This window comes from Accipiter gentilis, chromosome 18 (assembly GCF_929443795.1).
Source record: "Accipiter gentilis chromosome 18, bAccGen1.1, whole genome shotgun sequence".
Taxonomy (NCBI): Eukaryota; Metazoa; Chordata; class Aves; order Accipitriformes; family Accipitridae; genus Astur; species Astur gentilis.
Genome location: NC_064897.1, coordinates 20,424,270 through 20,554,709, shown reverse-complemented (window position 1 = coordinate 20,554,709; position 130,440 = coordinate 20,424,270). Strand labels below are relative to the sequence as shown.

General features: G+C 44.6%; 4 protein-coding genes across 12 annotated transcripts in view; 3 read left to right on the top strand and 1 right to left on the bottom strand.

Annotated features, from left to right (window-relative positions):
• Positions 1–9,340: 9,340 nt before the first annotated feature.
• On the top strand, positions 9,341–52,300 carry AGK (acylglycerol kinase). 6 transcript variants are annotated; one of them, XR_007508653.1, is made up of 17 exons: positions 9,341–9,492; positions 18,372–18,411; positions 23,025–23,104; positions 24,365–24,440; positions 25,807–25,899; positions 26,841–26,873; positions 28,851–28,945; positions 30,990–31,059; positions 31,842–31,921; positions 34,008–34,065; positions 36,413–36,560; positions 37,685–37,782; positions 40,053–40,123; positions 44,433–44,517; positions 46,230–46,491; positions 46,985–47,150; positions 51,823–52,300. XR_007508653.1 is itself a non-coding variant. In XM_049821553.1 (15 exons), exons 1-15 carry the CDS (start codon positions 9,383–9,385, stop codon positions 46,365–46,367), a joined length of 1,275 nt encoding a protein of 424 aa, XP_049677510.1. In that variant the 5' UTR covers positions 9,341–9,382; the 3' UTR covers positions 46,368–46,580. The 6 variants fall into 6 exon arrangements, 1 of the variants encoding a protein (XP_049677510.1); XR_007508651.1 differs by having other exon boundaries at positions 46,985–48,246; XR_007508652.1 differs by lacking the exon at positions 51,823–52,300 and adding an exon at positions 48,154–48,586.
• An 800-nt stretch (positions 52,301–53,100) lies between these two features.
• On the bottom strand, positions 53,101–64,874 carry DENND11 (DENN domain containing 11). The gene is made up of 9 exons (XM_049821552.1): positions 64,565–64,874; positions 58,387–58,486; positions 57,156–57,314; positions 56,312–56,465; positions 55,913–56,051; positions 55,310–55,441; positions 54,974–55,124; positions 54,415–54,483; positions 53,101–53,296 (listed from the first exon to the last, which is right to left on the bottom strand). Exons 1-9 carry the CDS (start codon positions 64,800–64,802, stop codon positions 53,101–53,103), a joined length of 1,338 nt encoding a protein of 445 aa, XP_049677509.1. The 5' UTR covers positions 64,803–64,874.
• On the top strand, positions 58,500–88,603 carry LOC126047646 (single-stranded DNA-binding protein, mitochondrial-like). 3 transcript variants are annotated; one of them, XM_049821549.1, is made up of 17 exons: positions 58,500–63,987; positions 68,893–69,264; positions 72,399–72,598; positions 73,487–73,535; positions 76,038–76,210; positions 76,865–76,986; positions 78,281–78,427; positions 79,233–79,334; positions 79,668–79,753; positions 80,655–80,825; positions 80,910–81,052; positions 83,673–83,709; positions 84,895–84,964; positions 85,921–86,061; positions 86,726–86,813; positions 87,036–87,124; positions 88,435–88,603. In XM_049821549.1, exons 2-17 carry the CDS (start codon positions 68,932–68,934, stop codon positions 88,479–88,481), a joined length of 1,998 nt encoding a protein of 665 aa, XP_049677506.1. In that variant the 5' UTR covers positions 58,500–63,987; positions 68,893–68,931; the 3' UTR covers positions 88,482–88,603. The 3 variants fall into 3 exon arrangements, with proteins under 3 accessions (XP_049677506.1, XP_049677508.1, XP_049677507.1); XM_049821551.1 differs by lacking the exons at positions 58,500–63,987; positions 68,893–69,264; positions 72,399–72,598; ... (6 more) ...; positions 80,655–80,825; positions 80,910–81,052 and adding an exon at positions 83,564–83,588; XM_049821550.1 differs by lacking the exons at positions 58,500–63,987; positions 68,893–69,264; positions 72,399–72,598; ... (7 more) ...; positions 80,910–81,052; positions 83,673–83,709 and adding an exon at positions 83,787–84,337.
• Positions 88,604–96,920: 8,317 nt separating this feature from the next.
• The window catches only part of CREB3L2 (cAMP responsive element binding protein 3 like 2), an 80,465-nt gene continuing 46,945 nt past the window's right edge, over positions 96,921–130,440 (top strand). For both annotated transcript variants that reach the window (XM_049821639.1, XM_049821638.1), the window contains exon 1: positions 96,921–97,076. In XM_049821639.1, the coding sequence (XP_049677596.1) occupies positions 96,969–97,076 (108 nt within the window). In that variant the 5' untranslated portion in view covers positions 96,921–96,968. The remainder of the gene's footprint in view (positions 97,077–130,440) is intronic.

Sequence of the window (130,440 nt, the reverse complement as noted above, 5' to 3'; positions counted from 1 at the left end):
AGCTGCTTGTGTCCCACTGTTTTAATAAAGTGATGGCAACTACTGTACACACACAAGCAGCTACACAGCTCTGCAGCTTACCCTCTGTCACGCAAATGAACCATCTAAATCACTTGCATTTTCAGTATGTATGGTGAGTTTTTACCAGCTTTCTCAGTGCTTTTAATGGTCTGTGGAATATTTTCCTGGCTCTTTGCTTAGACTTTTCAGTCCCTGAAGGACTTTCACACAGCCATTTTGATCCTAACTAATGAGAGTTCCTACATAATTTTTAATAGTAATTCTGCTAATAATGTTATGTATTTTCTCTATAGTCTCTCTGTCAGCTATATACCTGGCAATCACAGACTGTCTTTTGTTCAAGGTTGGACAGAGCTTTGGATATTTGGTTAGTTGTTTTTCTAAGTCAGATTATTACACACAAAATCTAATTCTAAGGTGCACCTACTGTATTTGCATGCAGGTAGCTGGGAGTGGGTCTGGGCCCCCAAAATGCCTGCCACCTGTGCATTTAACTGCAACCTAACTCCCTGGAGGAACTGGCTTGACCATCTCAGTGAATGTGCCACGGCCAATTTCAGCAAACACTGTTTTGTGTGAATTAAAGCCAAAATCTCTTTATTTACTCGAACACACCGATATCACATTTCATTGGCATCTGTGGCACAGGATTCATTGTTTTGCAGGTCTGAGCATAGCTTTGCAGCACCACTAATAGTGTCCTCGGAGAAATAAGTGCATAACTTAACTATTGTGCTGTGAACCATTGGAATAGAGTCCCATAATAAATCTCTTCAGTTTCTCAGACTCTGTATTAATATCGACATTGCATGTCCATTAAATATCACCATGCAGCAGTGCTCCAGGTGGTTGCTGCAAGCAGCTAGATTAGGGGCAAATGTCTCTATGTTACCAACCTTCCCAATGAATCTTTACACATTTTCCTCATCTATGTGGACAGGCTCTCCTCTGTCATCTCACCCATGACCTACTTATTTGACGTTTTATGTTGATGTCATTTATTCACACATTATTTGCATTACCTAGAATTTTCCATTTTGTTTGCTTATCTTTGTCCTGGCAGTTCTGGCTCTAGAAGATACTGTGCTTTTTCCCTACAAAAAGAAATGTGACGGTACGTGTTGTAACATCCTCCATACAATGATCCTACTAACATCCCCTCTTTGCCTCTGATTTAAGGGTATCCTTCCTAAAGACAAGAACTACAGGGAGGAGGTAGTCGCATGAGGCTAAGGGAGGGAGACTCTTCCAGGTCTGCTCTGTATTCAGCTGACATCTTTCCTGGGTCAATATTACAAACTATGCCTTTTCCAATACATTTCCCATTTATTTGCCAGTTTTGTTCACAAACTTCTTTGTGTTTAATAAGCTTATCACTGTCCTTTCTGTTTTCTATATTTACTTTCTGCTATGTGTGACCCTCCTATGAGCAGCTTCTAAAAATATTTCTGGCAACACATTTGCTTCTGTATAACAGTTAAAAAAGAAATTTCCTATTTACTTCCAGTTAGACCATTTCATCTTTGGCTGCTGTGTTGTACATTTTTGCTATATAATTTTCACCTAAACAAGTGGTTGCTGTCCTTGTTTGCTTTACTCACCCTATTTATTCCTTCTGTTGGGATTCACATGTTTTTGTAAAGGGATGCAATTCCTAGTACTCCTTGCATCTTTCATCATATAATGGACATTATCCCAAGTTATGTCACCTGCTACAGTGTGGACATATCCATAAGCTGTTTTACACATCTGATGTCCTAGGTCTCCTCTTTTCTGTGACTTGGAATTCTCCACATATCTATAACATCAGAGCCCTGTCCATCCTCTGCAAGATTCACTCTGGACCAAGTGATTTCTGTCTCTTGGCAAAGCTCATCTTCTCTGTTAATTCTTAATTGTAAATCTCCTGTTAGCAGTTTAACTGCTTTGTTCTTTCACTTACGGTATTTCCTTAATTTACTTTACTCCAGGTACCTTATGGTATTCAGTACTTAAATTACTGTTCCCATCTGTTCTTAGAAAGGGAAAGCAAGAAAACAAAGCAAGCAAAGATATCATATAAATGGAGTCAATAACTAACTCCTGTGCATTTGGAGAGCACGGATAACAAGTAGTGGCTTGTAACTGTGGCTCAACCGCTTTCATTTAATGTAAAATACAAGGCTGTTCTAATCTAGCCTAGTCAAGTCCTGGAGTCTTACACTGCCCTCAGCATCATCTTATCATAGATCCTTAAAGCAGCATATTAAGTGAAAAGAATGTCTAAACAACTTGAAAAGCAAAGCCAGCCTTTGAACTGACAGGAGCTCACAATGTGATACGAATTCAAAGAAAATACACTGTCTGCAGTGAAAGAAACAACATGAAATTCAAAAGCAATGTCCATGTCATAATTAGCATGTCAATTAATAACATGAGAATAACAACAACAATTTTTAAACCGTATCACTTAGTAACTTTCTGGAAGATAAATGCAATGTAAAACTTAAAACTGTACAAAAACCAAACTAGCCACAGAGCTTTTTGAAATATTTTTGCTAAAAATGCTACAGAGTTTATACAGAAAAATCTTTGAAGAACTCTCTAATGTCTTCCAAAACCTAAGAAAGCAGTATATATGACATGATCTGTAACTCCAGCAACATTTTTCTCATGAGAAGAGTAAAAGGATCACCTCTGAAATAGTTGAAAGCTGGGAGACAATGAAAAAGCAGAATATCAGATTTTATGCTAAATTAACTGATTTAAAAGAAAAAAACTAAGTACAGTTATGCATTCACCGACACCTGAAAACATTAAGTCCTTTATTTCACAGACTGATGAAATGGCCAGTAACAATTCATAACCAAAGGTCATTGTCAGTATTAGATGCGGGATATACCTTCTGGCAGGGACTGAACTAGACCAATTTATAGTAACTCAGCAGGATTATACTTTTTGTAAGAGGCTATATTTTGTGCTCCAGAATCCAAAACAAATGAGTCTTCTAGCTTCTACAGAGACAAAGATATTTTGCTGGTGAAGAGGGATGGGAGTGGTTCATCACTACAGCGATGGATTTTCTCAACCCACCTTTGCCTGCAACTGATTTGGTTGTTCCCCCAGCTCCACCTAAGAACAAGGATAAAACAACTTGTCACCACAGAGCACTGCCACTGACTTTTGAAGAAGGGAAACTTTGAGCAAACACAGTAATGTGCTGGGTATGTGATCTAAGATGTCAGCCAGATGTGTTCAGTGGGCCATGGTGATGCACACAATTGAGTCAAAACAAAATGAAAATAGAAGCATTTAATAGGAAGCCAACTGGGAATCTCTCTTTCCTTCAAACTGTGGCTGTTGCTCTTTGATTACAATTGCCCAAGGCCCCACTCCATCTGGTCCATAGATTAGGATGTCACTGCCTCAGTGAAAAATGAATCATTGCCACAGATATATTAGTAGTTTTCAGGAGCTCTTCTGACTATAAGATCATCTGGCTATAGGATGTAACCAGGATGGTATATAGCAGCAGCTGGATTTTCAGGTAGGTGATACCTTAATGTAAACATAGGTAAGTAGTATGTAAAATCACATTTCTGGATGCACTGAAATCAAGAACCTGTGTAAAAGCCTTAATTTCCTACGCTCTCTCTCTCTGATCCAGCTGTATAACAGGGATAAATGGAGAGAATATGACTTCCTTTTTTTGTTAAACAATGAGCATTAATCTCTGCCAGAAGCAAAATGGAGATTCTCATACTTTAAATCACTCAGATTCTGTCTGCAGAAGTGAAAATACCTGCTTGCAGATGCAAGCTCAGGAGAGGTTAGGCGTTACCTGCACTCTGGATGATGGCTACCTCCCTTCCAAATAGATGCTGCTTAGAGAGGCATGCACACCGCATGCATGTCTGTGCTATGAATTTGGTCTCTCCCCTTTTCTCTCCCCTCCCTGTATAATACTCTTTTCTATGCAGAGTCCCTTAGTATGTAGCAGCACCATAGTAACAGCAGCAGCTCAGAGATGAATGACCTTAGCCTGAGTGAGCAGGACTTTCTTAAGGGTAGGAACCTGTACCATTAATGAAACTGATGTCCTCAGTGTAGATCTGGCTGAGACCTTCACTGAAAAGCAGAGTGTAGAGCGGCCAGTATTAGCACAGGAATTGCTACAGATTTTTCTGTGCAGGGGTTTGTGCTGCTGGGCAAATGGATAAATCCCAGTCCCAGGGCACTGTCCTTGTTCCTTCATTCAGAGCAGACCCAGAGGAGATCTAGCTGGTGCTAGGAAAGATATAATATCTCTGGCCAGCTCTGAGACCACCAGCTTAGAGAAATTTTTGTCTGTCGCCCTGCTACATTTAAAGCTTATGGTCCAGGGCTGCTCACCTTAATGCCTCAGTGGCACCTGCATTTACTGAACCCAAATAGGTTGGGAGTGAGTGCAGAGCCCTCTGAAATGTGTCTCTGCTAAAGGAACAAGTTCCTGACAAGATTGCCACAGAGCAATTTAATGGGTTTCTGCTGCTGTTCAAAAGCTGTGAATATCTCTATTCATTCCCTTGGAAAAAAGGTTAATAAACTCTGAGAATCGGGGAATATTTCTGTGTAATAGCTCGGTCGTGGGAAGAGGGGGCAGGGTGTAAAGGTGGTGGGTTTTGCTGTAGAAATATGCTAGGCACGCTCCTGAATTTCCTTCTAGGGAGGGTGAAGCTCCTGACGTGTTCTGCTTACAGAAGAGCCAAGGAAGAGTGTGGAGGGGAAGAAAGGGGAGAGATAATTCTTGTGCAGAGTTTCTCTGAGTTACCCAACCAAAAACCCTGCCAGTGTGATTCAGATCTTTCTTCAAGCCAGTGGAGCAGGCACTGACTGCAGACATGACTACCCTGGGGACTCACACCTCCAGGCAGAGCTGGAAATGAGGGCAAGAGAATCCATCATGAACTTTCTCTGCTCTCACAGGCAGGAAGTTTCTCTGATTAGCTTCAGCGGCTGCAGCACTCCCCTCTCTTACACAGGACGGTGGCCAGGGGTGGAATGGAGAGGGACATGGGACATGGGGTAGAAGAACAGCTTCAGGCCCTGGACACAAACCCTGGAGAACAGAAGCAGAGAAATACTGACTGGGAAGCCCAGCAGAGATTTCAGCTAGCACAGGAAGCCCCCCCAGACAGGGAGAAAAAAGAGGTCTCTCTTTCTGCAGCCCCCCCTGTACCCACAGTTTGTAAGGAGTGAAAAGCTGGAGGTGGATGCACCTGCAAGGCTGGAACTCCCATCCCACAGGTCCTGCTCCCATCCACCAAGGAAAAGGGCTCTTCCCCACCTTATACCATGCTTGGTGTTCAGGTGTTGTAGAATTAAAGCAAAGCAAATTATAACCTCTCTCGGTGGGCCAGAGGCATGGAGAGATTTAGAGTCTGGGTTTTTTTTTCTCATCAGCTGCACAAAAGCTTGAAGGTTGTGTGAAGATGCTCTCCCCTGTCACTCTGGCCACAGTGATATTAATCATGTGTAACAAGGGGTGGGGGTGGGGGACGGAGGGGGGGAGAGTGCAGACTACAACCAGAAACAACGATGCCTCGTTCTGGCAGGAACACGGACAAACACACACATTGGTGTGGCAAACACACAGCTCCTACAGAGAAATAAATTTGGTATCTTTGCAATACAAGCGGCTATTTGGATTTTACTTGTAAGGAAGTACCTGAAGACATATGATCACTGTGATGGCAGGAGATGTGGTTGACAGCACTTCTATTTGATACCCTCAGCCCACCCTTAGCTGAGTCACAAATGCCAGAATAACCAGTGGGCAGAGGGGTCTCAATTCTCCATTGCTGTAAGGACAACAGAACGACTACCTTGGGACTCGGGATGTCCCTTTCTTTTATGCACACATGGGCACATATTCCTCATGTCACCATCATGGAAAAACTCTCCTCTGCCCTTGTACAGTGCTGATACAGAACTTACTGAAGAGGTAGGATGGGGTCATCCAGTTCAGCCATGAGGACAACCTATAGACCACATGACGACATGGCTAGAATTAGCTTCCAGACCAGGAATTTGAAGAAAGCCCCACTGCTACTAAGTGGTGGCTGTGAACAGGACTTCTGTTCCTGATTTTGAAGGTCCCACTCAAAACTACATACCAACTGATGAAACCAGTGACTTCAGTAAAATGATTACATATGTTCAGTCCCACTCCCAGAGAAACGACCACGAGAGAAAAACAGAAACCCAGATGAGTTAGCTGAGGTGAGGACCTGAGGACAGACTGTGCTGGACAGAAAAGGAGACTAAATCATTCTCTGTCCTTGTCCATTGGAGGGTGCTGCCAAGTAGTAGAGAAGAATCTCCTACTGTTTCACCCATATTCCCCCACTTAGAAGAGACGTGAGATGGTTGAGCATGTGACTTTCTCAAAGTTACAGACAAATATGTCCCTGAAGCATGGTCACATATTTGAAGCTTCTTCTGCTAACAGGCTCGGCTCTGATGGTAGAGACAGGATGATAAAAAAATTGCACTTCAAAAATGGGTCAGACACGAGTAACAGGGATGAGGCACTCACCTGTCTTCGCAAACAACTTGTGCGATAATTTTAGGTGACACATCCCCGGTCAAGTATTAGAGTTGCAGAGCAGCTTTTCGAATGACTCTTTTTTACACAAACCATCTAGCAACCATACGAAAACAAAACACATATTCCAGCCTCCTCTGAGCAGCTTTCTGAAAAAGGTAGCAGTCATTTTACTTGGCCTAAAAAATTACTGATATATAATCTAGAGGATGTTCAAGATCAACCCTTTATCCTCTCATTTTCCATTGCACATACTCTAATACCTACTTCTATTGATCTGACATGTAGAAAACTAAGAGAGCTAAAAGAGGAGTACCTGATACATGCAGCAGCACGGCAGGTGTGATCTACCTTGAGGGTGATCAGACAGCCACAGCCAAAAACTAGGACGTACATATTTGCCAGGAGGGATTTCGGAATGGCTGCTGCATCCTAAGTAAAGCCAAATAATAAGACAAGTGCACAATCTGTCATTGTTGTCTACAGTGTTTCTTTCTTCTAAGGGCAGTCCTCTTTGAAAAGCCCCATCTCAAAATCACCAGCTCAAATTCTCAGATAACGTCAAGACAATCCCAGAGTGGTGGAGGTGGGACAGGACCTCTGGAGCTCATCCAGTCCAGCCACCCTGCTCAGAGCAGGGTCAAGTCCCTCTGCTAGGGATGTTGAAAGACAACTAGTATTTGAGCTAAAATTTCTCATTTATACTAACTTTGATGTGTTTTCACGCATATGAACTCAGGAAAATTTCCATTCAGCCATTTTAGAGATATTCAGGTCTTTCATACATTTAAGCATTTTTCTGATGGCTCCGAATATGTATTGGCATACTAAAGAGGCTTTATTTTAAAAATTCAAGCTTGTTTTGGAAGCATCGTTAATAAACACAACTGCACTCCGTAGAGTTGGTTGTGAAATAGGAAGTTACAGATGCTTATAAATTATTTGTGGCACCTCATGAGAATTATGAATTTGAAAAGTATTTATCAGCACACAATCTTTTCATAAGCTAAGGAAAGCAGGATGAAAGCACTAATATCTGTTGCTATCATTGCTGTTAGCAGTCGGCCACACCACCTGAATCCTCACAAAAAGGAGGACAAGACCAAAAAAATAAAATAGGACATTTAATCACTCCACGCCACCTGGAACATTCAGCAGCGCATCAAATGCATGTACTCAGCACACTGAGATGCACTGGACAGATGAACCTGGAATATTTAAGCAGGATGCAATGGCTACTGGATAAGGGTGTGCCTGAAATATTCATCAGGAGCTGACTGTTTAATGTTTTTCTTAGAAAAAACAAATCCCAAATCTTCTACTCTACAAAATGAAGAGAAAAAAACCCCCAAAACATAGCAGGGAAACTAATCCACAGGGTTTAATCTGCTTTCCTTATCACTAACAGCAGAGTGTCTTCTGGACCGTCTTCTGCATCAACTTGATTCTTGCAGAACAGACTCTTGCATACCCAGAGTCCCAAATTTGGCTTCAAGCAGCCCCCTTATGTTACTACTCACATCCCATCTGGACACCATTAAGCAGAAGGATTTAGGGAAGCTTTTTACACAAAAGCCATTTTATTGACTTTGACATTCTTGTAAATGTTCAGATTTTGCTGAAAATGGCATTTTGCAAGAGGGGAAAAAACAAACATTCTGAAGAAAAATTTCTGTCCAGCGCTACGTTCATTATCCTGACCTGCTGGTCCCTGCCAGACTGCATCGTTGTTGTCCTGAGTCCACAAGCCGGTGTCCCTGTCAAGAGGGAGGCAGTGGTCTACAAAAGCAGCGTCTCTTCCTCACACCACTAATTTAGCCAACGGTTCATTTTGAACGGCCCACGATCTGTCCTCCTTACTCACAGGACACCGTCTCCTTGAGTATTAGCCACGCGTGCATCCCCTCGGCACCTCTGTGAAAACCCTGAGGCTGTTCACCGTTTTCAGGCGTCACGGGAAGCCGTGGCTAGAGGTAACGCTGGAGGGGGCCACCACCCAAAGATCTTCCCGTCATGAGGTCAGGTCTTGCCACTTGGTCGTGCGTCCGCCTTGCCCTGGCAGGAGGTTCGTGCTGGTCACGGCTCCATGGCATCCTCGCGAGGATGGTCTCCTTTCCGTGCGTGGCTGGAGACATTTCTCTTGGTGCTCGCGGTCATCTCGTCGGTGGGGCTTAAACAGCAAACCCCGGGTACTTCCTAGGCAACTTTTCTTTCAGGTGAACCTTCGGAAATGTGGTTTTCTGGGGGGAGCGCCTTGGATATTTCTATGAGTGTGAAAAACCACCTCTTCCCTTTCATCCTCTGCTACGCAGAAAGCCTCCGCTCCCCTCGCTGCTTGCGGTGGCGGGGGGCTGCTGGCAAGAGCCCACGGCTGCGGGTCGCCCCGCGGGCTGGAGGACGACCACACGGCGAGGCGGGAACACAGGTGGGTGTGAAAGCACCTTTCCTTGGGGCCCTTTTTTGTTTATTTCTTAACCTGAGGTGGGGTGCCTGGACTGAATCCCGGGCGACACGAGGCCTGAGGCAGGGGCACAGTAACGTGGACGGGGGATGAGATCTCCTCAGCCCCGCGCTGACCAAAACCTGCACGGCGGGGGCCGGGAGAGGCTCCCCCGCCACGTCGGGGGCCGGAGCCCGGAGCCCGGAGCCCGGCGGGGCCCGCCTGGCCTCCCCGCGGGGCCGACCCGGCGTCTCTGCGCGGAACGCCGGTGCCGGGGGAGCCGTTTCCAGCCGAGCCAGGCCGGGCGGCGGGAGCGGCGACGCGTCGGTTCCCGCCGGCCCGTCTTGAGGGGCGGCATGGCCAGGGCGGCGAAAGCGCTGACGACCCTGAGGAATCACTGGAAGAAAACCGCGTTCGGGGTCTGCCTGCTGAGCTGGGGCGGGCACTGGCTCTATGGGAAGCACTGGTAACTGCCGGCTGGGGCCGGGGGGGCGGGAGGGAGAGAGACCCGGGCCGCCGGGCCCCCCTAGCCCCGCCGTGTGCCCGCGGGCTTTCACAAGCGGCCGGCCCCGGGCCGTGAGGGCACCGCTGCCCTGTTCGCCTCGGCTGCCCGGGCTGCCGGCCCTCTGCCTAAGGCGGTCTCCTCTCGCCGCTGTTGAAATGGGGGTCTCCCCTCGGAGGGGCTCCGGCGCCTCGGGGGGGTGGCTCTGCCTCCCCCTCCAGCAGCCCTGGGCTTAGGAAGGCTCGGTGCCTTTTTGCGACTTCCCACCTTGGCCTTGTTTGTAAGTTTGGGGCTAGTTCAGGCGGCAGTTGTAAACAGAGGTGGTGTCAGGGTGGCTCGAGTAATCGTGGGGGCTGTTGGAGAGGAGAAAGGTTTACGTCTTCTAACTTCAAAAAAACGCTGTCAGCCAGGTGCGTGTCGTCGGCTTGCTCGCTTTTGACCAATATTACAAGGATGAACGGAACCAGAGGCCCAACACCTGCAAATGGTGCCAGTGGTACCAGGCTGATGGGAAGCCCCCTTCGTGGGCAGAGTGGGGCCATCACAGCATGGTGGTCGTGTGCCCGTGGGCTTCCCCGCCTCCTTTTTTTCTTTTAACAGTGCCATACACCGCACGAAAGATGCCACATTTCTGTTGCACGAGCACTTGTGCCTTTCTTGAGGCACGGCACTGGCGGCAGCCGTGCACTGTGCCTCCCTGATGCGCCCGCTTTGCTGTTGTCGCCCGCTTTGCTGTTGTAGCCCACCTAGCTCCCCAGAAGGAGCCCATCAACCGCTGCAGCAGCAGTACTGCTAACATAAGTCGTACCTAGCAGGGTGTCATTTCCAATGTTTATCTGTGAAGCGAATATTCCTTATAGTAAGCAATATCGTCCTTCACAATTTTTAAATAGCTAGGCTTATGTTTTAATCCCTGTCCTTTAAGATTATGGTTAATACATTTGACTAAAATCCAAGTATAGCCAAATTATTTTTTAAAATTGCTACTTTTGGTGCTGCGGTTTATTCTGTCACTGTCTTAATGTATTTTTAATTGTTAAGCCATGATTTTAGCAGTGGTGTTTTCTGCTTACATTAAAATGCTGCCAAAGCCTCGGTGGAAGACTTAGGAAAATAAATCTGTTTATGTTGTTTGGTATACTTTCCTTCTTTATTTCCTTTTGCCTCGGGACTTTTGCATTAAATCAGTCTTTGTTTTGAATGGTACATCTGCTTTAGTTGCTTACTTCCTACCTGAAGCACTAAGGCTCAGTTGACTGCAGGGCAAGCAGCAAAAAAACTCTTCCCTCCATACTTTTTTTCTTTGTAATTGCTGATTGTAGGGCAGGCTATGGTAAGATGGAGAATAACTGTGTGAAAGCGGTGGTAACAAGGTCATGGTTTCATGCGTATGCCTACACGGACCAACAGACAGAAAAGTACATAATGTACTGCCGTGTTGTAAGCAGAAGTATTTGTGTTAAGCAGATTGGGTTTTTTTGATGCCTTCGTGTAATGTCAGTGGGTCCTTGAGCTTGCATTCCATTTTTCCCTCTGACGACTTGAACTTTGAATTCAGAAAAAATAGCAAAATGTAAATGAGTAATTATTTGAAGTTCTATCATTCTAGATATCTCTTAGCCAAAAGAATAAACTGAATGTACAAAATGAGGAGGAAGAAATTGTTTGGTGGCATTCATATGAGGGGCTGGCTGGTGGGGTAGAGCAGCCTGTGACCTTCCCAGGTACCCTGCTTACACAAGTGGCCTCTTTACTGGTCTTCTGTTGCCACAGATACTAATGACAGCAGAGTGCATGTCAGGCCTGGGTACTATAGAGAGCTACTGAAATAGAGCATTAAGAAAAAGACTAAATCTGCTCCTTGTGCATATGGAGAGTGGGCACTTGAGGAGGCCTAGAAGCAGCGTCAGACACAACCAGTCTCCCCTTCATATCTGCTGTTTCTGGGAGTTCATGTGCCTATGTACTGTCAGTTTCAACTGTATTGATTTCCTGTGCGGTTAACTGTAAAAACATGTTATGATCACTGAGAACGTGATGTGTACTGTTCTGATATGGTGGTGAATGAGGAGGAAAATATGAAAGGCAAACAAACAAAAAGGGAACTTTTGGTATGTAAATTTCAGTGCTTGGAGGTTATTTGCACCAAGTGTAGGCATGGTGCTTTAACCCAGATGATGTAGTGGGGAAAAAAATGTTTACACATCCTATTCTCCAATCTCCCCTTTTATCTGTAAGGGAAAATACAGCATTTCCTTACCAGACATTGGAAATGCAAGGTAGGAAATCCTGTGATGACAAACAGCTCTGTGTGACTTTGATGTAGACTGAAGCACAGCTGTAAGGTACTGCTTTCAGAGATTTAAATACTGTTTGGAGAAAGTGACAACCGTTTAGCCATTTCTCTGCGGAGGATTGTTTTAGCCACAGAAAAGAAAAATGAGGAGTGACAGAAGAACCTGATGGCAAGAGTGTAAAAATTCGTAGATGGTCTCAGCAGCCTTTTCATGGTACTCTGCACAGTGAAGGCCTTACCTTGTAGCTGTTGGAGATCAGGGAATAGGCCAGGATCCCCCTTTGCAGCTTGTTTTGCCTCCAAATGTGGTAATGGCTTTTGATGGGGTTTTTTTTGTACATTCCCTCTTCCCAGTTTCTTTGTTTATGTACCAGTTATGCTGAGGAGCAGGAGAGGCACCTTTTGCCCCGTGCACAAACTGTTGCAGGTAACCCTTGAAGAATTTAATGAAGGAATCGCGTATGGGCTATGTTAGCCATAAGACTTGCTGTTATCAACATCAGAGGCTAAATTACTATGCGTGAGGCATACTTGACTAGACTTACATTTGCCCTTTTAGAACAGATTAAAGGTTTAGCGAAGTCTTGTGCGTCGGTTTCTGGCATCACTGGAATTTCTGACGAAGGGGCTTGCTTTAGCACAGCATCAGTTCAGATTAGCCTCTGACTTCTTGGAATTAGCTGTCTGAGATGTTGCTCATTTATTTGCAGCTGAAGAAAATTTTTTTTTCCCATCCTGCATCTTTCTTCTTGGCTTTTCCATCCTTGTGGATTTTCAAAGATATTTCTCTTGCAAGGAGAAGATCACTTGCTTTTTTTACTCTCAAGGTTCCTTCTTTTGGATGCAGAGGCTGTGATGCCTGCATTAAGTGGAGCTATTGTAAATAACAACCTGTCCTCCAAATAAATGGCAATTCTTCTATAGGCAGTCCCTACATGCCCATAGGGACAGAAGAGCTCTGGAGTACTTACTTAAGATTTTGGAGGATGCTACGTGGACAAATGTGGACAAGAAGAATGTTACCTTTTACAGACTTGCTCTTCACGCCTCTTTCCTGCCTGGAAATGGAGCTGGGTGTCCTTCTCCTGCACCCTGCAGACTGTGATGTGGGGTCTGATGTGGATGCTCTTGTGCTCCATAGGCTGTAGAGGGAAGAGGGGTGCTGGAGTGTAACGGTTCATCACTGAGTTAGTCTAAAGGTTGTGGATGACGATAACTGTAAAGGTCGAGGCGCTTCTTAGCCCAGTCTGGTATGAAACTTTCTTCATGCAGCATTTAGTTTCTGGATCAGTGTGTTAGTGTTTCATCTTTGGAGGTGTTTGTTCAAATACTCACCGATTTAAAAGTAAGGGGTTTTTGGATGAACATGAAGAGTAAAGAGGAAACCTTGTGCTGATTCTCCCTCGCCCATTTGTGATTCAGCCCTTTTAAGTATGTAATATAACGGAAGGTGCCTCTTCAAAAGAGACATTGATGAGAAGGTGGCAAAGGTTTTTCATGTGTAAAATGATAGGCATTATGTCTGGTTGAACTACTGTTAACTAAAACCCTATTGCTATTCTTACAAAACCTTAGTGAGTCTTAAAATTCCTTTCTTTCTCATAAAAGAATATGTTTTAAAAATCCATTATCTTGCATTTAGAATAGAAAATACTCTTGTAGTATTGGAAAATTAAGAAGATAACTCAGTGTTGTCATGTGAGATTGTCTCCCTTTAATTTCTCTGGATTGTATGAATTTATGTATCAGCATCGTTTTAATCTATAGCATATCATACTACAGGTACAAGGGATACTGAATTCAATGTACTAGATTGAAGCTTAAAGGTTATGCAGATTGTCGGATACATGCTTATACACAGTAACGTACTTCTGTTTAACATATACACATAAGGTTGATTGCAGATAAAGATACCATATGATTGTTTGAAGATTTCCACCAAGTTTGGAAGCCCCTCTCACCTTTATGTCCTGGCTCACCTTTCCTGAATTGAGCTGCTGCTGTTCTTTATGTATCCAGGTGGTGCAGTGAGTCACCAGGTATGTCAAATCAGCAGAAATTTAATCTCTGGCATGATGGACATCAGCTTAATTGTCAGATTTGGCCAGACTGTTACAGTGGTGTCACTGGGTAAGTGATCATCACTTTGTCAGGATGGGGACCCTTGGTATTTGTACTGAGACAGTGGACTCATCAGATAGATACTCAGTTTTACTCTGTATATGTTAAAGTATTGACTTTTTTCCGTTGAAAATGCTGGCAAGGCATCTGGGCCTTTGACTGCTTGCCAGTAATCTGAGTTTTATTGTTATCTATAATTTGAATGTTAGCCTCTGCGCATTTGCAGCTGATAACTCCCTTTGTCACCTTTCTTCATATACTTCCTTAGTGGCTGACTTATTTCATCAAAACTTTGTAAAAAAAAAAAAACGAGTATAAATTCTGAGTCTTTGGTAAAGCTGATGAAAACTAAGATTTGTCTTTCCTGCCCTTCCAAAGGCAAGCTGGAAGTAACGCTAATATGCAGCAAAGAGGATGCTGTGCTCTTGATGTATTGGAAGCAGCCAAGAAGCTCTCTGCTAAGATAAAATCTCTTTTAGCAGTTCTATTACAGCTCTTGAGGAGTGATCCTATATGCACAGCTTTGGTCAAGTTTCTCCTCACAAAACTCGTGTGTTTTGATGCAGACACTGAACTGGAGAGTTTTTAGGCTGCTTCTTGCTTGAATATACTTAGTAGTCTTAGCCTTGATGCTGATTGTAATATGGTCACTTTCAAAGGAGTTGCTTTGGTTGGTTCCAAGACGAAGGCTTTCCTTGCTGCAGCTGTGGGCCTCAAACAGCTTCTTCGGTTTGTGTTTGCTGTCTTCTCCTTGTGGAGTTCATTGCTGCCCTGGCTGGCCTTTCATTGTGGGAACCGTACTTTCCGCCCTGGCCTCTGCTGGCACTTGGGCAGAGGATGCAGCCTCAGCTGGAGGAGCATACGTACTAAATTGTGTGATCTGTGTGCTTATAGGTAAGAATGTTAATTCCCTATTCTAGCTGACAATGCTTAGGACAGGAGTAGTGGCCACCAGTCCTGCGCTGGGGATGTTGCAGACAAATCAGAATAGCCCTTGTTCAAGCGGGTTGTATGGATGTTGCGCTCTCACAGCCCCTTGTGTTCTGGCAGCCCGACACGGCTGGTGCGTGGTAAGCTCTGGACAGTTGCTCTTCCTTTCCTTCTGCATTGGTTCCTTGCTTTGGCTTAAGCCTGCTCTGTTCTCCGAAGAGCCTGCACTGCCGTGGCTGCTGGCCTTGCAGGATTGACTGATATCTTTGTCGAACCAGTCAAAGTTCTGTCTGTGGGTTCAGCTTAGGACATCCTCTTTCTTCCCTACCCCACTGCCACAGCTTGTTCCTCTCTGTCTCCCAATTTTTTACTGCTTAAGCAAGTTGGCCCAGTTGTAAGCTGTGTGATGCTTAATTCTCACAGTGGGAAGGCAGCCCTGGCGTTGGCCAGCAGATGCAATACTGCACGTCTGTTTCGGTTTAAGGCAGGAGTTGTGTCTATAAGCCCTTAGGGGAAATGTAAAGTAAAAATTGATTTTTAGTTTGCTGTGGATATGGTGCACGTCAGAAGAAATCTCTGTGTGTTCTTTAAGACAGTGCAGCAATTTCCCTTAGCTTCCACCTGCTCCTGTTCAAGTGTCATTGGAAAGGCTTTGCTACTGCAAAATATTAGTCAAAAGAGTATGAAAAATCAACAAAATCTTATGTTTATTATTAAAGTCTCCTCTGGGAGCTGGTACACAACTATTTTTGATAATCTAATGTGTAGCAAGACAGAAGACTTCAAGAAATTACCTTTTTGCTATTTTTAACACTTTTCTAGCTATATTTACCAATTGGTATGACCTGCAGAGGACTTCCAGACCCACTTGTGGTACTTCAGGTGAGCCATATGAGATGAGTAAAGGCAAGAGCTCTCATACAGGAGGACTGCTGTTCTCACAGATACACCCCTGTGAGCACACTTGTGCTTTTTCTTCTTAAGTGTGAAGATAGTTAAGTGTTGACATAGTACTTTAAGGAAATAAAAGTTTTCCTGTTACCTGGTATCTTTAAGCTAAACTCGGGACATCTTTAAGCAAACTCAGATGACTTTGAAATACATGTTCTAGTTGAATCAATGGGAATCCTATGAGTATGGCTGAGATAGCATGGGATTCTGGGTGCTGTGCTACTGGAGAGGTGAGGCAAATAACCTATAAATTACTGGACAGTAGATGGTTCTTCTGGTCTCAGAACCTAAACCTTTCCTTTGACACCAAAATGATACGTGTCAGGGTAGACTTCTGTTTCTGTTAAGTGCTTCAATGCAGGAGAAACTAGGCTTAAATGTTGACATCTAAACTGTCAAGCCTAATTTTTATGATTAAGACTCTCTTAAGCTGAATCAAGCTTGCATCCTTGACAGTTGTTTTGAGGGTCTCTGCAGGTTGGGACAGAGAGCATGGTATTTTTTGCTTGCATTTGAAAAGTTGTGCCTGACTCCATTTTAAAGGTGGTTAACACTGCAGCATGGGGTTGTGGGCACCAGGAAAACATAGTGGTTGACGATGTGACACAGCTTGACTTCTGAACAAAATAGCATCAATGTGAAGTAAACAGATAACATGGATTTGATTAGAATTTGTTAATAAGGTTAGAACAGCAATTCTCAAATACATCAACTGTGCAGCCATCGTCTGATAGTGGGATTTTCTTGATATCCCATAATTAAAGTTTATGTATTGAAATTGCAATTGGTTTGTGTTTGCTCTGGCCACACGTAGTCACAGAGGGGGAAAAAAAGTCCCTATATGAGGGCTTGTGCCCTCAGCAGTGCAGTGTGGACTTAGCCTGTCATGCTGTCTTGACTGATCTGCAATTAGCTGTGTCAATGTTGTTTAGCTTGGAACACAAACCTTTTCAGAGATAGTTATTTTAACTAGTGCGCTTTCATTATATTGCTGCAATCAAAACCAAGTCTGTCACTCCTCTTAAGTAATATTTCAGGTGTTTAATACAAATAACTTATTCCTGTGGTTTTAAGGAGCAAACATGACAGTTAAAAGCATGCCTCTCAGGAAATTCTTTTAGACATTCCAGTTACTTGTTATCTTGGTGAGGTATTATTCACGTATTTTCTTTTTCCATGCTTGAATTCTTCCTTTGTCTCTATATTATAACCAGGAATAAATCCGTGGCTTTTTTGCTGTAGTGTTATTTTCTCAGAACCCAATTTTCTATCGCACCTGAAGTCACCCTACTTCTCCTTTGGTGATGCCAAAAAGAGCAGCTTATGTAGCTCCAGTGACAGATAAATACCGTACACTCATGAAATTGATCGCACTCATATTTGGGTCCAGAGGTCTGACCAAGGCCTTGCCTTCTCTTCTGCTATTTCCATTGCAGGATTTGGCCTGATGAGCTATACTTTATGGCAGGAGTATGCTTCTTTCCTAGTCACTTGTTTTTCCTGGTTGGCCTTTAATCCTTTTAATTGGTGTAATGTATTCGTTTTGGTATGCTGACTATAATTAGGGTTTTTGCACTTGATATATTTGAGACAATAATATGCTGTCTTGCCAGGTATTGGCAAGGGCAATCCGAAGGAGTTTTTTGGTTTTAGCAAGGATGGGGGAGTGTCTGGTATCTAGAGGACAGGTGAGACTTGGGGCACTGCAGAACAGGACTCCCTGTTTTGTCTGCAAGGGCCAATGGGGCATTTTTTGGTCTGGAGCAGAATGGAATTTTGTTCCTCACTCAGTAGCTCTGTCTCCAGTTTGCTTGCCATCTATACCCTGCTTGTCACCTTGCTAATGCTGTCTGTCACCAATGATAAGCACAAGGATTAGTCTGAAATTTATTTCTGAAATTACCGTCAGTGACATATCTAATACTGACATTTTCTTCTTTGTTTTTAAACTTCGCTTAGGTGAGTTGAGTGATTTTTTTTACCTCTCTGAGATACTGCTTTAGGCCATGCTCAGACCTAGGTGGGTGGTAGATGCTGCATTATCATGTGTTCAGCTGACAAACTGATGTAGAGGGGAGTTCACAATGCGCAAAGATTTAAGTCCGTGGAAGTGACGCTTAAGTCTACTCTAATTCCCTTCTATACTGCCAGTGTAAATACAGGCAGTATTAACGTTGGAAAAAACCACACCTTAGATCTGGAGTACAGTTATGTAGCAATTTAAAAATAAATCACAGTTATACAGTGTCTCATCCCATAGCTTATGTAATCTTGGCACACTTGGCATCCTGGTCTTTGTTTTCTGCTTTTCTTTACTATAGAAAGGGTGTTTGTGTGCATATGCAGAAAAAAATATGCATGTGTGCTTAAATGGGTGTGTTTCATCCTTAAAATGTGTTAAACAAGTCTTAAAGAACCTGTATATTTTTATTTTAATGCAGTCAAAGTGTGTGTAAAAAGGGTATGTACCTACAGTAAAAAATGAGCAAATTGTTTTAAACTTACACAACCTAATGTCCACTCTCTTTTCTGTCTTACCTAATAGCGATAACCTGCTACGAAGAGCTGCGTGCCAAGAAGCCCAGGTAATACTGTTTAAAGTGATAAAATTAGATTAAAATCTCCCTCTTATCGTGGTTTTGCAGGGCTCCTGAGATTTTCCCAGCGGGCCCTCTCTACGTGACAAGCCTTACAATGATGCCATCTGTGTTCTTTTGCTGAAAGTGCCAAAGGGCGGACAAGGCCTCCGGCCTGCAGCAGGGGTACTGTACCTTTCGTGCCCTCGCTGCTGCTGCAATGGATGGTGCACTGTTATTGTTGGGCTAGTCTTATTTACTGCTGTAGCTACCCAGACCTCCATTTCTGCAGGTGTAATTGCTCTGTGCCTGTAAAGTTCTGGTAGGAAGATGATTTGTTGGTAAGATGGGAGACTGAAATCTCAGATCCACCGCAATGGGTGTAGTCGGGGCAGAAACAGTGCAAACCGCTTCATGTTAGGGCTCAGCTGGAGAGACCTTGCCCTTGTCTATTTGATTCTGAGTGACTTTTTCAAGGATACTAAGTGTGATGACTGACCTAGTGCTTTTGAGACCCACGTCCTGGGAACTTAATGGAGACAACCTGTTTGCTGATCACCGAAAAGAAAGCTGGTGTTCAGAGAGAGTTTTCTCTGAGTATACTGACTATTGCTTTTTTTAGTTTGTGGCCCGCATGGGCAACCAGCAATAATCAAATTCCCATACTGTAGTATTCCTATAAAGAAATCTTGTCCTTAGTAAGCAGTCTTTCAAGGGCACAACTGCTGCTGCCCATGGATGGCATCACTGCACAGGTACTGCTTACTGGCTCTGATTACCTTGGTGGTGTGCTGTAGGATTTTGAGAGTCTTTCTACCTCCCACAAATAAAGTTTATTCTAAACCTGCTTCTCCATGCCAGATCTTGGAGATTTTGCAGGGTGTAACACTGCTCCCATCGTTACTACATACTGGGGCCTGAGAAGAATGGTGAAAATTATTTTTCTCATTAAAGAACTTTCATTGAGATTACCCTGCTTCTGTGGTGCACCTGAATAATCCCAATTTTAGCCTGCCTGCTGTTGAGGGAAAGATATTCACAGCAGCTTGATTTGGGCAATGGAACTTCAGGCTGGAATAGATGTAAGGGAGCTCAAGTCTCATGAAAGAATAAGAAAAATCTTTCCCTGCAAATACTGCTTTCATAAATCATGCTTTTAGCTTCAGAGTCAAATGCATTTCCAACTCATAGTATCAGTTATTCTTGATTTTTATGTTTTCAATATTCATTTTTACTGCATAATATCAAACTGATTGAAGTTTTTTATATCACCAAAAATAGCAGTTAATACCTCAATATTTGAAGCATGCTGACCAAATCAAAAAAATTTTTAAAAAGGCACTGATGAAATGGTATGTAAGGAGAAGTTAGAAGACCTAGGTGTATGTGCTGTCGAAAAGGTGTAACTGCTAAGGAAAGATTGGTACAAGAAGATAGTTAAGTTGTGGAAATTTTGACTTTCCTGTTTCTTAATTCCAGTCATTAAATGATGGAATCTATTCAATTATGGCTTATTCTTATAAACGAAAGTGCAAAAGCACTGTCAATAGAGCTTCCTACAATTTCAGTGGTTAAAGCCTGGGAAAACATCCTGCAGAAGACTCCTGCATTAGAAAGGAATGAACCAGAAAGCCTAGTAATCAATTCTAGCTGTAATTTCCATTCTCACTGATGTGTCAGTGCCAACTACTGCTTGAAAACACACAGCAATACAGCAGTAAGGCATTAAATGTCTGCTATGTTCTTCAGAATAACAACAGTCTATAATTGTTTGAAAAATGCTACTTGCATTTATAGTGCTCTGTAAGTACTGGGAAAAAACAGAGGCAGACTCACCCAAGAAAAAGTTTAGTCTGAGTGAAGTGGGGGGGTGTCCCTGTTATTTTTTTACGTCAGATTTTTAAGTTTTTAAGCCTCTTACGATACCAAATTGATGAGGCACCCGCCTTCGTGCCGAAGTATCCACTACAGCAGTATTTCATGCAAAGACTCCACCATGCATGTCTGAATTTAAGTATCAGTTTATGATGACAGCCTTGGGGTAGCAAATGATCATAGAAAGATTCTACAATAAAGAATCTATTTATCATATTTTAAACCTTTTACACCTCCTTCTCTGGAATAAGCCAGTGTCAGCTGACTGTGGACTTCCTTTGCAAATGTGGTCTTGCTGATTGACCTTGTTACTGAGCTCTGGGCGTGTGTTAAAGAGATCCTGTTTAGCTGGCAAACAATTCACTCCGAGAAGCAGGGACAGTTTTCTGTAAAGGAATTTAGTTTCTCTTAGTATTCATAAAGCATTATATAAAGCCTTTGTATAAAGGGTTTTTTGTAGTTGCAAAATAGTGATTGTCATCTTAGAAGTCCAGAAATGCAGTACCTGGAATTGTGCATTTGACAAGGAAGTGAAAAAAGCATTGACTTTCCTAAATTATACCTTCATGTATATATTTAATAACCATTTTTAATGTCTGGCTTTAAGTTGCCTTTCCTTATTTTGTGCTCTGAAAAAAAGGCTTCTGGAATGTTGCATTATTATTTTTTTATTTCCTGTCTTAAAAATCAGCATTTGCTTTAGAAATGCCCCTGTTTGTAACATAAATATCTAAGTATATTACATAAAGAAGTGATTATGTCATTACTCATAAATTCTTTATGAGCCTTTGTCGTGGTTTAACCCCAGCCAGCAACTAAGCAGCACACAGCTGCTCGCTCACTTCTCCCCCACCCAGTGGTATGGGGGAGAGAATTGGGGGGGAAAAAAAAGGTAAAACTCATGGGTTAAGATAAGAACAGTTTAATAGAAGAGAAAGGAAGAAAATAATAAAGATAATAGCAACAATAATAAAATTACAATAATAACAAAAGGGTTGGAATATACAAAACAAATGATGCACAATGCAATTGCTCACCACTTGTTGACCGATGCCCAGTTAGTTCCCAAGCAGTGATCCCTGCCCTGCCCCCCACCCCCCCCCGCCCCCCAACTCCCTCCAGTTTATATACTGGGCATGACGTCACCTGGTCTGGAATACCCCTTTGGCCAGTTTGGGTCAGCTGTCCTGGCTGTGTCTCCTCCCAACTCCTTGTACCCCTCCAGCCTTCTCGCTGGCTGGGCATGAGAAGCTGAAAAATCCTTGACTTGGTCTAAACACTTCTTAGCAACAACTGAAAACATCAGTGTGTTATCAACATTCTTCTCATACTGAACCCAAAACATAACACTATACCAGCTACTGGAAAGAAAATTAACTCTATCCCAACTGAAACCGGGACAGCCTTGTGCTCTTTATGAACAAAGAAATACATCACATTGTGCCCCCCAAGCAAATAATTAATTGTTTCTAACAGCTGTAACATGCTAGAGGTCCCTTATATTTGCCAGTTCCTGCCCAACAGTTGCAATAAAATAAGTTGGTCTGTTTTCTAGCTGATTTTTGAGTAAAGCTTGAGAGTTATTGATTTGTTTCCCTTTCTTTGAAGATTCCTTTACTCTCAGCAGCTTCTCTCATCCTTTTCCTTTCTTGAAGAAGAAATTTGAATGTTTTAAGCAACATAGCCAGCTGCATACTTCTTTTAGTTGGGGTTTCCTGAGCAAAGTTGGCAAGTGGAGTTAATTATAAATTCAAACAGCTAATGATCACTAAAATCTACTGTGCTTTTTGTACAGTGTCGACTTTCTTCAATATAAAAATTCCTGCTAGGAGGATTAACTTTTAAGATAAAGGGTGGGGGAGGGGGGGGGGGACGGACGGACCAGGGACAGTTGACTGTGTCTTGTGTTCAGTGCAATAGTCTTTTGTTCCTACTTTACTTCTGGGGTTTCTGGATGGTACTGCTGAATACGTTGTCATCCTTGTACTCAAAGCATTTTGGTTTGGTGTGGTAGCGAGGATGCCTTTAGGTGACCTAAAAGAGGTTTGCAGAGTGGGAAGTAACAAGCGTGGAAGCTTTGCCTTTTTGTGCCTCTTCTGTGCTGAAAAGCTATGAAAATAGGTACAAATGGCTAAAATGTACAAGAGGCTGTATGGAGTAACTCTTGAAGAATTTAAAATCAAGGCATCTATTGAGAATTGGGCTAAAAGTGGAAGAGGAATTAAGTGATTTTTATATGGAGACATTAGGAAGAAAAAATGCCTGAGAAACAGTGAACTTGCTTGTAGGTCAGGGCAGATTCTCTGGTGATTATCTTTCATATATTCAAAAAATTCAGTATAGAAAATACAAAAATGAGCAGAAGAGATACATGAAATGAAGTATGGAAGTGGAAGAAGATGCAGAAAGAAGGTGGCAGGCAGGCGTATGAGAACTACATAAGGAAGGAAAATTGAGTAACCTTGGAGTCAAGGATAGCTCCCTGGATCTCTGCCCATGGCAGAAAACCAGGGGTTGACAAAACTAAATCGTGGTGGAATTGTAAAAATGGACTTGTAACAGTGGCGTGAGCTGTTGCTAAGAGCGCAGGTCTTTGAATAGGAGACCTGTACAATGGCTGAAGATGGAAGTCATTTGAATGTCATGAGGCTTGAAAGCCCATTGACGTTTGTAGAGATGCATTATTTTGAACTGTTTCCAATGTGCTTAAAAGATAAACTGAACTCTGCTCTTTTTCTCTTACTTAGGCTTTTGGCAACCAGCTGATCCCTTCCAGTATGCCACTGAAGAAAGCAACAGTGTTCCTCAATCCAGCAGCTTGCAAAGGGTAAAATTCCTCCTTCCCTACGCTCATATGGGAGGCACTCTTTCTGTATTTTTGCTCTGCCATCCATTAGAAAGGCCAGCCAGATTTTTGAGCTCATTTTTGCCTCCCTCTGATGCCAAGCTGGTGCTATGTAACTATGCCAAATTTGATTTCACCAAAAATACTGGGATGAGAAATAGAAGTGGATGCTTGAGTTGAAAGAATGATTTCTAAACATATGTATATTTTTAATTTTTCTTTTATCCTGTGTTTTGGCCTTTGTCATTCCTTTGTATGTGGAATTCCTTCGTATTCCTTCCAAACTCTTGTATGTGATGCATTTCCATCCTCAAAAACTATAGAAATAAGAGATGACCTTGATTACTTCAAGACTTGAAGTTAGCCAGCAGTGATCTTGCTTCTGTGGGAACCTGTCCTTGAAAGGGATGTGCCCACAAACTGAGAGGCTAAATATGGGCTCAGAGCAGGACTCCTGGAAGAGGTTGGCTGCTATTTTTACATGCTTTTTAGCAGAAAAACAGTAATCTTGGATGTGATGTGTGTCTGCTTCTGCTGATCAGCTAAGCTTCATATCAGTTGCATCTTGGGGAGGGGCAGGGAGTTGTTAGTAACATGAAAGGAAGAATATATCTGACATGGAAGTGCTTGGACTTAACATGCTTTTGTTCAAAACACCCGTGACTGGAAAATGCAAAGTGTTAAGAAATTAAGTCTCTGACTTCTAGTCTCATGCTTCTACTTATTGTAAGCAATTTATAGTTAATGGCATAATTATTTTATTATGCAGTTACAGGCAGAAAATGTATCAGCCCTATAACAAAAGGTCAGATAAAATTTTGCTTCTAAACTTACTTAATAACATGTAACAGTAAATATTTTTTCTGAAAACCTAAATGGGCCTTCTTTGTGGTCTTAAAGCCTGGTGCGCTCTAAGTGATTAATTTTGTAATAAATTTCTTTCTGGAGATCTTGTTTTGTTTTGTTGGGTTTTTAAAATTATTTTTGGAGAAAGCTAGATAACCTCTTCCGCATTTATTAAAACTGCAACAAAAAACTGACATCTGAGATATGAGTCTAGAAATGTAATACATTTGAACCAAATGAAATCTCATCTTTCCTGACTGGCAGGTTGAGTGACTGATTTTGTAGAATGTATGCTCATTTTTAAGTAGATATCTTCTTGTTATTCATTTGTTTCTTTCCTTTTTAATTTTTTTAGCCACCAGACTAATGAAATAGTTTTTACTCTGTTATTTCTAGCAAAGCCAGGAACCTTTTTGAAAAGAATGCTGCTCCAATTTTGCACTTATCAGGCTTGGATGTAACTGTGGTTAAGGTAAGAACTGATAGGTTCTGCTAATATAGATACATTGTCTGCTCTGCTTTCTCATCTTGAAGAACTGAAATTAAATTCTGGATGCATTTGAAATTCTCAGTTGTCCTGTAGACATCCTGTGGGAAGAAATAAATACTGAGATATTAAGCTGGTACTTAATCTTTTTCTTTTTAATTCACAGTTAATTTACAAACTGTGTACTGAGTTTTTAATTTTCAGCTAAAGCAGTACATGTGCTTGTCTGTCTGTCTAAAGCAGCCCTTCTATAATTCATGTTTGAGAGAAAACTCTCTAAATATTTGAGTGCTGGCTAGTGGTGCGTGCCAGTCACTGTTGAAATTGCCAGTTCTGCCTGAACTTGCAGAATTCAGAAGTGAGGAACTCTGACGTGAAGTGGAACTGTTCAGATTAATTAAAAATAACCTTTTATTTTTACAATGAAAATATCTTGGTGTATACCCAAATAATTCAACATTCCCATCACGAAAGCAGAACACTGAGCTCTAAATGGTGTAAATTAGCAGAGAGTTTTCTTTGGAAAGAGAAGAACAAGTAAACATGAAGGGATTCTGATCTTTTTGCAGGTTTTTGAGGCTGTGATATGTGAATTCTTTAATAGTCACTGTGTCCTAACAGTGAAGTACTGTAATATGTATCTTTCTGTCTTGGAATCTTTTTCACAAGGTTTAGTGTTAAAATGCTATTTTATTAATGTCTTTCTCTGCACGTTGAAAATACATAGTCCCACCCTAAGAGAAAAAATTATTTTGCAAGACTTAAAACTGATGCTTTGTAGCTTCAGGCCTGACAAGTTAGCTAAACAGGACTGGGCCAGTAACTGAGGCTGATGTGTCCGTGTAAAAGACATTAATTTTGCAGAAAACTGTTTTGATGGTTTGGAACATCAGTGTACTCTTTACCGCTAAACCTGTGTCAACAGCTTGCTGTTGGGCAGTAGCCTTTTGTGTAGCTGATTCTGTGTTTCAGGAGATGCACTGGAGCACTTTGGCTGCTAAAGATGTTGGGACTTTTTCTGCAAGAGCATGATTTGCTTGTGGTTTTGTTTCAGTGTAAAACTACCTGGAAATATGATTATTGCTGCCATATTCTAGATCTACTGAATAAGATTTACTCTGATATTTCATTTAGCCTTTGTGTTGTGTTTGCTTGCACATATTGTATTAGGCAGCAGACTTGTTTTCTAAGTTGAAGAAATTTCAGTGAATGTAAGTAATATACAGTACCGTGTGCCTATATGAGAATAACTATTAAGCAAATGGCTAGATGATTCTTTTTTTTCCCCTGTAGAAGAAAAATCCTAGAAATAGTCACTTGATTTCTCATGTTTGGATTTCTGTTTCTTCAGACTGATTATGAGGGACAAGCAAAAAAGCTGCTGGAATTGATGGAAAACACGGATCTGATCATTATTGCAGGAGGAGATGGCACAGTACAAGAGGTACTGCGGGAGCTTTGTCCTGGTTTGTTGAGAACCATAGTCAGGCTGAGGGTGAGAAGATTGCGTCTGTGTAATGTAGCAACATCATAACAAGTATTACTAGAGATTTTTCCATTTTAGTATCTGTCGTTTCAGTCAATGTTATAATCTTCTGGGGACAAGAAAACTCTGCTAGTTGTTATTGTCTAAAAGTGATGATGGGAGTGGGGGCAGAAAGAGTGTGTGACGTAACTATCTTCCAGAATTTTATTCTAGAATGAGAAAATTATTTGGGGAGACATGATTCTAACTTTTTCTTTCTGTGTAATGTAGCCGTAATGGTTTAATTTTCAAAGTTCATTCCTATCTGTACTCCCCAAGAGGAATGCATGTTTTGCTAAGTGGGAATCAAATAATTTAAAAATTACGTGGGAGTGATAACAAAGCATGGTATGTATTTAATAAATGCCTATTGTCAAGATGATTAATGACAGGAGCAAACTACCAGCAGAACTGGGGGATACTCTATTTTTCAAGGAAGGCTGTATTTTATTAAAGTATTTCCTGGAATGCTAACTACTGTCCTCATAAGGCAATGGCTAAATGAAATGCAGTGACCTTAAAAGAATACATCTGAAAGTTTCTCATGGCCTTAGAATTGATTATTGCTAATTGCACACTGATCAGTGCTATTTTTGCATTACGCAGAGCATTATTCAGTGTTAAAACGTTTACGCTGGCATTGGTTGTGGTGCCAGCATACACTTATGGGCACTTGTAACCCTGCTATTTCCACCACGTTTGCACACTGAACATGCCTCCTTTCCCATGTAGCACCTTCCATAAAAGAGTAGCTGCTCCTTGAATCTTTTCCAAAGAGTAAATGTGGGTATGAATTTCATAGCTTTCTACTATAACTGAACAACAAATTCTCAGAGCTGAGCATTTCCCATGTTTTTCAGGTCATAACTGGACTTCTCCGCAGAGCAGATGAGGTGAGAAAGAGTCACTTTTAAAATTTTGTTTATTTCTTAGAGGAAGTGTCTTGTACAGCCACTATGATCTCTTGGCCTCACTGTCTTCTACAGATGTGTTGCTTACTAATCTGAAGCCAGCTTGCTGCATAATAAGTCAGCCATGCTAGTGTCCTGCAATTCTGCCCATTGTTCCTCATTCCCTTTCTCAGGGAGTGGAATAGCTCCCAAGCCATGGGTTTGGGAAGTTTCCAGTGTCAGAGCAGGGACTGTGGAGAAGCCAAATGCACAACTTTCAAAGACCCATGGACCAGCTGTGTATGCTGCTTTGTTTGGCAGAAGCACTGCGCGGAAGTACATGTTTTTCTTGTATTTGTACAGGCTTGAAACCGAATTCAGTTATGGCCATGCCACTATTGCTTTATGATTACTTTGCCATTTTTTCAAGCAGTTAATATCTACCTATGCAGATGGCTGCAGAAAGCAGGTTTTAACCTCTCAAGGTGGATCGCTCCGAATGGAAATTAGAGTGATTTTTCTTTTTAAAGAGGGAGGACAGTGTTATTGAAGAAAGGAGGGAATCATTGTTCCCAAAACCTTCTGGCAGGAGCTGGCAAAAACTCAGTTAAATGATCCAGACAAGATTATGATGATATCCTTGGCAGCTAGAATTGTATCTGTTTAGGCAGTTGCTTTGCCTGAATGTGACAAGAGAAACTCTGCAACCAAGCCAGTATTTTTAAAGGGGCACTGGCTGTATCAATTTTGAGACATCAGTTTTTAAATTTAATATTATTATAGTTGGTCCCTGAGACCTCTATAATCTAAAGATACTGGAAGAAAAGGTTTAGAGGCTTTACTGGCTAATTTTTTTTCTCTATTTTTTGCTCCCTATCTTGATGTATCTTGGGTTGATTTGCGGTAGTGTGGAAAATTCTGCATCTGGCACTGTTTCGGGTGGAATACTGCAGTGTAGTAGTGTCACTTTATGTCTTTGGCCAGGGAATTATTCTTGTCCTTCATATCACTGTCTTAGGAGTAGAGATCTGCAGTTCAGCCTCCTCACTCTGTGCTCTGCTTCCCTTTTTACTTGGGTATGTCATACCACAGTTGCCTGGATAAGAAGAGCCTATGCAAGGTACTCCATAAACGCTGTTCCTAGCAGCCAGGGGAGCAGAGCACGACCGCATGAGCTGCAAACAGCCTGTCATCTGCATGCTGTAAAACAATTCTGAAGAAAATGAGAGAAGGGTGTTTGAGAAGTGTTAAGACTTGCAGGTGACACAGAGGTAGCAAAGGAGAGCGGGTGGGCATGAAGTGAGAGGGGTTTTGCTTAGTTGGTGTAGATTTGCAGTATCATGGTGCTGCTAGCAGCAGTGCCCAGCAGGGAGAAGGTACGTTGTGATATAGGGTAGTTTACATTGATTTGCTGACACGCTTCAAGAAGCACAGTTTATTATGATGTATAGTATAATAACATGCTCCTTCAACAAGCCCTTTTGCTGAACTGTGGTACAGAAAAATAACATGGTCAATGACTTCCAAAAATTAGACCTTCTGCTGCTTCATGATTTGGATGCCAGAGGAATCAATTAATTTCCTTTCCTTAACTGAGAAAATCTCTTTTCCATGCAAGGTTACTTTATCAGAGGGGCATTTCTGCAATGGTAAATGAGATTCAGATCTTGTGATGCCACTGTCAGTATTAAGAAAGATGGCAGATTGCTGTCAGAATCCATGCATTAGTTAGGACGTGGCTGCCAACCTGCATGTAACAATGCTCTTAATGATTACAGAAAGCTCCTTTGGACCCAGTTGGCAGTGGTGGATTCACAGATTCGGATGCCATGTTCTGAGTCATTATGTATTACTGCCTCATTTAAGGAAGGGCCTGGCTGCTTAATGCCAAAGGGGTGATATCAGACGCAGCTGTGATCTCCACACAGGAAGCTTCGTTCAGCTGATGCAAATGTTAATTTACTCTCCTCGTGTGTCCAGGCTGTCTTCAGTAAGATCCCTATAGGATTCATACCTCTTGGGAAGACCTGCACTCTGAGCCACACGCTCTACCCTGAGAGCACGAACCAAGTCCAGTAAGTATTACTTGTCTCTGAAAGGGGGCTTTTTGTTTGTTTGTTTTCAAGAAGTAGTGCTTCTCAGTAGCTTGATACTTTTCTTTTTCTTCTGTGTTACATAGAAATTGGCAGTCTCTGGGCAGAGCCTGATGATTCTCTGGACTTCCCTGAGTTAATGACTTCCAAAACCAGACTAAAAATTAAAAGAAGGAGATGTATATATTATTAGAACATGAAATCATTTGCTGTGGCTAATTTCTCTGTGGTCATGTGATACTCAGGGTTTGGCATGTTTAAAAAAATATAATCAAAACTCTTAGGAGTAGTCAGAAATATAATAGCAGGGATATGACAAAATAAACCAAAAAAGCCCTCTTTCCATCTCTTCTCCAATTTAAGAATTCTAGAAACTAGTCTGCATATAACCTGGTTAGCACCTGCAGAGTAAGGCATACAAGAATATCTTTATGGGGAAGATTGGATCCCATTACTGACTTCTGTAGGGTTTCTCGTCCATCCCTGTGATGGGAGGGATGTTGGCAACTCTCCAAAACCTGAATCTGTCAGCATCCTGGATATGATCCAGTCTGGCAGTATCTGTTGCCTCCATTTCAGTTTGTTGTAAGTTTGTTTTGCCCACTTCTAAAGTATAAAGGCCAGTCAACTAATCTTTCTTTCCCCCGCACTTCATTTCTTTTCAATTTTTTCCTTCCTCTTCTCCCATACTAATGAATATATTGCTCCTTTCTCCTGAAATCTGTTCACTCTGATTCTCCCAGTAACTCATTAACATTCTTCTTTGCGGAACCCTTGCTGGTATCCATCATACATAAAACCCAGGAGCTAACTGGCATAACATCCTTCATGAAAACTACCAGAGTGCTTTGAAGCTTGGCAAGATGGACAAGGCTGTAATCAGCAGCTAAGATTAAAATAATAATTTATGTTTGGGTTCTAAAGAAGCTGTTTGAAATGAATGATCTTCTTGTCCCAAGGTAATGAACTGTGCAGGTGCGACTGCAGCATATTGGTGAAGTTGAAAGGAATTTGGTCAATAGGCTGCTTAACAACCCACACCAGTAACAGAACCTGACTTAAGTGCAGAAGTGATATTTTAAAAAGAAATATTTGGGCTTTGGTTCCTTCAGCACTATTAGATCTTACCTTCGAAGTGTAGGAACTGTAGAGGTCTTACGGAAAGGTAAGAGTTAGGAGAAAAGAAGGGCAGAGGTAAGAACAGCTTCCTTCTTTGTCTCAGTATTCCAAGCCTGATGAAGCCAAGGGCAATTTCTCCTGCTGAGTGATCTGAATATTGGGAAGCATCTGAAAACTACATTTGGTTTTCTTTGCGTTTTTTTCCTTGTCCAGCTGAGACACTGGAAATGTGCGCAATGTGGAATTTAAATTTTACCCAGCTTTGGAAACAAGGAAGGAGTTTTAATGAAATATATGCTTCAAGGTCTGAACATAGAGACTGCTTTATGAACTTGAACACTTTGGTTAGAAAATCTCTAGTGCCACGCTTTACGACTTGAAATGATAAAGTGCATTAGCAACTGTCCACAACTTAATGGAGACCAAAACCACATGAGCACTGCTGATGGGTAGATTTATGTTGATTAAAACCTTCAAAACAAATTAACATACTAAGGCAATTGAGTCCCAGACACATGATTTGAGACCAGTGTCATGACCATCCCCTTCCCTCCCAGGTTGTTACACTTGGCACCAATAAAATAAAACCATGATTTGGGTCCATAGTGGGTTAAGAATCCAAAACAGCAGCAAGTAACAGAGTTGGCGTGTGATCTGCCAGATTAGCTGAAGAAGGAGTAATCTCTGAAAAGCTTAGGCTGAGAACTTCCTCTTGCTCTTCAGGTGTTTTGCTGTTTGTTAGGACACAGACTTTGTCAGAGTTCTTTCCCTAAGGTTGTTGTTTGCTGCAAAAAAGCCACACCTGGACTCATAGTGGGATTTGCTGAAAAAAAGTGTAATTTTATATCTTGCTTGTTTCCTTTCTTCCTGGTTGTTTTCCTTTGTTTCTTTCCTGTTTGTTTTGCAGACATATTACTAATGCTACACTGGCCATTTTGAAGGGAGAGACAGTTCCACTTGATGTCTTGCAGATCAAGGTAAAAGTATCTGCTTATTTGGCACCCAACATTTCTAAAACTTTACTATTCTCATGTTGTTCTGTTTACATGGACTGCTTTTTCTCTGTGTAATGCTGTCGTGAATTTTGGTTTGTGGTATCAGCAGTTCTGGTGGCAGTCGTTTCTCCACTGTATGCTGTGACATCAGATAGTCTAAACTGGAGAAAACACAAGAATGCATGAACATCTTTTTTTGAGGCTCAGAGAATATTGATGAATATAAAACTTACTAACACCGATATTTCTGTAGAAATGGTGAGAGAGAACAATAGCTGTCTGAGCTGATTTAATGCATTCATATGTATTGTGCAGTTAATAGCTTTCTTTCACAAACTGAAAAATGTGAAATGGGAAAACCTTTGACTATGCCCTATATGGTTTTTGAATATTATTTTTCTGTTATGTTGTAGAATGGACATTTCTGCAGCGAGAACTTAGTGTCACTGTGCAGAGCTCCTTGCTTTTGGCTGACAATATCCACAAAATGAAATGGCTATTGCTGGGTGTGCAGTCAAACTCAATCAACCTCTTCAAAACTTCACCTCTTACACTCCTCTCTGGGAGCAGATGGAATGTGTAATGCTTAAATTCTGCTTAGTTTTATTGCTGTTAGCTATTTATCATACCTCTTATGTGAAATTTCACTTCTGGGATTGATCAGAAATCTGTTTCTATAGAAATGGTATTTTTCTGGCTGCAAAAAACAAAGTTGGAAACAAGATAAGAGAAAGCAATTTCACAATGTTTGTTTTTCTTTACAGGGAGCAAAAGAACAGCCTGTGTTTGCAGTGACTGGTTTAAGATGGGGATCTTACAGAGATGCAGGAGTTAAAGTTAGCAAGTAAGAAAATACTGGTTTTTGAAACTACCTTTTTTAGCATCTGTTGCCTAAAAGGACATACCCCCCTCTTATAAAGAAGTCTGTTTTGAGTGTAGGCATTTGACAGGCAGAGTCACCCGCTCTTGTTAGGTCTCGCGTTACACACATGGCAGTATACGACATTTCAGCATTTTTGTCATTTGAAATAAACACTTACTTGGTGCTGACCGGTTCTTTTGAGTATTTACTTTCTGCTTGCCTTGTGGTGCCCACTTCTGGGACTTTATTCACATTGTATCAGTGGGAAAAGCTCTCCCTTGAGTAAAGTCTAAGTAAGTAATTGGCCATTGTTTTTCATCAGCTGCCAATGAAAAGACGCACGCAGACTCTGTAACTCAATTCCAACAAGGGACATCAGGTGCAGTAGAAATGCCCTTCAGTTCCTGCCAGAAATGGCATGGACTGTGCTGTCTGACTGTTTTCTGAATGCTAAACTAAAAATTGTTGGGCTTTCTGCAAATGGACATTTAATATGCCACTGTCTGTGTATCAAATGACTAGCACTATCTCGTGAAGGAGCAGCAGGGCCAAAGCAGTTCACTTCCCAAACTGCTATGGAGGAATTGCAGCACATGTCTCTGCTGCACAGGTATAAGGAAATACCATGCGTTTTGTGAATGAGCTGTCTTTGTCAGCAAAAGGTAGCAGAGCACTGGAGTCTGTCTGGCAAATATTTGAGATATTTGAGTAGGTTTGAGAGGTGATGTGGGAGATGCAGTAAATGGTGAGGGTGTTTGTCCGTGGGAAGCAAGGGACATTCTTGGTAGCTTGTGTAGGTGCTGATTTGGCTATGCTGCAGGCTATCCTGCTAATTGCAGCCCCAAGATTAAGGAAGTACACTTCTATTTCCTCTGCACTCTTGCTAGGCTTCCTGCCCATACTCTGTTTTTTGCCTAGTGTCAGCCTTCACATCTTTTCCTGCAGCAGTTCCCTTTCGTAAGAGTCTTTTGGACTCAGTGCTGGAGGATGACAGCACCTTTTGTATGTGGGGGAGCCTGAACATCCTCAAACCTCATTCTCTTCCATGAATGTTTTCAAATGCACGGAAAACGTGCCCAGCTGGGAAAGCACTTCAGCCACAAATGAATGTGTGCTTAGAGTGTGCCTGGGACAAGAACCATGTGTGCTTGTCCTGGTTTTATACTTCTCCACCTGCTTTTGGTCCCCATGAGAGATGGGTTATTGGGCTAAATAAACATTTGGTGTATTCCAGTACAACTGATCTTATACTGAAAACAAGGTACCTACTACAAAGGGAGTTAAGCCATAAGCCACAGTTCCAGAAATTTGTCTGACTATGCCTCTGCTAAGCACTGTCCTGGTGGAGACAATGTGCTGTTTTATGTTTTCGAGGTTTTATTATTTTACAGACAATTTAATGGTTTGATGGGAGTGGTGTGACAGTTGCACGCCTTAGTAGTTAATGATATACTTAGATTTGCAGTACTCTTGAGCTGATGGTATTTAATGTGCTTTGTTGACCTTCTTTGGTGGAAGACAGTGATCAAAATGTGCACGAAGCCTGCTTAAATATAGTCACATCTTTAGATTCTATACAATGCTCTATGGCTGGCAGGATTTTTATTTTGTAAAATATTGATTTTGATCTGAGCATCCTTTGGGGCAAATGAATGTTTGCTGGCTCTGTTCTTTTGTCACTGAAGCTGTTGATTTTGATTTGTTTCCTCCAACATCATTCTTTATTGCATATTGTGGAGATGCATCCCATCAGCTGTTAGACCACAGACCTGTAGATCATTCCTAGTTGTGTCACATAACTAGGTAAAATTCTGCTACTGAGATGTTGTGCTGCCTGTAGTGAAGTTTGTGTACTGCATTTTGGTGACCTGTAACTCAGGAAAGGGATGTCACTGCTAAGCTGCTGGTGGTGTGTGGAAACTGATAGTATCACACAGCTGAAGTTTGTAGGGGAGCACTAACTCCAGTGGCAAACAAGTCAGTGTGCTCTGACTTCATGGAAGATTTCTCCCTTTCCCAGTATTGACCCCTGGATATCTTAGAAGTTCTATTTGTGTTCTTTTTTCAGGTACTGGTACCTTGGGCCTCTGAAAACCAAAGCAGCTCACTTTTTCAGTACTTTTAAGGTAAAGAGTATTTCTGAGGAAAGTGTTCTTATAGTTGGGAAATTAAAAATGTTTATATAAATTTTCTGCAAGCTTTTGTGAAAGATTCTGGTAACAATATAAAATGGGAGTGACACTTGACTTGTTAAAAAAAACTACCAATTGATAGACTTAACTTCTGAAGAAGGAAGGGCAGGAGGAGTGCTTAAAAAATACAATTTCTTTACTGAGGATCTGTTACTGCAAGATCACCAGGGGGAGCCAGTAACCACCTTTGAAACTGGAGAGCGGTAGTGGTGTTGATAAAGTGCTCTGTCACCTTTTCTCAACAGTCTCTCTTATGGTAACATTTCATTCTGATTTATTAGTCTGGCAGAAGTGTCTATAATTAGACTGCTTGTGCACGTTGATAATCAGGCTTCCATGTGTAGTAAAATGAACCTGAAGATTAATAGCTTATATCTCACCTTAAACTTCTCTGTTGCTTAAAGTTGATCCTGGAAAGATTAAAATTTGACCTGCATGAAAGGTGACGCATTTTCATTCACATGCTTTTCCTGTTCTCTGAACATAGAAGGAACCTCATGAAAGGCTGTGGAAATACCCAGGAGCTGGTACAATAGATCAGATTGTGCAGTCCAGCCATGCTGTCTGCGATTGTGCCAATGCTTCCTTTATAGGAAGCTCCTGTAAAGGGGTGTTAAATTGTAAAGCATCCATGACAGATTTTTATTTTTTTTTCTCCCCTCTCATCCCCATGAAATTTGAGATGATGATTCTGTGTGCTGGCATTCTAGGTAGAAACCTATTCTTCACTTTTCCCCAGCCACTTTCTCAATTTTGTTGAGTCCTTAGCCTCTGTTAGTGGTAGTGATAGTGGATTTCACTGGTGAGCTATTCATTGTATGTTAAAAAGATCTGTTTAACCTGCTGAAGGTTAAAGAGAAGTGCCCACTTTTTCTGCTAGTAAGATAGAAAAGTTTATACCTGATCTCACCTAATTGTGGTATTTATTGCTTTATGTGCCTCTTATGTTATCATTTTGTTAATTTCTATAAGAAATGGCTCCAGCCTGTTGAGCTTAATATCTTCCTGGCTTGTCTTTGCTGTTGCACACTTCATCTTTTCTGGTTTTGCTGTAGCTGTCCTTTGAAACAGGGTGACCTGTACCTGAAAACAGTGTAAGGGGAAAGAGCTCACCTCTGCTGTTTGTAGGGGCATTGTTATGACTGTTACCATCTCTTCTAAAATATACTGGCTTAAATTATCACAGCATTGCTGCTTTTCTCTATAATCATTAATACTTACTGTTTGTGTATTGCCCTGCTGATACAACCTCTGTTTGTCCTGTTTATTATGCAAGTATGATAGTGGAGTCTTTCCTTGCTCTCAGAGGTGGGAGGTGAATTAGCTTAACAACCTGTGCTATATGATCCAAAACTACTTCTAAAGTTTTGTGCATAGAAAAATAATTGTATTGAGTACATGTGGGCTCTTGGCTGGGTTGTTTTAGTATATATATTTAAAAAACAGTCATGTTATTCCCTCCATAAGTCCTACATTTTAAGCATTTCAGAAATTATTTTTAAAGCAAAATGAGAGGAAATAAACTTTGTCAGCATCTGGAAGTATTTCAGAGCTAAGGCTCCTCTGTATTCCATCAATTTCTGGCACTGGAATCTGAAATACCACCAAGAATAATGTGTTGCTTCTTTTTTTTCCTTTTCTTTTTTTTTTCCCCTCAGATGTTTTATAAAGCTCACCTGACTTGCCTTAAGACCTGTTGTATTGCTGTTTATAAGCACCTGACTATAAGATCAGATCTTGATTGTTTGAGTTGTTGGAGAACAAAGGCCTGCTAGGTTTTAGTGCCCCTTGGCTGCACACAGCACTGTAGTCTTTGTCTGTTTGCACTAGACCCAGCTGTGTGGTTGCTCTTTGAGGTTGCCTTTGTGCCATGCAGAAACCAATTGTGCTTTCAGACATTGATGTTGACCTTGCCAGTTTTGGTTGTTCACTCCAGCCAGAAGCAGCTGTGTCACCCTGCCATGCATCAGCAGCAAAGAAAACATCCCTTTACCCTCTGCTTATAGAGGGGAAAATACCTCACTTTTATGTGGGAAGGAGTAGATTAGTAGACTTGGGAAGTGTGGGTAATCTTTTTCAAGCTGCAAAAATGTCATCTCACATATGAATCTGCAGGCTGGAGAGCCATAAAGTAGGCTGAGGCACTGGTGGGATCTGGGTAGCTCTGCAGGAGTACTTGGGAGCACAGAATAAATAGACTAAAGGATTAAACAGAATAAACAGGTAGGTGCTAAACAAGAGGCCCTTTATCTTCTGTCTTTTCTTTCCATGTAAATCCAAGGAATGGCCTCAGAAACGTCAAGCTGCTCTCATGTATCTGGGTCCAACTGAGAGACCTCCAGAAGAGCCAGAGGAGAAACCGTCCAGACCTCCTTTGTATGTGAGGCTTTACAGACGACTTCGCTTGTACTGGTCATCTCCTCCAAAAGGTGAGGTGTGTGTATTTTGGCATAAACTCACAGGCAAGTTTTACTCTTTTAATAGATTGGGGGGGGGGGGGGGGAGTGTCTGCTTTACTTTTCTGCTCTCTCATTTTTATATTATTATTATTATTTATTTATTATGTATTAAAACTATGACTTTGTCAAGATACTTACAGTGGTATCTGCCAGAAATGGAACAGAGTAGTCCTGCCAGTGCTTGTGGTCTCATGAACAAAAGTGCATTTTGTAAAGAACCCAGGGCATTCCCTGGGCTCACAGTTACTTGCCATTGCTATGGAAGCCACCATAGGTGATACTTGGCACTTATGGGTGAGCTTCTTGAAGTCTTCCTCCTGTAGAATGGCTTCTTAGTGAGCTGGCGAGAGAGGAGCAGCCCTTGTTTTCCGGGGTGGGGGGAGTTACTGACACAGAGCAACAAGTGTTACTTAAAATAGAACAATGAAACTTGGGCCATGCAGAAGCCTGAAGTTTCTCTTAGTACATTAAGTTTCTGTAACATAAATTTTCTTCTGTGTGCTCTGTGAGCCTCTCTTGGGTTGGGGTGTTAGCTATAGAGTTCATGTGGCAGACTGCAGAAGGAAGGGGAGCGCGTATTTTGCGCAGGCTGGCGTGATGGAAAGTCCTTCTCATTCCTTCTTGGCTAGCAGAGGTGATTCAGACAGAAGCATGTACTAAGTGACCTGTATATGAGAACTGAACCATGAAGTTTCCTTCTTTAGAGAAGACGTGTTACCACAGCATCCTGAACATTGAATTCCTGGTTTTTTTGGTAGCAGTGCTTCATGTGTTTTCTAAATGTTCCCGTAATACTAGCCCAAGAGATCAGTTAATCCCTGGGCATAAGGACTCATAGGGCTGCCATATAATATGCTTGATAGTCTTTCCTGCTACTGTGTGAATGCTGGTGGTATTTTTTTTTCTTTCCTTTAGTACTCTCAAGCTCTCTTTTCCTTTTTTAAGATTTTGAAGTTCAAAGAAACAAAGCTAGTGGTCACAATGGGTCAGAGTGATTTTTGTGGCTGGCATCGATGTTCACGCTTCGTAGCAGTGAAATGATGGTCTGTGTAATTAGATTCCACTTAATGATACCTTCTCTTCTTGATTTGCAGAAATCCCCCAGGATGTAACCCCAGAGGACTGGGAAGAACTGAAGCTATCCACCATTGAGCTTTCCATTGCAACTCGGAACAGGCAGCTTGATCTGACAGTAAGACCACAGTATAACTGCATTCTAAATGCTGCCTGCCCACACAGTTCTCTTTTCTTGCTAAACTCCCATTTTTGTGTCTATATGAGTAAAACACACTACCCTATGCAGGGAGGGGCCCATGACTGAATCCAGGAATGGGCAAGTTTCAAAGCTAGTGTAAAAGCACTGGAGACCCATGTAAAACTGGGATGCAGTGGGATCAGGAAGAATTTGTACAATGAGAAGGTTTCACTAGCCAAACAGAAGCTTTAGGATTGCCCAGGAGAAAACAAAGCATCAAAATAGGTACTACTTTCCTTCTTGACCCATGGGAGAATGATTCTGTTTTTTCAGCTGGTGCTTGAAGGAGCTGAGCCTGAATGTCTGCCTGGAATTGTGGCTTTTTCTCTCTCTTTTGGCTTGCAGAGCAAAATGTTAAAAAGAACTGGGACTAGAGAAAGGGCAGAGGCTACACTGAGTTGAAGGACAGGAAATGCAGGTGGTTGTGGAAGAGTAGAACCAAGGGAGCAAGGGAACTGTTCCTGTCATAACCTTCTCAGCATGCTCATGCTGTTCATTCAGTGTTTTAAAACCTGTCTTTGGCTTATGTGTGTATTTTGGTGCAATTTTATTGCTGTGAAAGCTATTTGGATAGATGTCAGTCTTTAATTTTACTGGAAAATGCTAACACAGTGATCCTGTACTGGTGAGCTGCTCTTCATTTTTTCCTCATGGCTGCAGGAAACCACTGCCACTACACCCAGATTAACAGGAGGTGTTGAACTTACTGTAGTGTGTTTCCTGCTCAGAATTCAGGGTCTTTAAGAACCTGAAAATTTGTGTTATATTGATAAGTTATCTCTGTAGGATCAGACAAAAAAAACCAAACAGGCAAACTGAGTCTTAAAGTTTCCTTCTGTTTTCTCCTTAGAATGTGCCACGTAAATTTTAGTTTCTTCTTCATCACTGGCTTATGATTTGGACCACGAGTGTCCTAGTAATGGCAGAAGCTACAGAGGCTAATATTTGGGTATTTCTTTTTTCAGTGGTTTCTAGATGGCACTTGAACAGAACAGTTTTGGTCGCTGAACTGGATTGGAGTCAGTGACGTAAAGTAAAAACAGACCTAACAAGAACTGAAAAAGTATCTTATTGCCACAGACCAGCCCTTACATCCTTTGGTATTTAGTTGGATTTGTTTTTTTTTTTTTCTCCTTTATGCCTTCAAGATGCACTTTAATACTGGTATTGAACAACGAGGTGATGTGGGGTTCTCAGGTCTTTTGCATAGCTTAGAGAAATGGACAAGTGTATGTTAAGGCAGTCATACTTTTCTGTTTCTAGGGCTGGAAGTATCTTGATACTGCATCTTGGTTTTTTCTACAGATGTGGACCCCTTGTAACTGCTTTTAACTCCTGCTCTTGAAGCCATTGTCCCTGTAGCTATCAAAGCTGAACAACAGCTCTCTTGAATCCATACCAGGGCGTATCTGCTGAGTATTGTCAGCCACTCCTGTCTTTCTGTCTCACCTCAGATTCATGCCTAGGCTGCCTTGTTGAAGAGAAGCTGATAAAGCCATACAGGTGCAGCTGAGACAGTGCCAAGCCTACCTCTGCAGATACAGCAAAGAAATAAAATGAGTTGTACTAATAGATGCATTTATTTTTACTTCTGTCATTTTGATTGCATCTGCACTAGGACTTTTGCCAGGACAGAAGTGTTAAAATAAATAAATAAAAAATGAATTGCATCTTAATCAAAGTTGCTTTCCCGGCAAAACCTTTAATATATACTTCGTTTAAGGGCAGGCTGTAAATAGAAACGAAGCTACGTAAGGAGTTTAAAGGAATGATATCAAGAACATTTTGACTTCCAATTTGTATTGTTTAAAATTCTCTTACTGTAGTGTTTAGGGGCCAAATGTTGCATCATTTTACTATTGCTTAAATTCATGAAAGACCCATTGATTAGAAATCTTTGTGAACAGATGTAAACCCAAGTGATCTGTTATTACTGTCTTTAGTGTGTGAAATGTAGCAAGAAGCCAAACATGTGAATCATTATTTCACTTCTTGTGGTATTTATTGTTGAATAGTCATCAATGAGAAATTACACTCTCTAATTTATAATCCAAATCTCAAGTTGAGGGGGGAAAAAAGCATGAAATGCATCTTCTGCCTCCTTTTGTGGGACAAAAGACTGGGCATTTTGTGAACATAATGGCAGTATCATGGGTGTGGCATTTTGAAATGTTAACTGCTTGATTTCTGAATCTTTTTTTGCATAGCGCACTGAAGACTTCATGGATATTTGCATTGAAGCAGATACAGTCAGCAAAGGACAGTTTGTAAACAGAGGGTGAGTATGGGAAGGCTGCAAAAAGATGACAGAATCTCTGTGAGTCGGAACACCAATTCTGAGAAGTGTGCTGTTTTTCTCTGATCTTGTGCTACAAAATTCAGAAGCAGAGGACTGCAAAGGACACCAGTCAGTATGCTTCATGAGGATTACGGATTTTGTTTTTTAAAATTATTACTAGTTTTCTCTTTCTGGAAACAAGACGGAGCAGTCTACCTGGAGTTCTTTCCAGCTTCTGAGTTTGTTATAACTTTCATCTTTTTTCCCCATTGCTATTGATCGGTGTTACTTGGGTAATACTGTCATAATTGAGTTTTATAGACAGCCATATAGACTTATCCCCAGAATGTTTTAGCCCTAGCTGCTCAGTGGATTGAGAGGCGGGTCACAGAGCTGATACATTTGCACTAGTGGTACCTGGAATTTTTGAACTCTGATTAGACAGACCCTACTTCTAAGTAAAGACCTCCCTTGACTCAACTCAATAACTCTTGTAAGAAATTAGGTTTGAGCTAGAAGGACTTTTTGAAGATATGAATTTAAACGGGGACTTTAAGCAAATGTGTCGGTGCTGCTTGCATGTGGAGTAAAAAGGCTGCAGGTATGAAGCAGCAACATGTAGAGAAAAAGTGAACGTGTATTGCTTCCTTTGTAGTCCGCTTGTTCCTTCTGATCTCTCACCAGACAAATCTGAGCTGCTTTTTCCAGCTCCTCCATACAGTCTCACTAGCAAATGCATTGCCTCTTCAGTGCAGTTTTTACCAGCAACAGATTTGCCTACTGAATCTGAATGCTGTTCTGCATGTTACCTTATTTGTCAATACTGTTTTCTAATCTTAGAGCTCCCTCTAGTGAAATCAATGGGAAGATTTCAACACAGTTTTACCTGCTTGTCATTACACTAATAATTCCTGCATGTATGTCTTGTTTATGATACTAATAGCAGCAGCAGGCCCCTTATTTGAGCATCCCACCAGCCTCAGCGGGTATAGGATCTTCTGATCTATGCATATGTGGTAGGTCAGGTTACCCCCTGCAACTGCTTTTAAATTGCATGAGCCATGTGGACCATAAGTTGCTTGGGACTGAAATCTGCTTTGAAGGCTACAGAAGGAAAGGAAGAGGAGATTTTCCCGTTAGCAGCAAGACAAATCTGGCCTCTTAAAGGAGGGAGGCAAAGGAGATGCTATACTGTGTTCTTAGCCACTTTGCTAGCAGAAAAAATGTGGATTAATTTGTGTGATTTAAGGAGAGGCTATTCGAGTGTACACCCACTGTAAAGAATGTCTCCCGTGTGGACTGTGGACATGCTTCACACAGTAGTATGTCTCATTTTCTGACTGCAATTACACTGTCATGCAGAAAAAGCCTCTGATGAGAGTTAACATGCCCTGCTGGCTAGAGCTAATTAGAGGCAGTACCAAAAGCTTTGAGCTGCTACTCAAGCAAAGTTCAAAGAAACAAACTCTTTTGATTAAATAGTGCCCAAAAGTCTGTAGGTAACAAAGAAAGAGAAAGAGGGGTGTATGGGGTGGGGGAGCAGCAGGAAGGACTTGTTAGTCCTACAGAGAGGAGTTGGAACAGAAAAAACGTGCCCTGTTTTTGCAAGGCAAAATCGGCGTCTTCGGAGAAGCTCTCCACCGCACAATGCCCTTTGGCAGCTAGGTTTGAATCAAGCCAGTTATTAGGGGCTCCCCATTGCCTAGCACCAACAGGGTTTATCTTTGGAAATGCGTGAAGAATCTCTTTCGATTTTCTTCTTTTTTAATGTGTAGTTTTAAACTGCACTGGAATTTGGCAGGTTGAAAAGGTTTTTAAGGAAAATACCTTATCAGTGCAGATATCAAGGGGTTGGTTTGGTTTTTTTATATTGAAGAGGGTACTGACACAAGCTGATCAGAACTGATGGATCACAAAGGAAACCACACATCCAGTGGGAAACTACCATGCAGGCTCCGGCAGTGTGTGGTAGGGAGTACATCAGAGTGCTGGTCAGCAACTGCTGTTGGAATTCAAAGGAAGGAGTAGGTCATCCCAGGTGTATAAAAGTGCCCTGCGGCTGTGGATCAGAATTCTGTGAACAAGAACATCTGCAGCAGGGGTAGAGCTGATGTTTAAGATAGTGTGGGGGTAGAACAGGGGCTTACACGCTAGTGCTTACTAAGTGCTGGAGGGAAAGAGAGAGGGGATGGAAAATGTAGCACTGGTAATGCACATCCTGGTAGCCAGCTTAGATTCTGTATATGAAAGCATGGAGAGCTGTCACTCCAGGGCACAAATACAGCTACCAGCTACGGTGCAGAAGACTGTTTTTTTTGGTTAGAGAGTCTTACTCTGAATCATTCAACATTGGCCGCTTCTGGAGATGAAAACTAGGTCAAAATTGTGTGGGTTATCTGCAGAAGGTGGTATGGTTCTTTCTCTGCTTGTATTTTTGTGATTCAGCATATGGAGTGGGATAAAACAATCCATTGAAACTGTTGCTGTTAGGCTTTGGTCTTGCTTCTGTTTCACTTTACTGTCTTGCCTTGAGTAAGGAGTGGAATCAAATGGAAGTGATTTCTGATCCTTTTATACTGGGTCACTGGAGAGACAATCACTGCAAGTGGAGTTGTGTCTGTTTGCCTCTACCATTCTCCTTTGACTGATCTTTAGTTCCATGTCTTGTCTCTTTTGAGCTTACCTTGACCCCATAATTGCATCTATATAAAGCCTTATTTTCCTTCACGGACCAAAAAAATCTACTTGCTTACCAGAGTGCAATATCTAGGACCTTGTATGTTAAACTTCAAGCAGGTTAAACTTTAAGCAGGGAATCTTGCTGCTTGTTTGTACAGCACTGTATAAACTGACAGTATTGTGTGCCATCAATGATTTATAATTTATATTGCCGGGAGGATGTTTAATTCCCTCACATTCACTCATTAATCTTTTAGTATATACATATTTGATTAAAACCAAACTTTCCACAGTTAATATTGCTTCCATCCTTTCTGCCCTTTCCTTTAGTATCTTAGCTTTTCTTCCTTTGTCTTTGATTATCATCTCCTGTTTCAACCCTCTCTTCTTGTGTTCTTTCTCTGGGATTTCCTGTGATTTTAAGAGGCGCTTGCATTCCTCAGGGCATAGAAGGCTTGGTGTATAGGGAGTTTCTGACATGTTTTTGTGACATCTTTTCCTGGGAAATATTTAAATACAGTCTTCTTTCATATCAGTCTACAGAATAGACAGAAAAGTTGGGGACAGCTGGCAATGCCTGTTGGAGTAATATCTGTGATAATTCTGCCATGCTTGAGAGCTGTGATACATTAACACTGTAATTCTCTGCTATCCCCTTCGCTATTTGTGTGTTGCTGTCTGTCTGGAGAGGGCCCCAAACTGAGGGGTTACTGCCTGGGGTGTGGTTTACCCTTTGTCAGCCAAAAGATTATATGTGTTGTCAGTCAGGAGGCCAGAGTTAGGTCAGTGTACCCGAGCTTGTGCTTACTCTGCAGCAGCACATGTTGGGAAAAGGAATCGCAACGCACTATTCTTTAACCGTTGATCCAGTGACAGGACAGCAACCTAAGTCTTGAAAAAGACCACATGCCACTTGTATTACCAGCTTTCTAACACAGGCAACTGCCTTCTATGTGCTCCCATTTGACATCCACAGAAGTAGGGAAGTAGCACTTCTGTAAGTACACTATGTAAATAAGAATCTCACAGGCACCAGAAAAGAAAGAGTAACTGACAAAAATGGATATATTATTTGGAATGGATAAAATTATGATCTGGGGGTTTCTTCACAAGAGTAATATAAAAGCAGCTGGTAAGAAACATTATGCTGACGGGTGTTGATGTGAGAAGAGGAGGGGGTTGGTTTGGTTTTTAGATGGTAATTTGGTAATTTTTGTGGTTCAATATAACTATAATTATATCAGGTTTTTTTGGCTTAGAGTTGTTTATGTTGCTGGTAAGTTATGTGGGTGCATGGGATTGTACACTTCAGCATGTAAGTGAGGAGCCCAAAACTGTGCTATATGTTCAAATATACAAAACTGTATGTTCAAATATATTCAGTGAGCCTCAGAGTGGAAGCTGGTTGGAGGCTGTCAGTGCATACTGATATGTATTGACTGTAGCAGAACAGGAAATGTCGCTATTTTACTTTCTCAGAGTTAAACCCACAAATATTTGTATATATACATAACCTCTAATTTTACCAAATACATAGTGATTTACCAACCCACAATGACATGTCATCCCTAAAGATGGCTGTTTCCGAGAGAAACATCTCCTTACCTTACCTCTCTTTTGGTTTGAATAGAAGTCAGAAGATGCGTGATCCACATATGTGCCCTGAAGGGAGTCAGTACATCCAAGCCAGCAGATGCATCTTGCAACTTCCAGAGGTGAGAAGCTGAGGGAGCTGGAAAACTCTGTCACGTTATTTCCTCATACCAGTTGATGCTGCACATTAAGAAATCCCTACTCCAAATCTGGGAGGTTGATTACGCTGCCAGTGAGACACTCAGTTCCTCGGTGCAGCAACTGAGTCCCTGGCCGAGAGACACATACCGGAATTTCCCAAGTGGCCTGTAAACCAGAGGGGGAGCTTCATTCTGCCAGTAAATAGCAGCAGACCTTTTATGAAGACAGTGGTGGTGGTTGTAAAGGGTCTCTTACTCAGGTGTATTGCATATGCACACCTTCTCCTTGGTATTGAAGACGTGTACATTTTACCCTAGAATGGGTTGTGCTGTAGAGAAGAAGATAAATGTTAGAAGCTTTATGGAGACCAAGGAGGGTGAGACAAGGCAATGGGGCTCAGATCACTATAGGGAAGTGTCTCAAAACTTAGAATAGATGAGGCTGAAAAAGAAGCCAAAACTGTGTCCACCTATGTAATTTAGATTAGTCTTTTGTTGCCTCTTAGAAGAAGATGCTGTTATTGCGGCCTTGGGGAGGACAGTTTCTTGTTTTTATAAGGATGTGAAATCAGTCTCATAGATAATTTCTATCTTCAAGTGATCTATCATTCAGCAAAATAATTCCATATTAAGGGAGAACAGAATGTGCCAAAAGGTGAAAAAATCTGAATTACGATGTCATGATTAGCCAGCATCCTAATACTTGCATCAACCTCATATCATGGCAATTTTGTGATTCTGAAAGAATACTCTGGAGTGCTGGGCTAAGTACAGCTGAGCCATAAGTAAAGGTTGTGGTATAAAATGAGCTGTTCATACTGCAGCTGCTGCTAAGATCTTCAGAGTATGCGTGCATGGCACAAAGCAGTGCTGTTGGACTTCATGACCTAGCTCTGATGAAGGAACTGGAGGCAGCTTGGATGAGTCTCACCAGCTTTGCAGAGAAGCAGGATATGTTGATCCATGTGGACTGCTGTACCTCTGACTTTCAGAACCTATGCCATTTTCTCTAATCTGTGCTGTTCTGGTGTACGAGTTCACTTGGAGCTAGTTTGCGTATCCATGTAACATAGACCTACGTTGAGTCAAGCACATGCAAAGCAGTCACCAAATTTGTTTAAGTAAAGTCAACCTGCCATTTTGATGAATGTTTTTAATCATTGGTGACTTTATCAGCATTAAAAAAAACACTTCTACTGCTGAGTAATTACTGACACATGAATTACTTTGCATCTCACATTTCAGATCAATATAGTAAAACAATACCAAAAGGTGTTTGTAACACAGATTTAATAGGTGTTATTTAACAGGCACTTCTGCAGATTAGCTTGTGCCACCATTGGCAGACCAAGATCTAAGTGCATATAATTGTAGTTCCAATAGCAAAGAATCCTTCAGTAAAAACAATGTGGGTCATTAAAGACCCCTATCGTTTAATTATCTCCAATTAGCAACTAAGTGAGGTAACATCTTCTGCAACAGACTCTTAATATATTATGTGCTGTGAAGGATAGCTGTCACTGGGGTGTTGAGACCAAATGGGCTGGAAGGCATAGGGAAGGGGACATCTTGTTTAAGACTCAGCTAAGTCTTCAATTGTAGTCTATTAGCAAAATCAGGTAATCAGTATTACAGCATTGCTGAAATAACATGTTTGATGTTTAACCCTGATCAGCACTGTTATCTGTACGCAGGGCACTGAGGGATCCTTTGGCATTGATAATGAGGAGTATGAAGCTATGCCTGTGGAGGTGAAGCTATTACCCCGGAAACTCCGGTTCTTCTGTGATCCCAGAATGAGAGAACAGATGCTCCATGCAGCAGTACAATGAGAATTCACGTCAAAGGAGCCAGTGTTTACAAGCTTTATCAGGGCCTTTTCAAGGCACATGAGACCTCACTGACTGGATTAACCCCACCAGACTAATAAGCCATTTGGCTATTTTAACGTGCAAGGTACTTCCATTGGAAGTGGCTGATTTGGCTAGTCTCAAAGGGGTTAAAAATGAAAATTCTGAGAAATGCATGTTAACTTGATGGCATCTCCCCCCCCCCCCCCCCCCCCCCCAAAAAAAAAGAAAAGTCATCAGTGTTCCATTTACAGCACTGCAGGCTGAGTGCTGTGTGTGAGATGCTACTGCTTTAATACAATTGTATATTAAAGTACAATGAAAGCACGCTTGTCTTTGTGTTTTAAGAGTTTAAGTCTACTTTACCCATGTATAAATCTTGCAAAACCTGGGATCTTTGAAGAAATTTATGTCTGGGGAGTAATGCTAAGGAAGTCTATGAAATGTTGGAATTGCTACATTAAAACAGGTGGTTGGTTATCTACTCTGTCACAAAATAAATTGGAGATAGGTGATACAAAGCTTCAGAGGAACTTTAAAAATTCCCCGTATGTGTCTGGATAAGATATTTATGGTGGTTTTTTTTTTCATCTTGCCAGATCCAACAGCACAGAGTTCCAGTTAATAATATAGTAGAAATATATTCCTTTGATCAAGTTTAGGTGTATTACAGAGAAGCAAATTGGAAAATGTCATCATTGACCCAAAGCTGTATGAACTACATGTGGAAAGACTCTTCTAACAAGCCAAATGAGTATTTTTTTGGTAAGTATTCCTTTTATTCCTGTAGTAGTATAACACAAATAAGGGCATGAATAATAACTTTTATTATTCATTGTGTCTGGTTGCTCTTCTCTAATGTAAACAGTGCTTACCACTCCTTATGCAACCTACATCCCCTTGAGTCTCAGCACCATAATTAGTTTTGTTGCTTTTCTGAGCTTTTGTTTATAGCTTTGCTTTAATTGCTGAAAGGAAATATTACTGATTCAGGCAAGGTTGTGTTGCCCTTCTTATTGTAATTTACAAGTTGACATGAATCTGCCTTGCTTACTGGAAGAAAAAAATTGATCCTTATTTTTCTGATGCGATTGTTGTTTGTACGTGATCTAGTCTAAGTTCATCTGTTGATTCTTTGCTGTAATCAAAATAAGGACATGAGTGAATTTACTTCCAGCCGCTTTGTTGAAGGCTGCATGCTGGTGCAACAGCATCCTCTGCTGGAGACTTGCTAAAGGAAAAACGCTTTGAAGGGGGAGGGAGGGTTGGTTTTCTGCATGATGCTGGAACCAAACTGAACGCAGTCCTTCCCTTGACTGTACTGTGGAGAAACTAATTTCCTAAGCTATTGGGGCAAGCACCCATCACTTTCTTGACTAAGCTCTAGGGGAGTAGAAGCCTGCTAGTTCTTTTTAATAGTTATGCTGGTGATAGGGCCTGTGTTGTGCTGTCTTTCTTTTGCTCTGCAGCAATTGGGAGTGCCCAGTGGACCCCTGGGTCACTCTCCAAGGACCATGTTGGCTGTGCTCTGCTCTTTTTGCTTGCCACAGAGACACCTTGAACGTTGCTTTACAGCCACTGGCTCATTTCAGAGTCAGGGGCAGTTCTCACCAACTGAGTTTTTCCTCAAGCTGATGCTTCTGTAATAAAATCAGCAATGTTTTTTTCTCAAGTGGCAGGAAAGACAAGGCAGCAGCCATTTCAAAAAGGTAAGCTTTAATTGTATTAAAAAATACCCATGTTTTTAGTAAGCAGTTTTTCTACACAGCCACAGGCCTATGGGAGCAACCACACATCTGCAAGATGCAAACAACATCAGAGCTGTTAGAACTACAACCAGCCTGCTGCAAGGGGTGAGATGGTAAGAACTAGCTTCTGGTTCACCTGTACCAGTTTACAGGGAAAACGACTAATTCTCTTCCATAGTATCAGATGCATGGCTCCCATTGCAGCATGATTCCTTGCTTGAGGGTAACCAAGAGCTCCTTTCAGAACTGGTATTGTTAATGCTGTCCTGATGTTAAACTACCAAATATCATCTGAGACAGGCTGATATTTAAATATTCATATCAGCATAAGTTGAGTAGCTCATATAAATAGCATTCAAGTAATTTTTTCCCCTTCCTCTACAGTTCAGAGGTCTACCAGTATGGGGTGGTTCTAGACCTCTGAATTGCAACATTCAGAGGGGAGGTGTGAGGAAAACATTACATAAAAGAAGCAGGGGCTGAACCTGCTATCTACAATGTTGAGGAAAGGACTCAGTTCTCATGTTTCTGTCTGGCAGCAAGATAAACAACTTTCTTTGTATGAGCTCCAAGACAGGAAGCAGGAGTAGAAACCTAGGTCCCACTCATGAAAACATTTATCCTAGCTTCAACTTACAGTCCATTCTAGAAAGGCTTAAAATACTGTAACATAAATAAAAAGGAAGGATAACAACCTAGTGACGGACCAGCCCAAGGCACCCATTTATTTTAACCATGATTAAACATTCCCATTTGAATGGCATGTTGCATTAACCAGGACCTGAAATGCTGGTTCATAGGCATCTAGTACCCTCTGTTTTAGACAGACATATCATTCTGTTAAGTCAGTACATTCCAGCCCTCGCAAAAGACATAATCACTAGACCACTAGCTTTGGGGGGGCAGAAAGGAGACAGCAACTAACAGAAATAATAGCTGATGAGAGAATTTGGGTTAGTATGCATGCTTTGTACGTAGACTTTTGCATTAGGACAGAGTGCTCTTGCCTTTCCCCTTCCCAGAGCAAAGCATGCCTGTCCCTTGCCTAGTCTGTCACCAAGAGGGCCACAGCTACTCCTAGCTTTTTGCCCATTAACTTTGGCAGTTCTTAAAATGGAAGAAGTATTACAATAGCACTGCTTTACAGAGTAAGCTGTACAGTAAGCCACTTTGCCTTGAAAAGGTGATGGAACTTTCTTCTGCCCTTAAGGATGCTGGATAGGCAAGCTCATCTCCTGTGACAGACATGACCATTAGCTCTTAAATTGGAGTAACTACTTAATATATGCTAGAAAATAAGGTATTAGCATGTCTCTAAGACAAATCTGAACTCTTTAATTCAGTAAAATGCCTTTGTCTTAGTATCCATTATAGTTTTTAGCTGTACTTGGCTCTATGGAACTTGGCCTAACCTTGCAGTGAGAAGACTTTTGCATGATTTCAGTGTCTGGCATGGTATCCCTTGTTCAGATTGAAAACCTAGCTTTTATTTCTCTCTCAGGATTTACCCTCCAATCCAGATAGTACAAGTAATAATAATACATTACTTGATTATACATTTCTAGTGCAACTTGAGTTAAGATGCAATGATGAAGCTCTTGCTCTCCTGTTGAAACTCAAGCAAGTACCAGCTGGGCACCTGCAATGGCTGTGCTATGACTTGAGTGTTAGAGAGGAACATACCAGACTGTGTCTACCAGGGTATGGGATATATACATGGTTACTGTAACCACCATTCAACCTGGGCTCTGATCACAAGCAACTGACCAGAGACATCACACCAAAGAAATGAAAGGCACCACTGTAAAGGCAAAGTACTTAAAATGGAAAAGAGGATTTTTGCAGTAATCAGCAATATTCTACCTTATGCCACACTTTCCTCCCTAATTCAAAATACACCAAGTAACTGTCTCCCATCCCACTGCTAGTATTCAAAAAAGCAACTATTAAGTGCCAAGGAGGGGATTTTAAATGTATGCACTTAACTGTTTTACCTTGAATTATGGTATCTCCTGGAAAGATAAGATTCAGTGAAGTTGGTTCCAAACATAAACAGCCTACTGAACAAGCCCTCATGGCCCAAGCTGTAGCCATTTGTTTATATTATGTACCCATTTATCAAGGATTTTCCACATGTGACAACAATGAAAGCAATGTCTATTAGAAAAGGGGAGTACAGGTGGAAAATTCTTTTGCACCAAATCCAACAAGGAAGGGTTAGGCTAGAGAAGTCTTTTTGTTCTATTTTATGTCTTCTGTAGCAGTCACCTGCCAAGAGAGGCTGTAGTGAAGCAGAATTACAAGGAAGAGGAAAATAGGCTGTACCCATCCAGCTGGGATGTAGCAGGGATGCTGCTTTCACAGTAATCTGCTTGCTTTGATGCTTCTGCACCCACACTACTGCTAGCAACTGAAGCCCTAGTTTCTGGAAAGCAGAGGTTTAATAAATGTCAAATAGTAATTTCAGGAGGTTCTGCTCAGTGGGCTCTAGCAGTGCTGTCTAGTCGACCTGATGCCCTGACAGCTTGTGAACATAGTGCTCTAATGCAGGGTGTTAGAAAGCCTCTGACTGCAGAGGCTGTAAAATTTCAGTGACAAAGGTTTGTTTCTATTTAGTTCAGCTGACATCAATGACTACAGAAAGCCATTAACAGCTGACCACAGCTAAACTATGTAGCCAACCTTCAAGAAAGTGAGAGGAAGAATTGCTAGAGACTAATTTCAGTTCCTTTTTTTATATCTGAAGGAAGTTAAGTAAGTGACAGTAATACAATGCCAGCTATACCTCCTCGGGGATCTTCACTGCAGACAGCATGTTAAAACTAAAGTGGAAATTAGAAAAAAACATGGAGATTGTGGGTCACTTTTATACTAGAGGTGTCAATTTAAAAACAAAGCCTTAAGGAAAGCCTTTTCTTTCCATTAAATGATATTCAGCTCTGTTTTTTCCTCTTTCCCCATTTTTTTCCCCAGCCTTCTAAGGATGATTACGTTACAGTTGTGAGCAACTGGTAATACAAGCAGCAGCATGTTTTCTCCTGTACAAAAACATCCAAAGCCCTGAAAAAGCAGGCAGGGGAGTGGCTGCTCGGAGAGAGGCAGATCACAGGAACATAATATGCTGAAGCCTGTACTAATGAACTGTGCAATAAGCCTTGTGAGGCCCCTGATCCCCACACCTCACTAAAACCTCTGAATCCACAGCAAGCAAAACTACCCCTTTGCTGCAGATAGCCTTCAAGGAGAAACAGGACATGCCAGCTTGCTTCCTTCCAGATGGAGACAATCCACAGAGGATCTACTTGGAGCGCATTTGCGTCACCTGTTTTAAAAAGAATTAGTGGGTGAGACTTTGGTGGTTCAGGCTCTGCCTCATCCTATAAACTGCTAGGATAAATGGATACATCAGCTACAGTTTGCATTTTTACAAACTGCAGAAAGGCTCCAAGGGTGCTAAAGTCTATTACGGTGGAAGCAGCAGCTAATTAGCTATAGCCACAGTTCAGGAAGAACAGTTAGCTTAAAGCTGATGCTACTACTGGCTGAAGGATTTTGGGCAAAGCAGTCACACCTAGAACCTATAGTACCATTCTTTGATTTTGCATGGTGAACGGATTACTCTTTACTGGGATAGCCTTCCTGGAGGTAGCCGCTGGTCCTGCATAAACTGAATCCTGTTCTTTCCACAGCACAAGAATAAGACACTGTTCATCTGGTTCTACAGCTTCTCTGCCCAGGAAAAAAAGGCTTGCTGTTAGACATTGCTTCTAGCAGCTGCGCCAGTTAAGAACACCAAACTCCAAGGGAACCTCCTGCAAACTGCGAAGTCATTCCAGCCAGAAGGTCCCATACTGCTCTGTCTCACACTGAAAGCCAAGGACAGCAGCAGACAGTGCTGAAGGCTGCGTGACAAAAGGAGAATCAGCAGACATTGTTAAAGCAAAGGAGTGACAAGTACCATCTGCTACAAAGCAAGGCCTAGTGACATTAGTTAAAGCATACTTATTCAACCCAATCTGGTCCAGCACCATCTGAGCTGAGGCTGGAGAACATGGTGACTGCAAGGTGGTTCAATGATGTTGGTCCCTGTTAAATGGGAGACCGTCTTGCTGGTTTGAAGATTTTTAAACCAAAGCAGCAGGTGTGATGCAACTGAAAGCCAGAGGAAGTGGTAGGAGGGATTAAGTAGAGATGGTGCTCTTCTCCAGCTATGAGATAGGTAGTCTTTGCCAGTTTATGCTACCTCAAATGCTGGAAGTGAAACCATGCTGCTCTCATAAGCAAAGTAATAAGATTCTGTAGCACCCCCTTGTCCCAAACTTGTTTCTGCCATTGATGAGGAAGGGTGGCTTTATTCCAACTCAGCTGCTAAAATTAGGTGAGGGGTGTTTAAAGGAGTCCTGGTTTTTTATCATTGGTTTAACCATCCCCACCAATAAACATGGTAGGACAGATGTTTTATGAGACTGGGCCACTAACAGCCTGTGCTGAAGCTCTCTTCAGTCCCCAAGTGGAAGAGGGGATAGTAGGAGGGTTTTTCCAGTCAAGTCTTGAGAGCTCAGCTACAGCATTTCACATTGGTCCCCATCAGACAAAGTGCTTTCCTGAAGTCTTCAGCCCTCAGGTATCCAGGCTAGGCCACAACCTAGCTATCACTGGCAACAGTGAGGATTGGTGCAAAGGTGCCACTAGTCCTATCTAAACAAGACAAAAAAAACACAAGTGAAAGAGAAAGGGAGACAAAACCAAACAAAAAACCCCCAAACCTGGAGCAGGTACTCATTGGGAAGATGAGGGGGAGAAAATAAAATCACATTTTGTTTCAAAATTATAAATACTCTGCATATAAAGTTATTAAATAAAATGAGATCTGTCCAGTGGCTGTGGTGAGTTCCAGTGATCCTCCTAAGCAATGTCTGGTAGTCTTTAAAAAATGATCTTTGCTCCCCATCTCTCTTGCCCTTGGTTTAAGTGCAGCAGGGGTTGTCAATGACTAGCATAACATCAATGCCATACACTTCCAGTAGGTCCATAAGGAAACTTCGATCCCCTTGGGGATCCAGGCCCATGCCTCGTGCGTGGTCAGCTGTCAGTGTCTTGTCCTGGCTGGCTGACACCTCCATCAGCGTCTGAAATATGCGGTTGTTCTGCTCCATGAAAAACCTATAGGATAAAGTCAGCTAAGATGATGGCATTGGACCCCCAAAAAGATAGCATATTTACTAAACAGGCAGCAGAGCTCCAGAACTGCGTTTAACCCCCTTTAATCATAGAACCCACCTTCTTAGGTGATGTTGTGGTAGTTTTCCATCCACCCTATGGATGACCCAGAATAAACAAAGATAAAGCAGTAACTTTTAATTTGCAGCAGTGCTTCTGTCTGGCTGATTTATGGTAGGCATTTCACTCTTTAGAAGGAAAGCCACGTTATCAGCTAATGTGTACTTTGTGGTAACCAAGTGGGTATATCAGACCTATAGGTCCCATAATGCAAAGAAGAAAATGGCGTTGTCATCCATCTAGTAAACCACTGGGTAAATAAATTCTCCATTACTGGTGCAGAACATAGCAGTGGGAGCTACTTCTTACCTAGCGCTTTCCTAGGAACATGCAAAGCTGTTCAGAAAGAACTCTGACTACATGTGTGCAGCTCAGTGATCAGGGCTCTGCCCTGACAAGCCTTCACACAGTTTTATCCCATTACTTCTCACCTGCTGCAGACTGTGAATAGCAACAGGCAGTGAAGGACTTCAGAGGTGGCAGAGCTGTAGTTTTCATCTAATTCCATACCTCATACTCTACACCTGGTTCCTCTGCCAAGCACAAAGCCAGCCACATCAATGAGCCAGTCTTTCACATGCAGGTCTTATCTCCACACTGTACCTCCCCCCAGCATGGTACAGTGCCTGTTTCCCCTGGACATTGTCCTTTCCCGAGCCAAATATTCTGGCATGAAAAGTCCTGTAGTGCTTATGTTTTCAAAAATGGGAAGGGATTCTTGCATTTCTGATTGTGTTTTTAAAATTCCCTTCTGCCTCCCAGCACTTAAGAGACCACAGTGGAGACTAGCATGGCTGCATTTGGCTTCTCAAATTGAAAAGAAGATGATCTGAAAAGGAAGAGCCAGTTTGGTTCTTGGATCCCTAGAGAAAGAGAGCCGACTATGGAATTATGTTAATCATGATGTTTCATAATATGCCAAACCAGTGCAACATGGAATCAGTGAAAGAGGCTCCCTAAGCCTAACAGTGACCAACTAAGTGTTAGAGGTAGCCACTCACAAGATGAAAAGGTCCTCTTCACAGGAGCTACAATCCTCGCCAACTTCTTGAGAATACATTAACATCTGCCTGAGAGAAGGGAGACAGATTAATTGAACATACCTACAGTGAACCTCAAAGCATTATGAGAAGACAAGGATTACAACTAAAAACTTCACATCCATTTCTTGGAGACCAATCAGACTAACACTTGCCTCGATATCTGAGGCAACAGGGTAGTCTTTATACGGCACTGGACTAGAAAGCAGGCTGTTTTCAGTTCTGCTACTGATCAGTGGTGAACCAATGGTGAGTCACAACCTCTGCTTCTCTTCCTGCCTTCTATCTGCTCCATCAGCTCACTGGTAGAGTGATTGTATGTGTGCAGAGTGCCCAGCAGCTCTCACACCAGTCAGCTACAGTGGAACCAGAATCTCAAAGAGATGAGCTGAAGCAGTGGGAAACGTTGACAATTCTAAGACAAGAAGGAAAGTACAAAGGAGCAGTGTCCTCTTTATCCCACATCACACTGCTGTCCTATCGGGACCGGGACCAGGACCACCCAGATGTCCATTATTACCTCTGGTCATTGAGCCGTCGGTACTTCTCCTTGTCAGCATTGTTAATTTTCAGGAGTGGTTGCAGATGCTCATGGTGCGTCTTCACATTCTGGTTGTCCACGTACACATCATAGAGATCCCGTTTCTCCTCAAAGATCTTTTCTGTTGTACCTGCCAAAATCAGAGAAGATTTTCAGAGCAGCATGTTGCTGTCCCAACAGACCAACTGTTCTCTCCTGCTTTCATAGTCATTCCATGCACGTCCTATTTCTCATCAGTTTTATTCCACAGTCTGGTGTCTCAAGACATTTTGCAGCCTGAAGTTAAAAATGTCACGCGTAATCCATCATACTTACAGGCCACATATGATACTTCTGTCTCCAGCATTTCTATGTCTGCCACATTCACATAGAAGAACGGTTTGGACTCTGGGACAGTTCCTCCAAGACCAGGGAGGGAAACATTGGCAAGGCAACAGCAGCAATACACTGCGGACAAGAGAAGTACATCCTGAGATGCTTTCAGTATTCCCTCAAGAACATTCTGAGCCCCACTTACCCAGTTCTCCCACGCACTTCTGTGAAAACAATAGTTAGAGCTGTGAAATGCCTCTGAACACCAGAACTTCTCAAGTGGCGACATCCTGTTTTGGATAGGAAATAATCGGTTCTCCCATAGGAATCCCATGTTCTAGATGCCACAAATTCATTCAGCACTCCTATTGTCCTGTGCTGAGAGGAACTGTGTTTGACAATGCCAGGTATGTCCCTACCCAAAAGGCCTGAAGAAAAGCATTTTGTAGGAAATGGGTAAATGCAGGCTGAACAGTATCTTCACAAGGAATGGTTGCAATGGATTTTGAAGACCTGCGTGATGTCTATCCCCCTCAGTACCCACAGGCATTTCTGCAGTGCTTCAGCCTACTAGATCAGAGCACTGCGGTGTCCCTGGAAACATACCTCTATAGCAGACAACTCCAACTGGGGGCGGTGAAAATATCAATATGCGCTTGCGCAGCAGGGCAAACTTCCAGAGGACAAGGATCTGCTCACCGAAGAATTTGATGAACTGAGACATACAGCCAGCAGGGTGTGTGATCTGCAGGTGGAGGGAAAGGGAAGAATAAAGCTCAGAGGTGAAGCAGGGACACATGCACAGATGCTAAGTCTAAATGTGGGAGCAAGACCAGCACACAGCAATGACAGGGAACTGCAGCTTGTAACAGTCCAAGTAACAAAATCTTATCTAAAGCAGCCTACAAAGCGCTGGAGTGACTGCTTATATAAAGACGTATGAGACACCACCAAGGAGCAGCACCACGCTGCCCACTCCTGCAAGCTTCAGAGCACCTGCCTCACCTTCATCTCTGGGTACATGTATCTGTGGATGGATGGCAGCCAGTGGACAGGTTGCTGAGAGGTGGCGGTGCCCTTGCTATCAGGGAGAACTCCTTTCTTGTCATCATAGAATGCCTCTAGATGGGAGTAGTGCCCTGGCATCTCCAGCTGGTGTCTGGAAAAGAAAGGAAAAAAGAGATCTGCAGTGTCTCCAGACTCTACTTATTAAGTGCCTTGCCCCCAGCCAAAATCTGCTTTCCCAGCTAGCAAAGGAGCCCTGGGTGCCTCAGTTGCACAGACTTATCCAGGAGCGCAGCTGAAGCGTCAGGAGTAACACCAGCTTTCAGTGCAGCCAGAGAACACCGGGCAGGACTGAAGCAGACAGCAAGCTGATGTATCCATAGTACTGATCCTCTTTTAAAGTATGCTCAGGTAGGAACAGCTTTCCATTCTACCATCACCATTTTCCCTGCCAAGTCCACTCAACACAGCTAAAGCACACACCTAGCCAGGATCACCATCATAGGTTTAGAAGCCTTTGTGAGCCCTTAGTAAAATGGTTTTCAGAAGGAGAAAAGGAGAACTTCTTGTCCTCTCAACTCTCCCCTTGACACTTAGGTCCACACAAAATAGGTAGGATTTGGATAGCATTTGACTAGCCTGTTAGCAATGAACAGAGTGCTGCTATCAGTTCCTTTTCTCCCTGTTGTGAATCTGTAACTCTTTCTGGAAAAGCAGTTATTCAAGGAAGTCGTAGCTCAGTGTTGTAGCCAAATTCTCACTCACGCCTAAAACCGCTCTCCATTAGGGCAACATTACCTCTCCTAGGTGGGGAGTGGCCAGCCCCATTCCCAAGGGAACTTACCTGACCTGGTTCTCCAGGAAGTGCATGTACCTATACAGCAGGGTGTAGGAAGGGGAGAGAATCCCCACGGACTTCATGCGGGCACCACGCTCTAACTCACTCTCCACAGGCATGTTGGCAAAGCAGGCCAGGCCAAAACAGAGCCCCTTCCGGAAATAACTGGAGACAAATGTTTGACAGAAGGGTTAGTGTTAAAAAGAGCAGAAAGAAAGAAAGAAAGGTAACTGACCACAAAAAATAGTGATTAGGGAACACAGTTCCTTCTTTAAGCAACCCCCTGAAATCCCACCCTGCTATCTGAAGGGCTGAGGACAGGCCTTGGGTGTCCTAGTCTTCTCAGGAACAAGACAGGACATTTAAAGCAAGAGTTCCCAGGAGTTCCCACTAAAGCCCCTACCAGCCACGTCACTGGAATGCAAGAAAGGAAAGAACTTGGAAGAAAGACCAGCAGAGGATGCAGGACCCAGCCAACGCAGTGCCCTTCTTCCAAGGAAGAATAGCCTGCAGTGCATGAAGTTCTGAGTACAGTCTAGCTACCTAGTTATATTTTGGGTGCCAGCATATCGGAGCATACTCTGGCTGAGTAAAAGGGTTCAGGTCATGTGCCTTTGAGAAAGTAACTGTTATTCCTGACCAAAAGGAATTGTGACGCTGCAATTCATTGCAAAACATTGCTGCATTGCAACACTGGGTTAGTAAAAGGACGGGAACGCAGAAAATTCCTAGCTTATGTCTTTCCACTGAATGAAGGAGCTAGCAAAGAAGAAAGTGAGCAAGGACTGTTTATCACAACATTTAAAGGATCCAAAAGCACTTGCAGAATTAAGAACCTTTTTCTAAGTCCAGTTCCTGCAAAATCCTTCCCGTTTCAGTTCTGCCATCCTTTCTCCTTCACCCTAGGCCTCTGCTGACAGTCCCAGTAGCAGCACTGCAGTATGATTTGCCCAATACGCATTAAAGTTTGTACACCAAGAAGCTGGCCTGCCCCATTCACCAGCTGACCTCCACAGCCAAAGCTGTCATGCAGCAGATCCCCACAGCTAGCTGGTACTTGATACCATGTTAAGAGTAACTGAAGAGTATCTTTGGCTCAGCTAGATACAGTGTAGCAGCACATTTATGCAGGAACTCAACTTCATAGATGGTATTTTTCTTGCATGTTCTGAGTTAAGGGATGGTGGTGTAGGTTTACAGCTTAGAGAAAGAAGTAATATAGCTCAGACATACTCACATGAAATCTGACTGGATTTTGTGGGACCCACTTGCCATGGATTTGAATTCCACACCTTCTAAATCAATATCTTGGGGTAAACACCACTCCACCATGTTGCCTGCAGAGAAGCAAATTTATTTTATTGGGTAAACTTGAACACAGCACTCATTTCGAAAGCGCAAACAGTAGCAACAGCAAGTTGTTGCTTTTACATCACTGGGATGCCAGTAACAGTGCACTAACGCAACTCCTGAACCCCTAAATTGTCACAGACAGTAGCTGACATACTATACTCCACATCTCTTGCAAACGTTACTTGTTGCAGCACAACACCCTGATATTGCAGGACTTCTGGAGCCATTTCTGAGGCTAGTGCTGTTTTGTGGGTTTATCCTTTATAAGCTGAATCACATAGCAGCTACAATTTTACCTGACAGTGGATAAGCTATGGTATTAACGCTGTTCCACTCAGGCCATCTACAGGAGTACCCAATATATAAAGAACCCAAAGTATAGACTGCTGCTCTTTAGGATGAGTTTCTGCAATAGCTCATACCACCCTCAATATTGTCCTTTGGCAGGGCTTGGCAGGGCTGGTCAAACAGAAACCCCTAAGCCAGCATCCCAATCATCACTACTTCCCTGGAATCCTCGTATTTTGTTTAGGATAGGAGGAGTTAGCTTAAGCTTTATATGGAGGCTGAGGTGATCCAAGTACTGCAACATGTTTGTGCATGCTAGAATAACCAAACAAAAAAGCACAAAAATTACAAGCTAGATCAAGATTAGCAAACATCTGTCACCTGCCAACCCAGCCATAAAGCATGCAGTTGTTCTGTGGAAAAGGCCACCTGAGGAGCCTGATCCTGGAACAGATGATGTCAGAGAAGTCACAAAAAGTCCCTAAAGCCAATGAAGTCCCACTCTGCCGCTGGCAAGTTTACCATGGACAAAAAAGGGGGACTTCTTACGCTTTCCCATGCCAGCACTTCAGAGCCTAACCCGCTCCTCTGGATGCTCTCGCTGCTCCAAGGGGTGCTCCAGGTTTACCCACTGAGTTTCTGTTCTCTGTCAGCCTGCCCATAGCAACAGCATTTGAAGTAATGCGACTTCTTTTTAGCAACAAAGCAAACAAACATTCTTCAGTATAATGCAATGGCAGGTGCAGCACGAAGATGCTTTCTACTGGTGCAGTGCTTCCCCTGCCCTTTGGGGTAAGCATCCCAGCTGTGTTTGCACGGCCAGTGTACATTTGGAAGGGCTTTACACTCAGCTGAGACTTTAAGATGTATTTAAATATAAGCCTCATTTCTGAAGCCTGTCTTTTGTGTTATTACTCATACTGCACAAGTATATGCATGCACTCTCGCACAGGAATTGGGCTTAGCTACTGACATTTAAATAGGCTATTTTTCTTCTCACATTGCTACTGCGTTCAGCAGACCTCCCCCAACCCTGCCTGGCAAGGACTTCAGAAAAACAACAGCATTAAGCGAGGCAATAGAAGAAGTTTTTCATCCAGCTAACCACTTCTAGTCCACAAGTAGACCTCTCCCGCAGAACCGGCCTGGCTGGGGAGCAGCGGCAGCCTCGTGACCCCGAGCACAGCTCTGTGCAATCACATGCGAAACCACAGAGCTCTGCTGTAAAGCATCTTCGCCTCTGAGGCGTGTGAAAGGCTGGCAGAGAAAGCCAGTGACATCATGTCAGCCTGCGCGGTCCCCTGTAGGTTTTGCATATTATATATAGAAGTTGGCTTTTGTTGTTTGGGGTTTTTTGTGTGTGTGTTTGGTTTTCTTTTTAAAGGCACAAGACCCTTCCTTGAAAGAGCAAGGAAGTCAACTCTTAAGACTGTTGCCTCTTAACCACAAAATTGTGGTTAAGGCCAGATCTGCTTTTAAGTCTTGCATCATAGAGAATCACTTATTAGTCATTACCTAGAAATTAATAGATCAATATGCAAGAGCACCATCAAGCAAAGGAAACTGTTTGACTTTGTTCAGTTTAGTCACAAACACTACTATCAGGTATAATACCCACTAAAGAGGTGTTGAAGGGACATGGCCCAAACAATGTCTGTTCTGCAGCAGTAAGTAAGGAAAAGACGCCTTGAAACAGATTCTTACCCTACACGTAACCACAAAGCAAACTTGCATATCACGCAGCTATTTTTTTTACTGGGATCTGTCACAAGCAACCCACACCTGCGCTCCTGGCCGTTCCTCACGCCACCTTGCTCTATGAATGTACAGGCGACGTGGCAGTCTGAGAACAAACGCGGAGATATAAAAAAAATTAAGAAAGTCAGTCTGGTGAAACAGTAAAGCAAACAAAGGAGAGACTTCACCCAGACGCGATAGCGACTGCCAGCCTGCCCAAGAAACCGGAGGAGGGAGGAGGGAGCAATGTTGTAGAAAAACAGGAAGCATTGCCCTTCCCCACGCAGAAAGCAGCTCTCGTGCGCACAGGAAACTTTCCAAGTGAGAGTCACCCAGTGTTAGAGAGCGGGCGAGTGGTTTTGCTGAGAGTCAAATTTGCAGATCTGGAGATCTCTTGGGAGCTACCTCCCAGCTCCAGCCCAGGTCAGAACCAGCACTCTCAGTTTCTGGTGTGCAAAGTTAAGGATGTTCTTCCTCTTTCTCTTCTATTTTCTCTCCCCTGGATTTTCACATCCTTACAGAAGTGATGATGGCACTAGCATTTGGTGGTCATCGCCTGGCCCTCCTCACCATTAGATGTTTCCCCAAGATCTTTAGGGTCCCTACCTGTGCAATCCTACCATGTTGTGGCAGGACACAAGAAGCACTGTGACCTAGCTGTCACACTGGCTCCGTTTCCTGCATGGAAGAAATGTGGGACACAAAACCAGAGTATTTTCATGTTCACTGGTGCAAAACATATTACTTCCCTCCCTTCCCTCCTTGTGTCCCTCCATTACTCACATCACTCTTTAAACCAACAGACTGTGTGGGACCTCCACAAGGTTGACTATCATCTTCTCCATCACAGAAAAAGGGCTAAGAAGGTTCAGCCTCTTTTCGACTGTTCTGATCTGACCGAGTCGATGTGGCCATGGACTTTGCTTCATCTTTCTTTATCTCCCTCCCAAAGCAAAGTTTGTTGTTGTACTTTCACTTGCTTTACCCAAGACAAGTATGAGGCTCAGAAAGCACATGTGCTCTAACCTAATGCCAAGCAAGTCACACCCACCAGATGCATGCCCATTGCTGCCCGAGATAGTGTTGGGTCTTCTGTTACTACCTGCCCAAGGGAACACCCACACTAGGAAATTCAGCAGCCTCGTTAAAGCCCCTTGGGACCATGCTCTTTAAAGGGCAGTGTTTGCACAGACCTGGTGCTCACGCTTTTTGAAGCATCAGAGCATTCCCAACTGGTCACTCCCTGAAGGAGGGGACTGCCAAAGGGCAGGGAGCAACAAGAAGATGGCACGGTTGGCTCCTGGGCTGCCACCATTCTGCACTTAATCTACAGTTCACTTTCTGCGTTAGTGCAAGAGTCGCCTTTGTAATAGTGGTGAAAAGAGCTCCTTCTCAAGTGCCACAAGGCTCACCATTCTGGAGGTGATGACGACACTGCTGATTTAGAAGCTGCCTCTGGCTGTTATGTTCGGCCACTCACGTGAGCATTGACAGAGTCCCAGGGACACCAGAACCGTAACAGTGGCCTGGCAACCCCGCAACCTACCTTCGTGAACTCATCACATGCAACTGCTAGGTAACACTGAGCTTGTCTGCTTCAAGCCCTTCTAAATTTAGGAGGAAAGCTGTTAGGTTCTTTATTAGCGCAGTAACCACTTCATCCTTCGACAGTAAAATATCTCTCACCCAACTGCTTGCCTGTATTTGAGTAAACACTACCTGGCGTAACTACCCTCCCAGCCACCACCAGAAATCCTGCCTTTCCCATGCCTGAGCAAGCTACCAAAGGAGGTCTGCTGTGCTTTTCCTGGGCAGGATCAAGCAGGTTTCCAGCTCAGACACCGACTGTATGCCCTCCTTTAAGTCACACACAAGGACCAGATACCCTTATGAACATTACAGAAGTCCTTCACACCATCTGATGTGGCTGACCCAGGAAGTCCCATATCCTTTTTCTGACCCTAGCAAGTTCACACCACTGTTGCTTCTTTTTTTCCAAGTCCGCATCCTCCATAGGGCACTTTGCCCTCCACCTGTGAAGCTGACATGTGTTGAAGTGCTCCTCACAGTCCTATCATGCTCCTTACATTCAGCATCCACGTTGAGTAGCAGCAGGAGGCTAAATCTTCCTGGACTTGACAGACTACTCCAAGGCTGATGACACCCAGCATTAACTGCACATCAGATGTGAGAAGAGCTGTTTCCCAACTTTCCCTGGACTTCATTCAAAGCAACAGCTGGTTCAGAAAAACTCCTGAGAAAGCTCAGCTTTCTGCCAACCAAGACTATCTCACCATTTTGTAGAAGGCATATGCTCTTAGATTGAAAGACAACCTGCTGTTGCTGCAGTCATCCGGAGTCTTCCATGTTTTGGATACTTAGGAGAAACACCTCCCCTTTCAATCTCCTGTTGGAAAGATGACATCCAATCTCATTTTGGATTTTGATGAGTCAAGAACCTCTGACCTCTCGACTGAAGACACCTCTCTCTGGTGCAGTATGAAACGGGTAACTTCTCGAAAGCCCTCTGGTGTTTCAGGACATAGTGGCCATACTGTTTGGCAGTGTGCATTTCTGACAGCCCATCACACCTAGGGCTCTGTTCTCTTCACTACTTCCTTGGGATTTGCAGTTCAAGACTGGGATTCAGTCTTCACTATCAGGGCCCTCTTGTGAGCGTGATATCAGTTACCTCCCCCTTCCACTGAAGAACGCCACCATGCTTTACAGAGCTCTTTCCTGCCTCTAGTACTTTTGCTATGGATTTGCTAAGAAAGTGTCTGTCTACAGAAGAAAAAGGAGCCCGCTCCCAGATCTGGATGCAAATGGGCTGGCTCCTCCATGTCCCAAGCTACTTCCTAAACTTTCTGATCTTACCAAGACTTTCAGCTATGCCCCACTCTTGCCTTTGCATCCCAGGTTGACAGCAGGCAGCTGAAAGACCCAACAATCTGTCTCGGGACATCAGACCCCTGAGCACAGTACCTGTGTTAACAGATGCGAGGCAGGTGCTAACTTCCTACCTGTGTCATAGCATCCTGTTTTGTGGATACCGCTAGAGCAGCAAGACTGAGAAAACAAAGTTAAGATGTTTGCTGAAATGCTGATTTGCAGACTTGAAATTAATAACCTCTGCCAGTAAAAGAAGTGATACAACACCAAAGTGCCGAGGGAGATGGATATGGCAGTGAAAGGTAGAAAATACATTTCCTCGCCCCTTTCCTCTGCCCTCCTGGATCGCAGCGCTCCAAAGCGCCAAAAGTCCCCGAGATCCCACCAGAGGCCAGCCTCTAAACGCACAGGTCACCAAGAAACACACAGCCGAGCTGCTGCTGCGGATCGTGCCCTGCGTGCCTGCCCGATTTACGCCTGCCATCGCCGCCATCCATCCCCGACAGCTGCAGGCAGGTCTACGCCACGCCACGCAGACCGAAGGATGCTCTCGAGATGCTGCTAACAGGTTGGTGCCCCCCTGGCAGCGCTGGGCAGAGGCTCGGCCCGAGGCCTGGTTGCTGTGCGGGCCGCGGGGGGCTGCCCCGGTGCCGTCCCCGGGATCTCCGTCCCCGGGATCCCCCTCTCCGGGATCCCCGTCTCACGTCCCGCTACGCTCGTCCCTGCCCGGGTCACCGGCTCTTCCTTCCTCCCGTCACAAGTTCTCCCCGGCCGGATGGAGATCAAGTGCAATTCCCCCCCCCCCCTCTCTACTCCGTTTTCGGCAACCCCCCGCCGCTCCTCGGGAGGCCGGCCGGGGCACGGGGGACCGGCAGCCGTGCCGCGCCGCGAAGCAGCGGTCTCCCGTGGGGGCAGAGGGCAGCCCGGCTCCCGCAGGCCGCTCGCCACGGGGGTCCGGCGACACGGAGGCGGCGGGGGGGGGGGAGCGGTCCCCCCCCCGGGAGGAGGGATGCAAAGCCGCGGGACCCGCAGCCCGGCCCCGGCCCGCATCCATCTTACTCCAGCGGCACCGGGAGCCCCAGGCCCGGCCACCGCAGGCCCCGGCCCCCAACCCCCCCGCCCCGCCCGCCCCCGGCGCCCCTCACCCGTGCGGGGGTCGAAGGTGACCACGAAGACGGCCACGATCTGGTCCTCCTCCGCCTCCGCCCGCGACGGCCCCGCCGCCTCCGCCGGCCCCGCGCCGCCCCACGGAGCCGCGCTCCAGCCGCCGCCGAGCCGCCGCCCGCCGCCGCCGCTGCCCGCCTCGGCCGCGGGCGGCGGCGCCGACACAGCGGGGCCCTCGGCCCAGAACAGCAGCGGCGCCTCGTCTGCGCGCTCCACCATGGCCGCGGCCCCCCGCCCGCACGGCGCCGAGCCGAGCCGAGCCGAGCCGAGCCGAGCCGAGCCGCGCCGCGCCGCGCCGCACCCCCCGCGCCGCACCGGCCGCCGGCGGGGGGCGGCTCCGGGGCGGGGACGCCGCGGGGGGGCGGAGACGCGGAGGGCCACGCCCCCATCGCGGGGCGTGGGTGGGGGGGTGTGTGGCTGGAGGGGCGGGGCGGGGCGCAGGGGGCGGGGCGCGGGGCGGTGCTTCTGGCAGTGCCCGCCCCGGGCTGGGGGGCAGCGGGAAGGGGCTGGAGGGCAGCTGGGGCTGGCGGGGGGGGGTGCCGGCTCCTGGAGGAGCAAGGGAGGCTCCCTAAGACAAGGCACTCCGCCCCCCCGTGCTTCATCTCCTCCCGGAGGGCAGGGCCGGCTGCCTGCCTCCTGTGTCCGTCCGTCCCCCCCCCCGTCAGCCAGTGACCCCAGTGCAGACCAGCTGCCTTTTTAGGCAAGAGCACCAAGGGGGAGAGGAGCCCTGTCGAGCCCATCCTACTGGGTGAGCCAAGGGAGTTGAGCAGAGCAGGCTCAGGGCGAGGAAGGGGACGGTCTCCCGCACCCCCAAATTGCTGCGGTGGAAGCTGCAAGCCACTAATCTGAAAGAGTCAGTGATACCGGTCCAGTATGTACTGGTGTGTGTACGCATATATATATGTGCTACAGAAGGATGTGAAACCGTTTTCAGAGCAGCAGGCAGAATCAGCTTGAGTTTGTAAGATGGAGACACAAGTACGACCGAGGCATCTGCAGGCAGCCAACTTTTGTGTAATTACTATCCTCGTTACGCTACCACCAATGTCATTAAGTGTCATTAGGTTTAACTCGGTTCCCTAGGACTTTCTGATTAATTGGATTAGCCAATTAAGCAGGCCACAATTAAGGGGAAGATATTGTCATAAAAGCCTTAATTGTCTAACTTTTTTGCTGTTGAGCAGCTCTGAGTGTTCAATACACCATTAAGAAACACATCATCCAATTTCCTCAACAGTGAGTTTTGGTTTTTCTCTCCTTTTTTTTTTTGGTAACGTTAGCGTCCTTTTGCTGGGAGCTTCATTTCAGACAGCTCCGAGTGGGCATTTTGTTTCACAAAGCCCATGCACAAGTTTACTTTGCAGAGCTATAAACCGCAGTAGGTGGTGTTTAGCAGATGGAGTTTTTTGTGGAAGGTGACTGGTAAAGAAAAAAAACCACCAAACCCTGCACAATATTTTGTTACCGTATAAAGAAAAGCCAGATTCTGCAAATACTTGGCCACATGCTTCACTTTAACCATATAAACAGTGCCAAGCTTCATTTTGATGAGTATTTTTTTGCCTGTCAGTGATGCTAAAGTGACAGCTCGTTTCTCTCCTCTCCCTCATCCCCACAGTGGTTCTGGCATGAGTGTCAGCCTGTCCCCCAGTGATCCAGGCAGGGAAAACAAATCCCAAATAAAAATTCCTCCATGACCCGCATGGGCTATTTGCGGTGTAGAGCCATTCCTGGTCCCCTTTGCTGTGTGGTTGCACCCGCGTCACCCTACCACAAAGGAGGGGACACAGCGGGGAGAGGAGCCAGTGACGGGGAGCAGAGGCTGCGAGCGCTGGCTCCGAGACAGGTGAAATGTCATCACCTTCCGAGCTCTCGGCTTTTGGTGAAAAAGCCCTCGTGGGACAAGAGACCTGGTGGCACCAGAGCTATTTACACTGCTTTGGCCAGCAGTCTGGGCCTGCTGAGGGCACACCGCTTGTTGGATATGTGCAAAAACCAAAGGCCACATTTTCTAATTTATTATTTCACCAAAATTTAAAAGACCTAGGCCAGGAGAGAATATGACCCTTTGAGGAGGAAAAAGTCTCCTTCAAAGGAAAATGAGCACATTTTCCCTCCAACTGAGGTCTAAGAAAATTGTCATCAGGTCTTTGAGTAACACTCCAGAAAAATAGGAAATGAAAATATTTTAGTTAGAAGGTGCAAGATGAACAAGTTGGGCCTTCTTTACAGAGCAAGTCCAACTTTTCTCCATTACATTTCACATTCCTCCTTAGAAAAATGGATACTGCTTATAAACCCTGAGGGGGAAAAAAAAAAAAAAAAAAAGCGTTTCAGATGGGTTTGAAGACTGTGATCTGAAGGAGTTTCATTGCTGGGTTATTAATCAAAATGTAGTTATGGGGATTAAAAGCACTATTTCTTCAGATTTAAAATAAAATATTCCTATCCAAGGCTCCAAGTACCAAATATCTGATTAATACAGTCAGATCGCAGCAGTACTAAAGCAGTCCTGTCATAGGATCTCAGCTGGCCAGGTGCTGCAGAGACAGCTTTTCGTAGCAAAAAGCAGGCAGCGCTGGCACTCCCAGGCTTTTGGACCTCACTCAAGGTAAGTCGCAGGGACATGCAGCAGCTGCGTTGCAGGGGAAGGGAGTCTGCACGGCAGCAACAGGCTCTGTGCCTAGAAGAAACGCTACAACTTCTGCTCCAGATGCAGCAGTAAAAGCAATACTGAGTTCCCGGCATGTCCTCCTAATACAGCTTACGTGGCCTGGATCAAATGAATTGCTAGTCACGGTCTTAACAGGCAGCTTCAGGGACCCATATGGTCACACTTTTCATTCAAAGACCAGGTTAGGAGGACTGAGTGACCTCAGATCGACATGCCCCTTTATTTCCTGGTGGGCATTCCCCTTGACACGTGCACAGGAAAGCACACAACGGTCTGACAAACCCCCATCTCCTCTGGGCTGCTGCCACGTCTAATTTCTGCGTGTCCTTCTAGCATCTCCTTCTAGCGCCTCCTCGATGCGAAGAAAAAAGTTGCCATAACCTCATTCCCAGTTAGTTAAAGCTCACTCTGGTCCCTCTTTGAAATGCAGGCTCACAAAGGCACAGAAAGATCCCTGGTTTTTACAGAAAGGTGCAGCAAGAGGAGATATTGACCCACTTCTGGCAAGCTGCAGAGCAACCCTACCTGTGGGGCTGCCTTCACAAAGGCAGCCAGCTTCTCCCTCCTCTCCCTTGAAACCTCAAGCTGGGAACCCATACAAAGACCTGTGTATGGTCCCTAACTCTCTCCTGAAGTCTAGCACGTTATAAATTAGGCTGCTAACCTCTCCATGCAGGCTGCAACGCTTGTCCAAGCTAACACACCTCTAAATGCAAGAAGTGAAATTCAGACTTAAAAGAAGGAAGCACAGGGCACCATCACCACAAGCCGAATCACTTATACAAGTAAAGCCCACAAAGACTGTATCTCTGATGGGATTAGCATGGAGCAGACTGGCTGTCAGCAAACATCACCTCCCCGTAGGCCCTGAGAAGCCGGAGGAGGGAAGAGCGTGCAGAAGCAAGGAGATGACTCAGATGGAGCCCTTGCTCCCTGCAAAGCTGGTTGCAGGCACAGCAAATCCACATCCACAGCAAAATCCCTCAGCTACCAGCTTTCCTAGGCACAGGCAACTGTGCATAGGTGTTGCCAAGCTCCAGATGTTTCCCATTAACAATGGCCCAGGTGCGTGGGCTGGTTATAAATGTGCCAGAGCAGAAGGGCTGTCTGTAGGCTATCTGGTAACTGCTTGGGGCATCCTCTGCTTTTATGGCTGTATGTAGCATGGGTTCTTTTTCTCTGGTTGAGGAATTTGAGGTAGAAAAGGATGAGGGGAGGGCTGGTGGGTGTTGCTCTTTAGGATTTGATTGCTCTGTTTCTACGTGTGATGGCAGGAGTGGATGAAGTACTGGTGAGTGGGGAAGTTACCTTGGAGGCTTACTGGGAAAGGCAGTGACTTCTGAATTGTATCTATCTGACTTGCACCAACAAGGTGAAAAGCAGACTCTCGTTGTTACATGAACACTAACTGAATAGATCTCTGTTTGCTAATTCTGGGGCACTCTTCCTTAACCAATGCTGTCAAATGACATCTGTGAGTGATCAAGGTTTCTCTGTATGTGGGATCGGGGTGGGGGAGTACATGTGGTGAGTAGAACTAATGCTCTTCATAAGGCAAGGAAGAGGAGGGTTAATGTGCTTGTGTAAATAATGCTATCTTCCTCTCCCTCTGCCCATCTTCCCCTAACAAAGCAGGCCAATATCAGCTATACCTCTTCTGTTTCATATGGTGAAATGGATGACTGGGACGACAGCAATGAATTTGTTCAGCGACTGGATTTTTCCAGTTGTGGTGAAGAGAGTGAAGACAGAAGTGTAAGTGAGGAGGACATCCTGAGCTCCAGCCCCCCCAGGAACTATGAGTTCCAGAAGTGTCAAGGGAGCAGTCCTCTGTCAGCAACCCCTCAGAGAGAGTTCAGTGAGATTTTCCTGAGCAGGACAACAGCCTTGATGAGTCCTACCCTGAAGCCTTCCCCGGCCATGAGCAAGAGCCAGGGCAATGCCGAGACACCACTGCACATCTCCTGGAAAAAGCTGCAGCTGTGTGACACCCCGCACACTCCCAAGGTAATGGCGTGTATCAACTCTGTGTCTGAACAGGCAAGGTCTGCAGCATCCCTGGGGCATCAATGCATGGGTAGTGGGGGGATCTGTTGCTAGCCCTGTGGAAAGCATTTTTTCAATGTTACTGTTGCTAGCCTTCTACTCTTCCCTTGGAAACCTGGACCACCAGCTCCTTAGCTTACAGAAGGGTTATCCTGTGGGTGTGAATAGAAACCTGTGTGTGGGAGGAAGTGTCTTGACTCTTTCCAAGCTGTTGTTAAAATGAATTACTTGGCATTGGGTCAGTCTGACTTAAAAAAAGCCCAAGCAACTATGTGCCTTGGCTGCCCACGTGCCACTCGCACTCTGCTTCAGGGAGTGGACATCTGTAGCATCTCTGTAGGAAGTCTGCATGGTGCTCCCAGAGGGATAAATGCATCTCTCCAAGGAGCTTGCTATTCCAGGGGGACCTTGGAGACAGGCAGCTGCCCTGACTGCTCTGCTCAGCACATTTTTGAATGCAAGTGGGTTTTCTCTTGAAAGAGAAAGGTGGAAATGTGGCTGGGGTATGCTTTGTCTGGCAAGTCTGGATGGCCTCCAATCAGCTTGTTGTCTGGTGACGCTGATTCTTTTTGTGCTGTTCAGTGAATTTGGAGAAAGCAGGACTTTATTCTCAGGGTAGCAATCCTCTGTGGAAGGGGTCACAAATAAATGTGTGCTTGTGGAGGAAGGTTAGCCTGTATTCCTCTATGTCACTGTCCTAAAATGTAACTTACCTACTGAGTTAGTTTCTTGGGAGAATGATCCCAGTCCCTATCTTCTGTGATGCTTCTTGTATAGAATATAATACAGCTGCTTTTTGTCTTCTGTAAGCGCAAGTGGAGACTTGGTGCCAGTTTCTCTGTTCCTAGGTAACTTCTGTTGTGTGTACTGGCTTCTAGCATTCAAGACTTGCAATGAAATATAGCTCTTTCAGCCCTCTCTCAATATTCCTGCTCTACTGATAGACTTCTCCTTTGCTTAAGTGGAAGAAGAAGGTCAGTCCTTTTAGTACTTCTGAGCCAGGGTTTGACTTCTGTCCCTCTCCAGAAACCTGATTATGAGGAGAGAAAGATGATCCTATGGCCACTTATAACAAACTTTGTGGCCATATTTACTGAGGAATGGCCTGTTGCTCCCCAGGGGATAGCGGCTCTAAATGGCATCACTCCAAGAATTTTCTGTAATGACCCTTTATAAGAAATCTCCCTGAATCTCACCTGAAAATATGTGAGAGGTCTAGAATCTCTTCCAGACCTGATGGGCTACTGCTAGTGCAGGGTGCTTTCAGTGTGTGCTCTTGTGTAGATAACATGTTGGCTGGATGCTTTAAGACACGCTGCCTGTGCTTTGTCACCTTGTAGCCCATGAGCAGCAATTGCACTAGATCAACTTTTCTTTTCCCTTGCTGTCATCTGGGAGAAAGGTCTTGGTTTCCAAGCATGCCACAAAAGGCGGGCTCTAAAGGGCCTAAATCTGCTTATAAATGAGGCTGTGAGCACTGATCGTGGAACACTTGAAGGTGAGAGAAAAGGTAAGAGAGCAGAGCCACATCTAACTGCAGACAGATGAGCACTGGAGCCCCAGTTAGGATGCATGGCAGAGGAGGCAGATGATTGCATTTCGTAGACTTACCCAGTCCTGGAACAGATTGCTAGAGCTAGTTATGATAGCTGCCTTACACTGTATAGCAGCAGCTAATTTCAGATGATGTTACAGGAGACAATTCTGCGTGATTATGAAATAGAGCCCTAGCAGAGCAGATGGGAGTTGCATGGATACAACAGCAGGCTGCAGTTGTATTTTAGATCCCTTTTGTGAGTTGTGGCTAGATTAGAACATAGCCACAATTCTACAGAGCTTCTAGGCTGCTGGGTAAATTGGGCTTGGACATATACTGCTTTTAATACATCCATATGCAGAACTTTTTCCATCCAAGAATAAGGAGATGCAGACCAGAGCCTGAGAAAGTGATCAAAAAGCACTTTCAGGGTCATAGTAAACCAGTAGCTGAACTTCAAAGTACGATATAGAAATAGGGATGTCCCAGAAGTAGCTATATCCATGAGTGCAGCATTAGTTAGGTGGATGCAGGATACTGCATGCAGCTCTAGGGTTTTTATCTTCAAAAGCTTTCAGTGCGAAGGGAGGAACTCTAGATATGATCCTGGAGCCACATCTTGTCTTACTCTTGAGAGTGTACTGTTGGATCAAAAAGATATAGAAATATTTTGATCTTCATGACAGGGAGAGTTCTGGGTTCTTGAAGGGCTTTTAACTAGAAGAGAGAGGTATGTTAAAAACCCCTTTAGACCTTACACCACTCTCTTGAAGCTGAAACAAGTCAAAACCAAACTTGTATTTCAAAAAGCTGATGGTTAATGAAAGGGTTAAATCACAGAAAGTAAATAGATATTTCTGTCTTCAGATCAAGACTGAGTGCTTCTCTGAAGTTATGCTTTATTCAGCTTAAGGTTTTGGAGTAGTAGGTGAAACCCAATGGCCTGTCTTCTGTGGGAAGCTGAACTATAGAAAGTCCAGAGGTTCCTTCTGAACTTAAATTTCTGAAACTCTGTTTTTTCTTCTTGAGGGGAACTGTTTTCTGGTCACTTTGCCAGTAGTCATATAAGAAAATTTCTACCAACTTCCCCTTTACTAATGCTGCTTATTGGTGGGGAACCAAAAGAAAACTTGGGTGATGTTCTATCTCATGTTCTGACAACCCTGCCCTGACCAACTGATGCAACGGTCCACGCTTGACGGAACTGAGTCTTCTATGTTCATGCAACATATGATGCAATTTCTGTGTCTCTCTAGGTGGAAAAGATGAGCAGCTGACTCCTTTTGAGGACTGTGCTTGCCAAAATGGCTCCACAGGCCTCACCTAAGCGAGCAGGGAATAGAGTCTGAAAGGGCTTAGTGAAGAACCTAGTATTTTGTGGAAGGAGAAGAAAACTCTCAGGACTAAATTAGGGATGCAGGGTTTTAATGATTCAGCTGTCCTGGGGAAGGGAGCTGAGTTGTCCTTGATTTGCAGGAGAGCAGAGACTTTATTCTGACATAGCAGCAACAAAAACATTTTGCTGGCTTATTTGCTACTTTTTTTTCTCTCAATACAGAGCCTGTTATCGAAGACAGCTTTTCCTTTGTCTGGGACAAAGGTCCCACCCAAAGGCTTCCGACATCCGAGATTTACTCCTGGTGATGACTCGGATGACTCTGCCCAATCTTCTCATGTCAACATTAATCCCTTTACACCAGAGTCATATCGACAAATGCTCTTTCTTCCTAGTGGCAAGCGGAAGACCAGAGAAGAGCTGTAAGTGAACTACTTTTAAATAACAGGCTGGAAGGAGACTGTTTGAAGGAGATAAGTAATGATGGAGACATTTAGTACCTGGACTTATTTGCTAACAATGAATCATTCACTTTTGTAGTATTCATTGGTACAGAGCAAACATTAGCAGACATATGAATTTAATAGAAATATAAATAAAATCAATCATTTCCTTTGTTCAGAAATGTAAGTGGAGGGTCAACAGCTAACCTTAATGCTACGGCTGTAGGAGAAAACTGTACCTCTTTCTTTCTCAACCATGGGTAGAGTGGAGCTTGATTCAGTTATGCACATACCCACGACTTGGAGGAAATGACGTGCATCTTTGCATATAATACAGATTTTAAGATGGGTGCAGGCTACTGCTGACCTGCAAAAGTTCCGGATCTGGTCTGGGTTAACCAAGACACAAACTTAGTCAAATACCTGTGCACTACAGTGATGTTCAACTTCTTTCACAGCCCCAACGGTAACAGATGCTCAGCTGGGTATCTCCCTTGAAAGCACAGTGGGGCAGTTCTGTCCTTCACTAGGAGCTTGTTGTAGAAGGTCATGTCCCATGTAGCTTCACTACTAATAAGATGGCCAGGAGAATGATGCCCCTGAATGATGCTACTCTGTCCTGTGGACAGTACTGAAGTTGGTATGTGGAGGCTTTCCAAATGGAAACAAAGACTTCCTAGCCTGGAGCTACAGTCTTTAAGGCCTTAACTAGAAACTTGTTGTGTAATTAACACTCTACAAAATATGTCTTTAATTAAGCTATGAAGCAGGGTTTGAGATTCTTTTGAAAAATGTTTTCATTTCAAGTCTCAGTTGGATTGCTGTACTGAAATGATACATCCAGACTTTCCTAAACTTCTGTTATAGGAGTGATTCTGACCCAAGAAACTGGATAAAACAGGAGATACCTATAAAGGTGAGTGTCTGTGTATTCCACACACCCCCCAGAGGAGATAAGATGCTTGTAAAGATTTGGTGCTTGATGAAATTTATTCTGCTGTTGGAGTGTAGATCATGGCATCATGACAGAAGATGAATACCTATGACAAAATAATTCCAAGCTGAATGTTTTATGTTAACATTTGTTTAAGGAAAAACTTGGAAATTATTCCTATCTGTAAAGGAAACTTGTACTAAAGCAGATCTGAAACTTTGACAAGTAATCCTAAAACTCACTGATTTTGCTCAGGAGGTCTTTTTAGGAAATGTAGTATAATTTGGGTTCCTCAGGGGGAACTGTATTGCTATATTATTGAGTTGGTGTAAATAGTGACTGTACCTTTGTGGTTTGAAAAAGCAGGTGTATTGCTGTTCCCATGAATCAGTGTACTGAGCATCTTTGGATGTGAATGGAACATGGCTTCTATATTGCAAATAACATATATATCTGGAGACCTGCACTGCAAAAACACTCAAGACTGAGCTGAACGGCTCTGATGATGATAAATACTGAGGGCAGAGTTTCAGTTGCAGTAGTCACAATGGCAAACTTCTGAAGCAAGGCAGCAAACTTTGTACTCTCCTTCAGTAGGAAAATGTCCAGCTGGGGGGTGTCTGTGTGTCTTGGGGTCCAAGGGAAGGTCCCACCACAGCTTACGTAGCTGCAGGACAGCAAACGCTGTCCTAAACTCAAAACCAAGTTCTCTTGCTGTTGCCAATGTCTGTGCTTTGGGGTGTGTTGGCCTGGCTGCATGGGGCAGGGTGCGAGGTCTCATGTCCCCCCCAGCTGCACTGGCAGAACTGGGCAGCTGGTGTGGGAACCCATGTCTGGCAGCTGCCTGCCTTCTTTCTGGTTTTATCTGGGGGGAAGCTACTCCTCCAGCTGGCTTCTGGAAAGCAAGCCAAGCGTGAATTAAATATCTGCATTCAGATGAGGTAAAAATCTCAATTTTCCTGAGCAGCCCCTGGAAGGAAGTATCTTGTCTTGTGCAAGTAGGTAGAATCGCTCATTGTAGTAGTGACATAATTAGGCTTACTGGAAGAGTAATGGTACCCTCTAGCCGAGGAGACTGGTATTGCAGAAAAATGGTCTCCATGGAAAAACTACAGCTGCAGAGTAAATCTGCTAAAAAGTAACATCCGGGGCTGTTGAAATAATAATTGAAAACAATTATTGTTTTCCTTAGAAGAAAGTGTTAAATAACTTGTGACTTACTGAAATATTATTTTGCTCGAGTGCTGATTAGATTATGTGATATAGATATAAAATTGTGTACTAGGAGGTATCTTTATTCCCTGAGCTTTTTAAGGTACTGTAAAATAGAGCTGCCTTATGAAATACCATCTGTTGTGAAGGGCTGCTGTTTCATATAGGCCACATCTTACTGGCTGTGACTTACCCCCACCCTTTAAGGTCATACACTATATACTATAGCGATCACAGCAGAGGTTTCTGTGGAAACCACTGTGCAACATGAGCCACTGTCCCTGTAAGGGATGCAGGAGGATGAAGAAAAATCACGTAGTCAACTCTCTTGTTCACTTCATGCTCCAATGCTTATCTCTTCTTTACTTAACTCCCCTGCCAGTAGGCATCACTCTACAAGCAGTACCAGCAGCTCCTATTTCCCTAGTGACCATTACTGTAGCAATAATGCTGTTCTAGCTGTTCTGCAGGCTTTCAGCCCATTGTGAAAAAGTGGCTCCTGGTGAGAAATTACTGGCAGTACAAACAGATACACTGAGACCTGCTAATCTGCTGTTACTCAACAGGCTCTCACCAGGTTTGAAGCACCAGCTGAACTGATGCAGAATGTCCTTGCTGCAGGCAACCTTAGCTGTCAGAGTAAAGCAGCTCTTGCACAGCTGGGACCACATTAAGCCCACACACCAAGCTTCTCTCCTGAGCTCAAAATAGGCAATAGCTCTTATTTAAACAAGAGTTCGGTATACAAGTCTGGCTAATTCAGAGGTACTGGGCTTCTACCTACCAAGGAAGGTTGTCTTGAGTCTGCAGTAGCTGGGCCAAAGACAAGTGTTTTGTTGCTGTTGCTGTTCATCCCTGACTGACTCCATCAGCCATCGGTCTAGGAACTGGGCAGGGCTACTGAAAGAAGAGATGTGATGGTAGTAATCCAAGGAGGCTTAGGCACAAGCAGCCAACTAGACTATAGTTCTCCTTAGCTGCAATTTTTATGGCTAGGAAGTCATGATTTAAAACAAAAAAACCCCTTGGCCAAACCAGGCCAAAATGGCCTTTTGTTAGATGGTCAGAAAAAATGCAACACACCTAAGGGAAGGTAGCATTTCAAGAACTGGCAGTGCACCTGCATGCATGTCTGGATGAACATCCAGAATGGGAGAGGGAAAAACATGGGTGCTCTGAGAGCAAGTGCTACACAGCTCTAAAAACATGATGGATGTTATTATCCAAGGCTTTCAACTCATACTTGACTTTGCTGTTTTTGTGACCCTGTAGAGATATCCTCTGAAAGAGAGCAATATGGTTTCCCGCTACAAGAAGGAGTTCCTGGAACTAGAAAAAATTGGTGTGGGGGAATTTGGCTCTGTCTACAAGTGCATCAAACGCCTTGATGGATGTGTTTATGCCATCAAACGTTCCAAAAGGCCTCTGGCAGGATCCTCGGATGAGTGAGTGTGCTAGCTAGAAACTGCCAGTTGAAATGATGGGCATGTTCTTGGGAGGTGTGATGGGGAAGGAGGGAGTGTGGATATAAAGGTGTCTGAGGGGTGGCATGAGCAAAAACTGGCTGCTGCTGCATTCCCAAGTAACAGCTGGGAGAGTGGGGGAAATTACCACTTCAGGACTATCGGATACAAACATCTGAGAAAGGGAAGAAGCCACATGCATTGCAAAGTGAGATGACAGCTTACCTGAACTCCTTGGGTCCATGCAACCAGTCTCTTTAAAATAATAACAGTCTAATAGTTCATTTGTGGTGTGTCCCTGCTCTGCTGTATGGCCAGCACTGTTCATACCTGTATTGACCAGCTAGTGTTGTCCTGCATGCTAAAGCAAAGCCTTTGAAGCTGCCTTTGCCTCTTTAACAAAAGACTGACTTAGTGATTTATTTTTTTTTTTGACAGCTGCTCAGCACATTTGAGCAAGGGCAGGTTTTGCTTCAGCAGCTGTGAGAGTCAGTCTGTCTGCCAAAACCCAAAAGAAAGGCCTAAATGCCTCTGCTTTCCCTTTCTCAAGACGGTGCAAACCAGGGCTCCTCTTGTGGTTCCAGGCAGGACCCTGGCACCATGTCACCACTGCTTTTTCTGTGTGTGCTTCTCTAGGCAGCTGGCACTGCGCGAGGTTTATGCTCATGCTGTCCTCGGACACCACCCCCATGTTGTGCGCTACTACTCGGCGTGGGCAGAGGACGACCACATGATTATCCAGAATGAATACTGCAATGGTAAGAGCTGTGATGTTGTTAAAGGCTGAGACCTTGTGATGGGTGCAGGTACCTTCTTTCGTATTGAAATATGGGACATTTTGGCTTACAACGAAGCAAACTTCACTGGGGCTACAGTTCCATGGATAATCTATTAAGGGCTTATAATATTTAGACAAAGCTCTGAATGGTGCCAATGTATTACCAGTAGTCAATACCCTCTAATTTGTGGAATTTTCAAACTGTTCCTCTGCTTTGGCTGGCCTGGAAAAGTATTGCCCACACTGATGCTTAGAGCTGTGTCTGGGACTGCCCAGGTAAAACCCAATATGAGTGACTCAAGAGCAGCTAACTTGAGTGCCATGTATCTTGGAAACAAACCCTTCTTAATGAAGGGGAGTAATGATTTGGGGAGTGGTTACCTGGTTGAGGTGAAGGCACTTTGCATCTTGGCTAGAAGAAAGGGCTCAACAGCTGCAGAGGAACAGAGCTAAATAATGAGCTAAACTGTAAATGGGGTGCTGCAGGCAGGGTAGTACACTCTTACTTGAGTTTGCCCTTGGCCACACCACTGTTTGGGAGACGTTGGAAAAGACACCTGTGGCTACCAGAGTTGCTGAAGGCAAATATGTAGCTCTCGTCTTTAAATTGTTACTGAAGTCTTGGGCCTCAATGATGACCGGTGATAGCTGTTTGGAGTAATGACTTCAAATCTGGCGGAGGTAACTGTGAGATGTGGTGATCATTGCTGCAGCATTGACGCATTTCTTGTGTTCTAGTGGATGAACATCTGAGACTAAAGTAGAATTGGTGAAAAACAGGCTGATGGGGAGAGAGGCCATGGTATTTGCTAGTCCTGAAATAGCTGAAGTGCCTTAATGGAGACCCACAAAACTCTGATTCTGTGTCAAATGTTACATTCTTTGATCAGAAATCTGCTAGTGGGAGCTTTATTTCCTGGGTCCAACATTCATATACCTGCTTCCTGCCTGTAAGCATGGCAAAAGTAATTAATTATTGTACTGTTCAGTTGCAGCAGCAGCAGCATTGCCACCAGGTCAGCCCTTCTGGTGCTGTGTAGAACTGCAGTTGCTCAGTCTTTGGCAAGCAGGAGACAGGGTGCTCCAAGGCAATGGAAAGCTGAAGCCAAATGGTGATGTCCAGATCTGATCACTAGGGCATATATAGCTGGTTTGGTTGGGGTTTGTCACTAGCAAGCCTGCAAGTGTTCAGTGCAATAATTTCTACTAAGCTATTTCAAATGTGCTGCTCCGTAAAATCTTTGCCAGGTCTCAGACTGACTGTTTTCACCTAGGTGGGAGTCTCCAAGACATGCTGTTGGAAAATGAAAAGCTTGGCCAGTATTTCCCAGAAGCAGAGCTGAAAGAAATATTGTTGCAAGTCTCCATGGGGCTAAAATACATCCACAACTCTGGCCTTGTGCACCTGGATATCAAACCTAGTACGTATAGTGCTCTCTTCCTTTGTGGAGGGTCCTCCAAGTGACCCTCCAGAGGTAGGACCTATGATGGGTCCTACTGACTGGACCTATTACATTGCTTCAAAGGAAAGAGGATCTTGCCCTAAAAGGTGAATGTCTTGGGTTTGGGGTTTTTTTTTTTCAGTCTTGCCACTGCTGTTGCTCTAAACCTGAGCCTTCTCTGATAGTTGGCAGCATTTTACTTTTGTCTCAGGATCTTCATAATCCTGGCTCATGGGAATCACTTTCCTACTGGTGGAGCAAGTAGGGCTGCTAATGTGGATGGGGACTTCCTTATTTACTGCTGTTTTGTTGCACAACACTTGACCTTTGAATATGAGAGCTGGAGTGAGAAGTGAATATTTATTGTACCTACCCTGAGGGATTAAGTTCCTGCAAAAAATAGTAATGAGCTTTCCTCTCTGCAGCTGAAGATGGCCACCTACAGGGCAATGCTCCCCTGCCCAGACACATAGTTATCTCCTTATAGTGGGGCTCCTCTTTCCTGCTGAAATCGTGCTTCTAGCTTGGGAAGCAGAGGGAGGGGCAGAAAAGTTGATTACACTGGGATATTAAATGCACAAGATACAACTGTCTTCTATCAGGTGTATTGCTGAATATGTGAGCTGGGCAGAAGGCAGACTAAGGGGGAGGGGGGGAAGCATGTGCAGGATTTCTCTGGCTGCAAAGCCTAGCTAGCTTGACAGGTGGGATTTCTACAAAGTTGTTGGGCTGCTGGAGTCTGGCTTCTGATACCACGCTATTGCTAAACTTCACTGTCTTTCAGGTAATATCTTCATCTGTCACAAGCTGGCAGTTGTGTGCCCTGCTGGGCAGGAAGAGAGTGACAGTGAAGATGAATTATCTTCTGGTGCGGTGTATAAGATTGGTAGGTTTTAGCCCACTTTACTACTAGCTTAAGATTAGGGCTGCTCATTACTGCTTGATATTGCTCGGCCCTGCTGGCTGAAGAGACTTGCATACAAAACTGATGGCATAGTGCTGAATGCCTCTGCTACTTACCAGAAGTAACTCCTCTAAGGAGACAAGTCCTAGAAAACTCATGTGCTTGTTTCCAAGCCCAGATTCCTGAGTAGGAGCAAGCTTGCACTCTTAATCAGTATTTCCTGATTGCTGTGTTGGTGCCTGTAAAATGCAGGCTTTTATTGATGGGGGAGATTTACATCAGTTTGCTCCATTAACTGCTCATTCTTTGTCTCAGGTGACCTTGGCCATGTGACATCAATAACAAACCCCCAGGTGGAGGAAGGAGACAGACGTTTTTTGGCCAATGAGATTTTGCAAGAGGTACAGCTGCTGGTGGGGCAGTGGGGAGAACAGGGTGGTGAGCAAGTGGGGAGAGATCAGCTGCAGTGAAATCATTAGTCTGGCATATTCTTTGCCTTATGTCCTCTTTCTTGTGTCTGGTCTGGCTGTGAAATCAGCAAAGTTAACACTTCATTAAGAATAGTATATGTATGGGTCTTGTCATGTTAAATATTTAATATACTTCATAAGTAACTTTGTCATTGGATTATTGCAACTGTTTCACCTGTGAGGGATGAGGTGACAAAACCTTCATCTGTTTGGAGACACTTCATTTACACACCCAGCTGAGATTAAACTGCTGGATGTGATTACTGAGGAATATATGCACCCAGACAAATTCCTGGTACAACAAGCACTGATCAGGTAGTGTGGAGAGGTGGGAGGCACAACACACCTCTTAAACTGGCTGCAGTTTTGTCACTCTGGCTAGTGAACAAAAAGGGAATTGGTATGTAACAACCACCTTGGGTATGTTCATCAACTCAGTTATTTAAGTGACTATCTTTCTGTGCTGCAAGTGGATTTAGGAACTGTTGGGTCAATATATCACATGCAGTTTTTAGTTTGAGTTGGCAATGGCTAGCTTATTGCCTTGTGGCGAATGCTGGAGGCATTTGTTAGGCTGTCCTCTGGATTTGCTGCGATGATCCTAATGTGGGCTGCAAGCTCCTCATGACTGGGTGAAAGCTAATGTGCTATTAGTTACCAATACTACCTATCACTGGTTTTACCCTAAAGAGGAGAAAACCGCTAATGGGGATGGTGAAGGCGGTGTCATAAATATACTTGTTCAGCTGTTTTTTTTCTGAGCTGGTATCCCAACCCACCTTTTTTTTCAGTATAGTAAGATATTCCCTAACTGTTTATCTTCTCTCTGCAGCAATACTACTGTTTGCCGAAAGCAGACATTTTTGCCCTGGCACTCACTGTAGCTCTAGCTGCTGGTGCGGCACCGCTGCCTCACAATGGGGCCATGTGGCACAATATCCGCAAAGGCAATATCCCACCAATCCCCCAGAAGCTTCCTCATTGCTTTCTTGAACTCCTCCAGGTAAGGAAGTAATCTTGACAAGATAGAGGCTTTTCCAGTTGGCATCTGACAGTGTGTTAAACCTTGAACTCCTTTGCCTTCTAGCTCATGGTCCATCCTGACCCAGTGGAAAGACCTTCTGCCACAGCTCTTACGAAGCATCCAGTTCTCCGTCCTTCATGTGGAAAAGCTGTGCAGCTCCAAAAGCAGCTAAAAGTGGAGAAGTGCAAGACTGCCATGCTGGAAAGGTAGGGGTGGCTTTGGCATGAAGGGGAGAAGATATGGGCACCACAAGTGCTGGTGACCAGGCTCAAATGTAGGATGATACTGTTGGGAGACAAAACGTGCAGAAATACCCAGTCAGCTCCTGTGCCTGGAGCTTGGGACTTGCAGTGCCTAAGCAGCTGTGGTTCACTTCCAGCTTTGAGGAGCTGGCTAAATTAGAGTAGTCAGCTTGCATGCTTACTGCAACCACTGGTGATGGAAAATAATGATACAATATGCAGCTAGCAGGCAGATAAGGAATTGATACTGCACTGAGATAGTGGTCTAGCACAGAAAGAAGAGAAATATCAGGTGGTGGCGGACATCCTCTTCCCCCTTGCTCCCTCTTGCTGCTGTTGGCAGTAATGTTTTGAGGTGCTGGGATCTAGGAACTGCCTCACCACCCCTCTTAGTGCAATAGTCTTCTGGGGAATAGGTTTTCCATGTAGACAGGAGAGCATATGCGCTGGGAGAGCAGCATGCATCAGGGGAAAAAAGGCAATGAAAAAGAAGCATGTGCCTTTATTAGGTATTTGTGCTGCACAAGATGGCACTGATCTAAGTTCCACCTTTCACAAATATCTGAAACAATGGGAGAAAAATTGAGCTAGGGACTCTTCATACTGGTACCAGTGTGTTGCTGATGTGATGCATAGCTTTTTTTTGGTAAACCTTCAAAGCTGATCCGTTCTGAAGTCTAGAGATACCTCTAGTAAGCTATGAAGCTGCTGTCACCCCCTGGGGTGAAAAGTCACCACTCTCCAGCAATGCTGGGGTACTGCAGTAACCCTCTTGTGTAAGATTGTTCGTAGTGTTCTTCTGTAGCTGATGGGGATTCATGCATGATGTGGTTTTCCTCTCCTCTTCCTTCCATGTCCCCCCTGCAGGGAACTTAAAGCAGCCCGCCTTGCCCAGACCCTCATGAAGAACCAGCCCTTAGGAAGTGCCAAGTTGCAAGAGTCTGAAACATCTTCTAAGCAGAACAGCAAGCGCTTGGTGGGAGGGAAGAGCTGTCGCTCATTTAGCTTTACTTTGGGTTACTGAACTTCTGTGTTGTCCAAAAAGCTCTGGCTGCTGAATGGCCCTGTGAAAGCAGAGGGCGTGCACACGCCAATGCCCCATGTTAGCTCTCCCCATCACGGTTTTTGGTTCCCTCATTAGTTATGGTGAGATGTTGGCTGATGGAAGAATGTCTAGTGACAAGTGTCAGCTCATGGGATTTAAGATTATTGTCCTCAGTCTTTTACCTGTTTAATTTCTTGCGTAACTGGTCTTGGTATAGACTCAGAATAGCTTTGCCATACAAGGGAAAGGTTGGCATTTCCTTGCTTTGCTCTTTGTCTAGTTGGGCCCTGTTATTGATGATGTTTTTGTGGTCTTAATGCTCTGGCCACCTGTGTATCTTTAGAGGGGAGATAGTGGCTGTACATGGAGACAGCATCTACAGCTGGGTCCTCCTAAAAGTGAGGAGGTGGAGACTATGGTAGACAGTTTTAACTACACATCAGGAGATAGACTGGTTATGTAGCAGTCCTAGTGGACTTGGGATGCAATTGGAGTGGGATTTCACTGAGGGGGGGACAAAGAATAAAAGGAAACACTTTGAGTTAAGGGGGGGGGGGGGGGGCCTTACTTGTGGAAGTTGAAGGAAAACTTCCCCTCCCTTAACTTTCAGCGACAAGCATGGTATCCTGTAACTGATGTGGTTAAGCTCTTGCAGACTAGTCCTCGATGCCTGACTTGTTCTATGTCAATGATCGGCAAGGACTCCTTGCTTAAAGTGGGGGGAATGACTGCGGTGTGCTGGCAGGCGGGTCTGTGTACCCCGTTCCCTTCCACTGCCTTACCCGTGGTGCAACCGCCTGCCTGCAGGCTGTGGCCTGTCAGCAAGGGTGAGGGAAATCATACGGGGGGGCTTCTCAGGCCTTGTCAGCTCTCTGGAGTTGCCCATGTAAAGTGTGTATGTATTTAATATTTGTTAAATCTCGTCCCCCTGCTTACTGTAACTTTGAGTCCTTGCTGGCTGCGTGTCTCGCTGTGGTAGCTGGAGCGCTGTTAGGCGGGAGAGCGTGGAGTTGGTAACTCGGGTTATTTTCGGATTTTTACTGAAGCTTGTTCTCAGGCGTTGGACAGTGCTGGCTTTTTAAACTGTTAGATCCTACCCTTTAAGAAGCGAAACGTGCAATAAAGATTTTAATCTTTTTTTTACCGACGACGGCGTGACTTTTTCCTTCTTCCTCCGGGAGATCTCAGTCAGCCGGGGGCGGACGGGTGGCCGGGGCAGCCCCCCCCCTCCGCCCTTTTGCCTCCCCTCAAGGCCGCGCCGTTCCCGCCCGTTCCAGCGGGGCCGAGGGGCCGCGGCCCTCTCCTCCCCACCTCTCCTCTCCTCTCTCCCCTCACGGTCCCCCGCAGCACGGCCGGCGGCGGAAGAGGGGTGGCGTTTCCGCCCGGACCCTCTTTGACCAGGCCCCGGCCGTTCCTTTCCGGTTCCGGGGGGCTGCGGGCGCTGAGGCGGGAGAGGTACCGAGGGCGCGGGTTCGGGGGTGTTGGCGGCGGGACGGGGCTCCCTTCGGCGCTGCTTCAGCCCTGCTTTTCCCTCCGCAGGCACGGCGGCGGCATGTGGCGGCGACCGGCGTGGCAGGTAGGGCCGGGCGGAGGGGGGGTGTGTGTGTGGCGGTTTGAGGGTCCCCTGAGGGAGCGGCGCTCGGGCCTTCCCCCTCACGGGGCCTGGCGTCCCCGCGGTGCCCCGGCCCGGCCCGCCGCGGGGCTTGCAGTGACTTTCTGCTCACAGAAGGCGGTTTTCGGCGGCGTTACGGCGTGCGGGGCTGACGGAGGGTCCCCGAGCCGCTCGCCTCCGCAGCGTGGGCTTGCAGGGGCCGGAGGAGCCTTTGCAGAGCCCGGGCTGCGCTACCTGCGAGCGGCTCTTCCTACACCAGCCGGCTGTAGCTGCCGCCGCCGTTACCGCAGCGCTGGAAACGTGGTGTATTGAAAGATCTGGCTTGTGTGGAACGAGTCTCGGGTGACTTGCATGTACATCAGTGAACTGTAGAGGCACGCCAAAGAACTTCTGTTTTCCGACTTGCATCTCCTCTGGTTTAGCTCCTCTGTTCAACATAGGACGGTTGGTCTCACCTTCCCTTTAAGTTTTGCAACTGCTTGTTATAAGAGATGATCTCTTCTTCCAGTTCCTGCACATGTGCCTCTTACGGAGGTGTTCCTGGGCTTTTTTCTCCTCCCCTCTTCTACGACATGATATTGCCCAGCCTCAAGTCAGTTCCTTTTCTTTTTCTTGCTTCTGTTTAGCTGCAGCATGCAGGTTTTTTGTGGCCTTGACTTGCTGTTTGCTTGGGAGTGAGGGGTCAGTAATGCATCATACCGCTTATGGCAGTGGGTAGATGTACATTTTGGGCACATCTTGTTGATCTGCGAAGAGAAGCAGAAAGTTGATGAAACTATCAAAACTGTGTTTTTCTCCAGCAACTGAAGCCCAACCAACTAAATGATCCCTCCACTTCAAACCCCTCCTATTATGTATTACAGAAAAATAGTAGTTACTGCATGTCCCAAAAATAACAGCTGGTGATGCACCTTCGGGCCGTGCTTTTTCCTAGGTAGCTTTTTCGCCCCAATTTAACCAGATATTCTTCGAATAATCCCATTAGCTTCATTTAGCTGAACAGATTTCTTCCCTCATTCCCCCCATGAGTCACCAGGAAAGAATGTGCTTGCAAAACCTCTGTAAGTGTTCAGAAAACCGAGATGTAAAAGCATGTGAACACTGTTCATGCTTTTTATCTTGCAAACTAACATCTGTCTGTTCCTTCAGGTGCTTCGCCAGCTTCGCCAGTTTGTAAGGCATGAGTCCGATACAGTTAACTCATTGGTACTGGAAAGATGTAAGTAGCTCCTGAGATGAAACTTAGTTGTTACTCTGTGGTTTGTAGCTCAGTTTTAGAAGGGCTGAAATATGCCAGGAGAGAAACAGGTAGGAGTGGTAGCTCCTGAATGCAGTAACTAAGAATGTGTTGTTTCAAACAAACAGACTCTTAAGTAGCTTTCTGTCTGGTCTTTGTCAAGTTAAGCAGCCCTTAAGGGGGGGGAGAAAAAAGCCCTGATGTGGAGTACAACCTGTAAAAGGCAGGTAGTTATGCTTTATCAATGGCAGTGAATTGGGTACGTGTTTTCCAATACCTGTCTTTAGGCGTCTCATGTGCTTGTTTCTCAGAGTCCAATGTGCCTGGGGGACTTGTTTGGGTGCTGCTGCCCCAGCATGATTTGCTCCAGGTGTATGCTTCAAACTTTACCATTTAGTTCATGTGCTCATTGTGCAAGAGTGATGCTTCCCTGACCTCCTCCAGCTGTTCTTGAACAAGGAGAAGGAATAAATTGTGTCCACCTAGTCAGGGTACCTGTGTAAAAACTAGTGACCCTCTAATTCAGAGGATGGGATGTAATAATGCAGTTTTGTTGTTTTCAAGATACTGTTTTAAGGACAAAACAATGCAGTGCTATGGTTTTATCATAATGAAAAAGTAGAATTCAAGATATGTAAATGCAAAATAGTCTCAAGTGATATATGGATGTGTCTGTGAGAAAGATGACAAAGGAACAGAAAGAATAAAGAACACTTAGCTTTCTAAATGAGCTGCTTTAGTGGTGATAATGATAGTACAGGCACAGTCAACCATCTGCAGGGCCTGAATAAGCCAAAAGTCACAAGAGCTTGAAAAATGGTTAGGAGGTGCAGAAAGTCATTGTTCTGGCCCTTGACAAAAGCTGCCAACTTATGACTTGCCATGATTTAGAAGCATCATGATTCACCTCTGTATGTATTTATTCTCTCGCATTTCAGCCATGAATCGTGTGCAGTTACTTGGTCGGGTTGGACAGGACCCTATTATGAGGCAAGTGGATGGAAGAAATCCTGTTACCATATTTTCTCTTGCAACCAATGAGATGTGGCGAACAGGGGATAGCGAGACAACCCAGGGAGGTAAGTCTGCAGTGAGCAACGTGCTTCTGCCATGTTCCGAGGTCATGTTTGCCTATTCAGTAGCACCATGCTTCGTCTTCAGGCTGCTGTGTAAATCTCTTGGGTGCTGGGAAGTTCCTCTGAGGTCAGTAGAGATGCTGGTGCATTTGTGTGTCTCTTATTGATCCCCTGCAGCATGTACTGAATAGAAATCTGCATGTCAGCCTTCCTGTAGAGGAGAGGAAAGAGTGCTAAGTCAGCAGTTTTTCACTGTTGGGGTTGTAGCAGAGTGTAGCGGGTTCCTTACTCTTACTTGTATTCCAAGAGGAGAAAAAAAATTAGAATGATACATTTTCTCCTTGATTCTTACAGCAGTCTGCAGCTACAGATGTCTCTCTTTCTCTAACTTTTGTTTAATGTGGAGTGTGAGAGGAAAAAAATTCTAGTGTGAGCACTGGCTTCCAGGAAAACTGATCTCTTTGTTTGAACTGTGCTTCTGCACAATATTTTCATTTGGACACAGCTGAGTGGAACATTGAGTTCTAGTATGGAATGGGAGATTGAGTGCTAGTATACTTCCATTTTCAAATCGCTCTTTATAATTTGAGAACACCAACCTGTTGTTCTGAGGCTTACATCAGAAAGAGGATTTGGCGTTCAACTTTGTTATTTTTATGTAACTTAGGTGATATCAGCCAGAAGACGACATGGCACAGGATCTCTGTCTTCAGACCAGGCCTCAGGGATGTTACGTATCAGTATGTGAAGAAGGGGTAAGCGAATAACAAATGTGGTTGAGGATTTAATGCCTTAATAATCAATTGATGTAATAATTATGGTGACCATGAGCTAAAGCAAGATAGAAGTGCCATAAAATAAATTAGCGGACCTGCTACAAACAATAGATGCAAAAGTCTGTGTATTCAAAATCATATATAGAGGAGAAAACAGCAGTACAGTTCTTGGACCAGAACCAAATTCTTTATTTTTTTCAGTGCTCGAATCTATGTTGAAGGGAAGATAGACTATGGTGAATATACTGATAAAAACAACGTGAGGCGGCAGGCAACAACAATTATAGCGGGTAAGGAACAACATACCAAGGCCTACCTTGCTCCTTTAAAAAGGAGAGGGGGTGGAGGACCTTTGAAATAGAGTGTGGTTTGTCTTCATCTTCACTACCCACACTTGGGGATTTTGAGAGAACGAATAGGCTGTGTACCACTAGATGTCCTCTGGCACTGCTTATGAAGACACAGAAAATGAGAGCATATAGTTGCAAACTGTTGCATTGTTTGCTCACATGAACCAGCTGGTGCAGGAGGTAGATACTGTGTGTTTTAAGAACACTGGTATGTAGTGTTGCAGGTCAGGGAGATTTTTTTCTCTAAGAGTTTGTTTAGTAGCTTTGTCTCAGTTTGGCAGGGAATTTTTTCTTCCTATTCAAGACTGGAGGCTTCAACTTGAAGGACCTCTGTTTGTGAAAGATGTTTTATGTGGTGATAACTTGATGAATTTAGAAAGACCTCAGTCTGGTAGCCAGTAGTGGTAAGAAGAGCACAGAATGGAAAGGGAGTAGACTTGTCCCTTGGGTAGACACAATGAAAAAGAGAACTGGGAAACTCAACTTCTTCCTTGAGCCTTTAAATAGTGTGAGCATTCTACATCATTGCTGTGGGTAGAGCCACTATTGTGTGGCTTTTGAGGGAGGGCTAAAATAATTGTGTAGTAGAGCAAACATTTCTGTTACATGGGTGTATCTAAAAAACTGGGCCAGAGGAGAAGGAAAAAAAAAAACCAACCACAATTATGGATGTTTCTGTTGTACAGGCTCTTTAAAACAATAGTAATCAGACTTTCATGTGAACACTTCAGCTAGCAGTGCTATTGGTTACTGTTGATAAATAGCTGGAGAGGAGAAGCAAATATCTTTTTAATTATTATTTATCTTAATGGTTTCTTCTTCTTGTTCAATATCCCCAGTCTTAAGATGCTTTAGAAATTACTGAGACTTGATGAAATATGAGCTTCCTGTTGTCCCATAGGCTGACAACGTGGTAGCGTGTACTGAAAATGGCAAAATAGAAAGGAAATAAGCTGTAGTCAAAGAATTAAACCATTATTTTAAAATGTTTCTTGTATCTTTGTTCTGCAGCTTTTCATCAGGTTTAGCACCCTTGTTTCATAGTATATATGGTCACCTTCAATTATCAGCTTTCTGGGGAGATAGAGCAAGAACCTGTATTGGACACTTTTTTGTTTTATGAACTATTCTGTTCTAAAATACATGTCTTTGCAGCTTATTTTAGCACAAATAGGTTGTCTTTGTGGGTGTGCTGGCTTGCAACAGGGCAAAACAGTCCTGGAGATTAAATTTTCTTTATTTCTTTTCAGATAATGTAATTTTTCTCAGTGATGGTGGTATGAAAGAAAAGGTGTGAAGTCGTTAGTGCTTGGACCCAGGCTATTTCATTCCTTTTTTCTTACAGAGCTTCATAATTCTGTAATCCATGTATACTGCTGTAGTTTCTTTAAAAAATAAATAAAATATTTGATATCTGTAGAGTATCTCTGTGTGTTTTGTTTTGTTTTCCTGTGTGCTTTCTCTCTGTTCATCATCGTTTGGATTTCTTTCTCTTTTGCTCTTTCTTAAGAGAAAAGGTAACCTAGGCAGCTATATTCTTGAGCTGAGGAATATATAAATGGAAGTCACCCTTTGCATCTTCAGCCATTTTCAAACCTTATATCCTTGGCTGCCTTAACAATCTCTGTTTTGTCTTGTGGGGCCTGACAGCCTAATCACCTCTCACTGTTAACAGCCCACTTTTGTTCTATAGGTGTCATTCTCTGTTTTTCCTTAACTAAGTCAGTTAGAGCCCTTGTCCTCAACTGGTGCTCAGCTTGAATTTTCTCTGTCACAGACCCGGAGGAGTCTGTGCATTTCCGTCTCCCCCTCCAGTGATCATAGCATTTGATCAAATCAGGTGTTGTCTTTCACCAAACCCTGTTTGGTCATGTGCTTAGGTCTTCATTATAATGGCATTTGACATATGATGACTCTATGATGACATCAACACTCTAATCCCAGTACCTTGTTAGGGTGCTATGCCTATCGTTTGCCATCAGGAGGAGTTGGAGGAATGACTGCCTTGGCTGTTGCTTTTGAGATGCCTGCAATAAATAGTGTGTGAAAACCATTCCCTGTCCAGGATTCTCAGTTAACATGGCAGCAGCGTATATTTTGCTTTAACTTTGTTTTATTGTCAGAAAAACAGAATTATTAGCATTGTTAGTAAAAAATTTCACAACTTAAAAGGTGTTTCATTCTATTACATGGAAAAGTGGTGAAATTCCCACTGTAATAGTGGGATGTGAACATGGGAACAAAAACGTTAGAGGTGACAATTTCCTGTCTTCAAAGCTGGTGGGGTTTTGTATTATCTCATCTCTCTGAGCCCAGTACAGAGCATGCTTATTTATAGTTTTTGCAGCTCTTCCCCCTACAGAATGATGATCTTGTTTATGCTGCTTTCTATGAGCATTGTCAGTACTACCAAAAACTTCAATTCTTTCAGTTCAGCATTTATTTCTGGTTGGGAGTGAATACTTTTAACTAGTATCCTAGCCCCTGTCACTGGCATATTGAGGTGTTAGATGTATTGGAAATGCTTAGCTACTTAAATGGGTTGTTATCCACAGGAGGTTGTGGTACCTTTTTAAATAGGAAGTTCTGACTTTAATTCCCTTAACTACTACTTGTTCAGTCTGAGCCTGTTGTACTGCTGGGAGTTGTGATAGTGCATTTCTATAGTAGCGATCCAAATACAGTTTGTATTTGGTCAGCACAAATTTTTTCCTGTTAGCTGAAAGCTGGGGTTTGTCTTAAGCTTTCTTCATATCTAGGAGACTTTGAGTGAACGTGCTAAGCCTCTGTCCACTCAGTGGTTACCTCCTTTTTTGCACTCTGCTGTGGTGGCAGAGCTCAGCATAGCTTATGACAGTGTCTGCTTTGGAGCTTGGGAACTGGCTTTCTACTCTGAACTCAAGACTAGAAGTGGCAGCGCTGATTCCCTTCACCACTGCATGTGGAGTGGCCAGAACTGCCAGAACTCTCAGCGACTGACGAATGGCTCGTGCTAATCTCTGCCCCTGGCTCAGGATGAGGACAGAGCTGAGCTACACAAGGTATAGGATTAGGTGCCAACAAAGAAAAATATTTGCTCAAGAACTTAAACTTTTCTTGCTTTTCTGGTTGTTCTATTTGAAGTTGCTAGTACATGTTTAAAGATTGACCTGCTACTAAAACAACACATACCTACTTTGAGAACACAGTTTGAAAAGTGGTGCAGCATCTTGAGTGTTCATTACAATTTTTCATCAGGGTGGATTTTCACAAATGGTTCTGCATTAGCAATAGACATAGTTACAGCAAAAATAACCAATGGCAAAGGTATGTTGTGCGTTCACCTCTTACGTCTGCTTTGCTGCTATGGGGCAAAGTTAATCTATGACTAAGTAATTCTGGTTATGAGAAAATCAGGTGTGAAATCAGCATTCCTAAAGCATCTGGGTGGTGGGTTTTTTTATGGCTAGGTACTCGTTCTGTGAGGAAGTATTAAAGAATGGAAGTGGTATCCACTGAGTTACATACAGTGATACCTTGTTTATAACTAGGCAATGAGTATTTTTCCATGCTGTCCCTTGATAAATGGCATTCAGCTTTTGCTTGTCTGTGTTAACCTCTTGTGTAAACTAGATTAGGCAAACCCAGATTGCTTGCATTAACAGGGACATTTAGAAGCGTTTGTCCTTAAAAAGGAATTTATTTTACATATTTATGGGGATAGATTGGTAGAGACAAAAAATAGAGATGACTTCTTTTTAAAGTGACAGAGCATTTTAACCAAGTATTTGGAGCATTTCTTAACAGCCCTGAGTTAGAGCTGTTCTGGTCTGCAACGCAGCTCAACGCCACCCAGCTAGTTCTGTCAGTCTGGTGTAAGGTGTAGGAAACCCTCTTCTCCTGTGCTTGTTTCTGTGGCTGTAGGGCACTGGTTTGAGGAGGACACCATGGGCATTGTGCCTGTGTCACACAGCAAAGAACATTTTCAACTTTAATTGAAGTGTGACCTGTATTTGGAAACACAGACACAATTCCCCCAACCCCACGTAACACTGAGGGTAACAAAGGCTGTTTCGGTGAAGTGGGCCTTCTTTTCTTTGGCTGAATCATCTCTTGCTTCTGTTTTATGACTCATAATTTTTGCGGACAGAGTAACAGTATGAATTAAGAATGACTGAGGGCTTGGATTGGTACAGAATTACTCGAGCTTTTTACCAGCAGGCTCGGGTTCTAACCTAGCCAAAAGACTTGCATCCTGGTGGCTGCACGGTGCCCTGCATGAAGGGAGTAGGTGTTTGAGCTCTGTCCCAGCTCTGCTGTGAAGACCAGCAGTGCCTGTGGAAGCCTGGTAAAAGCCCATGCAGAGAGGCCATGAATTGCAACGGCAAGAAAGCTGAATTAGTGCTTTGAGAAGTCCCTGGGTACAAGAGGTAGGAATATTCTAGTAAAGGGAACTTGTGTTTCTGTCAGTGTACCAATTATGTGGTTTTAGTAGTCAGCTGTCTCCAGTACTGGCAATCCTACTTTCATGAGTTTTCTTGTCAGAAAAGGAATATAATGCCAGGATTGTGGGAAGAAAACTTCACTACTCTCAAGCACACCTTCTATTTTTAACTCTGAAATTTCTGTGGTGCAAGCCTTTTTTCCTAGTAGTTGAGCATTTCTGTATGTACAAACTAAGACTCGGTGGCTGTTTTATCTTGGTGATGGTGAGCTTCTCCACACAGTGGTGTGATTCAGGTCTCATTTACACAAGAAATTTGCTTTGTTAATGGGTTACCAGGTACAGGGTAGTGCAAATAATGTCTTTACATGTGCCACAAAAAGAAATCAACTTTCATGGGATTTCTACAGAGACATCCTCTTGTAGGATATGTGTGTTAGTGTGTGTGAGATTTCTTTCTTCTGTTTGTTGATTTATGTCCCAGCTAAAAAAAATCAGCTCATTACCATACTTTGCCATTTCAGAACCATCTCCAGCAACTACTGTGATACGAAATTGATCGCTTGGTCATTCGTTGTGTTCGTAGTCCTGAACTTTTGGCCCTGTACTCTTTAAGAGGTGCTAAGTTTGTTGAAAAAACCTTCTCTAACTACAGTCGTTTTCTGTGGCTTTCAAGGGGTAAGACTTTTCATTTGTACCTGGCCAAAAACCTAGCAATTGTTATCCTATAGGTTCTGTTGCTATTTGTTCTTTTCTTGCTGGTTGACTTTTTAAACTTAGTTGAACAGAATGGCTGTAGAAAATGGATGGTTATCTTGATCCTGGTTGCCACAAGTTGGAAAAATATCATCTGTAAATATTTAATGAGCCTTTGTGCAACTGACCTGATCGAGAACTGAGTAATGATGCGGTCACAGGAGTCCCGGCTTCCGTAACCCGGATCTGCAAGGAAAAGAGAGCACCTTTCCTTTGCCAGGCTTTCTGTGACTTACTAGGCTTGTATTATTGGTAGCTTTTATCTTTGATTTTTAAAATAAGTGGTGTTTGTTTGGAACTTTGCCTTAACAGCCTCCTGTTTGTCAGCTAGTTTGGTTTTCTGTGTGGGTTTTCTATATGTTTTTTCTGTGTGGGCTTTCTGCTCCTTGTAGAAAGGCAACAGAATGGTCAGTAAAAGAACGCTGAGCTCTCCCCTCAGCCCTATCTCTGCAGACAATAAACCCCCACCTTTTTATCTTCTTGTAGATTGTCAGTCAATTTTTGCACTATCCCCCTGTGCTGGAGAGTGAGTTCAAACCCAGTGCAGAAGTCTGTGGTGAGGAAATGGTTTTACACAAAAGGAGAAAACAAAATGCTCTCATAATTAGATGAGTTGGAACTTAAAAAATACTACTAAAGCTGCTCGAAGAGGAAAGTTATGAAACATGGAAAACTAGCCTTGATTTTCAGCATGCTAGTAATTATTGAAATCTACAATTTAAAATTCTCCAAGCAATATGGGAAAAAGTTAGGAGGGTAGCTGCGTCTGTATAATGTTTTTGCTGGTTTTGTGGTGCTTTCCACAGTGCCTGATTGCTGGTGTAGTGTCAGTTTGTGAGCAGCAACACATGACACATTAGACAGCTATACCATGTATTGTATCAGGTCACTGAATAATTAATATTCTCTGGAAAGGATTAATTTCCTCCACTTCTGTTTCTTCCCTCTTGGTGCCTTGTACATGCTGCCAATTTTGAGCAGAAACTTGCTAATACGGATTGCTTTTCCCAAGAAGAACTGGTGCTGCAGCACAAAAACTTCAGTGTGGTCTATATGCTGTTAGTTGCCACCATAGAGGGTGAATTGGTTATGTTTCCTTACAAAGTCTTGGGGAATTGTTTCATGAATGTTGAAGCTCAAAAATGAGATGTAGCCTTGAACACTAATTGTAGTAATATGGCAGGATCTGGGCAGGATGCCCAGTTACCAATGTCTAGTCACTAGTTAGCAATATCATGTTTTATATCGGTGAATAGCCCCAGAAATGGATAGTCTCTGGTGACTGAAATATTTTGAAACACAAAGAAATCTTCCAGGATGCTTATGAATACTCAGCAGCAGTGTGTACCACAGTGGCAGCTGTGCCTCAGTACCAACGTTACAAGAGGGCCTCCAGGGAAGTGCAGATGAGAGGGGGACACAATTTTACATGATGTTGGAAAAGTGGAAACCATTGGGAAAAGCAGTGCGCTGTTTACCCACGGTGCCTAATTTCCCGTGAGCGCTTTACCCAAGAGGGAATGACAGAAGCACTGTGCAACATGGTTCCTAAATTAAGTATTTCTTCCTGAGAAATGTGTTAGGATGAGTGTGCTGGTTTTGGCTGGGGTAGAGTTAATTTTCTTCATAGTAGCTAGTATGGGGCTATGTTTTGGATTTGTGCTACAAACAGTGTGGATAACACAGGGATGTTTTTGTTACTGCTGAGCAGTGCTCACACAGAGCCAAGGCCTTTTCTGCTTCTTGTGCTGCCCCACCAGTGAGAAGGCTGGGGGGGCACAAGGAGTTGGGAGGGGACACAGCCAGGACAGCTGACCCCGACTGACCAAGGGGATATCCGAGACCATAGGATGTCATGCTCAGCATATAAAGCTGGGGAAGAAGAAAGAAGAGGGGGATGTTTGGAGCAATGGTGTTTGTCTTCCCAAGTCACCATTAGGTGTGCTGGAGCCCTGCGTTCCTGGAGATGGCTGAACACCTGCCTGCCCATGGGAAGTGGGGAAATGGATTACTGGTTTTGCTTTGCTTGTGTGCGTGGCTTTTGCTTTGCCTGCTAAACTGTCTTTATCTCAGCCTGTGAGTTTTTCCTCACTTTTACCCTTCCAGTTCTTTCCCCTATCCCACTGTGGGGGAGGTGAGCGAGTGGCTGTATGGGGCTTAGTTGCTGGCTGGGGTTAAACCACGACAACAAGAAAGTTCAGCCCAGTACTCTTGGTCAAATACCAGTCCTTAGGAGACCCTCATCCTCAGCATGTTCAACAAATGAAGTTGCAGTCACCCAGTCAGTACCTTCTTCCTTTACGGTGGGTTTTATTTTGTTGGCTTACGAGGCAAACATGGCTCTCCCTTTAGGCTTCTCACATGGGCAAAACATTAATTTAGTGCCCCAGCCCAAAGAAATTCTCTAGTCACAGCAGTAATTTTAGAAGAATCTAATGTCAGCCAACAGAGTGATGGAGAGCCTTTTGTTAAATGGATTATCACAAGGACACAAAAGCTTTGACAGTAAGAAGACATCCAGTGAAAACATGGAGGTTTCTGGATAAGGAACTGACCTTTACAAGTTTCATAATCTGCATCTCTGGACTGGTACAACATAATTGCTTTGACAACGGTGCCTGGCAGCGCCAGGACACAAGAAGTTTGTACCTCCAGTTGGGCTTGGCAATGTGGTAGGTAACAATTCAGGCGCTAGTAATTTCGCTTTAGATGTTTTTTGTGCTGCTGAGGGCAGATACTGGACTGACTTGTTTCACAATGACTTAAAATAACTCATCTTTGCAGGAGATACTTGGCTGGGGCAGTTAGGGATTTTCCCTTCGTATTCTTCACTAAACAATGTAGCTTTTGTTACACTTTTTAATTTATTTTTTTAAATCAAACCAAAAAAGATTAATAAATCTTACAGGGACAACCCCAACAAGGTCACCATTATTTCCTCTCTTTGTTGCCATTGTGCCTGAGGGGTGCTGGGAAGTCCTTATGACTTTGTTTTCCTCAGAGGGCTAGTCTAGGCTCTCCTCGGTGGGGAGCGTTATCACTTTATGCTGCACAAGCATATTTGCTCTGTGAGTGAATGAAGAAAGTAGCATTCAGACAAGAGATGAAGTCTAAAGGGGAGGTCTAGATGAGAGACAATATATCTGGAAATCCAGTTATGATTCATGTACAATGCAGCATGGAAATGCCAATTAGTGTTGAACTGACCTGCAGTGAAATGCCTTGACTGGGTTCCAGGAGCTGAAATGAAGGACTGAAGAATGCCCATTTTCTTGCATCACAAAGATTTGGCATCTTTCATTTTTAAAGAGTGACGAAATGTCAGCCTTGTCCTCACTTGGCATGAAAGCAAGTCTTAAAATACCAGAATGTCCTATTGACTGGGATTATTTTTACTGCTGGTTGATTAGCACTCTGGGAATGGCATCAGACGGTCAACAGAGCACTCGATACAGTGGACCGCACGTCCGTGCAGAGTTTTTAAAGTGCAGTTCCTTGCAAAACTTGTTTTTCACAAGGTACGTTCTGACGTATCTTGAATAAACGGGTAAACTGTGCTCAGCCCTGTCAAATCCTGACCGTTTCCTGCCTTTCGTGCCTCCTCTTTAGCTAAACCAAAAGCCCAACTGGCCGGTAACTGCAACCGTAACCCCACTGAAGTTTACCTGAGCCCCGCAGCGGCAGCGCCGGGTGGGGGTGAGGGGCTGCCCCGGCCGCTTCGCCCTGCACTCTCCCCCTGTGACCGGAGGAAGCCCGGCCTCGCCCGCCTTCCACCGCCGCCTCCGCTCGCTCCCTCGGGCGGGGAGCCCCTCGGGCGGCCTCAGCCCGCTGGCGTGACCGTGGCGGGAGGCCGTGCGCCGCCGGCGGACCCAGACGAACCGCTGGAGAAGGGGCAGGGCTCGCACCGCCCCCGGGAGGCCCCGCGGTGCCCGGCGGCTCCGCGGCGGGCAGCTGTCCGGGCCGGCAGGCGCCGCTGCGCCCCCGGCCAAGCCCCGGCCGGCCGCCGCGGCCCGCAGCACCCCCCTCCTCACACAGCCACCGCCGGCCCTCACACGCTCGACGCCGCGGGGGCGGGGCGGCGCGCGGCGGCTGCAGTCTTGTCGCTGCCGCGTTGGCTGGCTCGCCCGTCGCTCCCGGCGCCCCCGGCGCTCTATTGGCCGCGCGGGGCACGGGGGGGAGGGGGAGGTCTCCCCGCTTCCCTCCCGTCGTGACGCGACGGGGTAGCCCCCGCCCACATTCCACAGCTGGAGCCGTGCGGGGGCCGAGCGCCGATTGGGACGCGGCCCGACGGCCGGCCGCGCTCCTCGCCCCCGATTGGCGGTCTTCGGCGGCGGGGGCGGGGCGGGGCGGCGGGGGCGCGGCGCGCAGCTGGCGGGGGTGAGCCGCCCGCCCCGGTGCCCGCACACTCCCGGTGGTGGCGGCGGCGGGGACGCGGCCTCGGCGCCGGGCCCGGCAGCCAGCGAGCTCTGCGGCCCATGGGAGCGGGCGGCGCGGCGTGAGCCGGCCGCCGCGGGTGGGCAGGGGGGCCAGGCGGGCAGGCAGGGCAGGCGGGGGGGGGGGGGCGGTGGATCGGCCGGCGGGGCTGCCCCGTTGCTTGCGGCCGCCATGGAGGTGTGCGAGAGCGGCGGGGAGCAGCCGCCGCTGCTGCACTGGGACCGCAAGCTGAGCGAGCTGTGCGAGCCCGCCGACCCCGACACCCTGCTGTGCCACACGGTGAGGAGCGGCGGGGGCGGGGGTGCGGCTCCTGGGGACGCTGCCCGGCCGGGAGGCGGTGGGTGGGTGGGAGGTACGGCTGAGACGGCCCCCGCGGGCGGCCGCGTTTCGGGGGGGTCGTGCCGGGCGCCCTCGGCCTCCCCTGGGGGTGTGTCGGTGCCAGGCGGGTGGGCGCGTCCGCGGGCCTTCGGCCAACAGGTGGTCGCCCGCCGGCTCTCCCCGCGACTCCCGGGGGGGACGACAGCGAGGTGCCCCCGGGCGGGCGCTGGGGCCGTGGCTCGCCCCCTCTGCGCCGCGGTGCCATGGCTTCCCCCCTCTCCCCCCCCCCCCCCCCCCCCCCCCCCTCCGCCGCCTCCTGACCGCCGGGGTCTCGCGTCCCTCCGCCCGCCGCCCCGGGCCCAGCCCGGGCCTCGCCGCTTCCCCGGCGCGGGCAGGGCCGCCCTCCTCCCGGCCGCGGGCCCCGCTTCCCCCTCAGCGCTGCCCGCTTCTCCCGGGGGTTCCCTCCGGGGTGGCGGGCCGCGTCTCCTCCTCCTCCACAGCGAGACTCCGCCGGCCCCGTCCCGCTCCCCGGTGTGCCCCCCGCGCAGGAGGGAGGCGGCAGGAGGGCCCGGTTTGTCCCGGCGGCCGGGGACGGACGTCGTGAAGCGGGCGAGGGGCTCGCCTTCCCCGGCGCTCGGAGCCTGGTCGTTGGCCGTCCCGTCGGCGTGCCACATGTATGGGGGTCCTTTAAAGGCATGGATGAAATCCGTGCTTGAGTGGGTTTGAGGGCCAGCACATGGAGTTTTGACGTTTTGTTTTGTTTTGCTTTTTTTTCCCTGGCTGTTCTCCCCATTTTTTTTGCTTGTATAAAATGCATAGTTAGCACAGTCCCAAGGAGACGCGTCGTTGTCTCTGCTCTGTCGTTTCTCTTTTAACGCGGAGGCTTTTTCCAAGCACAGAGATACAACTTTATAAAGCTGCGTAGGTGCAAATCCTAGGTGGAATTGAGCTGGACCGCTTCGGGACAGCGTGCACGGAAGACTCTTCTAGTCCGCTGTTTGTGCAGTTGTCGAGCACGTGCTCGAGTGGAGACCCAGTGTAACGTGGTGGTGACTAGCGTGTGGCGGAGGGTCTGAGGAAAGAAAGGTGCGTGGCAGGTGCTGGCACGTGCTCCGCGTTTCTTTCTTGTGCCTAAGAGACTGATGCGCAAATACAGTCACCCCACTGAGAGGGACCGACCTCTTCTCGTGGGAGCAGTGGTGATTCCACAGCGCGATGTGCAGCGAGGCAGTGTCCTGGCACTGTGTGGAGTTCTTGGTGTTAGTCTTCAAAGGCAAACAAGGAAAATCGTACTTGTCGTGTGCGGTACGTGGTGGCCTTACTGATCCGGGATCACGTCCGTCACAAGCTCCAAACCCTGTTTCAGCAGGAAGCAAGGCTGTTGCACACATGACTGTCTTTAAACATTGTTTGGCTTCTTTGTCTTTGAAAATTCTTGGGGTTTGTTGCGCAATGTGTATCTTCTGGTAGATCCGGGGAGAAGCAATTGTATGTTATGGTGGCTTGGTTTTTTTAAAGAGCCAGCAGGAACACTTAGCAATGAAAAGCTCTTCCTTCAAACAGCTGTTTTCTTGCGTTTTTTTCTTTAACAAGAGGAACGTTGTGAATGAAATGAGAGGCTCTTTGGAGGGTGCTCCCGCTTGGATTTTACAGTTGTGCTGGGATACTTCCTCCTGCTTTGTTTGGATCCTTGTGACGAGAATGGAGTTGCTGCTCTTAACATTTGTTTTCTTACTTAGTGTTCTCATATTTTTTTTAGTTAGTGCCCTGAAGGAGATCTTGTGCTTGGGCGAGAACTTGTGGCTGCAGTGACGGGGATATGTGTCTTCTGTCCTATTTCAAGGAGCTTGGGACTTGGTTTTCAGTGTAGCTTGACAAACAAAACATCCTGGCTGTCTGGTGGATGGAAATGTGGGGCTTTTTCCTCTGCTGTTTTCAAGTTTTATTGGGGATTTTAAGCTTCAAATGCTATTATGATACATGTTTTGCAAGAGGCAGTGCATAGCTGGGTCTGCAACAACTTGGGCTGTGACCCCTTGTTGGGAGTAATAGTCTACCATTTATTATTTTGTGTGGTTGTCTTGTTTGTTTGGTTTTTTTCAGGAGTTTAAGACTTCTTTAGGGACTGTCTTGAAGTCAAATAAAAAGTGTGAAATCAATTTACCTTTTTGGTTGTTTTTGGAATTCTTCTGAAAGACACTATCGGTAAAAAAAAAAATAAAAGCAACTAAATGCTGTGGATGAAGTAGGTATAGTGAGTGGACCTTTAGAGGAAAAAAGGGAAGTTTTCTGAAAGTAATGTTCTCTAGGGGGGGAAAAAAGCACATGTTTCTGCCTGTTTAACTTATTTCTTTTGCAAAGTGCATCCTGCTGCGTGGAGGAAAATACTGCGCTTGGTATCATGAAACACAAGTTCTCCATTTACCTCTGGCCAAAACTTCATAGAATCATTTTAAAAAACAAACCCTCTGGATGAAACATCTGTTCTTCTCCTGGCTTATGCTTTCCATCTGGGAGGACTGGTTTGACCCAGCTGGTTCTGCTGTGTTTGTAAACCTAATGCAGGGTATTTCTGAAAAGATTGAGGTGATGAGGAGACCTTTCTATGCTCTATCTGTATGAGCGCCCACCGCCTGCGCTGTCATCCTCAGGGCTGAGGAACACACGCCGTACGGCACTTTCTGGTCTTTGCGCCCTCCCGAGCTGTCCCGTAGCTTGAGGTGCAAGTCTGCACTCAAGCAAACTTCTGCGTGGGCTTAGGAAAGGTGCCTGGGATAGTCACGCAGCCCTAGGAGTGTGAGCTGGACTGGCGATGGGGAGGAGGAGGCGGGAGAAGACGATGATTACTGAGGGGAGAGCTCACAAGCAGGAAGAAGGATCAGCGTCCTTCGGCAGTCGGACCCGTGTGTGCAGACAGGTGAGGGTGAGAATTCTGTGCCAGCTGCCTTTTGTGTATTTTAAGTTAAATTTTAACCTTTTTATGACCACAAAGGCTGTTCGTGGGTCTGGTTGATTTGAAGCTAGTAGACAAGTGTGAAAGTATGCATACACTTAAAAACTTGACCTCTATTTTAAACTGTTCCAGCCTGCCTTAATTACCAGGACTGAAATCCAGCCTCCCAGGGATTTACATTTCTCTTTTAACAGCTGATGATTTCACCAGTGCCTGAAGCGGCATGAGGAGCGGTTCCCTCGCTCCGCTGGTGCTGTTGGTGATGCCATTGGCTGTGCTGGGAGAAAGTGGGAGTTCAAGGAGCTCAGTTCTGGTGCTGGCAGGCAGCAGTCCTTGAGGTGGCTCATTAAAGTATTCACAGTTTATAGTAATCACCTGGATACCAGATAGCTTTATAGTGGTTATTTTTCCAGAGTGGCTTAGTTTCCCATCTAAGAAAAGGCTGAAGGGTTTCCCAGAGGTGTGTTCATGGCATGGGTGATGTGTCTGCGTATATAATCTTCATATGCCCTGTAGCTTGTTATGATTGTGTGTCGGTAATACTGCATGCTGGCATTGTGCAAGGTATTACTATTATTATATGTTTTTTCTCCTTCCTATCAGTCAAGCAGAAGCAGAAAGGGAGCACAAAGCCTGCCGCTACTCAAAGGGAGCAGAAGCATGGCCAGGTTGCAAACTCTTCACCTTCTCGCTGCTGCTGTTACTTCCAGTAATGTACAGGCAAGCTTGAAGTAGGAGAGCTCTGCTTGCGGTTGTGGGTCTCTGTTGGAGTTTATCCGTGGTTGTATGTGGCCCAGCTGGGATGGCATCTTCAGTGACAAATGCCAGATCTGATGTAGATGGATGTCTGTTGACAAACATGCTCTGAAATGCCAACTACCTGTCCCATTGCTGGACGGGAGATGGAAGGCAGATGGTTCTTATGAGCCTTTGCTATTTAAAAACTCCTCATTTAGTACTGAGGAGGCAATCTTTTTTTCTTCCCCCCATATTCATGGATATTTTAATAGATTAGCTGCTGGCTCCTGTTTCCAGATGGTAGCAAAATGCAGCTGAATGTAAGTATGACTGTGATTCTTGGCATGGCAGGTGTAGAACTGCACCTACAGGTACACAGGGGTAGCGGCTGACTCAAATATTTAGGTCTAAATTCCCAGATGTCATGTCCTGAGTGTCTTGATGATGAGTGATTAACTGGAAGATACTTCAAATGCTAAGTAGCCCAAATTGCTTATTCTTTAAAGAGTCTAACTATTGAACTTGAGGGTCATACGAGAAAATTGAAATGCCTCAAGTATCACATTGCTGATGCCATTGTCTGAGCGGTGTTTGAGCTCAGCCAGCCTGTTGCCATGTTGCTGGTGATGCTGTGGATAGCTCAACCCTGGAAAATGGGTGCAGCATAGGTTGGCATGAGCGGAGGAGGCGTCCCACGCTTCGGCTACCAAATTAACTATCTCCCTGTGAGAGCAAAACCGAAGGGATCTGCCCCTGAAGGTTAGTGTTCAGTGATGCTGGAATTCAGGGTTGTAACTCATCTGAAACGAGGTGGGGAAACTTTGAGCTGGCCTTCTTTCCTCAGATAAAAATTGCCCATTAGAAGCCTCTGAACCTCACCGGGAGCTTGCCATGACTCATTTCCTCTGCCACAAAAACGATGGTCCCTGTTACTTCGTGTTCTAACGACTTCTGCAGAAATGCTGCCTCTGAACAAGCTGCCAGGGGTGTTGCCTCTGGTTTTTGGAGTATGGCAGTGGCAATAGGTAATTTAAATGGATGACAGTGCTTGATTTTTACAATCTGTGTGTGTTTAAATAAAAGTGGTTACCACAGCATGTATGGATGTGGAGCTGGCTGTATCTTACTTTGTGATGGCTGCATGTAGTTCTCTGTAAAATCTGGTGTCAATGTAGTTTGATCCAATGTTTTGTTTTTTTATTTTGGTGGAGGGGGAGGTACTTCATTTATTTGAAAGTGGCGTTTGGCCTGTTGCCCATTAACAAGAAAGCTGAAATCTCTCATTATTTCTTCTCTAGTCACCTGCATATGGAGGACCAGACAGCTAACTTCAGGTGAAATATTTGTGAAGTCAGTACTTCTGAAGATTTTGCCAAAATCCTCCAGTAAAGAGGGGAAATGCGAAAGCGCGATTTTTAAATAGTTGTGTATGGACTTTGTACAAAGCAGTAGTGTTAAATTTTGAGAATGACCTTCCATATTAAAAAAAAAAAATGAATTGGGATCACAACTGCTGAACAGCAGAACTAGTTCTATTCAGTGCCTTGCACTGAAAACCATCCCCGCCCCCCCCCCCCCACCTTGTTTTCTTCCAAAATTTAAGAAAACCACTCCTGTTTGCTAAGGGACATGTCAGGTACTCATTATGAGTTTCAGTGATCTACAGTTCCTCTAAAAGCTGAGATAAACATAAGAGGGATACTTTGAAACTTTACCCTTCCATTTTCTGGCAGTTAAAATTAGAAAAAGTAAGGGTATTGAGTTGCTGGCTGGTTTCATTTGGACTAGCTGTAACTGTATAGTGAAGTGCTTGATCTGCAGTGAGGACGGGAGCTGGAAAAAAATGTTAGTCTGTCCTGGGACTGATTTTGAAGCATGGTAGATAAGAATGAGCCAGCATTTCATGTACAAAAAACTCTATTTTTTTTTTTTCCTGATGGACGTGACTGATCTACACGGTCCTCTGCAAATGCTTCCTTACTTTGGAAAGCCATTTGTTAAGCATGGAGCAGGTCGTGTGCAATAGCTGGGGTAAAGGAATTTCATTCACCGTGTTACCAGACAGGGTTTTCCTGTGTCTGGAGTTGTTGAACTTATCTACAGGGGTGGGGGGAACTTGTGCTCTTTGCACGTCTTTGTTCGCAGTGTGAAGAGTCTCTTCTTTGGGGTCTTTCATAGCTGGGGGTTAAGTAAGTTTCCACTATCCTGGGGGGGGTTGACCAGTTTTTCATTAAAGCAGTCTCACTTTTTAGGATCATCCCTGTCTGTGGAGGAGGTTGATCTGACTAGCTGCAGGTCCCGGGTGGGGATGTGCAATTTCATTTGATCTTTTTGTGTCCCTCTTGCTCTCTGCTGCACTGACTTCAGCTGCAGTTCATTTGCACCGTATTTTTCCTCCTCGTACACTGTGAGATCATATCATCTTCATGCCAGCTGTGACAAATAAAACAAAAATAAATATAAAAATAAAGCAGAGGCTTTTGACCAACGTACCACCAGCTCTGACTGTCTCTTAGGTTGTCTCTGCTTCTTGCTGGGTGGCTGTCACCTATACGACTGCCTGGCAAAGCCACTTTATGTCCAAGCTGTCTGACAGATGTGGGGGGAAGTAAATACTGCAGAAAAAAATTGCTTCAGCACCTTAGGAGCCACTGTGCGCAGCAGTACCGTGCTGTGGTGACACAAAACAGTGCCCCTGGGCTTGAGGGGCTTGTAAGCTTCCCTTAATAGGCTTTTTTGCACAGCTAAGCCAGTGTGGATGTGCTCAGCTTGCTTTCTTATGGCAGGAGCAGGGGCATGTCTGCCTCTTGAGCTAGTACCTTGTGGCTCCCACGGCCCTGCTCGTGCAGGGGCTGCAGACCTACCCAGGACTGTAAGGGCTGAAGCACCTAGCTCGTGCCGTGTCTTGCTAGCTACTCATCCCTCCAAAGAGCTGTGCGGTCTGCGTCACTGTGGGCTCATCTTCTCTTGGTGCCTCAGGTGCCAAGGTACCTCTGAGATACTTGGTTGTTGCTTTGAAAGCAAAGAGATGGTCCTTTGAAAGTAGCCCTCTGTCTCTGACCGGGCAAGTTGTCTTCCTGGCTGTGCATTTGCCAATAGATGTTGCTTTTCTGTGCTCTATCCGAATATCGGTTATCATGCCCCGCTGTACTTAGCACTGGCTGTACTCCTTCCTCCCTGCGTTCTCAAAAGCTGTTTTCTAGTCACTCTGTAATACTTGGTTTTAACATCCTTCATCTGTTTCCTCTGTCTTGGGCTGCTTCTCTCCCCTCTTGGAGAAGGATCATTTTGTGAGCGAGACTTTAGCAATTATTGATAGCCAGTCAGATAGGGTGACTAACCTAGCTTGGTGGCGTTTTTCACAGGCTGTATTGGCTGCTTACCCTGAGCTTACGAGGTCCTCCCTTTAACTCCTCCGATTCCCTAGAGCAGCTTTTCTTTTTCCAAGGCAGATGGGTTTTGTGTGGGTCCCCGAGGGGCTCTTCCACAGTAGAGCTCTGCATCTGGTTTTCAAGGAGGGCACGTTCATTTCTGCTGTTGCTCCCTGTTCATCTCTCTGAATCATGGAGATGAGAAATCAGTGCTATCTGGATGCCCTTTGGCTGTGTTTTTTCTGGATGACGAGACCTGACAGTGCGGTTCTGCACCTGGATGTAACCGCAGGCTGTTGGGGCAGCTGCCTGGGAGCTCATCCAGTTGTAAAATAACTTTCTTGCAAGAAATTAGCTTTCAGGGGTATCAGTTCCCTGACACAGCTTATGCTGCAGCAGCCCAGGTACTGGTGCTGATGTGAGAGGGCAGGTAGGAATATTTGGCTGTGGAATGGGTGGTGGTACTGCGTTTTGGGCTAAAGGAATGTGCAGTGGGAATAGTCTGGGTAGCTTTACGGGTTATGCTTGGATGTGATCCTGATGTGCATGTGTGTATTTATTTGATACCAGTGGACTATTATTTGGATGTCACTGGAAAGAAAAGGGATTACCTGGAGGAGGCAGTTGTTCAAGGATCAATAGGAAAAAGGGTTGAGAAGAATGTGAATATGTAGCAGAGAAACAGACAGACCCGAGGTTCAAAGAAGCACTGATGTTGCATCCTATCAATGGTACCACCACACCTCCATGATGTCGAGTGTTGGTGAAAAGTGGAGGCTGTCTAGGATGCTAAATTATTTGTTTTGTATAAAAGTGACAGAAGCTGTGCATGAAAAATAAGTTTGGCTTACGGCCACATTTTTACTGGCAAATATGTTACCCTTTCACCTCGCTTAAGTGAGTAATAGGCAATAAAGAAGACAGGTCAAAAATGGTGAGGTTCACTCTCTCTGTGAGCTGTCAAATGTAGCTTGCGACCACAGAAGAGAGTCACTGAATTGAGTTATATCAGCGCTAAATGTGTGCGGGAGGGATATAAATGCTCTATCAAATAAGGAGCACTCCCTCTTGTGAGGGTGAGTTGGGAAGCAGAGAAGGCAATGTGAGAAAATAAGGAAAGACTGGTTAAATGGGATAGACATGAATTACTAGAGCTGTCCCCATAGTTGCCATCTATCCAAATGTGTAGCTTAATGGTGTCAGTGACCTCTCTGTGCCTTCGCTGTGTCTTGGAAACTACTCACTTTTTTTTTTGGCCATCTGCTGCTAGCTGACTTTCAATCTTCTGTACATGATCCATCTCTGCTGTGGTGACAAGCAAAAATCTAATGGAAAAATGTGACACCCACTTCATCTTTCCTCTCTGCCAAGGGGCAGCATTCCCTTGCAGCCACACTGGGGCTGGCTTTGTCCTTTCACGCAATGTTAGTCATATGCAGTGAGAAATAGAGACTAGTCTACTCGGATGACCTCTTAGGGATCTTTGGGCAGGTGCCTTAGGGAATTTCAGGCCTCCTTCCTTGCGAAGTCTGATGTGTCCTGAGCAGAGATGCAGGAGGGAAGCAAGTTGGAGTTGGTGAAGAGTTCTCCCCTGTAGTGTAGGGGCAAAGAGCGATATTGCTGATAAGCTTTAGTGGCTCACCTGGAGCTGTACATGCTGGGCTTGCCCCTCTCCTGCAGCTCTGCCAGGACAAGCCCTGGCTGTTTGGTGGAGTATTTGTCTCCCAGGTCTTGCTGGAGTTGAGGTTTCCTGCAGAGGCGAGGTGTGTGCTCCCTTGTGCGAGATGGGCTAATCCCCGATAGAGAGGAGGAAGATCACTTGCTGTTGTTCTGCACCAGAGATGTTGAGCGCTGCCCCTGATTTTGGATGTAAGCAGGGTCTTCAGCTCTGGCAAAATGCTTTTAAGCATGTGCTGGCTTGCGAAGCAAGGAAAGCATCTTTAAATTGCTGATGTTTGAAGTATTCTCTTTAATTTTCCTTCTCCAAAGTTTGGGTGCTGTGATGCGAAGGTCTGTAGAAAAGAGTGGCAAAAGAGCCAGGCTCTTTACACCACCAAGTGACAGGAGGATGAGAGAAAATGACGTCAACTGAAGTAAGAGAGGTTCAGACTGGTAAGGAAAAACAGCTTCACTGTAAGGATAGCCGAGTACTGGAACAGGCTGCCCAGAGAGACTGAACCATCTCCTTCCTTGGAAGTTTTTGAGACCTGACTGAATAAAGTCCTGAGTAACCTGGTCTGAGCTTAGTGCTGACCCTGCTTGGACAGAAGGCTGGACTAAAGACCACCTGAGCCCCCTTCCAGTTGGAGCTGAGCTGTGGTTCCTTCTGTAGCAGTCCTGGACCCAAGGCACTGCCTTGCTCAGGTTTAGATAAGTATGGCATTGCTAGCAGTAGTCTGATCCCTGAGTTTTTCATGTTCCCGTTAAACTACTTGAGGCCCCTTGATTTTGCTGATTTTTGTCAGGAAACTGTTGTTTCTGATGACCACAGTTTCACAGAAGCAATGCTTTGGTTGGTTTTTTTTTTTGTAGTTCTGGTTTGGATTTACTGAAATGGAGACAAGGAAAACTGAACTGAGTTCCAGCCATCCTGAACAAATGCTTGTTTCTGTGCGTATGTTTTTCTTCTGTGCAGCACACATGATGTGCAGAGTGGTGTGTTGGACTTGTGGTTTGTTTATGCACCCGTAATTTTGTTCAGGATTTTCCTGATAAAATTCTGGGTGCCTTACCTACTTGCTCTTCTGTCGTATGATGTGACTGTATAAGAGCCTATACCATTTGTTTCAAGGCTGTTTGTCTGTATGCAACCTCATACCTCTAAGGATTGGCTACTACCTGTGTTATTTCTTTTTTTGTGGCTAACCCTGAAACTGTAGATGCGGCAAGAGACCACCCTGCATAGTAGCTTGTGTGCCTAGGTTTGAGGAGGTTTTGTAGACCCAAAACCTGAAAAACAGCCAACAAAACAAAAAAAATACCAAGCAGGTCTCTGTTCCTTCACTCCCACAGTCCTGCAGCAAATTTTGTGCACAACAGGAGGCTTATCCCAAGGCTGCTTTTTTTCCCCAGTCTCCCATAGGTACTTCTCTTGGCTTCAGTAATCTGCTTGCAATGTTTTCATTTTGTGTGGGTTATCTGAAAAGATGTGTATTCTCATTTATGGAGGTTCTGGTACCCACAGAAGAGGTTTGTGTGAGTATGTATAGAACGAAAACTTAAAAGCAGTAAAGAGCTGATCTGCTCCTCCAGCTTTTCTCGCAGCAAAAGCAGCCATGTGACTTGCCTTTGGGAAACACTTGTGATATTATGGACATGATGAGATCTTCAGGAGGAACCAAGGCTAATGTCCTGGTTCCAGCTGGGATAGAGTTGATTGTCTTCCTAGTAGCTGGTACAGTGCCATGTTCTGAGTTCAGTACGAGAAGAATGCTGATAACGCTGATGTTTTCAGTTGTTGCTAAGTAATGTTTAGTCTAAAGTCAAGGACTTTTCAGCTTCTCATGCCCAGCCAGCAAGAAGGCTGGAGGGGCACAAGAAGTTGGCACAGGACACAGCCAGGGCAGCTGACCCAAACTGGCCAAAGGGGTATTCCATACCATGGGACATCCTATCCAGTATAGGAACTGGGAAGTGGGGGTGGGGAATCGCCGCTCGGGGACTAACTGGGTGTCGGTCGGCGGGTGGTGAGCAATTGCACTGTGCATCATTTGTACATTCCAATCCTTTTATTATTACTGTTGTCATTTTATTAGTATTATCATTATTAGTTTCTGTTCTGTTCTATTAAACCGTTCTTATCTCAACCCAGGAGTTTTACTTCTTTTCCCGATTCTCTCCCCCATCCCACTGGATGGGGGGGAGTGAGTGAGCGGCTGTGTGGTGCTTAGTTGCTGGCTGGGGTTAAACCATGACACTAAGAAGGTCATTATTTCTTGCAGCCGGATACCTGGCTTTCTTGGATCTGTCCTGGCTAGCAAAGGGTGAAGACTAAGGAAAATATGACGTCTAAACTGTCCACTTTCATACCTCCTAATATGAGGCAGCAGCTGACTTTCTGCAAAACATCTGCTTTTCTCATCACGGGTGTAACTGGCCTACTCATCACCAATGGTACAGCTTGCTCGAGCTCCTCAGTGCCGCAGCTCCCTTCCCCTCCTCCTCTCCGCCGCCCCCCCTGCACAGCTGTGTGCGTGATTCAGGGTTGGGACTGGCGTGGTGTTTGGGGCAGGCTGGTAAGCTGTATTTTTCAGAGAAGAGGCATAAAGCATAGAGCTTTTTTTACAGGAAAAAAAAAAAAAAAAAGAAAACAAAACCAACTGACCCTGACTACATACGGCTCTGATGCCTCCTACGCTTCCTGGGGAGATGCTGTGGGGACTGAGGGCTCTCTAGTGATGTCCGTTTTGGCTGGCTGTGGGCCGTCTGCCCTTCCTTTCAATAGAAAGCAGTTCCCCCCTTGCCTTTCCAGACTGATGCCTGCCCCCTTCCCTCCTAGCACCCCCGAAGGAGCCAAAGCCAAGGCTCCCTGGCAGGCTCCTGCCCACCGTTATCAAATCGGTGACAAGAGCTCTCCAGTGAGCCGGGAAGGGCAGGAGCTGGCAGCTGCAGGTGGGATCCAGATGTGCGAGGACCCTGGGCTGCAGCCCTGCCCTTGGGGTACCCAGCCGGCTCACCCCGCCAGCAGCTGGAAGGCACTGCTCAACCATGACTCCATGAAGAAACAGGCATGGCAGAAATGAGCTTTGGCACTATTTTTAAGGCGTGAGCTTTCTGAATGTGAAACTGGTCTCCTCCTTGTACCTTGGTGCTTTGGCACTTCTGTTTGTTCGGCTGGTTTGCTCCTCACGGCTTTCAGTGGATGCTGTCGCTTACAAGAAGGACTAAAAAAGAAAAGTCTTACTTTTGTATTTGCACGCAGTGACTTGTGGCTTCTCATTTGGCTGTGCTAATTCAGAGCAAAATTTCAGCTGAATTCCTATGGACTATTATCTATCTTCGCTGAAAAAGCACAGCAGGGAGTCTGCTCTGAGATGTGGGAATGTTTCCCTATTGCTGTTGCTTGTTTGTTGGGTTGTTGGAAATAATGTTGCAAAACCACAGAGGAAGGATGGACTTAATTTATGTTGCTGTTTTTTCTCAACTACAAACATGTCTGCAAGATCACAACCAACAAAAAAAGTGGCACTGACCTTGAAAACTGTACAGTAAATGTCTTGATTTCTTTTCTAAAAAAATAAAATTAAAGGCATTTTGTGTTCAGAACATCTTTTTTTAGTTTTAATGAAAAAGATCTGGAAGAAAGGCATAGAGACAACCCTTTCCGCAGTACCCTGCTTGGAACAGCTTTCTAGCAAGATTAGTTGGGGATGAAAAAAACTATTTGGTTTTAAGATGTGGCTTCAGTGTTTAAGATGGACATTATGTGCTATGGTAGCTGGGATGGAGCTACAAGGAACCTCGACTCATTTGATTTTGTTTCAAATTTGCAGGTATTTGAGGGGGGGAAAACAGGTTGGAAATATAGGCAAGAAACTAGAATCTGCAGAAACTTGCATTCCTGAAGGCCAGGGAAGAGACAACTGAAGTAGTTATTCAGTACAGAAAGCTTTAAGTCCATATCAGAGAAGCCAGGGTTGTGACGTGGATGGCTGATTAACTGTGCCACTGCTATAGTAGTGATTAAGGTGTTGAAAACTATGATTTGAGGAGACACATGGAAACCTGGGGCTTGTAGATGTGACTATGCTACAGTTTGGCTGTGGGCTTTTCAATTCTTGACACCTGGATAACTGAAAGAGAGGCTGATTTGGGAGAATTCAAAGAACAACAGCAAAAGTAAGTGGTTGAAGTAGCTAGTTTATGAGGAAAGATTAAAAAAATTAAATAAGTATTGCTTTGACAGGTGTTTGGAAGAGGATGTGGAAGTGATATGATCAGAACAGTTTATGTTATGCTCACACTAATATAATTAAGGCTTCTTTCTCAGTTTCATGTGATGTACATAATGTAAATTTTGGTATCAGTACCAGAATAGAGAGTCTGTGAAACTTTGGTTTCAGCTGTGGTTCTTGTAACACACAGATAATGAATATCATTGTACTCGCAGCAGGATCCCTTTAGAGCTTTGTGCTTGGAATAAAATTATCGTTTTCACGAAGGAGATTATGAATCTGTAGCTATCATTATGCTATTCTTTTTTTAAACTGCTAATGTCCTTTGAAAATACCTTTTCTCTTTTTGCCCTAAGTAGTACTTAGAGAAGAGCAAAAAAGAATCAGTGTGGAGTAGAGAGGAACTGATGATGATCAGCTAAAAATATCCAAGGGGAAGAGACAATGTTGGCAAGTGTAAGGATAGAAAGGGGAGGTTTTTTATAGCGTAGTATGAAAACTAACCATTGTCAGTAATTGGGTTACAAAACTTGTTGGAACAAACAAACCTGGATAACTGGAAATCCAGATAGGCTGAAAGGTCCCAGAGGAGAAGTTTAGTTGGTTGACACTGATTTTTGTTGGGTCATGACATCATGAGGAAATGTCTCAAAACATTAAATTGATTAAGAAAGAGTAAAGGGGAAGAAATAAAAACTGTACACTGGAGATGCTGATACCAAACATATTTAAAAATACAGAAAAACTCTTGTAGGATTCCATAGTTACAGAGTGGAATGATACAGATAGGATTTAACCCTGGTAGGTGGGACTTTATGAAAAGCAGATATAGTCAGACCAACCTGATTTCATTCTTTGAGACGGAAAAAAAATATGAAAGTAAATAGAGACATTTTGCAAGTAACGGATATTTATTTCATTGTATTGATTAAAAAACTGTACCACAAAATGTGTGAAATTAAAGGGTTGACTCAAAGTAGTTGCTAATGGACAATTGGTTTCTGGTAGAGAAAGGCATTTGTCCCAAAATACAAGGCCACCTTTATGTACGTTCCCTCTTGGAGTCCAGTATCAAAGATGGCCTTGTGTTCCTTGTACCTCTGCCTGGGACAGACTGGCTAAACCACACCTGATCGATGTTAGTTTGTCCAGGGTCTTCAGCCCTGGCAGGTGAAAGAAGGCAGAGGAAAGAAAGCAAGCAAAGCAGTTAGGATGAGGTATGAGGAAAAAACAATAGACTTGAACGTATGAGGAGGTGGGATGAATAGCCAAGTGAAAAAGGAAAGTTTCTAGCTTTCGTTTAAAGGTAGAGCTAGTGGAAGGTGGCAGCTGGTATGATCCCAGTTGTACCAATGGTACCAACTTTTACCCCAGTTTTTAACAGTGGAAGATTGTTGTTGTCCCTGTCCCGCTTTTGCTATGATACTGCAAGCCTGTGCTTCTCTACACCACCAGCTGGAGGAAGCTTGAAATCCATTGCCTGTGGCAGGCCTTACCTTATTAAAGTCTATCCAGAACTTTTGCGGCACTTTAACGAGCCTCGTAGTTTGTATGTGATGCAGGTCAGTCTCCGCATAGTTTATAGGGGACTCATGTTTAATTTTGGCATGCAGGTTGAGACAGGAGGCGGAGGGTGCCCAGGACGTTTGGAAAGGGTGAGTAATTTTTCTTTTTGACATGCTCTGTATTTAGGTAGCTGGCAGACAGAAGACGCTGCCTTAAACTGCTTCCATGCTATGGCATAACCTTCCCTAGTGATAGTGCTCTTTTGTTTTTTCTTTGGAATGTGCTAGCAGGAAAAATGCTTTATTCAACTATAGTGTGGACAGCAGATGTGTCTTGAAAATGTCCAGCAGCTGTATTGGAAACGGAGCAATCGCCAGGAGAGTGCCTAGCTTCTCTAAAGCCGTGTTGCTTCTCCTTTTGGCATAATGCTCCCAGCGCGCCTGTGGTGTGTTGGTGTGTGTGGGAGCTGCTGTGCTTGTGAAATGGCCTCTTCCTGACCTGCTGCTCAGCATCGGGGGCCTCCTGGAGAAGCACGGACAACAGGTCTGGCTGGGAATGAAGCTCCTCAGCTTTATGGTCCTATCAGGCTGGTCAGGCTCTGCTGGGTTTATCAGGAGAGGCTGAGGCTACATGTGCTGCTGGGAGTCACCACTCATGCCTGTCCAAGGGCATAATAGATAAGGAGCCTTGGTCCTTCAGCACTAGTTAATTTGTGGAGCAGAGGAGTACTCCCGTGACTGCATTTGCCATTCTGCTGCAGAAAGATAACCTGTGGCAGCAGAGCAGTAGTACAAGACATGCAACACCTTAAACTGCTCTAGGTGCCTGGAGCCTGGATGTGTGCTTAGCCCACTCCTGTGATTGATGCACAGCAGTTTATCTTTGCAGAGCTGCCTTATCTCATTTCTGCTTGGCATATGTAGTGGACCTGAGCTCCTCGCGACACTAGGCACTGCAGCGTGCAGTTGGCAGATTAGGAAGAGATCTCTGCTTGGACCAAGTGTGCCCAGACAGAAACCACGTGGCAAGGCCATTCTGCCGTTCTGAGCTGCTGCCCTTACCTACCCCTGAAGCAGCTGCTGGGGAGTTGGCCACTTGGGTTACGGTCAAGACACAGAATAGAAAATATGGAAACAAAAGCAGAAGTGAGATGTAAAGCTCTTTTTTTTTTTTTCTTTTTTTTTCTTCTTTTTCCTTTCCCCCCTGCTGCCCCGAACAGGGAGTGGTTTTTAAAAGACCTTGACTTTTCAGAGTACTGCTAGAATGCCTTGGAGGGGACTTTCTTCAATTACATGTCCTCTCTTAATTGAGCCCTTTTAAGGCACTTTCAGGCAGGTGTCCCAAAAATCTTCATTCACGCTTTGTAGATCTCTGACAAGAGGTCTGGTGTTTGAGTCAGGCAGGCTGTGCTCCGTCAGTTTAGTCTAGCAGCAGGGAAGGAATGTAAGTCAAAGGCCTGGCTGAGGAGGTGGTCTGAAGCGAGTGAGTGGATGCCAGAGAAAATCTGGACCACATAGGGATGTGAAGAAACCTGGAGGCAGATGGGACAAGGAAGTGTAATGAGTTGTGCGCAGACCAGGCTGTGACTTCAGTAGTGTGCAATATGTACCAAAAAAAAAATGGCTGTGCAGGGCTGGTGCTGGGAGAGGGCTCTTTCAAAAGCTTAGTCACTAGCAGATGCCGCAATGTCTATGAGCTTTAAGGTAGCGCTGTGGCTATCTAAAATGTGTCTGTGCAATGCTTTGCTTCAGACCTCTTGCATTAAGCAGAGATATTTGAAACCTCTCAGACTGGAATGGGTTTTCCCCATGACAGGTTGTACCCATACAGATGCTGCCGTCTTCCTCAGGACCTTGGAGGGGAGAGATGCCTGGTGTAGAAGTAGCCCTGAGGTTACATATAACTTGGTGCAGTGTCTCATAGCAACAGGGAGATGGAAGCCATCATCGTTTTCTTGTCTCTAAACAGATTGTCAAGGATTTCTGTAAAGTACGAGGGCATGATTAATGTAACCAGTGCTTTCAGGCTCCTAACAGTGGCTCTCACTAGTCCCATTTGCAATGTGCAAACACACCTAAGTACACATACAGACAAAACTATATCACTTTTCCCAGAACTTGCTGCAAGTCGGTTTAGCTGGAGACCCAGCAAAGACCTGATTCCTTGAGCGTTCCCCGTTTCTCCCTGGCTTGGTTTAAGGGGGGGTGCCCGTGTTGCATTGCTCCTCTGAGCCTCTTCTTGGAAGCTCTGTGCAAACCCGCCTGTTTCCAGTTAGTGACGCAGTGCTTCAGGAGGCTGAGCCAAGCCAAACAGGGATGTTCCCTGCTTAGGGAATGAACGGTAGGGCCTCTATACTACGACCTTATGGGCAGTGTACTGACAGACAGTCTAAATGCTCAAGATCAGTGTTAACTTCTCAGAGTCATCTTTTTAGCAAATGATCTTTCTGTCCTGATGGTATTCATTTAAAAACAAGCAAACAAAAAAAAGCAGGGGGGGAGGGGGGGTGGATAAAGGAGAGAGTTTTTCCATCCTTCTCTGACAGTGAGGGAAAACAAGGTTATAAAATGTTGTTGTTTATATTTTTATGTGAGGAGCAGCTCTGCCTCATTTAGGTCTTTTTTCCACTATTGTCTAGTGCACAGTCTCTTGAACTGGTGGACAGGCTTATATGAAAGGGCATGAGTGTAACAACTCTGGAGACTAAAAAGGGCTTCTGGTATTTTATTTGGAAAGGATATAGCTGTAGGGTTTGTTGAGGGAGTCCAGGGAAGGGCAGAAGGAAATAGAAGAGCAACTGACAAATGTGTGCTGTTTCAGCCAATTCCTGCCCTAGTGTCCTGATTTTGGCTGGGGTAGAGTTAATTTTTTTTCTAGTAGATGGTATAGTGTTATGTTTTGGATTTTAGTACACAAACAATGTTGATAACACACTGATGTTTTCAGTTGTTGCTAAGTAGTGTTTGTACCAAGTCAAGGATTTCTCAGCTTCTCGTGCCCAGCCAGCAGGAAGGCTGGAGGGGCACAAAAAATTGGGAGGGGACACAGCCAGGACAGCTGACCCAAACTGGTATTCCATACCATGGGATGTCATGCCCAGTATATAAACTGGGGGGAGTTGGCTCTGGGGGGGGGGGGGGGGGGGGGGGCGTGGGCAGAATCACTGCTCAGGAACTAACTGAGCATCGGTTGCTGAGTGGTGACCAATTGCATTGTGCATCACTTATTTTGTATATTCCAATTCTATTATTATTGTAATTTCATTATTATCGTTATTATTTTCTTATTTTTTTGTCTTGTTAAACTGTCTTTATCTCAACCCATGAGTTTTACTTTTTTTTCCCCTCCCGATTCTCTCCCTTATCCCACTGGGTAGGGGTGGGGAGCGAGTGAGCGGCTGTGTGGTGCTTTGTTGCTGACCGGGGTTAAACCATGATACCTAGAAACCATGCAATGCAGGAGGATGCTCAAGACTACTGCAGAGGGGTGTCACTTCTGCTCCCTACCTTGCTGGTAGATAGTGGTTGTCTTGTGGAGCTTATGTTGTTAAATTTTCATGTATCTGACCTGCAATTTAGTAGCAGAATCTTTATCTACAAATTGTGCTTTCTTTTCTCTTTCTCTGGCAGACATCATGCAGTTGTGTGTATCAATGCCACTTCGGAAAACTGGGCCTGCTGGTTGTAGGCACCTTTAGGAAGTCTGCGTTGCTTTGGTCAAAGGCTGACTGATAGTGTAGTGCAAGCTGGCTCAGCCACTTGCATTGGTTGAGATTCTGGCTGGGCTTATAATGTTAAGGAGGATTAAAGGAAGAAAAAAAGAAGATAAAATGTGCCTTTACCAGAAAGTGATGCAAACCTCAGACGATCCAAATTGATTCCCTCTTCACCAGGGGAAGGAGTGCACTCAGCCTTGGCAAGAAACCTTGATCTGTCCACTGGTGTGTTGTTTTTGTTGGAGTTGTGCCATATTTTGGAGACAATTTCTGTAATTTGGGGAAAGGGTGGGAGTATACTGTCCAAAGCAGAATATATCAGAATATTGCAATTTGCATGTTAGCAAAGTAATATTTAAATAGTGTAGTTTAGGTAACTTTAAGACATTTTGAAAGCTGTAAGTGGAAGGTGCATCTTTTGCTTGATTTTGCTAGATGGAAGCATATGTGAAGAAGAAAACATGGAAGCGTGAAATATTTTGCAATCTACCCCTGTATATGTGGTGCTTAAAATGTGACTTAACTATTAAAATAAAATAATTTCTGTTACGAGTTTTTGTTGCCAGCCAGCTCTGATTCTACAATGAGCTTGAACAATGTGGGAAGTACACTGTTGCTGAACCTAAGATGCCATCCAAGTCGCTCGTCCTGTTCATTAGGCATTGCATAGGTACTCCCTTGCTCAGGAGACACAGATTTGGTATCTTGTGAGAGGGCTGGAGCACTAACGCTGCTGCAGCAGTGGCATCCTAGCTTGTCATGCTGTGTAAATAGGGAGGGACGGATTCGTAATTTCGGAATACATCTGTGGTGTGGGTGGGTGGTTACAGATTCGACTGGCTATGGGAGGGTGGCAGAGCGAATATTTTACTGCAGTTGTCACAACTATATATATGGAAGACCAGAAAAAAACACTGCACTGGTCAGGCGGCTTACCAAAAGAACCTCAGCTGAATTTTCTTTTCCAATTGCTTCAGCCTGTCTGGATTGTTTCTGTCGTAAGAAACAAGTCGGGTACTTTGTATCTGATGGATGGCAAATAGTCTGGAGATAAGTAGGTACTTCAGTTTGAGGCTGCCCATGGTGATCATAAACGATCATAAAGTACTTTGCCACCTAGTGTTGTCTTTTTTGATGGCATTTAGGAACATCATATGCCAGAAGCAGACGTTCCCTTCAGTAGGAAGGCCTGGATAGTCATGTGTGTGCATCCCCCAACACACACAGGTGCACACGCTTTGGAGGAAGCAGCATTGCTGGTGCTCTCCCAAGGCTTGCAGTGGCAGTCTTGTAAATAGAGCCTGCAGGACTGATTCTGCTGATTTATGGTAGTTCTGGCAGCTCCACCCATCAGGGGTTTCAGGGTTGTGGTAAGTAGCCTGCAAAATCCTACTAGGCGGTTAAATTTTGTTGTTGCAACATAAGAGACAGTATGTCCTCATCAGGATGCACCGTAGCCTGAGACATTTCAGGCCGATCCATGAGCTCATGAGGATAGGAAACCACACAGTCTTCTCTAAGGAAGAGCTGTTCACCCTGGAGATGCTACAAGTATGCAATGCAAACTCAGATAAGATGTCCAAGTCAATCTGTGTTTTTTCCTCATTTGATCATCGGATGACAGTTCAGTGGAATTGTTCTTTAAAGTGCATCTTCACACAAAGAAATTTTGTGAAGTCTTTGACAGAGCTCAAATTGCTCAGGCCGTGAATATAAGAAGAATTTATTCACTGTGGGGAACCTTTAAAGTTGTCTACTCTTTATGCTAGTTTTTTTTCTTCCTGGGACCGAAGACAAAGCATCTGTGTTCCAGCCTTACACATACGGATAGGTAGATTTACATATCCCAGTACAGGAATACTTAAGTTCTTGCTCCATTTCCAATGCCAAATGCTGCTCTATTTTGAGGATGTCACATCTTGCATTGACTTATCTGGAAAACAAATACTAACATGTCTCAGTGTTGTGTTTTATGGAATAATTACAGAAAATGAAGAGTCGCCCATACTGTTGAAAATGTTGTGCTGCAAGAATATGAGTCTTATTTTCTATTTTCTCAATGGAAGTGCATTTTTCACGTCAGTGAAGTTCTGTGGACCTGACCTCAGCCACAATGGGCTAATTGTTGGAATTAAATCACAAATTATGCCATTCATAATACCTGTAAAGGAAGCAGTGCTCTGTGCAAGGTAGTGCTCTTTGTAGGGGACAGCAGCTACAAGGACATCTGTAAAGTTCTTCCCATCCACTGATCTGACTTCTGCTTTTGGAGGAAAACTCCTTTTGCTGAAACGATACTCCTGTTAAGAGTGTCCGCTAATTGGTTTGCCTTGGTGGGAGCCAAAGCCCAAGCAGACAGAGGCAGCCCTGTGCATGGAAGCTGGTCTCATCTGGTAGCACCATTGGTGCAGAGGCAGTGCTTGTGTGGGTGGTGGGTTTGTAAGCAGATATGCCTGAGCATCTGCTCTCAAGGAGAACAAGCCATGAAGGATTTGACTAGATTTTACCCCATTGTTGGTGTTTGTGCCGCTTCCCATGAAGCAACCTCTTTGGCATCTTCTGGATTTGGTGACTTTGTAGTGAAGGTTTGCTGGAGGGATCAAGCTTTGGGGGAGTGTTACAGCTCAAAGGCAGACCTTGGATGCAGCACACACCAAGAAGAAATTCTCTGTGAAGCAAGCTGCTGCTGTAAGCAGTGCAGTTTTGAGAGGTGGGTAGAAAAAATATCCTGTCTTTCCTGGGAGAGCTTGAATTGTGTGGGGCTCAATGCTTGGGCTGCTGATAAGCAACTCTTATAATGTTGTGGAACCTGGTTGACGTCTTATATGAGTTTGTCCTGATCGGCCAGGCAGGTCAGAAATAAGGCAGGAATCACCCTTGGGAGAGAAAGCAAGAAATTAACAAGTGACTTCAGCTCTGGTTTGGTGTGCTCTGCTGAGAATGCTAGAACCCTGGCTGGCACCTTTAGATCTGCTAGCATAACTGAACCTGGAGTAGCTCCCTTGTACTGCTCTGCCAAGGTGGTCTGTGTTAGCTTGAACAGTGGACCTCAAATCCATCCTGATGGAACTGAGTTGGAGCAGCAGATGTGGAGTTAAGCCATCCTCTCTGAGGGAACGGTGACCTCTGGGAAGGATGATGACTTCTGTTGAACATGAATAATAATCCAACACAGTTTCTGGCAGAAAGGCACACGTCTCTGCAGGTTATGCTTGTTAAACATTTTTTGTTTCAAAATTCCTAGTGACACAGCAACATTAGGATTTTCTTGGCAGTGCTCCTTTGTGTGGAGTACTGATGCCATGGGATGCTGAAAAGAGGCTGAGACAGCTGAATGACACCTTTTGGTGAAACAGGACTTACGGTCACGGTGTTAGAGATTTCAAATGCAAAAGGATTTCAACAAACATACAATCTGGTGTGATGGCTTCAAACTCAGTATTGCAGTTAGAACGTGCCTCTTTGTTGTGCTCTGAGTTTTAACGATAGAGCTGGCGTATCTGAGTAGTTTGCATGTGACTTTGCCAGGACTTGCTCAGTTTTCAAGATGTGCTCTCATCCATTGCATATGGGCAGCATTTAGCCTCTTGAGCTGTGAAAGATAAGTTGCCAAAGAATGTTTCATAGCTTGTTATTGTTATAACAGTCCTCCACGCACGCTGGTTTTTCAGGCATGTCGGGGTTTTCTGAAATGCGTTCCTTCAGTTTTGTTCACACTGGTGTGTGTGTCGTCTGAGAGCCCTACTTTCTCCACCACTATCGACAGAGAAGCTGACTTCTCAGAGTTTGAAAAAACCCAACTGTTAGACAAAAACGAGGGTAAGATAAGACTGTGGTCATGCAGTCTGGAGGGTGTCCCATCAAAGCCTAAGAATAGGCAGGGGAGCATGCCATCGCAATAGCCTGCCTTATAATTGCTCCCCTTGCCCCTCCTCTCACCCGTCCACTTAAAAGCTGAATGCAGGAAAGAAAAAAGACAACAAAAAAAGAAACCAACCCCCAAAAATACCCAACCAGGACAGACTGACATGGTGAAAGCAGAAGCGTGCAATTAAAAAAAGCTGCGTGCACCCGGTCCCAGACATTCCTGCAGCTGCAGGCTCCTGGCGCAGTATCCGGGTGGGCTGGACCCCCGCCAGCCCCCTCTCTGGGCAGGGGCTCTGCTGGGGAGCTGTTAACAGATGGGGGAAGCTGGGGTTGTTGCTCTTACTCCACAGGGCGATGGGGTTTCCAAGGTCCTGCCTCTGCTCAGAAATGTCTCACTTTCTCTGTTTATATGCCTTTGACAGGCTGTGCTGAAGGAAGAAAGAGCCTCAGAAATCAGTCTGAAAGGGAAACCGAGCACAGCTCCCCTCCGGTGGGGAGCCCACCTCTGCTTGACACCCTGTCTGCACAGTTCCTGCTCTGTGTGCCTGTGGTGGAGCAATTTACAACAAATGTCTCTGTGTTTCTTTTTGGGTTGGTGGGGAAGGCGGAGGGGTCAGCGCTGCTGACAGTCAGTCTTTTGAGACCCTGGGACCATTGAGCCTTGCATGCGTGTGTAACTTCTAACCAAAATCCATTGAATCCATATGGTTTTATTCTACCAAAGGGATGATGTAAATCCAGGAGGGATTTAACACGTTGGTTACCAGCAGTTAAACATAAAATGTGAGAGCAGGGCTGGGACTTGGCGGGGGTGAATTGTAGTGATGCTCTTGCCTCTTTCTGAGGACAACAACTCTGTGTTTGTGCTTAGGGCTGAAGCAGCTCTGGGCACATATTTGGTCTTTCTTTGCTGGTTTCCAAAACGCAGGTTCTTCCAAGTGGTGTTGGGTATGAAAGAAGCTGTATTTACTTATTTTATTAAAATAAATTGCTTAGCAGAACAGCTTTTGGTGTTGCTCTGATGGTTGAGGAAAGGTGAACAACTGTATCATTTGGGCATTGAGAATTTTTAAATTTAAAATATGTGTTTTAAAGTGTGCCCAGTGACAGCTGTGACGGGGGAGCTGTGGCACAGCATTGCTTTCCCGTGCTGCTGCCTGCAGTTGTCTGTCTTGCGTCTCTGCTGGTGGCTGCCATGGGAAGAGGTGCCTAGGCCTTATGCACCGGTCTTTTAGCTTACACTGCTGAGGATGGTGAGTTGGGCACCTTGTCCCCTCCTCTGAACAGAAATGGCTGGGGTGAAGGCCTACTCTTCCCATTGTGAGAGAGCAATAGTCTTGCAGGGAGCCAGAGGGCAATGCCGTCTTAAACCAGGGCTGTTTTTCAGGATATTTTTCCCAGAACTTGTTTGTCTGGGTTTTCGGGCAGTGACTGAAGGGTGTGGGTATCCCAGGACTAGATGGGTATCTTACGCAAAAAGCACCTGGGGTGCTCTGGATGGCTCTTGGCAAAATGTTGTCCCTTTCCTGAACATCCCCAGGGCTCTTCCCATCACAGGCAGCGTGCTCTTGTGCCACCATCGGCAGAGGCTGAACGAGGTGAATGACCGTGTGACCTTTTTGCTGCTACAGCTTATTTTGCCAAGGGCGAAGCTTGGGTCTATCAGCAGAGGAGGCTTGCCTGTGGCTGTTCCCGCATTGGTACACAAGCATCCTCTTGTTTTTGGGGTAAGAAAAGAGTCATGGCCGTGGGAATTTAAGTGTTGAAAAGCAAGATAAGGAGCTATGTACATTCCTCTCCTGTACCCCAGTTGTGTCTTTGTGCCTCTTTTCTGCCTGTCTCATCACTGAAGGCTTTAGCAGGTCACTGCTGTGGTTCTCATAAGTCCTGGCAGGGAGCCTCTCTGTAGTCCTCCTTAGCGGCTTGATTTCTTCCCTAAACAAAACACCAACTTCAGACTGTACCAGGAGAGCATCTGAATATGTGTGTGGGCATCCCTTAACAAGGAGAGATTTCACACTGTTTGGCTGGGTCTATAGCCAATTTGCTCATTATTGCTCTGGTTGCCCCTCTTGGAGGTGTATGGTAGCAGTGTGGTCTAATAACAGGAGCTTTATTTACGATGATGAAAAGTCCTATCAAGCTTTTATTCCTGCAGTTATAGCTATGTGTGTATGGCCTCTATCCTACCAGCAAAAAAGCCATGAATACAAGTTTCTACACATCAAAAAAGGCTGCTTCTCAACATGTATCTCTATTTGCTCCTTGAACTTTTAAAAATGGATTTGCATCAGGATCAGACAAATCATCTGCTTAAATAAAAATGGCTAGAGCACTAAAACTTTAAAAGCATATTAGATTGTCAGTGCTTTTATTTAGTATTTTCATTTCAGGTGGGGGGAATATGCGGTTTGAATTACTATTAGCATGGGCATCTGGTCTAAATCTGTTTCCATGTTCTGTCCTGACCTTTCCTGACCGGCTTAACAAATCCTGTCAAAAGGGGAATAGTTTTAACTGCTGCTACATGAGCCAGAGATTGGAGCAATGTATACAGGATGGGGAGACTGATGATCTCTTCTACTCCTTCCCCCCTCTCCCACTTGCCTGGCAACTGATAAAATACCACATACCGTGGTTATACAGAAAGCTGGATGGTCCATTTAAATTTCTATTATCTTGATCTGTTTGTAGGCTTTTCCTGAGTGTGGTTGGCTGTCCCCATAAAGTGCTAACTGGAGGCTTGTGTAACTGGATCCTTCATGGAACAGAGCTATTAGGTCCTTCTGTAAAACGGTCTAGTGGGCTCCTTTTACAAAATACTACCCTACTGGACCTTTTGAAGTGTTATTAGATATTTTTTTTATTGCAACATTGGAAAAATAAAGATGACTGGTAGTGGGGGAAAAAAGGACAGCTGTTTTTTCCAAAAGAAGAGTTGTTATTTCTCCATATTGTCTGTCTTATGCTTGAGTTCCCAGTGTGTGCCTGCTAGCAACTTGCTACCGGTACAGGACAGGTACAATTCAGCTTATGGAAATCCCAGAAATGCTGAGTTCCCACTTGGCGTTAGTGCCAGCCATGCTCATTTCGACTCTTGCTGAAGACCAGATCTTCCTGAGCCATCTGGAACCACAACTTGTCGGTAGAATCAGAGCAGTGATTTTCAATCCCTTGTCTTTTTTGCACACCTAACAATTTTCTAGGGAAGTTTACAGACTCTGCAAACTCACTTCCTGTTTTGTAGTTTCCTTTGTTACCCTTTGTAGAACTGGCAACCAGGAAAAAAAAAAATAGAGGAGAGGGTGCTCAGCAATTCTGAAAACCTGTCGATTTTAGTTTTGGCATGGCTGAGTGTTTGTATTGGTTCTGCATAAGACGTGGTCGTTGTGAACCTTGATTTATAAAATCTTCTAGTTCGTAGAATTTTGCTGTAGTCTTTGGAGAAGAATACTGATAATATCTCCATGTGTGCATATACATTATGAATATGAAGCCATCTTAGTCAGACGGATGTCCAAGTGCTTTACACATGAACCATTTATTCTTGTACGTTAATTCAATGAATAAAAACTTGCTGTGGCTTTTATGAGCTTTTGGGTTTTTTGATGGAAGCTTAAGATACTCCATGGTAACCCACTGAAAGTCAGGTTCCACTTTCAGTTCATTGGGGCAACACCAATCCAATGGTAGATCGTCTCCCATACTGACGCATGTCCTGAGAACTTGGTTTTGTTTCTTTTAATGATGCTGTATTTCAGTGGCATGAGGTCAGTACTGTTGCCTGTAGCCAACTCCAACCCCCGCAGGAAGCAGCAGTTTCAGGATCACTTCTCTTTCTTTTTTTCCTTCTTTTAGCTAAAGGACCTTCCTGATATCACACATTTGTCGGTGTACTTTAGGCAACAGTTTTCTGTGTAAAATCCGCTGCAAGTTTCAAATACCTCAAGAGTCCCATAGCGTTTCACTCTCCCTCCCTCCTGGTCCAGATGGTCTGTAGCAGATGCTCATCCGAACTGTTCCATGGCCGATGTCGCCATATTAAACTGAGCTATATTTAATACACACAGACACACAAGCACGCACACACAGACACGTATATATCTCTGTGTATATATAGCCTTAACTAGCTCTGGAGTTATTCATTGCTGATAAACAATACAAGGTTTCCCCCGATTATTTTTCTGGCTATGTACCTGTGTTTCCTTAGAGCCGAACAGACTCATTTAGCTCTGGGAGAGTGTTTCCCCCCCACTCAGGTGCTCTCCGCTTGAGCTGCGTAATGCGGGGGCTGTACTGGCTTGGTGCTCAGCAGCCAGGGTTTTGCGTGGCCACGCACCACAGATGGCTTCCAGGCTGTACGGAAGAAATCACAAAACCTGACATTTGAATGCAGATTATGCTTTCTGAGCTCCTGAACTTGCTCTTTACCTCTGATAGCCCTCAAAGCCTGAAGTGGCTGTGTGGGTCCCTCCCTCCGGGCCTTGGCACAGCATCCAGCACCGAGCCCGGCCATGAGGGGCTTCCTCTTTGGCTTTTTTATGATCCCGATAATCTTGGTATTGAATGTGATGCAATCTTCCATGCCGTTATCCTTGAAATCCCTCGTGACAGGAGAGTATCGCTTTGCTATTGCCCTTGGATATGTGGAATGAAGAGGCAAAGGGCACCTTCGCGCCAGGTGGCGAGAGGCCCCGGCCCGCTCCGGCGGTGTGGGACAGCACACGGCATGTTCGGCTTCTGCCTGGCCCTCTAACCACAAGGCTGTATTTCCTCCCTTACAGCAATGTTGACAGAGCCTGGAAAAAACACTTTTTTTTTTTTTTCTTTCTTTTAATCTCTGGGGTAACGGCTACACAGCTAGGTGCTGGGACAGGCGTCTGTGAGCAGGCCGCGAGTCCTTCCCCACACACACACACTCGGCTGGGCCTCTCCCTCCCTTCTCCACCTCCTCACCGGGCACCCGGTCGCCTCTGAACAGCTCGAGCAGATCTTGGCTGCGGCTCGCAGGGGTCTGAGTTAGCGTTGGCCGGAATAGCGCGAATGAGCGATTACGTGTGCCTGTGCTTATGCAATGTCTGAAACTTCCCTCCGCCTGTCTCTATCCCCAGGACGCTGGCAGGATTTTTTGGCAGTCTCGGGAGAGTCGTCTTCCACACCGCACAGCGCACTCACTCAATATATCCAATTAATTACATTGCAATGCTGCAAGTGAAAGCGGCTTTGTGCATTAGCATTTGAGGGATACGGACTGGGAAGATGTTGCGCAGGGGTGCGTGTATATGTGCTGGCTGGAGGCATTGCCTAGAGTGCCCTTCTGCTTTAGTGCCAGGAACTCGCGTTGCCTGGTGGGATTAATCTTGTAACTAATCTTTAAAACAGGATGAAACTCCTCCTTTCCTTTAAATGCTCCCCCTCCTTCCTTTCTGTCAGCTGTTTGCTTTTAATGTTTATCAAACTTAAAAAAAGGAGCTTTTTTTCCTAACGTAAAATAGAAGTCCAAGTTACCTTGTTCTCTCTATGTATTTGAATGGGATTGCATGTTACATGCTTGTGTTTGTGCTTTTCCTCAGGCTTAAAGCAAGAATAAAGTCACTCGCCTCTGCTGTCTCTGTTATGGGCAGCCTTCTGCTGCTGCAATCTCGGAAAGGACGATAGGCCATGGAGGAGATGCCCAGACATGTGCAGCTTTGCTAACTAGGAGACCTTGTAAAAGAGACTTGGAAATGAGCAACTGCTGAATGACTTCTTTTGAAGTCAGTCCCTCCACATGGAAGCTCCCTTTTAATTCCACCATGTGCCCTGGCATTCCCCTTGCCTGAGCTCGTGGGGAATCTTCCATCACCACTGACATCAGCCATCTACCGGATGTGGTTTGTTTAGAAATTAAACGTGGACTCTGAAAATGATCACGACCCTGTGTGCTTGTGAGTCCTTGCAGTTTGTTGCAGGCGTTTGTTTGTGCCTTGGCATGACTGCAGCTGCCCCTCTGTTCCTGAGGAACAGATCAGTATCGAAAGGATAGGGTATAGTTTGCATGCGTGGGTGTTGCTGAGTGTTTGTGTTTTCAATCTCTTTGATTGAGAAACCCTGAAGTCCAATGCAAGGCTGCCAAATTTTTCCTCTGTGACCCTCTCCCAGCTCTCTATTGAAGTGCAGCTCTTGGGGTGATGGCAAGCGGTAGGGGCTCCCTCTCCCAGCCAGTGCTGGGGAGTCCGCAGCCCTCACCAGCCCAGCTTGGGCGTGGGGAGGAAAGCTGACTCACTGGTGCAGTAGGGCTCGAGAACCCAGCCTTAAAAATAAACAAAAGGAAAAGGCTTTCAGTGGGCTAGTGCTGCAGGATGTGCCGGACACTTCAAGTTTATTGAGCGCTGTGTTTGGAGCTTGCTTTTGAGCAGGTGGGTTGTGTCTAACGTGAACAACCTTTGGTCTTAAACCTAGGTTCTTGAACTGTGTTCACCGGCTGCCTTCCTGATAAGGATATCGAGTTACCTGGAATATAGGAATGCAAAGCAGCATCAGCAGGTTTCCCAACTCTGGGTTTGTATCGGGTTCTCCAGAACGTGCTGCTGCTCTAGTAAACATGCTTGTTTTGCTGCAAGAAGGCCAAAGGAAACAATTATGATTAATTAGTTTAACCTTATGTAAATCGTGGGCTATAAAACTTCACCAGATTGTTTCCTGTTTGAATTCCTGCATATCTTTGTAGGGAAACCTCTAGTCTTCAATTAAAAATGGCTTGAGTTGAAGAATTCACGCTGTTCCTTCATGATTGATTGTTCTCCCTTTTTTTAATAGTGACCCTTTATAACCACGATGAATGGATCTGGCTTCAGCTTGTAAACTTAGCTGCAGGCTGCTAGAGCCATTCTCTAAGTCTTATTCCCTGTTTCGGTACTTAAAAAAAGTTCATGTTCTGCATTCATTTCCTCTTTGACAAGCTGAATATATTGGTTTCTTCTTTTGTTATTTGCTTTTATTTTTGAGGTAGGATTTCCAGCTCCACAGTGATTCTTGTGATTCTCTGAACTTTCTCCAGTTGTTCAACACCCTTTTTTTGGAATTTGGCAGTATAGCATTGGAACCTGGCTGTGGCCAGTAGCAGCTTCATCCACCATGAGCATGAAGAAGATGAATTCCTGCTTCACACTCCTCTGTTTTCTGAAGTCCTCAAACCCACGTACTCTGGGTTGTGCAGGGGACGCAGACTTGTGCAGCAGGTTGTGCGATTGGCATGAGGCTGTAGTACAAAGCTGTAGCTGTGGGTTGAGCTTTACAGGGTGACTTCTTTTAAATACGAAGGCTCAATTTAAGAAACAAGTACAAACAAAAAACCCCAACCCTGAAATAAATAAAAAAGGCAAAATTTCTGCAATACCATTACCCCCCTGCTATTCTTTGGCTGTGTAAGCCCAGCACTTGCCTCAAAGCACAGGATGGCCATGCGAGGGTCTCCAGCGCTCATCTGCTCCCGGGACTGCATGAAACCTCCATGCTCTGGCTGAGGGGCTTGACCTGGGGTGTAGCAAGGGGTCTCTTGCATTCGGAGCATGAGCATGCATCTGCAGTAATTCCTCCCCAGGACTTTGTGCACCCAGTGCTTGTGGTACCTGTCCCACAGATGCTCCTTCAGCCATATTTCTCCCAGGTCCCAAGTCCTTCTTGAGATCTCTGCTTCTGATTGTCGGTCACCTGAGTGTGACCTGCGGCCTTTTGTTTGCAGCAATAAGATTTTTTTTTATTATTTTTTTTTTTAACCTTCAACTCTATTTAAAACATGTCACTTGTTTATGGCTGCTTACCAAGTACTCTGTGTTTTGGTTTTGTGACCGGACCTTTTTATTACTTGCTGCTCCTGCTGATGCTGTGTTATCTGCAAACTTCAGCAGTAGTGACTTTTCCTCTCATATCATTGATTACATATTAGAGTCTGGGGCCAAGAACTGTTCCCTGTGGGAATCCACTGAAAACCTGTGGTGCCAACAAGCTGATTTGCGTTTTGCATCTGGAGATTTCTTATTTCTTTATCACACTGAATGTGTGGCCTGTTGACTTCATATCACCAGCTTCGTTTTGTACAGCACCAAGTCAGTTGTCTTATGAGAGACAAGGTTTATTAATCTTGTAATATTCTTACAAAAAGAGATAAAATTTGGGAACCTAGTTTATCAGTTATTGTGGAATTATAAGCATCAAATAGATTTCTCTTCCCTTTATTCTTGGACTCTTAACTACTCTCTTCCCTTCTCCATCTCTTCCCTTAGGAATGAACAGTAGGTAGGTTAACTTGCTGTTACTTTGGTTGCCTTGTATACACCTAAATATTTTCATACTATTTTTTACAGTCCATTAGTATTGTCTCCTATGGAAAATAGTTTCAAGAGCTCCTTAGACTCTCTGTTTAGACTTTTCAGATGGAGGTTTTCTAAGTCTGCTAATTAAAATGTCCAGCTTAGAGTAGCTGTTGGTTTTAGATTCTCTTCCATTATTGTTGGGATGAAAATCATTTCCATTACCATCCTGTGGGATGGCTGTATCATCTGTTCTCATGTAAAGAGCAAGTAATTCAGAACCACCCCCTCCCAGGAATATTCAATTAAACATTTTGATCTTCCTCCCTCTCCCCCAATAACTGCAGCCAAGCAATGGCCTGATCTGTAATTAACATTCTCCTGGGTCCTGAGAAACTCAGAAGCAATCTTTTTTTCGTCTGAATTGTATTTTCTATTAATTCTTTCTTGTTTTCTAGGTTCTGATTTATGTTATTTCTCAACAATTTTTCCTTTCTTCCAGTAGCCCAAATATGTAATACCGGGGGGAAGAGCTTTACATCTCACTTCTGCTTTTATTTCCATATTTTTTATTCTGTGTCTTGGCCATAACTCAAGCGGGGTTATGTAGGCAGGGTTGTTTGCCAGTGTGGCCTTCTCTTCACCTGCTGTGGTGAGGTGGCAGGGGTTTTATTTTTGGTTTTTAGGCATGTGCTGAAATGTTCATAAATGATTTACAATCAACATTCATGCTTTCTTGGTTAATGACCTTCTCTTAGGTTCTCCTGATCCTCTGTTTTATGGGGGCAACTTGAAGAGCTTGACCATCTCTTTAGGACTGCAGAGCATGGGCTGGGAGACACGTTTGTTGCAGGAGAAGGGTAGGGCTGCACTGTGCGATGGCACACTGGCTCCACTCCTGCAGCAGCGTGCCTCTGTCTTGCTGACTCGGGGACGCAGGAGTCTAGTGCCAGCCCCTATGGAGTCTCCTTTCCTTCTTGAACCTGTCTTTTGGGTGGGGAAGAATAAATGAGGGTAGGTCCATAGGAGTCGTGAGAATGACCGCTTTAGGATGGGCAGTTTTAAATGACAAGGCACAAAAGTCAGTGACACTTGGCAAAAGTGTGCAACTGGGGACAGAGGAAGTTCTTGCACAACCTTAATATGCTGTTTATCTGTCGTGGGTTTATTTTATCCCTTCCAGAGCACTATGACTTTCCTCCTCCTGTTGCGTTTCCTCTGCACCCCTACTCTTCTGGGTCTGCTCCTCCAGTGTCTTCACCTGCAGCTTGTGGCTTCCTTCCCAATTCTGCTGATCTTCTTTACGTCCTGCAAGGTGATGAGTAGCTTAGGCATCTCTTTTACATGCTTGGGAGCAAAGGTCTGGAAATGGAAGGTACAGAGGGAGGTACAGATGAGGGAAGGGGGTGCTCTCAATGGGGGAAACGAAAGAAGCTGAAATGCCTGTTCACAGGTAAATGAAGGCAACGCCAGGTTGAAAGTCTCCCCTGTATTTTGAGGACTTGTGAGGGGAGAGAGCCAGCACACATGTTACTAAATAAGCTGTTTCACTAGTCCCTGCATTTCTGGAAAGAAGCATAGAGAAGTAAGCACACAACTTTGTTTTTTGTTTTTGTTTAAGACCTGGTCTTAGGATACAGATGTTTCCATCTACTGCTATTTTAGGTCCTGGACCTTAATCCAGTACCACTCCTATTTTATTTTTTTTTTATAAAGTTGACTGAAGTAATGTTTTCTGGCACAGTGACAAAAGACTTGTCACAGGAAATTGGAATACTGCCTCTCAAGTATGGGGTATCTTAAAATAATTTGTCTAGACGAATGCTACACATACTTTTGAGTATATATTTATTTGATCTTGTTCACATCCTGTCTCGTTTCCTTTCTCTCTACAGCTTTCAGTAGAGCTTCAAACCAAACTGGTCTGCCTTTGACAAGAGTAAAAACCAAGTGATCCCCACCACTCTTGTGGTGACATAAAATGAAATGCCTCTTTCCTCAGAGGGAAGGTGCCAAAGTACCAGTGCTGACGGAGGTACTGGACCATACAAAATGAGGTGCCAAAACGATTTCTGTGGGTTCCTGTGTGAATTTCGGCAGAGTTAAGGCTGTGCAAGTGCAGTGTGGGCAACTTGGGAGTATCCGTCTCGTGGTATGGAGGACCACAGGAGGCGACTTCAAAACTGAAGGCTTTTTGCTGTGGTATGGGTTTGGGCAGGGCTGGCTCATCCAAAGCAGCTCTAGTGTCACAGCTTCAGGTACAAAGTAGGAATGTTCTTCCCTGATGTTGTCATCATCAAGTATTACTGCTTTGCTCTCTCCCTTAGCTTTCTGGGGCAGTAGCTGGTTTGACATGAAGTGTGCTGCAAAGTTGCAAGCTGGAAACGTTTTGACAGTTTAGGATGAGAAGTCTTTGATTATACCTGCTGTTGGCAAAGTATCAGCTCTGTATGCATACACAGTGTTTTGGCTTAGTGCAAGTTTATGGGAAGGATGAGAGAGATGTCAGATCCAGATCAAAATCCAGGATGTTTCTACTGAAAGCAAGGTATAGGACTTATTTACTGGAATGGGGTTCTTTAATGTAGTCGTTTGTTCCACTGTCTGTTGAGATCACATGCTGGAACAGAATTTGACATCAAACTTTTTTAGTGCGTGGTACTTAATGTGTAACGCTTGGCGACAGCAGCACTGAACACAAAGTCCTGCCAGTGTTGTTTCTCTTTTTGCCCTGATAGTAGATATCTGTATGATAGAGGGGGCAGCAGTTTCTGCTGGGCAGGGTCTAAAACCCGTGGCAGCTAAGGTCATTGCTAGCCAAAGGCTGCTGATCCTTGAGCTCTGAATCAGGCAGGGGAGTTAATCTCCTGGGTAAGGTGATATGACCTAGGGATTTTTTCACATTTGTTTTGCAAAAGCACTCTATTTTTTATTTTTTTTTGCCTTCTCTTGTGCTCAAGCACATGTCTCTTTGAGTTCAAGAAAGGGTT

What these genes read in the sequence shown, in the direction of transcription:
- AGK (XM_049821553.1), top strand. Translation starts at nt 9,383, where the DNA reads ATGGCCAGGGCGGCGAAAGCGCTGACGACCCTGAGGAATCACTGGAAG. An exon ending in AATCCAGCAGCTTGCAAAGG is followed by an intron (nt 23,105 to 24,364) that starts GTAAAATTCCTC and finishes TGTTATTTCTAG; the next exon opens with CAAAGCCAGGAACCTTTTTG. An exon ending in CTGGTCATCTCCTCCAAAAG is followed by an intron (nt 36,561 to 37,684) that starts GTGAGGTGTGTG and finishes CTTGATTTGCAG; the next exon opens with AAATCCCCCAGGATGTAACC.
- DENND11 (XM_049821552.1), bottom strand. Translation starts at nt 64,802, where the DNA reads ATGGTGGAGCGCGCAGACGAGGCGCCGCTGCTGTTCTGGGCCGAGGGC. An exon ending in TTCCTGGAGAACCAGGTCAG is followed by an intron (nt 56,466 to 57,155) that starts GTAAGTTCCCTT and finishes TTTCTTTTCCAG; the next exon opens with ACACCAGCTGGAGATGCCAG. An exon ending in CGACGGCTCAATGACCAGAG is followed by an intron (nt 54,484 to 54,973) that starts GTAATAATGGAC and finishes CCCTTCTCTCAG; the next exon opens with GCAGATGTTAATGTATTCTC.
- LOC126047646 (XM_049821549.1), top strand. Translation starts at nt 68,932, where the DNA reads ATGGATGACTGGGACGACAGCAATGAATTTGTTCAGCGACTGGATTTT. An exon ending in CTGGCAGGATCCTCGGATGA is followed by an intron (nt 76,211 to 76,864) that starts GTGAGTGTGCTA and finishes GTGCTTCTCTAG; the next exon opens with GCAGCTGGCACTGCGCGAGG. An exon ending in CCAATGAGATTTTGCAAGAG is followed by an intron (nt 79,754 to 80,654) that starts GTACAGCTGCTG and finishes TTCTCTCTGCAG; the next exon opens with CAATACTACTGTTTGCCGAA.